The sequence below is a fragment of the Miscanthus floridulus genome, chromosome 7 (genome assembly GCF_019320115.1).
Source record: "Miscanthus floridulus cultivar M001 chromosome 7, ASM1932011v1, whole genome shotgun sequence".
Classification (NCBI taxonomy): domain Eukaryota; kingdom Viridiplantae; phylum Streptophyta; class Magnoliopsida; order Poales; family Poaceae; genus Miscanthus; species Miscanthus floridulus.
In genome coordinates this window covers 3,510,299-3,638,896 of record NC_089586.1, presented here as the reverse complement: position 1 = coordinate 3,638,896, position 128,598 = coordinate 3,510,299, and the positions used below count along the sequence as shown (strand labels likewise).

The 128,598-nt window shown below is 44.8% G+C and overlaps 4 protein-coding genes and 1 pseudogene across 6 annotated transcripts; 2 read left to right on the top strand and 3 right to left on the bottom strand.

Moving 5' to 3' along the window:
* Positions 1 to 54,981: 54,981 nt before the first annotated feature.
* LOC136468325 (U2 spliceosomal RNA) lies at positions 54,982 to 55,166 on the top strand (annotated as a pseudogene).
* Positions 55,167 to 58,688: 3,522 nt separating this feature from the next.
* Positions 58,689 to 60,025, bottom strand: LOC136462373 (uncharacterized). The gene is made up of 2 exons (XM_066461477.1): positions 59,434 to 60,025; positions 58,689 to 59,252 (listed from the first exon to the last, which is right to left on the bottom strand). The coding sequence occupies exons 1-2, from the start codon at positions 59,778 to 59,780 to the stop codon at positions 59,204 to 59,206; spliced, it is 396 nt and encodes a 131-aa protein (XP_066317574.1). The 5' UTR covers positions 59,781 to 60,025; the 3' UTR covers positions 58,689 to 59,203.
* A 15,919-nt stretch (positions 60,026 to 75,944) lies between these two features.
* On the top strand, positions 75,945 to 78,444 carry LOC136462372 (leucine-rich repeat extensin-like protein 7). The gene has a single exon (XM_066461476.1). It carries the CDS (start codon positions 76,118 to 76,120, stop codon positions 78,245 to 78,247), a length of 2,130 nt encoding a protein of 709 aa, XP_066317573.1. The 5' UTR covers positions 75,945 to 76,117; the 3' UTR covers positions 78,248 to 78,444.
* A 17,783-nt stretch (positions 78,445 to 96,227) lies between these two features.
* On the bottom strand, positions 96,228 to 111,222 carry LOC136466406 (mediator of RNA polymerase II transcription subunit 25-like). Of its 3 annotated transcripts, none has more exons than XM_066464791.1 (14): positions 111,005 to 111,222; positions 102,604 to 102,634; positions 102,437 to 102,500; positions 102,241 to 102,371; positions 101,253 to 101,462; positions 101,085 to 101,150; positions 100,730 to 100,940; positions 99,713 to 99,885; positions 98,181 to 98,234; positions 97,662 to 97,690; positions 97,245 to 97,310; positions 97,059 to 97,143; positions 96,843 to 96,929; positions 96,228 to 96,745 (listed from the first exon to the last, which is right to left on the bottom strand). In XM_066464791.1, the coding sequence occupies exons 1-14, from the start codon at positions 111,106 to 111,108 to the stop codon at positions 96,473 to 96,475; spliced, it is 1,584 nt and encodes a 527-aa protein (XP_066320888.1). In that variant the 5' UTR covers positions 111,109 to 111,222; the 3' UTR covers positions 96,228 to 96,472. The 3 variants fall into 3 exon arrangements, with proteins under 3 accessions (XP_066320888.1, XP_066320889.1, XP_066320890.1); XM_066464792.1 differs by having other exon boundaries at positions 102,241 to 102,357; positions 111,005 to 111,113; XM_066464793.1 differs by lacking the exon at positions 99,713 to 99,885 and having other exon boundaries at positions 98,215 to 98,234.
* On the bottom strand, positions 102,641 to 110,805 carry LOC136462225 (uncharacterized). Its single transcript, XM_066461361.1, has 3 exons — positions 110,668 to 110,805; positions 108,418 to 110,537; positions 102,641 to 108,336 (listed from the first exon to the last, which is right to left on the bottom strand). Exons 1-2 carry the CDS (start codon positions 110,803 to 110,805, stop codon positions 108,441 to 108,443), a joined length of 2,235 nt encoding a protein of 744 aa, XP_066317458.1. The 3' UTR covers positions 102,641 to 108,336; positions 108,418 to 108,440.
* Positions 111,223 to 128,598: the final 17,376 nt, after the last annotated feature.

The window sequence follows — 128,598 nt, the reverse complement described above, 5'->3', positions numbered from 1 at the left end:
AGGTGCAGCACCACATCATGGCCGGGGCCAACAGAAACAAGCCAATCGTGGAGTACAGCGGCGGCAGCTTGCGTGCTTAGCAGGGGACGTCGGCGGAAGATGGGGGCTGCGATGGTTTGCTGCCGTGCTGATCCTGTGATGCTCAAGGAAATCAAGAGATGTATGAGGGATGAAGGAGATGCCACACAGAGAGGTAGAGGGAGGGGTCCACCTTACTGCAGGTGAGGGTCAGCGACGGTGTCAACATGGCCGCTGGGATCAACCCCAGCAGCACGTTCGCAGAGACGGCAGCGATGATTCAACCTTGGAGATGAACTCAAGATGTTACAAAAGAGATTAAAATGAAAGATCAGAGACCAGCAGCACGTGCTTGGTATTAGAAGGTCGTGCTGGTGACCGACATCATCTCCAAGTGATTGTTTCGGTGCACTAGATGAACTGCAGCGGCAAAATGGTATTGCAGCAGTGATGGCTTTCCATTTTATAGGAGAGGGATGGGGAAGATGAAGAGGAAGAGATGAGAGAGGAAGAGATGACGGAGTGGCCACTGGCCAGCCAGCAGTTTTTCCTCAGCTCAAGGCAGTAACGTTGGAGGGATTAGAGGGCAATGTAAAGGAGATGGGACCAGGGAATTATGGGAGGAGAATTACTGCTAGTACAACTTTTGCATGGGGGAAGAGGATTGTGCGGCAGCAGCAAATGGAGAGAGGGCGACCAGGTGGAAGAGAGGAAGAAAGATGTCCATGTAGTTGTGGACTTGTGGGTGAGAGAGAGAAGTGTGGTTTGTTGTTTCCTGCATGCAAGAGAAGAAGAGAAATTGATGGAGTAAAGGGTGTCGTTAAGGGAATTATAGGGAGGTGTGTCTAGTAAATTATGAGGAAGGAATTATGTGCATCTATTTTTGCATGAGCAGTAGGGAGTGGCATGGGAGCAGCCAGGGAGGATGGATGTCTGCATGCCATTGGAAATAAGGGAAAACAAATGAAGGAGTAAAGTGGGTCTAGGAAATTAAGAGGAAGGAATAGATGCATCAGTTTCTTGCATGAGTAGGGAGGGGCATCCATGGCAGATTGGGATGAGGAAGAGAAGAGGCACGGCTGTCCTTTAGTCCTGCATTTGAGAGGAGGTGGAAACCGATGGATAAAAGGGGTGAATTTAGGGAGATGTGGGCCGAGGTGATTAAGGGAAAAACTAATTGTGGTTGTTATTTTTGCATGAAACGAGATGAGGGAAGGATGCGGCATCAAGGGGAGGGAGTGCTATTTTCACGTGAGGGAGAGGGAGGAGATCGACCAGGAAGAGGAGATGGCGTCTAGGGAGAGAAGGAAGAGGAAGTTGTGGCTTGGGCTGGTTCGGGTTTGGCCCGAAGTAAGAGGAAGAGAGAGGACTAAGCCCATTAGCAAAAAATAAACAAGTTGTGCTGCTATTCATGATGGACAGAGAGAGTGGGTCGGCATAGGCTTAACCCAAATTGAGATGAATTTGGGTTAGAAACAAAACAATAAAGAAAAAGCAAGAAGAGAGGTGTTCGTCTAGACTGAGATTGATAGTTCAATAAAAGGATGGAAGAGAAAAGAACATAAGACATGAGGTGACAAGGAGTAGTTAGGGTTTTAGAAATGACATGGCTAGGTTTTTATGGAAGCTTGTCTTGATAATCTTGAATGACTAGCTGTTCGATCAAGGATGTAGGTTTGGTTTTGGGTTTTCTGACACTCAAGGTTTTTTGGATTTTGGAGCCTTGACTTGAGATATTGTAGGAAATGTCACTTTGATCAAACCCTAGGCGTATTTAGAAACATTTAAATTCATTTTTCAACCATGAACACTATGCAAAGGCATGAATGCATCAAACCATTAAATTGAGTTGCAAAAATTTTAGAAACACACATTTTCCACTATCTAAAATATTGACAACTAAGCTAAAGTTGGAAATTTTTATCAAATAGTAAAAACCTTTTGTTTTATTTTTAGTGTTTTTAGTCACATCCCAAAATGGAATTTGTTGGGGTGTGACACATATGCCTTGCTATCCTCCATTTGTATGCATACATTTAGGGGGAGCTTAGTTTATGTAATGTGAGAGTCAAGTTTTATGATCTATTCCACTCCACATACAAAGGATCATAAAATTTGCTACTAATGTCTTCCTTTTCGGTGTTTGATTCCAAAGGGGGAGAATTTATAGGACCAAAAGCAAGCCCAACACATAGATCAAAGGGGAGAACCCTAATTGGCAATGGTCTGAGAAAGGGAGAATAGTGGATTATGGAGTTAGGGGGAGGCTTAAGTCTATAATCCTACTTGGGGACATTTGAAAGGGCAAGATAAGTTTCCAAAAATTCATACAAATGATATCTATAGCATCATATAACCTTGTCCTTTGCATTACATCCTATCAAGTAGATAGTTTTTAAATTTTTACATATATTATTATTTGCTTGCTTTGGTCGTGTTGTCATCAATCACCAAAAAGTGGGAGATTGTAAGGAAATGGACCCTAGGCCCATTTACTTTAGATTTTGGTATTTGATGTCAACACAACCAAATTGGACTAATGATTTTGCAAGTGTTTATTTTGTAGTCCAATAGGTTGCACGGCGGACTTGGACCAAGATTGGAGCTCGAAGAAAAGGTTCAACACTCAAAGGAAGATATTAGAGGAAGTGTTGGAAGCATGGAAGAGGAGCAAGAAGTCCAAGACGCAAAGATGTCGAAGCCCGAACAAAGCCACGTGAAGAAACAGAAGCGGACGGTGGCTGAGCGGGCACCGCCCTAGGGGTGACAGTGCCACCAAGGACGGGCAACGGCTGCTGGAGAAGAGCGGGGCACCGGACACGACTGTGTGCACCGCCCTGGTCACCGCCCCTGGGGTGGCGGTGCACCGGACAGGGGGTGGCGGTGCCACCGCCCTAAATATCTAGAGGGCAGCCAAAATTGAGTTGGGGCACCGAATATGTTATGGTGGTGCACCACCCTACCCATTGCGGTGACCATGTGTCCCAATGGTCGAATGTCAGTGACCAATGGCTAGCTGACATGGCAGGGCATCACCCTGTCCGATGCTAGGCACCACCCTGTCTAGTGACCTCGTAGGTATGACCATCTAGGGCACAAACGACTAGTTCTTCACTTTGAAGGGTGTGGGAGTTGAGGGAAGATAGAACACCTCATTTGTGCTCTCCACATGCATAGAGCTTAAAGATCACTTGGTGATTAGCATAGGTGCTTTACGAAATGCTTAGGTTAGTTAGACCACACTCATATACGCTTGCTTTAGGCTTAGGTCTAGTTGCTAGTGAGGTTTGCATACCTCTAAACCCAAGGTGCTTGCGTGCACCATGCTTGTACTTGGCGGGTCTTGTAGTCTTGTGAGACCATACCAACCGCGTTTGTGATGTGGCCACCACCGTGTACCGAAGGGAGCAAGACCCACGGCGGTTCGGCCGGAAGCTTGATAGTGAAGATGGCGGGGAGCAGTCCGAGAGTGCCTTGCCGGAAGGCACACCGGAGACCCACTTGCGCGTGGAGAAGGCCTGGAGCCATCCATCGAGTTACCCGATTAGGAGCTTGGCCCTTGCGAGGGATTACTTGCGAGGGGCTCCAACAAGGACTAGGGGGAAGCTTGAGCGCTTCTCGATACATCGGTAAAAATACCGGAGTCATCGATGGGAGTTTGCATCTCTACCTCATATTTACCTTCCACATTTATATTATGTACCTTGGTTGTGTGCTTACTTTTCTAGCTTCGTTTGATAGGCTAGTTGATAGGATTGGAATCTAGGGTGCATAACTCTTTTGCGGTAGAGATATCAACACACCTAGCAAAACCCTAGTTGCACATTTAGATAGATTACTTTCTTGCATAGATTTTGACTAGGTGAAATTAGAGGCCATAGTTAGAAGTAGAATTTTAAATTGTCTAATTCAGCCTCCTCCCCCCTTAGGCGTCACGGTCCCTTACAGCTACTTCAGGAGCTACACATTCCTCTCCAGCGCGCTGCTATTGTACTCTGTGACAATGTCAGTGTCGTGTATCTCTCGACGAACTAGGTGCAACATCAGTGCACCAAACACATCGTGCTTGATCTTCATTTTGTCCTAGAGCACGTAGCGGTTGTATGTTCCCACCTCCTCACAGTACGCTGATATTTTCACTAAGGGGCTGCCGTCTTCACTCTTCACGGAGTTCCGGTCACGTTCTTCCTTATGGCTAGTCACCGTTCCGACCGTGGGGAGGTGTTAGACTACTATTATTAGATTGTTCTTTTATCCTTCATCGGCTGTGCCGTGCATGCTTATCAGTTAGGATACGACTTAGCTGTGCCGCTGCATGCTGCTGATTCAGTCAGCCTCTTCCCTATTCTGCCGAACATTGATTCTATGAGTCGGTAAGAATAGCCTTGAGGCTAGTCTACATTTGTATACGATCCACTGTGATCAATACAATTACAATTTACATTGTCTATCAGATGGATCACGTCGTGTTAATATCTCACTGTCTTTTAACCTGAGAGAGACGTTTGGTGTGTTTGAGAGAGAGAGGGAGGGGGGGGGGGGGGGGGGGGGGGGGGGGATATTTGGAACGGGATTACGGGGGTGAGGAGTAATGAGATTAAGTTGACAGGGAAATACAAAAGGACGGTGAAAGTAATATGGGTCCCACGACAATGAAAACGGTTTGAGCATGAAGCTGGGACACATATGCACACGAACATGAGGATAATCCTAGTGAGAATTTCATTTTATTATTCCCAATATTGTCACATCATCTTTCTCTATAGTACAACGTCTTTCTTTTTTTTATAGGCTAATATGCAACACATGAGATTGGAGGATCGTGTGATGGAATGGAATTTTTGGCTCTAGCGCTCATGTGGAACAACTTCCAAATTTTAGAAAGAGTGCACACAAAGTTTAAAAGTGCTAATATTTCTACCAGTGTCAATCACTCGCAAAAATATGTTGCCAGTGAAACGGCTAACGTCCTTCATTGGCAAGTGTCGTCATCAAGTGTTACTATTTTCTTTAGATGAAAACTATTTTCCATTAATTTGAAAACACACACATAATATCCCTGGTGACAAATTAGGAGTTCGATTACGTCAGGCGGCACTGAATCGTGCCAGAACAAAATAACATCCCTGGTGACAAATTCACACACAAAATACCATGAGGGTTAACCAAGACCATAACATCAGTAATAAAACTCGTAAATATGAGAATTTTATTAGTCTCCCTTAGGAAACACCATTCGCAGCCGAACCTTAACAAACTGAGTAGACAAACTTTTTCATATTTATCATATCGGGTCAAAAAAGAGACTTTTTCCTCGACATCCAGCAGAAACTACAAGCAGTCTGAACCATATTCTTGTGTTTCACATAACTGAGTGAACAAGTTTCCAAAAAAAAAAAGTGAACACAGGAGTTAACCACAAACCGTAAACTGCTGCATACGTATTTTCTGTCTAATAAAGTTCCATATTTCAGCGGAGGACGTGCTATAGCCTATAGAACATGATAGCACAACATAAAAAACTTTCCTATTTTTCATGCCTCGGTAACAGTATGTAACCTGCTCTCATGTCAGTTATACCCTTTCTATCCGGGTGAACGGGAAATTCTCTACAAACTTCTCAAGTCAGGAGGCCGGGGTGGTTTCTTCCTCAGGGACGTCAAGTTCTTTGTAACTGCAACCAGAGTAAGGAACAAATTACAAGATAATCGAGGAATGGAAGGGTTCAGTAAGACAATAAATTCAAGATGACATTCTGCTCCAACGAGTAAATGAGTAATAAAACAGCAAAACATTCAGCAAGTCTTTCAACCCCACAATCAGTTGCCACACGACAAAGCTATACCATAGTACGGATCTTTCAAAGTTGCAAAGTTATAGCATGCGAAACAAGCAAGCGCAGATGAAAACCATGCTAAACATGGCATTAAAGTGAATGTGGCAGCCATGAATCAATCTGACAAATATTTCAGAATCTATTATCGGAGAAAAGAAGATTTCAGAATCTTATTTACCTAACCAACGTCGAAAAAATCAACGTCGACGATGATGACGATGGCGTTGACGCTTCTTTTTCAGCTCTGGAACGGGGGTCACCTGACTGCTGGGTCCGGTCTCAACCACCTCCGTTTCTGTACAACAGTACAAAGTTAAAAAAAATGGAAAAGATATACACATGTATACAAATGTCATCTCCAAAGCTCTTACTTTCCTTATGGGTGGCATCCACATCTTTTGTGTCACATTCGACATCATCGATGACCAAAGATGGAACTGCGGTATATAAAAGAAAGAACTTAAGCCCAAAGAATACAAGAACTTATGCCTAGTCTAGAACTGATTATTAATTGTAACAATCCAATTGTGCTAAAATTAACAATTCACAAATACAGTTTTTTTTTTATGAATTGAAGATCCTTTCAATCTAGTATTTAGTCATTTTAACAAAAACACTACTCACAGTCTAACCTCTGAAGCAACAAGGAAGCAATCCTTACTGAACTGGATTAGATGTTAGATGTATTTGTCAAGCAACTAATAAATGTTCACTGTTCTTTTGTATAATCTCCTTTTGCATAGAAGAAACAACTCTCCCTGAGGGAAGCTATTACGAATACTTACTATGCCATCCACACTTATCGTACCGGCATGGTAAAAAAAAGATGCCGGCCCTGTGTAACACATGCTAAAGGAAACTCGAGCTGAAGTACTTAGGAGCTGAACTAAAACATCAAGAGAACAGAAAAGAGATTAACCGGTGGTGCAGTTTGCAATATGCAACTTGCCTTTGCTGTCTTGGTCCTCCTGCAAATCTCTCATGCCTGTCACCATCTTAACTTGCTCTAATGAGCTGCCCAACTGATGAGATCCTCATGATTCTTCAGGTGCAGAGTTTGTATTGAGGCAAACCAACTTACTCGCACGACCCCCAAAAACAAGAAAGGAGTCGTGGCCCAGTTTCTCGAAAAAATCATCAAGCTCAGTATAACCATAGTGTGTTATGATTAGGGGTCTGGAAAAATGTTTGAGATACGCTCCAGGAATTCGAGAAAGTGGAAGGATATCTTTCGATATTTAGGATCAATGCTACAGAGAGACAAGGATATTGATGAAGATCAGGGACGAAGCCAGCCACCATGGCTACTGGGGTCTTATATATTACACAATGGGGGCAACAGTAGTGGTGAGCAGTGATTAACAGTAGTTTTCTATAGAATTTGTAGAAATGTACCGGGGTCGCTTGATCCCGATGGCAAAGGCTAGCTCCGCCCCTGATGAAGATGTTAGCCATAGAATCAAAGCAGGGTGGATAAAGTGACGCCAAGCATCTGGTGTCCTATGTGACAAAAGGGTACCACAAAAGTTAAAAGACAAGTTTTATAGGACGACGATTAGACCTGCTATGTTGTATGATACAGAATGTTGGCCTACGAAAAGATGACATGTTCAACAGATAAGTGTCGTAGAAATACATATGTTGCGTTGGATTTGCGGTCATACAAGAAGGGATCGAGTTCGGAACGATGATATACGTGATAGATTAGGGGTAGCACCAATTGAAGAAAAACTTGTCCAACACCGGTTGAGATGGTTTGGACATGTCCAACGAAGACCTCCAGAGGCACCGGTACGTAGTGGAATCCTAAGCCAGGATAGTAACGTGAAGAGAGGCAGACGAAGACCGAAGTTGACTTAGGTAGAGGCAATAAAATGAGACTTGAAATGATGGAATATATCCAAAGACTTAGTCTTAGATAGGAGTGCTTGAAAAATAGCTATTCATGTGTCTGAACCTTGATTGCTTCTGCTGGATTTTAACTCTAGCCCACCCTAATTTATTTGTGACTTAAAGGCTTTGTTGTTGTTGTTGTTGTTGTGGGAGAACTCCATCATTAGTTGCTTCCAACAACTCTGATTTCATCCTTCAATGTTTGAACGTCACCAGGACAAGCCAAGCGCCTAGGCATCCCAACCCCTTTACCACGGGCAAGGCTAGGCCAGTCCCACACGATCTCCGCAGCACTTGTCAAATCTGATGAAACATGAATTGCAGATGGGATGGCTATGGCAATGGTGTATGTGCGCTGGCGAAGTCCTTGCAACGCCCGAGCAAAGTCCACATCACCGGATATGAGCATGATGGATGACGGTACAGGATTGTCAAGACCAAAGAATAACATCTCTGCAAGTATCACCTTATCAGCAGCATCTTTGTATTCGTGGGAAACATGTTCAGCCTGGATTCCAGAAGTTCACAATTCCTCCAAGATTCTGGTTGGAAAAAAGACTGAAATTTCCATAAGCACAGAACTTAGTCACATCACCATTAAGGATCTGATGCATGCCCAAAGCTCTCCTAACATTGCCATATATATCTTTTGGCATTGCATCCTTTGGGAAAGGACAGTTCTCGATGTCCCAAAAGATTGCCACCGGACCCGAAATATCATTTTCTTTAACATTGTCTGGTGAATAGTCTAACTTTGTTCTGATCATACACCTATTGTGACCTGAGTGTGAAGCAGAGGCCATTGCTTTATCTTCAGAAGACATTATTTCACCTTAATACAAAAACAAAGATAAAAGGTTCAGAGCATGAAACAAATAAAGCAAGCATGATGCATGCAGTGACATCAATAGCAAATATTATGCAACAGGAATAGAGAAGTCTACGCAACGAATGCATAATCCTTGTACTAATAATAATTCTCTGTCAATTCCATGTCAAAGAGATACTCAAAAGAATAAGTTCTACACCCCTAAACAGGAATAGAATACATAATATCCCATACTATAAGCTCCCTACAAGAAGGGCGGGCCTGGTGCAAGCGGTAGAGTCTTACCGCCTGTGACCGGAAGGTCCCGGGTTCGAGTCGCGGTCTCCTCGCATTGCACAGGCGAGGATAAGGCTTGCCACTAACATCCTTCCCTAGACCCCGCACAGAGCAGGAGCTCTCTGCACTGGGTACGCCCTTTTACCAGCTCCCTATATCTCCCGGAGATAATAGACAAGCTTAATGTAATCCATGCCATTTACAAGGAAATATTCTTTATTTGATTTATATATACTCAAACATATTGCTTCACAACCAATTGTAGCATAATGTAAAATCCATTGCACTTACAAGGAAACGTTCTTTATTTGATTATAAACTCAAACATATTATTTCACGACCAATTGTATTCAGTTTGGTGGTACTGAGATGAAGGGGCTAAACAACATAAATAAAAGAGAAATTGACAAACTGATGTTATCGGCCAATCAGAAATGACAAAACGGGGAACTGATACAAACTCAAAGCATAATCTAATTTCTGAGGAAGTTTGCCTGCAATAAAAGTAGTAGCATATATTTGTTCATTTGAATTTAGATAGTGATAAGAAGAGTTCGCAACGATTTGCTCATTTGACATCATCCTAACAGTTAATGACCTAAGTTGCCGTTTGGGGAAAAACACATTGACGCAATTCGATCCCCTGGACTAGTTTCTCGGCTCGTCTCACCTCTGCTCGGCGAAGGGGGAGTGCTGCAGCTTCTTGGACGCGGAGGGCTAGGGAGCTCTGGATTGCGCGGGGATGGCGGCGGCGTACTCCTCCCGCGATGACGTTTAGAAGGAGGCGAAGGAGTTTCCTTCGCGATTGCCGTCGGGGGAGGAGTTATCGCCTGAGGCGAAGACGTGTGGATCGCCATCGGGGAACGAGTTCTCGCACCACCAGGCGGCGGCGGCGGCACCAACTCGGTGTCGAACGAGCCACTCGCACGTGGAGGCGCCATGTCGGTGTCACTGTAGGAGGTGTGCGAAGAGGCGGCCAGACGAGAGTAGGGAGGAGGAGCTCGGTGCCGCAGAGGAGGAGGGGTGGCGTGGGTCGGGGAGGTGCGCAAGGGGATGGCTGCCAGCACTCGAGGAGGTGCATGAAGAGGGCCGCCGGTGCTAGGGGTGGAGCTCGACGCGTGGGGGAGGAGGAGCCTCTCTATTTTATTTTTTATTTTTTTTTTGGAGAAAAGGAGCCTCTCTACTAGTTTGAAGTCGTGCGGCGAGGTGGATCCGAAATTCCAACCTGTGCTGTGCGTCTGTGTCGACGCGAGTCCGCTGGCCTGTGGCCCGACCCAACGACCTGGTTGAATTGAGGCCCATTGGCCCTAGGGATGCTGTGCTCGCCGAGCTTGTGTTGGACTGGTGGGCTGGTGGATGCCGCTGTCGTCGTCGTGAAGAATCATTTTTTTAGTTTCAAGTTTCTGTTCCATTTCTGTTTTTTCCATTGTTTTTTATTTTTAGTTTTATGAGGTTTTCTTTATTTTTTATTTCCAATTTTTTTTTTTTCAGTCAAGTTTTTAATTTTTTTAGTTTTAAATTTCATACACTCTTTTAGGTTCGAATGTCTTCCTAAATCCAGCATATGGCATGAAGCACCTGCTCGTTACAATCTAGTACCGATGATGGTTAGCCCTTGCATTAGTAGATTGGCGCTCCATTTGAGGTCAGACTATATGTTTTCTTCTCGTAGTTTTCCTACAAAATCAATGCCATAAGAAGCTTTCCTACATTTTTTCTATACATGATTCCTCTGTTCCAAAGGGATAAACGTACTTTTTCCTATAGGAACTAGAATCATAGACGTGGAGAGCAATATTTATGTAATTTGAGACAGAGGAATAGATGCGGAGAGCAATATTCAGGAGTTGGGTCATAACATTGAAGAATGAAAGAGATGATGAGTTAAAAGAAAAACATATTGAGAAGACATATGTTTAGACTTTTGTAACTACAAAGGCTTAAAAGCCTATTATGAAGAGATGGTTTAGTTATTTCCAATGCTATTGTAAACGCTAAACAGTAAACAGTCGGTCACTTACTGTTTAGGCATTGTTCGGCCTAAATAGCCACTTAAATGGGCTAAATGGTCATTTAAATGAGATAAACGGTCGATTAAATGGAAACGGCGAGCCACTGTGTAGCGTTTAAATGGTGTATAAATAGTCATGTGGTTCTTTCTCAAATGTCTATGTGCATATTGATGAGCTTTTTCACACTTCTCTTATTTTTTCTTCAGAGGAGGATAGAAAGGAGAAGGTAATGATTGTTATTAATAAGGAGAGACTCAACTATATGATAATATTGAGGCCTAATGGAGACTATATATAGAGCACATGAGGGACACATGAGGGAACCCCTAGATTAGGAGATTACACTAATACCCCTGGCTATTCACTACTATAGAAACTTTAATGGAGGCGGGCATTTTTTGTTAATGGGTGCGGGCATTGCAACCGCCTCCAATCAAAGGTCACTGTTAATGCGGGACCTAGTGAGGCAGTTGCTTTGCCCGTCTCGGTTAACTGATTAACGGAGGTGGGCGCCTTAAGGCATCCGCCTTGGTTAATACCTATTAACGGAGGCGGTCGTCCTAACGTGCCCGTCTCCGTTAATCGATTAACCGAGGCGGTTGCCATAAGGTGCCTGCCTCCTTTAACTAATTAACGGAGGCGGCTAGTTATTATTTGCCCGCCTCTGTTAATGATTTTCTAATTAAAAAATAGTTTCCAGCCATTTGATTCAAATTCTATTTTCGCAAATTAAACACAAACAAAGCAGAAAATACGCATACAGAGCACAAACATATATAACATTCATTCGTGTCTCATTCTCTGATTAACAGCAGCAACCGCCTAGCCCGCCCGCCTCCGTTAATAAAATTGTACCTCCTTGCAAAATCATTTGTGTAGTAGTGATTATACTTTAAGACCCCCTCTCAAATGCAACGTGAATGCAATGTCATTGTATTTGGAGAGTTGACACTATGCACTAGACTTGAAAAACTAAAGAGACAAATTACATCCAAAATCCAAAATAGAAGATGTCATCGAAGTGTGCAACTCTTGAACAATGTGGATGTAGAAAATGATCTCCACAAGCGGGTACTCCCTTCACACCCGTACTTCAACAAATACCTCAAGTCTTCATAAAGCAATACTTCAACTCTTCAACTATGAACCTTGATTTAGAGACTTTTAAAATCGACGATAATATAGATGTGTCAAATCAAGCCAAAGGAAGCACAGAGGGATCACCACTGCAAGACGACACACAGTAGGTTACAATGGTGATGACAACAAATAAATGACCATTGATTATGAAGTGTAGCAAAATGGACTACCAAAGAAACCAAGGTGGCATAGTCGCATCAACAATGATGATGATTAGCTAAATCGACAGAACTCAGCTAACCAAAAAAAGATTGGTTTATCTAACAAAATTCATGGACACGCATGGCTTGGATGAACTGGAGATGTGCTACTGGTCTTGAATGTACACAAATAGGAAACATAGGCCATTGACTTGAATGGACACCAAAAAAATCAAAGATCGACGAGGTTGCCAGTAGGAACAAAGATCGATCTTCCCGAGGGCAGCGCAACAATAGAAGGATGGTGTCTGGATAAAAAAAACCTAGTGGGTGAATGGATGATGATATTGAGGCCCAATGGAGACTATAGATAGAGTACACGAGGGACACAGGAGGGAAACCCTAGACTAGGAGACTACACTAATACTTCCTACTATTATACCTTAACATAATGGAGCATATATCCATGCCACATCTAGTGCTTGCATTGAGGTTAGTATGATCTATCACTACTAGTCAAAGCTTGATGTTAAGCCAAACAGTTGGTCTATCTGGGGATTCTTGCTTATTCTTGGAAAATCTTACTAATCTCAGCAGATTCGATAACTAGTGATATTGTATTAAACAATAAGTTATTTAACACAAGATCGATAACTGTGATCTATATTATGGTTCATAAGAGATCAATCAGCTGATGCAGCCTTACGAACTACGATACAGATCGATAACTAACTTATATTATGGCTCATAAAAGATCATTCAGCTGATGTAGCTTTACAAGCATAATACAAGTTATGATGGTACTCACAGACAAGCTGGAGGTCGATCAGTCGATGCAGCCCTGCTTGTTGAAGAACTTACCGAGTTTCTACAATACTCCTACTCCTAATGCGATGGTGAAATACGAAAAGATTGTGTTGATTGATTGTTCGTTGTTCTTGTACAATAACCAGGGTCCAATATTTATACCCGGGACCTAAACATGAATTCTACTCAAATATGACTCATTATAATTCTTGGAATAAAAGAAAACATTCCTAACTTAAAAATAACTTGGACCCTAATCTTTTCCTTTTTGTAGAGTCCGACATATTTTCCCCGACGCCATCCGTATGTAGTCCATTGACGTCGTCTGCTGACGTCATCTATAAAATAGTCGATTCCGACACTGCATCAAAACTAGCTGATATCGATTCACATCTAATCGATCTCTTGATGATACAATCTTAGAAGCTTCGAGTTCCCACGTTCTTCTTTCCAAATTTTGGTGTAAACAGCAAGATTATGGAATATAAAAAACCTCACTGAGATGCAGGTACAAGTTTTGCAAGGTGCTCCTTCTCCATCCTTGGCGAGGTGCTACCGCTGAACAGGAGCTTGACCTTGATGATTACAGATCTTCTTACATATCTTGTGTTAACAGAAGATCTATAATCATCTGTTTCTCTCTTGTTCAGGGGCTCCATACTCGATTGGGGGTGCTTCAAGTTTGCGAGGTGCTCGTTCTTCAAGATTGGGTGCTTTATATTCCATCTTGTAGCTCTCATAGTCAAGAAGCAGATCACATCCCTTGACTGTGAGGGTTGCAAAATGGAAGGTAGAGAACCTCACTGATGGTGAAGTTTTGTGATGTGCTGCGTCGTTCTTTAGATTCCATAATCTTTATACCTCGGAGGATCTATTGCTTTGTATGTGCAAACTGCCGTATGGTACGAATCTGTTATCGCGTAGACCTTAATGGAAAATATGTATAGAAGTACTATCAAAGTATTTAATTTGAGTCGATGCTTGATAGCCGAGTCTCATCTACTCAAAATAACTAACACCTAGAGTATTGGCTATAGAACAAAAAATAACAATAAAAGACATAGGATCAAAAGTGACATTCAAACATCAAATTGTTTACTTATAACTTATAAGACCCTAGATATAATCTATGGTTCTAAGAAAACATTGTTTACAACATCTTGTGCATGGATGGTCACTGCGATAGCCTCGACAGCATGAGTGAAGTCTCCAATCAGGTCCTCTTGATCTTCCAGCCGATTAGTGTCTGGAAAACCAGGTTCTAGGTGACGAAGCTCGTGCCCTGAGTGCAGTTGCGCTGCAGCAAGAGCGGCACCAGCACCATAGCAAACGCCATGAGTTGCCACTTCTCTGGTATGAACTAGGATATTCTGTAGGCGATCTTCAAGTGAAACACCCCTGGTGTTGATTGCTACAACTGTGCCAAGTGCTACACATTGGAGGGTCTTATGGTGATTCTCTAGGTCGATCTCCCGGCGACGAGCCTCCTCGATCTTACGACGAGAAGCAGCCATCTGTTAATCAAGATATAATGAAAATGAAGGGTTACTGGATAAAGTCATGAATATAAAAGCAAAGACTCTTCAAAGAAAGTTTACCTGCTGCCCTAGCATGAGCTTCATCAGCCCTCATCTAAGCAACATTGGTCTCTTCTTCAGATGCAGAGAGGGCTGTTTTAATGGCATCAAGACATTGCTCGAGCCGACCTACCTCAAGCATGGCTTCAAAATAAAGGTTTCCGGCCTTCCTCCTTTCACGAATAAGATTCCAAATATCCTGACCCGACTGAGAGGATGAAGATGAAGACAAAGATGAAGATACCATGGACCTAGCAAGATGTGCTTCGATAGCACGCACAATCGATTGTTGTCCAACCTCCGTCAGAGTTGGCCGATGTACCATAGCATGAGAGGTAGCCCTACATATTCAAAGGATTAATGCAAGACAGCCATAGAGATAAGAAATCATTCCCTCTCACCCTTGGCGATGAAGAGGGACACGAAGGCGCGAAGGCGGATCCACAGCTTCTAGAGTTTCCTCCCTTGGACGCTTGCCATGAGCCATTGTTCAGAAGAAGACTGGAAGGAGAAAACGAAGAAGAAAAGATATGTGACACAACACAACAAATGAACACAAGTAGTATTCTTTCTACTCCGCCTTGCCTCCAAATTTATAGCCCTAGGGGACAGTGGGTTCATCAAAATTTTGGGGGCATGTGTTCATACCAAAATCTAGGAAGATGAATAGGAAGCCAAAGGTGAGAGGGAATGATTTCTTATTTCTATGGATGCCTTGCATTAATCCTTTGAATATGCAGGGCTACCTCTCATGCTATGGTACATCGGCCAACTCCGGTGGAGGTTGGACAACAATCGATTGTGCATGCTATCAAAGCACATCTTGCTGGGTCCCTGGTATCTTCATATTTGTCTTCATCTTCATCCTTCGAGTCAGGTCAGGACATCCAAAATCTTATCCGTGAAAGGAGGGAGGCCAAAAACCTATATTCTGAAGCCACACTTGACATAGGTTAGCTCGAGCAATGTCTCGATGCCATTAAAACAGCCCTCTCTGTATCTGAAGAAGAGACCAATGTTACTTAGATGAGGGCTAATGAGTGTTGAATGTTGTTCTAACTTCCAACACCGTCCCCACCACTTAGTACATCGGGAACCGTCGTATACCTCATCTTCTTTGATGCGTACTCCCTAGATCACGCATCTTAACTACATTGAGTCTGGGTGCATCTTCAAGGTTGGTGTATTTAAGTGTGTGAGTGTTAATGTCCCAACCTCCAACACCATCCCCACAAGTTATTACGCTAGGAACCATCGTATACCTCATCTTCCTTGACGCATGCTCCCTAGATCACGCATCTTAACTGCACTAAGTCTAGGTGCATCTTCAAGGCTGGCCTATTTAAGCCGGGTCTGGGTGCACTAATATGGTAGAACCACCCCAATTATATGGCCTACGTGCATATGCCATTGTCCTTAAGACCTCTAACTACTGCACACAAGAGCCAGATAACTCAGGAAGTCTGTCGGATGTCCTCGGGGAACCCTAAATCGTCCACATTTTACAACTCATACAGGATCAATATGGAATTACCACAACATGTAGCACCCGATTTTAAGAACAAAATCAGATACACACCATATGTGAGCCCAGAAAGTCAAATCTCACATATAGCTACAAATAAGGGTAATATCAATAGACAATGCTTAAATACATAACGTATTAGTATAAAGAATATAACCTCAGAGTATAGTTAGCGGAAAGATAACTCTGATCTTCAGGTGAAGACTCCAAATCCATAGGGACAACTGACTGATTGATCACAAGCCTAATTCCTTCAAACTCTAGCAATCAGGTATCCATTCGGGATTTTTATCCAAATAATTAAAAAAATATAGCAAGCGTAAGTACATGTCGTACTCAACAAATATAACACATGGTTCATGAGGCTCAAAAGGCTAACACTGGTTTAACTGCGATTAGCTTTTAATGAGTCATGATTTTAGCAATTGAGTAGCAACAAGTTTATCACAAGCCCATAAACACATGATCAGGTAAGCATGAATAATGAATAGCATAAACAATAATCATTAATGAGCATCTTCATCATTAGTGTTCATCATCATTAACCATTAGTGATCATCTATTCCGTAAATGTTCCAAGGCCGCTCGTAACTGTGAGCATGACTGATATATCAGTTTTACACTCTGTAGAGGTTATACACTTTCACTGTGAGTCGTGATTTACCCTTTCGCTCGAGGTAGCTAATCTCTTGACCCACTTCTAAGGAAGGTCGGCAGGGTTCACTATGAAGCCTTTCAAAGGTTTGTCTAACAAGTTAGGGCCACTAGGTTTTTGTGGCCTACGAATGTAGAGCTCCCCTTCCGACAGGCACAATGATGAGCAGCCTATACATTGACGGACAGAGGCCACACTATATCCAACTCGGAACACACCCCTCTTGTGCCATAAAGGTAACCTCTAACAAGCTAGAAAAGGTCCTCATACTGAGCTAAAGCTAGAGCCATATAGTCCTCACAGCTATACTGTAAGTCCCGGATGATCACTTACAGATAAGTCCTTAGGGAGAGGAATCTAGAGCACCATAAAATAGCCTAATGCTCTAGCCCCTGATTCCATGTTGTTAAAAAGCATCTTTTAGTGTTTATTGCATATACCATTAGTCAAGTTACAAGATCATGGTCTTTAATTGAGCACTAGCATCATTCTACCCAATGCAATACCCCATAGGTGTCAAGGCACAAGGTACAAAGTACTAGGAAATCCTTAGTGGTAGTCAAGGTAGACACATGCAGTATGAATTAAATGATTAAAGGTGTATAGGACAACAAGGAAGATCTCATGCTATACTTGTCTTAAACTTACTTTACACCCAAAGCAACTTGCTTAGAGAAGCCTCAACTTTATCTTCCATTCTGTAGCTTCTGGTTTCCAGCACTTATGTATGGTTCTCTTCTACTCGTAGCAAACACCAAGCACATAGAAACATACAAGCAAACAAACATAAATAACTAAGCATAGTACACCCATCATAATAAAAAGGGTTCTAAAGAGATGGCTCGTTGCTACGGTCACAGGAATGCAAGAGACGCCGAAAAGTAAACTACCGTTAAAAAGAACCGGCCATCGGAAGATTTTGGTACTATAAAACAAATAAATGTAAGCTTGCTTTATTTTTGCTAAGCAAAAGCCATGTGAAGTATATTAATTCAGATTAGTCAAATTATCTTTTAATTCAAAAGTCGAGTTAAGACTGGTAATATTTTATTAATAAATACGGCCATATAATTTAACTCAGATTAAACTTTAACATTTACAAAACAAAGGTGCATGTGAGAGCATATAAACAAGTTTTATATGGCCTTGTTTATCCTAAGCGAATTATAATTTAGAAACACATTTATGTTAGCAATTAATCATATTAATATTTGTATATAAAACACCAAAGTATAAAATCTATATTTATTTTATCAATGAAACTAGTTGCATAAACATTAATTCAATTAAGATTTAAATTATAAGCACTTGTGACATGATGAACATCGAGATTCGATTTGAAGCGAGTGCAACATGGAAAACCAAGCGAAACAAAGCTAAAACTATTGGATGACAGAGGTTTGAACCCATAAAGACTTTCTATGTAAGAAACATGGGTAGTAAAGGGTTCTGGATGACCATGGATAAATTGCTATCAAAAGAACTGAATTTGTGTTAGAGTTTGAAGAGCTAGATAATGGGGTTATACATGCACGGGTGACGTTAATTGCTCATATGCATGTAAGCCTCCATGCCTTGCGTGATGTACGTAGGCATACACATGTGGACATGGTGGATGGCAGGTCTCTCGGCAGCAGCAGGAGCAAGGGCAGTTGAGCTCACTCAAACTGACTAGGATAGAGAGCAAGGGACAAGCTACCTAGGCTCGTATACTCCGGTAGCAGAAAATAGCGGTGCACGGTAATGCAGCGGAGTGGTAGCATGCCTTGCAGAACTTGTAGTACTACACACGGTTATGGCTAAACTAGATGATGCACGAGCAGCAACAACGGCTAAAACGACACCGAGACATGAACCAAAGAAACAAGGAGTATTTGTAGAGGCTCACCAGCGCTGGTCGACGAGCAGGTTTGCCGGCAGGGGCATTTTCTTGGAGCTAGACCAATGCCACAGCAGCAGACCGCTCGTAGGTTCATCCAACTAAAACGGTGACGATGGCTTTCTCAATTAGAACCTCGGCAGCGGTGTAGCGAACGACGGTGAAGCAGCTGGTGATGCCAGCAGCGACGGCAGTGTGTCTTCATGGACCAAGAGCTCCAGCGATGAGTAAAAGAATGATGACATACAGCTCAATGGGGCGGCAACGGGCAGCGCTATGGCGACAGCGACGACGAGAGAAGGAGGAGAAAAATCTAATTTACTATACGAGGGATTTCTCAAACTAGGGGCTTCCCTTACGGTAGTTTTGGTGTGCTTTGCCCAAGGGGTTGGTACATATTTATTGGAAGAAAAACTCCCCACATCTACATCAACTAGCATTATGGTACTAATTGATGTTGTACCCTTCACAATTACTAATGGGCCTAAATAATCATTAAAGCCCATTAGTAAATAAATGCATGGGCCTTTAGGATTTATTAGGATTATTGCACATGGGCTTTGAGCGTTGGGAAAAATGAGAGATTTATTATTTTTGGAATTAATTAATTTCATGGATAAAATAATTTTAAAAAAGTCTAGAATTATTATTTAAGCTGCGAAAAATACTCCGAAAGCTCTGAAAATTCAGGGAAAATTTCCAGAGACATTATGGAACATGAGAAACCCAAATAAAGTATTTGGAGCTCATAAAAATATTGTTGGGAACTTGGAACATAAAGATTAAGGTGAAAGAGGTAGGAATTAAATTTCAGAAAGAAGCTGGAAAATTCCTAGAGATAGATATTCATCTCCTAAACATATAAAAAGCACACATTTTGCACATAGAAACATGAGGTGCGACCGGCATGAATGCAACAAACACGTTTCTACCTTATGATAAATTTTAAATTAATGAAAATTTTTATTTTCCTATGTTTTCATGTGCATAAAAATTCACAGATAAATTATTTTAACTCTATTTTCAAAAGTGGCAAATTTGAGGGTGTTACACAACATTACAACACTTGTTACAAGAATTAACGTACATCGGAGTGCGGAAGATTTATAACATTAATCTACAAAATAGGCTCAAGTCAACTTAACTTAAGTTCCCAAAATGTGAGTAGAATTGTAGAATCCACTTAGGTAAAGCATCTAAGGTAGAAGAGATATCCAGATCATGTTGAGCCCACCGACCTAGCCTTGATTAGCAGTACAAGTCAGAACCTATAAGAGGGGTTAACAAACCCTGAGTACTTGAGGGTACTCAACAAGTCTTACCCAAATAAAAGAAAAGACTCCAAGGGCATATAAGCTTAAAGGAAGGTTGGAAGCAAGAATAAATTTTGTAGAAAAGCTTACTACAAGTGGATCCTTACTTTTAATGTTTTAGCTGTGTATTAGGTCATTAGTAGTATCCAGTTTGCACCTGGTCTAAAATCAATCACTTCTTAAAGCATCTCATCTCTTTTCATATATTTGTAATATCCGTAAGTACCCATGTTTCTATTGATTAACTATGATGTATGGTCAGAGGGTCAAGTCTCCATAACCGAGGAACACGATGATTTGAATCAATTTGGCCCCACTAGGGTTTCCTTACAACACGACATATGCAGGTCCGAGACTTACATATATCAACCTTCACTTGGATCCTCCAAAACGAGAACCGGTCTACGCTACCTAAGAATATAGTACTCAACTATCCTACACCATCCATGATGTTTCTATAAGGTGGGTACATGCTACTCTTGCCATCTCCCACTCCTAGTGCACAGTTAGCTTTTTACATAATGGAATAGCCGAGGTCTTAGGCTTACCGGAGTATGTGGCCAGTACTACAAGGTCCCGACCACACGGTGGCCTACAACGAATGGTCCTTAATCGACACAGGTGGAGCACTACACTGATTCATTTCATGATGCAAGCAACTCGCCTAGTCTCAATTTAAACATTAACATCATCATGGTATTCTCACGATCCATCGGTAGAGCCGAGAAGAGCAAGGTAAAACCTATCCCATGTGAACGATGAAACCATCATTCGACTTCTATCGAAGTCTAAGCATTACTAAGCATGAGATATATTGACCTATTCATACTAGCAAGGTATGACTAAGGATACCTGAATATCAAGGTAATCATGCAGCAACAGTATTCGACCAACTCCTAATTACTTAATACACATCTCACAAGACTTAAAGTGTAATAAAAATTTGTAAATACTAGAGAAGGGTTTATGCTCTGGGGCTTGCCTGTGTTGCAGAGAAGGTTAGTTTCATAGAAGGGTCTAGGGTTAGACTTACGCACCAACACCATGGATGGGTACACCTTCTCCGGAACTTGATCACCGTGAATCTTCTCACTCTCGTGCACTACACGTGATAAATGATGCTTTGCTTAACATGATGGACTATATGCCATGATGCATGATGTGAGACACATAAGTGTATAACACAAGTTAAACAAAGTTAATTATCTTGAGTATAACTTTCCTTCGTTAAAGAAATAAGATTATTATAAAAAACATTTTAGTTATTTAATTAACATTACACCAAGTTCAACCATGAGAGCAAAGAAGAATCATTACATGACTTAATAACATGCATTCACTAATTAATTATTTGAGTAAACTATTTTATTTATTGACTAACAAGTTAATTAGTTATCTACCATGAAAGGGATTACACTAACATGCTCCAACAAGTGATTAACACTCTTATTAACTCCTAACCCTTGTAAAGAGCTTATAAAACTAAACATTTAATTAAGACATTTAATTATTATATAGACAAGTAGATTACAATCAAATCATAAAAGCAACATTTATTATATTATACTAGTCAAGCAAGATAAGGTATATGGTTCAAAGCACTACCAGATAACTCCGGTAGTCTGTCGGGTGTCCTCGGGGAACCCCGAACCATCCACATTTTATAATTCATATAGGATCAACATAGAGTTACCACAACATTACAACATTTGGTACACAATAACTTACATCAAAGTGCGAAAGACTTATAACATATGTTTTCAAAACATGTGCAAGTGAAATCTTAACTTGAATGCAAAAGGTCAGTAGGACTATGGAAGCAACTTAGGCAAAGCATACAAGGTAGACGAGACAACCAAATCATATCGAGCCCACCAACATGACCTCGATTAGCAGCACTAGTCAGCACCTGCAACAGGGGTTAACAAACCCTGAGTACTTGAGGGTACTCAACAAGTCTTACCCGACTAAAAGAAAAGACTCCAAGGGTATGAAAGCTTAAGGGAAGGTTTGAAACAAGAATAACTTTTGTAGAAAAGCTCACTAAAGTGGATCCTTACTTTTAGTGTTTTAGCTTCATATTAAGTCATCATCGGTATCCAGTTTGCACCTGATCTAATTCAATCACTTTATTAAACATCTCATCTCATCTTATAGCATATCCACAAGTAACTATGTTCCATTGATTAACTACGATGCAAATCAGGGAATCGAGTCTCCTCCGAGAAGCAATGACGATTCAAATCGATTAGGCCCAGCTCGGGTTTTCTTACCACACAATATATGCAGGTCCTAGACCTACATATATCAACCCTCACTCGGATCCTCCAAAATGAGAACAGGTTAGCGCCACCCGAGAGCATAGACTTCACCGCCGTATGCCATACCAAATGTTTTCGTAGGGTGGGTGACGCTACTCTCGCCATCTCTCCACTCCCAGTGAACGGTTGTCCTTTCTCATAATGGAATAGCCTAGGTATTAGGCTTGCCAGAGTATGTGGCCAGTACTGCAAAGTCTCAACTCATACAGGTCTACAACGGTATGGTCCTCAATCGACACAGGTGGAAGCACTCCATTAAGACTCCATTCTCGATGCAAGCTACCCGCCTAGTCTCAATTTAACATTATCATAACCATGGTATTTCACAACCCATAACTAGAGTTGATAAAAGCAAGGTAAACATTTTTCCCACGAATGATGAAACCATCATTCGACTTCTATCGAAGTCTAAGCATTACTAAGCATAAGAGAAATTGACCTATTCATACTACCAAGGTAGAACTAAGGGTACCTGAATATCAAGGTAATCATGCAGCAACGGTATTCGACCAGCTCCTAATTACTTAATGCACATCTCAAAAGACTTAAGTGTAATAAAGATTTGTAAATGCTAGAGAAGGGTGGTATGCATTGGGGCTTGCCTGCGTTGTAGAGAAGGTTAGTTCCACTGAGGATCACATGAGTTAGACTTGGTACCCACACCATTGGTAGATAGACCTTCTCCGAAACTTGATCGACACGAATCTTCTCACTCTCGTATTTACTACACGTAATAAATGATGCTTTGCTTAACATGATGGAATGCATGCCATGATGCATGATAAAAGACATTCAAGTGCATTAACAGAAGTTAAACCAAGTTTAATTAAGTTGAGTACAACTTTCTTCACTAAAGAACTAGGACTATTATTATAAAAGCATATTAGTTAATTAACTATTAAGTTAATTAGTTGTCTATCATGGAAGTAATTACACTAACATGGACCAGAAAGAGATTAACATTTATCTTAACTCATGATCATTATAAGGGATTCATAAAGCTAACCTAAATATTTAACAAAACTATTTTAATAATTATGTAAACAAGTTGATTATAAATATATCAAGGAAAGAAATCAAGTTGCCAAGGAACATCAGGATTTTAGGTGTTCCAAGGTCCACAAACAATATCCAAAATGCACCAAAGTCATTTAAGTATTTATCTAAATCATTTAGGTATTTATTTAGTCATGGAAAAGGCATTTAAACACATTTAAATTGATTAACCCATTTAGAATTATCAAAACAGTACACAATGAGCATACACAAAAAATTTCATGATTAAAGGATAATTATTTTAGCCTATAAAAATTACACAATAAGCATTTTATAATTAAAAGATGAATTTTTTAAGCATACCAAAATTGTTGAAAATGACCAACTAATATTTTTCATGGATAGAGCATCTCGTAACAAAGCTACTCACAAAGTTTCATATTTTTATGACATCCGAGGAATTAGTTATGAATTAAACAAAATCAGCACTTAAAAGCATTTTCTGAAAAAGGATAAATCATTTTATTACGCAAAAATCATTTCTCACCCATTCCTCTCTTACCCCTAGCCACTGACAGCTGGGGCTAGGGTCAGCACACAGTGCCGACCGCGTGGACAGCGGCGGCGCTGGCTTTAACCGGTGGGTTCTCGTCGCCGGCGAGGATTCCAGCGGCCGGACCGGCGCCAACGTGACCACGACGGACTAGCGCATCGAACGGTAGTGATTGTTGAGCGAGCTACCGCTTCTACCAAGCTCGACACCAGCCATGGCAGCCACGGTGGAGCAGCAAGCGATGCACCGGCCACTAGCGGCCGGTAGCAATTAAAATAAGGCGGGGGGCAGCACCAGGGGTTCACCTCGAACTCATCTACGCTATCAGCTGAGCGGATTGGGACTTGGTTTGTGTGCAGCCATGACCACGGAGGGACGGCGGCGCTCTGACACGGTGGAGATCATCGACGATGAGGTCTCCGGCGATGGAAAGACCACCCAGGTGCTCAGGGTGGCCACCTGGACCTATATACGCTATCAGTTAATCGTTTAAGGGCATCGCGCGAGCTTGCCCACGGCCATGGCGTCATGGCGGGGCAGAGCACGGCGGTGCGACGATGTTCCGGCCACTAAAGTATAGTAGAGGTTCAGATAAGGACTCAAGCATGACTAGTGACTCACCACGACATCAAAAGCTAGCTAGTTAAGTCAGATACAAGACAGAGTTAGCTTGCCTACGGTGATGGTGGATCTAGCGGTGCGAACTGGCGGACATGGCAACGTTCCGGCGAAACCTAGGCACAAAACACAAATCCGACGAGCCTATGAGCATGATGGAATGATAAGGAAACCAAAACAAGAAGCGGGGTGGTGAGAGCTACTCTAGGGGAGTCTGGCCATGGTGGGGTGCTTGCGGCGGCAGGACAGAGCACCGACGGCGGGAAACGGCCGTGCCAGGGACTCTGACCGGTAGAGGTGACGTGACTGGGCTTGGCGGATGCGCATGGGCAATGCAAAGCTACAGGCAAGAGGAATTGGGCACAGGCTGTGCCGTGGTGATGAATTACGCCGGTGAACCAAGGAGCACGACGGCGAGCAGAGAAGGGAAAAGAAGGATGGCCGGCAGCGCTGTACTTTTATCGGTGAGGGCAAAGCATCTGGATGAGCCAACAACTGCTTGAGCGTGGCCATGCGGAGCAGCTGCATGCCGCACATGTGCAAGGCGGTGGCGGTCACCGACAGCAAGCAGCTCGGTGGCAGCTGCTTTCCGATGCTACAGTAGCAACTGAACCGGCCCTATTCTTCATGTTGGTTCTCTCTATTTCATGTGACAACTCGAAAATCTACAATAATGAAAGTTGTTTAACTTGGTGAGGGCTCCAACATTGCTTACAGACTGGAGTGCTAATTCTGACTGGATTGGGAGATCCAAGGTCAAGAACAAAGGTAGGATGAAACTGAACTTCAGACTTCAGTTAGGGTTTTGAAAACAATTAGATTAACAACTTTGGGAATTAATTAAGGAACAATCATCAATCAAACATCTCAAACAATTTCACATTATCATAGTTTAAACATCATACCAAGCAATGGAAGAAAGTTTGGACAAATTTTATTTCATGGAATTTAATTTTATAACCCCCAAAAATTGAACTAAATACTATTTTCAGGGACTGGCAAAATTTGCCATGTGATTTTCAACATTAAATCCAATATTTGTGCTCAATTTTAAATATGTTTGACTTAGAAACATCATCACATTTTGATTCCATATGAAAGCACACATCTTGTACTACAAAGTTTATTTTAACAAAATTTTATTTGTTTAAGCAAATTCACATATATAAAATCACAAAGAACCTTAAACACTACTATTGATAACAAATTCTATATCAATTCACATAGAACCTTAATTGATATTAATGATAACATTTCCATCATAACCAGAAGGCTATAGCCTAATTATATGGCCCACCACATGTGCCTGTCTGTAACACCCTAAAATTTGAATTCTTTTAAAAATAGTAAATTTGATTTAAATATGCAATTATATGTGCAATTCAAATTAGGAAGTAATATTTCTTTTATAAAATTAAAAGAAAATGCAGGAATAGAAACATGTGATGCATTCATGCTATTGCGTATTTATTTCTGTGACGGGTGTTTTATTCAAATGCTAAAAGATTTTAAAAACCTTTTGAAATTGAGTTTGAAAATGTTATTTATAAAAAGAAAAAGGAAAATTTCCTTCCATTCCTCCCTTCCTCAGATTCGGCCCGCTGGCTTTTCTCCTTCCCGCGGCCCAGCACCGCAGCCAGCAGCCCAGCTCACCTTCCCTCCCCCGCTCGGCCCAGCCACGCGCTCAGCCCAGCCCAGCAGCCGCGCGCTCCGCGCCGGCCCGGCAACTGCCGCGCCCAGCCGCTGACGCCAGGGCCCCATCTGTCGGTGCCGCCCCCAACCTCCCGCATCCAGCGCCCGCTCCCGGTCAAGGCGGAACCGTCGCCATGACGCGCGTCGTGGGCGCGCCCCCGCTCCCTCGGCCTCGTTAAAAGGCAGCCGAGCCCCCCTCGCGCGCCCTCCTGCTGCCCCCGCTCCATTTTCGCCTCGTCCCGGCCGCAACTGCCGCACGGAGGAGCCCCGCCGACCACCGTCCTCGCCGTCCGCGTCGCCGTCGTCTCCGAGCCGTCACCGCCTCCGTTTTTCGCCCGTGGTGAGCTCGCCGTGGTCCCCTCTCTCTCCCCATGCATTTCTTTTCGAGTTTCATAGCTTTTTAGCGCCCTTTCCGCAAGCGTCCGCGAGCTCTTGGCCGTCGGCCATGGCGACCGCCGCTCCAACCTTCCCCTCCGGCCGTCTTCTCGGCATGGCCGCGAACCCCCGTACCCTCCGATCTCACGGGTGTCCCCGGTGGCCATTTTGGTGGACCGTAGGCCCCTTACCGCGCGCGCCAGTGAGCTTCACGCCGCCGGCCATGGCCTGCCTCGCCGGAGTCACTGTTCCGGCCGGCCGAAACCCCCAGGCTAATCCGAACCGTCCATCGCGCGATCAACGGCCGGAAATAGAAGATACCCCTTCGGGGGTAAATTTGCTAAAGAGTCCCCGGATTTTTCTAAGTCCTAACCCGCCGTCCTTAGCGTATTCTCCGAATGCGCAAACCCGTTTAGAAAGCGTAAACTTCGCTGTTTAAGTCAAAAGTACGCTTTCAGTATTTACAGAAATGCCATTCGAACTGTTTCGCTTATAGAATTATCGTTTTAACTCCGAATTGATCCATTCAAATCGCGTTAGCTTCGTAATTTCATAAGCTACATGTTGGAGCTACTGTTAGTCAAGTTTGGAACTTTTTAAATTCATGATTAGAATTAATTAAATATAGGGCTTTTGGAAAAACCCGTTTTAATCATAACTTTCGCATTTTAGCTCCGTTTTTCGTGAACTTCGCGTTGACGTGATCGTAGCGAAACGTAGATTAGTTTTACAAACATTTTATTTTGATTTCAATACTGTTGGTGTACTGTTCTAATGATAGGAGTGTTTGCCTTGCATGAATGCTTTTGGAATGTTGTATGTTGCCGTGTTGGTCGCGTTCAGACGGTGAGGAAAACGTTGGAGACCAAGAACTCTTCGACGACCAGCAGGACCAGCACGAGTTTGTGAACCAAGGCAAGTATAACATGGGCCTTCCTTGATGTCCTATTTCACTTTAATCAATTACTCATTTGCATGTGTCTAAATTTGATACCCGTAAGGACATCCTAGTGATTGTTATCCTGTTTCTTGTCTCCTATGGGTTAAATGCATATGGGTAGATGGCTAGTGCTCTAACTGAACATGATATACATATTGATGAATGATACTATGGAACAAAGTGAGTAACATGAATTATAACAACTGTTCCATAGGGCGAAAGTGCAAATGACCTTTGTTCATGTTGCTCCTGGCCCTCCATAAGGACTTATCTGTCGGCAAAAGCTGGGACTGACAGTGCAACTGGGAGAGTCATATGGCTCTGACTTTAGCTCAGTAATAGGATCTTTCCTAACTAGTTAGAGGTTACCTTTTTGGCGCAAATGGGGCTTGCCACTTTGGGTATAGGGCTGCCTCTGTTCCTATGAGTATAGCCGCGATGGATTTGTGCCATAGGAAAGGGGGGTCCCTACATCTGCCTGCCAAGGAAACCTAGCGGCCCTAACTTGTTAGGGAAACCTATGAAATGGCTTCATAGTGTACCCTGCCCGTTCACCTTGGAAGTGACATGGGAGTAATTAACCCGGGCATATGGGGATCACGACTCGCGGTGAATGTGCACCACCTCTGCAGAGGGTAACAAACTGTTATAACAGCCGTGCTCACGGTTACGAGCGGCCCGGAAAACTCACAGAATAATTGGATGCTTGATGACGATCAATTAAGTTGTTCTATGATGAATTATGGTAATCTTGACCCCGTTATATGTTCATATGGGAATTAATTGGGAGCTTAAGCATAACTTGATAATACTTGAGAATAAAAGTTTGACCTACTAAAAATGCTAACTGCAGTAAACCAGAGTCTATCCTTTTGAGCTTCATAACCCCATGTTAGCTTGCTAAGTACGGAATGTTCTTACACTTGTTTATTTTCTTTACTTGGATAAAAATCCCGGATGGGTAACAGATGACAACGGGTATGAGGATTTCCCGGAGGATTATTAGGCTTGTGGTCAACCAGTTGACCTTCCCTGTGATGACGGCCATGAGAGTTTATTCTATTTTTATTATTCCGCTGTGATGTATGAGACTATGTTCAATTATAACTCTGATGTATGTGACACTGTGATGATACTACTATAATTTGTCAGCTTGTGTGTGTGATTGAATCCTGGGCACACACGAGTTTAGTGCATTCAATTTTATCCTTAAAATTGGGTGTGACAAATTGGTATCAGAGCCGTGTTGACTGTAGGACGCAAGCCTAGTTAGAAAAAGGTCGTTTTAGCAGCTTTGCTCCTCTGGTTTCTTGCTTACTGACTTATCCTTGTTATTTTATTAAAACATTTATGCTTTTCATACCTTAATCTATTATTTAAAATTGTTGATTCTAATTTCATCTCACTTTAAATCTATAGATGTCTCATAATCCGAAGACTGCTCGACTCAGCACCGTCGGCTATCGTGCCATGTTCACCCCGTGTGCCCCACCAGCGGAGAGGGAGATTGTGATCATCTCCGACGACAAGGAGATGGCTACACCGACGCCTACACCTACTCCTACACCAGTCGTCGTGCCCATCTACCCCGTGGTAGCTACACCTGAGGAGTCGACGGCTACTTCCCCCACACCTGCACCCGCCCCAGCTGCCCCCGTGGAGGACGAGGAGATTGGCTGGAAGTGCAAGTACTACTTCAAGCCAGCTCCAGAGACAGCCTACTACCACACTCTTCTCACCCACGTGCTGGACGACCTACTTCCCCGACTTGCACGCCTCCATCAGCTATCACTGCGCCGAGTACAAGCACCCACTGGAGGCTACCTTCTGGAAGGTAGAGCTGGTGGTCACCGCATGGAATGATATCATCAATGGACATGAGGTGGAGACTGTCCACAGTGCCCCTGCCAGGAGATCCCATGCTTTGGATGGCATGGAGGATGCAGCACAGAATGTCTACATCCACTACCATGGTCGTCGCTTCGAGGCCATGAGGGAGGATCGCTTCAGGTTCCTTCCTCGAAATGATCATGAGGGTGTTTGGCAAGTTTTGGCTCCACCAGAGAATGACCCCACTTTGGAGGCAACGGTGCAGCATGTTCACGCTATGCAGGGAGTGGATGATGAGGTCAAAGGAGAACTACGTGCATCTCAGAGGGCGTAGAGACGTCTTCAGAAACAAGTGGATGAACTTCGAGCACAGCTGGGACAGCCTTCAATCTACAAGAAGAAGCGCCGTTCTTTCACCATGATTGACACCGCTCCATAGGTGTTAGGTGCCTTGATCTAGATTATCACGTCGTTAGTTCGTGTCCTTATTTAGTCTTGTTGGTCTTGTGAACTTGGTTGTTTAGATGTTTGATTTGTGAACTTGGTTGAGTTGGTATTTTGCTTGATTGCTGGAAGTTTGTGGGCATGTACACAACTTCCTTAGATTGGAACTTTAAATTTTAGAATGAAATCTTAATGCAGAAGTATCATTTTATCTTATCTCTGCTGTGCTGACTTCTGGAGCAGCCTGTGTTCTTTATCTGGTAACTCGAAATCTGGGTTGATAAAAAATTCTGAAATTTTTGTGGAGATAACTAGACCTCTGTATCTCTCAAGTGTCTTTGGAATCACGTCAATAGCTATTCAGGTTTGGGAGATATAATTGGCACAAGTTGATGTTCCTGCGCTGTCTGGAACTCAGAACAGTTTCGGTTTAGCTCTATTTTTGACTATGTGTGAGTTCGAATCTGTAAAAATGGTCTAAATGAAAGTTGTAGCTGATGTCCTAAGCTTTCTAACGAATCTTGGTGCACCTCTGTTGGATCTCTGAAACTCGAGTTATAACAGTTTTACTGAACTGCTGAGTTTGAATCTTGCCCAGAAAATTTTCAGCATTGTTTCTTATCTCTTGTAAGTTCTCTATAATTGGAAAAATCCCTAAATTTTGCACATTTGTTGGAAAACAGATGGCCGCAAGAGGAGGAAGGGGCAGAGGCCGTGGTCGTGGGCGTGATGCTCTGATGAATCCACCACCGCCACCTATGACCATGGAGCAGATTTTGGGAATGCAAGCGTAGCTGATGCAAGCTATGATGCAGCGCTTGGACAATGAACCTGCAAGAGGTCCACCACCTGTCCAGGTTAGAGATAAGCGTGGAGAGTTTATGAAAGGTCGTCCACCGGTGTTCACACATGCCACAGACCCTATGGAGGCCGATGACTGGTTGCGTGCTGTGGAGAAACAACTGAACATAGCACAATGCAATGACCTGGAGAAAGTGTTGTATGCTTCCGGGCAACTCCAAGGAGCTGCTCAGGATTGGTGGGAATCATTTCAGTTTGGACGTCCCAACAATGCTCCTGATATCACTTGGCAGGAATTTAAGGACAGTTTCCGATCATACCATATTCCTGATGGACTAGTGGAACTGAAGCAGGAAGAATTCAGATCTCTCAAGCAAGGATCAATGACTGTGGCGGAATATCGGGACAAGTTTGCACAACTATCTCGCTACGCTCCTAATGATGTGGCAGGTGACAAGGATAAGCAACGCCATTTCCTCAAGGGACTCTATGATGGACTGTAGCTCCAGCTGATGTCTAATACTTATCCTAACTTCCAGTCTTTGGTGAATCGCGCAATCATGATTGATGATAAGCGCAAGGAGATGGAAGCTAAGAAGAGAAGGCTCCAAGGGCAAGCTTCTGGAAGCAACACTCGCCCGCGTGCTTATCCCCAGCAAGGTTTCCAGCAGAGGAATCAAGGACCAACTCATCAGGGAAACCGTGGTCAGTATCCTCAGCGGAACCAGTTCCAGCAATGCCCTCAGTTTCAGCAACAGTTTGGAAATCAGCGTCCCCCGCAACAGACTGGCAATCCTGCAACACGCCAGGGAGTGCCTAATAATGCTCCTGTGAAGAGTGGTGCACCCAACAATCCCAATGCCTGTTACCGATGTGGAGAAGTAGGTCACTATGCTCATCAGTGTCCTAAGAAGCAGAACCAACAAGCACCTCAGAACCAGGCCAACAATCAGAAGTTCAATGCCCGACCACCTCTCACAGCGAAGGTGAACTATGTGTCATCTGATGCAGCTCAGGAGACGCCTGAGGTCATGTTGGGTACGTTCAGTGTCAACTCTATTTCTGCTATCGTACTTTTTGATTCTGGTGCTTCGCATTCTTTTATCTCCCAAGCTTTTGTTAGAATGCATAGCATACCTTTGTGTGCCATGAAAAACCCAATACTAGTGAATTCCCCGGGAGGTAGTATGCCCGCTTCTTATTGGAGCCCCTCAACTAGCATTTCCTTAAGGGGGGTAGACTTCAAGGTGAAGCCTATTGTTTTGAGAACGGCGAGAATTGACCTTATCCTGGGAATGGATTGGATGAAACAACACCGGGCAGTGATACAGTGTCAGGAGAAATCTGTGGTTGTGACATCACTCAATGGGGATAGAATCTGTGTAGAAGTAGTAGTGCAAGCTCAGCCTATAGCCACAGTGAATCAGCTAGATGGTGAAATTAATGAACAAGATCGTGTCGTGGAGGAATTTCCGGATGTCTTCCCCGATGACTTGCCAGGTATGCCACCTGACCGAGACATTGAATTCATTATTGAATTATTACCTGGAACTGCACCAATAGCTAAACGTCCATATAGAATGGGAGTTAATGAATTAGAAGAGCTTAAGAAACAACTAAAAGAGTTGCAAGAAAAAGGTTTCATACGCCCTAGTTCTTCCCCGTGGGGGGCACCTGTGATCTTTGTGGATAAGAAGGATGGTAGTCAACGGATGTGTGTGGATTACCGCTCACTTAATGAGGTTACCATCAAGAATAAATACCCTTTGCCTAGGATAGATGATTTGTTTGATCAGTTGAGAGGAGCTCATGTGTTCTCCAAGATTGATCTCCGATCTGGTTATCATCAGCTTAAAATTCAGAACTCGGATATACCCAAGACAGCATTTACAACACGGTATGGATTATATGAGTACACCATTATGTCTTTTGGATTGACCAATGCACCTGCATACTTCATGTATTTGATGAATAAGGTGTTCATGGAGTTTCTGGATAAATTTGTGGTAGTATTCATAGATGACATACTAATATTCTCCAAGACTGAAGAAGAACATGCGGAACACATAAGGATGGTTTTGCAAAAGCTTAGAGAATATAAGTTGTACGCTAAATGGAGCAAGTGTGAGTTTTGGTTAAAGGAAGTCTCTTTTCTAGGTCATGTTGTCTCCAACGGTGGAATAGCAGTGGATCCAGGCAAAGTGCAAGATATACTGAATTGGAAACCACCAACTACTGTAAGTGAGATTCGAAGCTTTTTGGGATTGGCTGGTTATTACCGAAGGTTCATTGAAGGCTTTTCCAAGCTAGCCAAGCCTATGATAGCTTTGTTGGAAAAGAATGCTAAGTATGTATGGTCGGATAAATACCAGGCAAACTTTGAAGAGCTAAAGAAGAGATTGACTACAGCTCTAGTATTAATTTTGCCCGATTTAAACAAGAACTTCTCTATATATTGTGATGCATCCCGTTTGGGTCTTGGATGTGTGCTTATGCAAGAAGGAAGAGTGGTTGCATATGCATCTAGACAACTAAGGAAGCATGAGTTGAATTATCCTACTCATGACTTGGAATTGGCAGCGGTGGTTCATGCTTTGAAGATCTGGAGACATTATCTGATTGGACATAAGAGTGATATCTATACTGATCATAAGAGTTTGAAGTATATATTCACCCAATCAGATCTGAATCTAAGACAACATCGTTGGTTGGAATTGATCAAAGACTATGATTTGGAAGTGCATTATCACCCAGGAAAGGCAAACGTCGTAGCTGATGCACTTAGCAGAAAGAGTTATGCCAATGGTATTCAGACAACATCTATGTCAGCAGAGTTGTGTGCTGAAATGGAGTATCTCAACTTGAGTCTGGTCACTAATGCAATGGAATTGGTGATAGAGCCTACTCTAGAGCAGGAGATACGCAAAGGTCAATTGGAGGATGAAAAACTTAAAGAGATAGCAGAGAATGTAGTGCTTGGAAAGGCACCCGGATTCAGAATGGATGAGAATGGAACCCTTTGGTTCGGGAAAAGGATATGTGTACCGGAAGTGAAAGCTATCCGAGATGCAATTCTGCAAGAGGCCCATGAGTCTGCTTATTCTATACATCCCGGAAGTACCAAAATGTACTTGGATCTCAAAGAAAAGTATTGGTGGTATGGTTTGAAGAGAGATGTGGCAGAATATGTGGCTTTGTGTGACACTTGCCAAAGAGTGAAAGCTGAGCATCAAAGACCTGCAGGGTTACTACAACCAATGAAGATCCCTGAATGGAAATGGGAAGAAGTTGGCATGGATTTTATTGTAGGATTACCCCGCACTCAAAGAGGTTATGATTCAATATGGGTAATAGTAGATCGACTCACTAAGGTCGCTCACTTTTTACCAGTCAAGACTACTTATAATGGTGCAAGATTAGCAGAGTTATACATGGAACGAATAGTGTGCTTGCATGGTGTTCCCAAGAAAATTGTGTCAGATAGAGGCACCCAATTTACATCGCAATTCTGGCATAAAGTACATAGATCTTTGGGAACAAAGTTGAATTTCAGTTCTGCTTACCACCCGCAAACTGATGGACAGACGGAAAGGATCAACCAGATTTTGGAAGATATGTTGAGAGCCTGTGCACTTCAGTATGGTGATAGTTGGGATAAGAGTCTGCCTTACGCAGAGTTCTCGTACAACAACAGTTATCAAAAGAGCCTCAAGATGGCACCTTTCGAGGCATTGTATGGACGTAAGTGTAGAACGCCTTTGTTCTGGAATCAGACTGGGGAAACTCAAGTGTTTGGTCCCGATGTCCTTAGAGACGCGGAAGAACAAGTGAGAATGATTAGAGACAATTTGAGAGTAGCTCAGTCTCGACAGAAGAGTTACGCTGATAACCGCAGAAGAGAGCTGACTTTCGAGGTTGGTGATTATGTGTACCTGAAAGTATCACCAATGAGAAGTGTGAGAAGATTCAATATGAAAGGAAAGTTAGCCCCAAGGTATATAGGACCTTTTAAGATCCTAGAGAGACGTGGAGAAGTAGCTTATCAGTTGGAACTGCCTGAGAGCTTGTCCGGTGTGCACGACGTGTTCCATGTTTCCCAGTTGAAAAAGTGTCTGAGGGTACCAGAAGAACAAATTCCTTTGGAAGAACTTGTTGTCAAGGAAGATCTTACTTATGAGGAGTATCCGATAAAGATCTTGGAAACTGCCGAAAGAGCTACGAGAAGCCGAACAGTAAAGATGTGCAAGGTGCAGTGGAATCGTTACACAGAGGATGAGGCTACTTGGGAGAGAGAAGAGGATCTGAGGAAGACCTATCCCCAACTGTTTGAGTAAGCAATCACCCGAATCTCGAGGACGAGATTCATCTTAAGGGGGGTAGAATTGTAACACCCTAAAATTTGAATTCTTTTAAAAATAGTAAATTTGATTTAAATATGCAATTATATGTGCAATTCAAATTAGGAAGTAATATTTTTTTTATAAAATTAAAAGAAAATGCAGGAATAGAAACATGTGATGCATTCATGCTATTGCGTATTTATTTCTGTGACGGGTGTTTTATTCAAATGCTAAAAGATTTTAAAAACCTTTTGAAATTGAGTTTGAAAATGTTATTTATAAAAAGAAAAAGGAAAATTTCCTTCCATTCCTCCCTTCCTCAGATTCGGCCCGCTGGCTTTTCTCCTTCCCGCGGCCCAGCACCGCAGCCAGCAGCCCAGCTCACCTTCCCTCCCCCGCTCGGCCCAGCCACGCGCTCAGCCCAGCCCAGCAGCCGCGCGCTCCGCGCCGGCCCGGCAACTGCCGTGCCCAGCCGCTGACGCCAGGGCCCCATCTGTCGGCGCCGCCCCCAACCTCCCGCATCCAGCGCCCGCTCCCGGTCAAGGCGGAACCGTCGCCATGACGCGCGTCGTGGGCGCGCCCCCGCTCCCTCGGCCTCGTTAAAAGGCAGCCGAGCCCCCCTCGCGCGCCCTCCTGCTGCCCCCGCTCCATTTTCGCCTCGTCCCAGCCGCAACTGCCGCACGGAGGAGCCCCGCCGACCACCGTCCTCGCCGTCCGCGTCGCCGTTGTCTCCGAGCCGTCACCGCCTCCGTTTTTCGCCCGTGGTGAGCTCGCCGTGGTCCCCTCTCTCTCCCCATGCATTTCTTTTCGAGTTTCGTAGCTTTTTAGCGCCCTTTCCGCAAGCGTCCGCGAGCTCTTGGCCGTCGGCCATGGCGGCCGCCGCTCCAACCTTCCCCTCCGGCCGTCTTCTCGGCATGGCCGCGAACCCCCGTACCCTCCGATCTCACGGGTGTCCCCGGTGGCCATTTTGGTGGACCGTAGGCCCCTTACCGCGCGCGCCAGTGAGCTTCACGCCGCCGGCCATGGCCTGCCTCGCCGGAGTCACTGTTCCGGCCGGCCGAAACCCCCAGGCTAATCCGAACCGTCCATCGCGCGATCAACGGCCGGAAATAGAAGATACCCCTTCGGGGGTAAATTTGCTAAAGAGTCCCCGGATTTTTCTAAGTCCTAACCCGCCGTCCTTAGCGTATTCTCCGAATGCGCAAACCCGTTTAGAAAGCGTAAACTTCGCTGTTTAAGTCAAAAGTACGCTTTCAGTATTTACAGAAATGCCATTCGAACTGTTTCGCTTATAGAATTGTCGTTTTAACTCCGAATTGATCCATTCAAATCGCGTTAGCTTCGTAATTTCATAAGCTACATGTTGGAGCTACTGTTAGTCAAGTTTGGAACTTTTTAAATTCATGATTAGAATTAATTAAATATAGGGCTTTTGGAAAAACCCGTTTTAATCATAACTTTCGCATTTTAGCTCCGTTTTTCGTGAACTTCGCGTTGACGTGATCATAGCGAAACGTAGATTAGTTTTACAAACATTTTATTTTGATTTCAATACTGTTGGTGTACTGTTCTAATGATAGGAGTGTTTGCCTTGCATGAATGCTTTTGGAATGTTGTATGTTGCCGTGTTGGTCGCGTTCAGACGGTGAGGAAAACGTTGGAGACCAAGAACTCTTCGACGACCAGCAGGATCAGCACGAGTTTGTGAACCAAGGCAAGTATAACATGGGCCTTCCTTGATGTCCTATTTCACTTTAATCAATTACTCATTTGCATGTGTCTAAATTTGATACCCGTAAGGACATCCTAGTGATTGTTATCCTGTTTCTTGTCTCCTATGGGTTAAATGCATATGGGTAGATGGCTAGTGTTCTAACTGAACATGATATACATATTGATGAATGATACTATGGAACAAAGTGAGTAACATGAATTATAACAACTGTTCCATAGGGCGAAAGTGCAAATGACCTTTGTTCATGTTGCTCCCGGCCCTCCATAAGGACTTATCTGTCGGCAAAAGCTGGGACTGACAGTGCAACCGGGAGAGTCATATGGCTCTGACTTTAGCTCAGTAATAGGATCTTTCCTAACTAGTTAGAGGTTACCTTTTTGGCGCAAATGGGGCTTGCCACTTTGGGTATAGGGCTGCCTCTGTTCCTATGAGTATAGCCGCGATGGATTTGTGCCATAGGAAAGGGGGGTCCCTACATCTGCCTGCCAAGGAAACCTAGCGGCCCTAACTTGTTAGGGAAACCTATGAAATGGCTTCATAGTGTACCCTGCCCGTTCACCTTGGAAGTGACATGGGAGTAATTAACCCGGGCATATGGGGATCACGACTCGCGGTGAATGTGCACCACCTCTGCAGAGGGTAACAAACTGTTATAACAGCCGTGCTCACGGTTACGAGCGGCCCAGAAAACTCACAGAATAATTGGATGCTTGATGACGATCAATTAAGTTGTTCTATGATGAATTATGGTAATCTTGACCCCGTTATATGTTCATATGGGAATTAATTGGGAGCTTAAGCATAACTTGATAATACTTGAGAATAAAAGTTTGACCTACTAAAAATGCTAACTGTAGTAAACCAGAGTCTATCCTTTTGAGCTTCATAACCCCATGTTAGCTTGCTAAGTACGGAATGTACTTACACTTGTTTATTTTCTTTACTTGGATAAAAATCCCGGATGGGTAACAGATGACAACGGGTATGAGGATTTCCCGGAGGATTATTAGGCTTGTGGTCAACCAGTTGACCTTCCCTGTGATGACGGCCATGAGAGTTTATTCTATTTTTATTATTCCGCTGTGATGTATGAGACTATGTTCAATTATAACTCTGATGTATGTGACACTGTGATGATACTACTGTAATTTGTCAGCTTGTGTGTGTGATTGAATCCTGGGCACACACGAGTTTAGTGTATTCAATTTTATCCTTAAAATTGGGTGTGACACTATCATTGTCTCCTAGACTTCTGATTGTAGCACACGTAAGCCACATAATCCTAGTAGTCTGTTAGGTGTCCTCAGGAAACCCGAATCATCCACTGTTTCTTTTCGAGCAGGATACATTATAGAAGACATTGTAGTATTACAATAGTTTAAACAAATAGATTACATTGGAGTAAATAGCGGAAGACTTATAACCATAAGTTTACAAATCATTCATTAAGTTGTTACAAACTATAAGCTTTAGCCAATTAGACAGTAGGGTAGTATGACAGGTACCACTTTAGTTACACACAAGAGGGATTCACCCTACCTAAGGGTGCACAACAAACTTCTCTATTGCTGGCTCTCTTACTGCAACAAGGGTTAACAAACCTTGAGTACAAAGGTACTCAACAAGACTTAACCGACGAAAAGGAAAGACTCCAAGGATATGCAAGCTATAAGGGGAATCAAGGTAAGTCTGTAGCAAGAATCAAGATTAACTTTTGTAGAAAAGTTTACTAATGACTGATCCTTACTTTTAATGTTTTAGCTCAAGTTAAGTCATTTTCAGTCTCCAGTTTGCACATGGTCTAAAGCAAACACTTGTTTAATCATCACATCTCATGATCATCAGTATCATTGTTTAAGTCATTTTCAGTCTCTAGTTTGCACATGGTCTAAAGCAAACACTTGTTTAATCATCACATCTCATGATCATCAGTATCATTGTTTCATTGATTAACTATGATGCAAATTAGGGAATCAAGTCTCCTTCTCCAAGAAGTAATGACGATTTGAATCGATTAGGCCAGCTGGGGTTTCCTTACCACACCACATATGTAGGTCCCGGCCTTAGCCCTACATATATCAACCTTCACTCAGATCCTCCAAAACGTGAATTGGTTCACGCCACCCAAGAATACAGTACTCCACCGCCGTACGTCATCCTAGATGTTTTCGTAGGGTGGGTACACGCTACTCTCTCCATCTCTCTACTCCTAGTGCATGGTTGTCCTTTCTCATAATGGAATAGCCGAGGTGTCAGGCTTACCGAAGTATGTGGCTAGTACTACAAAGTCTTGACTCACACAGGTCTACAATGGTATGGTCCTCAATCGACATAGGCGGGGCACTACGTCAAGACTCAATTCTTGATGCAAGCAAAGAATCCATCTGGTTTCAAATTAAATTCATCATTATTATCAAACCACTAGGCCTTCCCTGGTAAGAACATGTGAAACAACCTTGTTGCTTAACTCTTAACTACTAAGCATAACTAAGCATCATTAACTACTACTATCATGGTGACAAGGATAGGTATTGAAATAGCAAGGCAGGCATGCAACAATTGTTATTCAAACAGCTCCTATTTTACTTAAATGTGTCAATCATAAGACTTAAGTGAATAATGTTTATAAAACATAAGGAATGGGGTTATGCTCTGGGGCTTGCCTTCGTTGTTGTGGTTGTCAGATCCCTCAGATGATCCATAGATATCAAACCCAACCTCCATAGAGTGAAAACCCGACTCTAGGACTTGCTCAACCAAAGGATCACCACACTCGTTCACTAAATGTAAATAAAATGCATGCTTTAGAATGATGAGGTGCTAAGCATGGATTATGAAGACTAAACAAGATTAATTACTTGAATGCAACTTTCTTTCACTTCTAATTAGGTTAACTACTCACAAAGCACTTGGTTGTTTATTATTAACAAGGTAATTATGAGTACATCAAGCATCAAGCTAAGTTGCCAAAGAACAGTAAGGGATTAGTGTTTTAAGGTCCACAATCAATCCTAAAATCACATCAACACTAGTTAAGGATTTAAAGAAGTCCTTTTGGTACTTATTTAATTAATTACAAGGCATTTTAATTACCTAAACTAAGTGGACAATTTATAATTATCAAAACAGTACCAAAAATTTTGTGAAGACAGATATAAGCATATTAAACACACACATAAAAATTTATGTTTAAAGGATAATTATTTTAGCCTATAAAAATCATGGAAGGTTCATTTTTTAATTAAAAGATGTAATTTTTAACCATAGCCTTTTGGTTATGATGGTAATGTTGCAGGTGATATCACAAAATTGTCCTAAAGACTTCTGATTGCTGCACAATTTGAACATGTTTTACTTGAAAACTCAATCAACTTTTTAGTCTACATAACAGAGCACTCTTTATACTACAAAGTTTATTTTAACAAAATTTTATTTGTTTAAATAAATCCTCCTATATCAATTCACATAGAACCTTAATTGATATTAATGATAACATTTCATGTAACAAATAAAACACCACATATGCAACACATGAATGCTATAATTGAAACATTGAGTGCCCAAATGACATGACACTAGGTGATTATGCTTGATGATGCTCATGATCAAGTTTTTAATCTCTTTTTAACATCTAGGGGTGTCCTCGAGGAACCCTGAATCATCGACATTTTACAACTCATACAGGATCAACATGGAGTTACCACAACATTACAACACTTGTTACAAGAATTAACTTACATCGGAGTGTGGAAGATTTATAACATTAATCTACAAAATAGGTTCAAGTCAACTTAACTTAAGTTCCCAAAATGTGAGTAGAATTGCGGAAGCGACTTAGGTAAAGCATCTAAGGTAGAAGAGATATCCAGATCATGTCGAGCCCACCAACATGGCCTTGATTAGCAGTATAAGTTAGAACCTATAACAGGGGTTAACAAACCCTGAGTACTTGAGGGTACTCAAAAAGTCTTACCCAACCAAAAGAAAAGACTCCAAGGGCATGTAAGCTTAAAGGAAGGTTGGAAGCAAGAATAACTTTTGCAGAAAAGCTTACTACAAGTGGATCCTTACTTTCAATATTTTAGCTGTGTATTAGGTCATTAGTAGTATCCAATTTGCACCTAGTCTAAAATCAATCACTTCTTAAAGCATCTCATCTCTTTTCATATATTTGTCATATCCATAAGTACCCATGTTTCTTTTGATTAACTACGATGTATGGTTAGAGGGTCGAGTCTCCATAATCGAGGAGCACGACGATTCAAATCAATTTGGCCCAACTAGGGTTTCCTCACCACACGACATATGCATGTCCGAGACTTACATATATCAACCTTCACTTGGATCCTCCAAAACGTGAATCGATCTGTGCTACCTGAGAATACAGTACTCAACTATGCTACACCATCTATGATGTTTCCGTAAGGTGGGTACACGCTACTCTCGCCATCTCCAGCTCCTAGTGCGCAGTTAGCTTTTTATATAATGGAATAGCTGAGGTCTTAGGCTTACCGGAGTATGTGGCCAGTACTACAAGGTCTCGACCACACGGTGGCCTACAACGAATGGTCCTTAATCGACATAGGCGGAGCACTACACTAATTCATTTCATGATGCAAGCTACCCACCCAGTCTCAATTTAAACATTAACATAATCGTGGTATTCTCACAATCCATCGGCAGAGCCGAGAAGAGCAAGGTAAAACCTATCCCATGTGAACGATGAAACCATCATTTGACTTCTATCGAAGTCTAAGCATTACTAAGCATGAGATATATCGACCTATTCATACTAGCAGGGTACGACTAAGGATACCTGAATATCAAGGTAATCATGTAGCAATGGTATTCGACCAACTCCTAATTACTTAATGCACATCTCACAAGACTTAAAGTGTAATAAAAAATTTTAAATACTAGAGAAGGGTTTATGCTCCGGGGCTTGCCTATGTTGCGGAGAAGGTTAGTTTCACATAAGGGTCCAGGGTTAGACTTGGCACCAACACCATGGATGGGTACACCTTCTCCGAAACTTGATGACCATGAATCTTTTCACTCTCGTGCACTCCACGTGATAAATGATGCTTTGCTTAACATGATGGACTACATGCCATGATGCATGATGTGAGACACATAATTGTATAATAGAAGTTAAACAAAGTTAATTATCTTGAGTACAACTTTCCTTCATTAAAGAACTATGATATAATAAAAACATTTTAGTTATTTAACTAACATTACACCAAGTTTAACCATGAGAGCAAACAAAAATCATTACATGACTTAATCACATGCATTCACTAATTAATCATTTGAGTAAACTATTTTATTTATTAACTAACAAGTTAATTAGTTATCTACCATGAAAGGGATTACACTAACATGCTCCAGCAAGGTCCACCATGTTGTGCACCATCGGTCCACCATGGCTTCGGCTGTGCATGCCCCATGCCCTAATCCACTCATTCGATAGCATGGTTGTGTGTGGGGGAGGATGGGGGGCACGATGGTGTTCTTCCCTTCGCCGAAGACCTCACCAGCGGTGAGCTCCGCGGCTTACCTGTCGGTGGGAGCTCGATCAAGGCGGGTAGGATTGAGTTTGCCCCTAGCCCCGCATGTCAGTGAGAGGGGGTAAGAAAGGGGTGAGTGAGAAATGGTTATGGCGCAGAAAAATGATTTATCTTTTTAGAAATGATTAAATGATGCTGGTTTTGTTTAATTCATAACTAATTACTAGAGCATGATAAAAATATGAAACTTTTTGTGTGGCCTCTTCATGTTGTGCTTTTTCTAGGAAAAATATGAAATAGTGAAAATAAATAGTTTTTGCATGCTTTAGAATTAGCTCTTTTAATTATAAAATGAACCTTGTAGGATTTTTATAAATAAAAATATTAATCCTATGATGCTAAAACTTTTTGTGTAAATGTTATCTGCTAATATCTACCTTCACAAAAAGTTTGGTACTATTTTTCTAATTCTAACTTGGTTAATTAATTTGAGTGTATTTAAATACCTTTTCTTTATTTAATAAATGCTAAAATGATTTAGATAAATCCTTAAATGAATTGGGTGTATTTTACACTTTGATTGTGGACCTTGGAACACTCAAACCTCTGATGTTCCTCGGCAATGTAATTAATTGCTTGATATCCTTTGAATTAACTTGTTTTGTAATTATTAAAATGATTTATTTAAATATTTTAGTTTAATTTGATGAGTCCTTATCATAATCATGAGATAATTGTTAATCTCTTGCTGGTTCATGATAATGTAATTGCTTTCATAATAGATAACTAATTAACTGATTGGTTAATAAATAAAATAGTTACCCAAATGATTAGTTAGAAGATGCATGTGATTAGGTCATGTGGTGATCCTTGTTTTTTTACATGGTTGAACTTTGTGTAATATTAGTAAAGTACCTTGTCATGCTTGAATAGTATAACATGATAGGTGTTACTTAATTGTTAACCACATAAATGACTTAATAACCATAAATTTAAATATCTTGTGAAGTATAACTCTAGTTGAACCGCGAAGGAAAGTTGTACTCAACTTTCTTATAATCCATCTCATCAACAAGTCTAGCTATAGTCATTTGTCTGATTTGCTGTAGCTCTTACCTATCCACACACGCTGGATACCTCTGGTATTCATTCCAATAACCCACCAGATAATAACTACCCATGCTTTAACTATGGCCTGACTGGCCACTATGCTTGAGATTGTTAGCTGTCCAGGAAGGCCAAGGTTCCTATACCCCTAGTGTGTCAACAATAGAATGATCTGTAGAGAGCTCAAAAGAACAAAGTTGTTCCCAAGCAGGGCAGAGTTTACCATACTTGGCTTAAAGTGATCCTAGAAGGTGAACCTGTAATGATGGGTCTGTTTTCCGTTGCCAACCAACCAGCAGTTGTATTGTTTGACTCTGGTGCATCGCATACTTTCATCAGCAGATCCTTTGTTGTGGAGCATCAATTACCAATTGAGACTGTGGAGGATAGTTTATGTGTGCAGTCACCTGGTGGGTGATTGGTTACTAAGGAAGTGGCATATCAAATACCAATAGAGCTTGTTGGGCATATTTTTCCCACCAATCTGATTGTTCTGAAGGGTCAATATATAGATGTGATCCTTGGGATGAACTGGTTATATCAGCGGGGAACTATCATTGATACCCTACACAGAGCTATATAGTTGAACTCTCCTGATAGCAGTTCTAAGTTGCTTATCCACTTACCTACTCCAAAAAGGGCAGTAGAAAGAGTATGTGAAACCACTGTTAAGGAAGTGGCAGATATTCCTGTAGTCAGAGAGTTTCTAGATGTGTTTCCTGATGACTTGCCTAGTTTACCACTAGACCGAGATGTGGAGTTTGTGATTGAGCTAAAACCCGATTCTGCTCTGGTATCCAGAAGAGCTTATCGGATGCCTCTAAAGGAGTTAGCAGAACTTAAGATCTAGTTGCAAGAATTGCTTGACAAGGATTGTGTCAGACCTAGTTCATCACCATTGCGATGTCCTGCTATATTTGTGAAAAAGAAGGATAAAACTTTGAGGTTATATGTTGATTATCGTCCACTGAATGAGGTAACTATTAAAAATAAATATCCTCTTCCTCACATTGATCTACTCTTTGATCAACTAGCGGGAGCTAAAGTGTTCTCTAAGATCGATCTTAGATCTGGTTATCACCAAATCAAGATTCATCCAGAAGATATTCCTAAGACTGCTTTCACTACTCGATACAGTCTTTATGAATATCTTATCATGTCCTTTGGTCTAACCAATGCTCCAGCTCACTTTATGTACCGAATGAACTCCATTTTCATGCCGAAGCTTGATAAGTTCATCGTTGTCTTCATTGATGATATATTGATATACTCTAAAAATAAAGAGGAACATGCGAAACATTTACACATTGTTCTAAGCCATCTGAGAGAACACCAGTTATATACCAAGTTTAGCAAGTGTAAATTCTGGCTTGATGAAATGCCATTCCTTAGGCATGTCCTATCTGCTGAGGGTGTTGCTGTAGACCCTAGCAAGGTGAGAGATATCTTTAATTAGAAACCACCTATTTTTGTTCACCAAGTTTGTAGTTTTCTTGGGCTAGCAGGATATTACCGTTGTTTCATTCCTAACTTTTCCAAAATATCCAAACCTATCACTGAGTTGCTAAAGAACCAAGTTAAGTTTGTCTGGTCGTCTAAATGTAATGAAACTTTCAAAACTTTGAAGAAGCTTCTGACCACCGCTCATGTTCTAGCTCAGCCGGACATTAAAAAGTCGTTTGATGTTTATTGTGATGCCTTTGGTATTGGTATTTGGTGTGTATTGATGCAAGAAGGTTGAGTTATTGCTTATGCTTCTAGACAACTCAAGCGCCATGAAGAGCATTACCCTACCCCTGACTTGGGGTTAGCTGCTGTTGTTCATGCACTCAAGATCTGCCATCATTATCTGTTGGGCAGTAGTTGTCATATCTATACTGATCACAAAAGTTTGAAGTACATCTTTACCCAGTATGAGTTGAATATGCATCAACGAAGATAGTTAGAATTGATCAAAGATTATGACTTGGAAGTTCATTATTATCTAGGCAAGGCAAATGTTGTTGCATATGCACTAAGTCAAAAGTCTCAAGGCAAATGTTCATTATTATGACTGTGAAAATGAGATCTTGAATTTGGATGAGCACATCCTTGACATTGAGCCTTTGGATCATCTTCTCCACCTTATTGATAAGTTTGATTGATTCTTCATCAAGGTCAGAGGTGGAGGAGGAAGATTGATCATCATCACTTGAATCTTCATCACCATCATCGTCATCATCATCTTCTTCTTCATCTTCACTTGAGGAGCTTGATCTTGAGCTTGTCTCAACTTGCTTGCCCTTCATCTTCTTTTTCTCACTACATGCGAGAGCTTTGCCTTTGTTTGATGAAGAGGCTTCTTCTTGACCCATCTTGCGTGACATTTCAAATGCCACTATCTTGTCAATAACTATGGCAAGGGTCATGGTGCTCAAGTCCTCCATGTTGTGAAGGATGGTGATGATGCTTGCATATTTCTTTTGTGGTAGCACAGAGATGATCTTCCTCACGATGTCTGCATCATCTAGCTTTGTTAATCCTATTGAATGGAGCTTATTGATAATTAGATTCAAACAAGAATACATATCACGAACAAGCTCATCATCACTTATTGTAAAGGAATCATAATTTTGTTTAGCTAGACAATGTTTTTGCTCATGGATATTTGATGTGCCATCATGGAGCTCTTGGAGTTTTAACCAAATTTCATGTGCCATATTTAAAGTAAACACTTGGTTAAACACATCCATACTAAAAGATTCAAACAAGCAATTCTTAGCTCTAGCATTGAAATGAATTTTCTTTCCTTTACTCTTCGTGGGTTTATCAAGATTCTTAATGGGTTTCATCCCGTCACGAGTGACTCTCCATATACCCAAATCAACTGTCTCAAGGTGGCAAGTCATTCTAGCTTTATAATAGGGGAAGTTAGTGCCGTTAAAGTGCGGAGGCCTAGAGGTATCCATCCCAACCACTCTAAACAGCATCGGCTCAACGGCGATGAAGCCAAAGGTCCAAATTAAGCCAACTGGCTCTGATACCACTTGTAGGGGACCATGACGCCTAAGAGAGGGGGTGAATTAAGCAACTTAAAATTCTACTTCTTAACTATGGCCTCTTTTTTTACCCTTAGCAAAACATATGCAAAAGATAAACTATATAAATGTGCAACTATGGTTTTGCTAGTGTGTTGCTATCTCTGCCGTAAAAAGGAGTAATGCAAATAATGTAAATGTGGAAGCTAAAGAGCAAGGTAGAGATATGCAAACTCCCATCGATGACCCTAGTATTTTTACTGAGGTATCGAGAAGCGCGCAGGCTTCCCTCTAGTCCTCGTTGGAGGCCCTCGCAAGGAATCCCTCGCAAGGGCTAAGCTCCTAGTCGGGTAACTCCATGGATAGCTTTGGGCCTTCCCCATGCATAAGTGGGTCTCTGGTTAAGCCACTTGTGGCAAAGCCTCTCCCAGACCGCTCCCCGTCGTCTTCACTATCAAGCTTCCAGCCGAAACACTGCGGGCCTTATTCCCTCCGGTATATGATGGCGGCCACACCACAAACACGGTTGGTGTAATCTTGTAAGACTATAAGCCCCTTCGATGTACAATAATGGTGCGCACAAGCACTAAGTGGTAAGAGGTATGTAAACCTCACTAAACACTAGGCCTAAACCTAGAGCAAGAGCATAAGCGGTGGTCTAATCAACCTAAGTACTTCGCAAAGCACCTATGCTAATCACCTAATGAATCACTAAGCACTATGCTTGTGGACATCACTAAAATGGTGTCTCAATACCCTTGGTATGTTTCCTCAGCTCCACACATGTGAAATGGCCGGTTGGGGGTCTATTTATAAGCCCCATAGAGAAAGTAGTCGTTGGGGATGGAATCCAGCTTTTCTGCTACTAACCGGACGCTGCTTTCGTCCTAACCGGATGCGTCGGGTCGTCCCGACCGTAAGAGCGCGGTCAACTAATCGGACACCGATGGCGTCCGGTCAGATGCCACCGGACGCGTCTGATCGCAATTTCGCCACTCTGGAACCTTTTTATACTCGATCGGACACTGTAGTTCCTGCGTCCGGTCGATTTGCTGCCAGCGTCCGGTCAGTACTGAGTGTGTTGCCGGGATGATGAACAATGCCATCGGTGCGTCCGGTCACTTTCAGTACTCAACGTCTGGTCACTACTGCTGACGCCTGCTGTTGCCGAGCCTCTTGATCGGAGCGTCTGGTCGCTGTAAGAGCTGCGTCCGGTCACCACTGTGAGCTCATTTCTTCATGATCTTACGTCCGGCTTGGTTCCTATCTTCGTGCTTGGACTATGCTTGATATCTTAGGTCTTCTCTTGTGCTTCTAGGGTCTTACTTAAGGTGTTGATCATCACGTTGTCTTCGTCCAAGTCAAGTCTTGCACCCTATTGAACTACAAAACAATCACTTGCAAATTCATTAGTCCAATTTGGTTGTGTTGGTCATCAAACACCAAAATCCAAAGTAAATGGGCCTAGGGTCCATTTTCCTTACATAACTCTCTCTTGCCATATACAAAAAGATGATTCAAAGGACTATCCATGAGCTTGTTGGATGATTGAACTAGATAAGAACTCTTGAGCTTACCATGAAGGGGTTGAGGGGTGAAGGGTATCCATGGGCTGTTGCTGGCGCTTCCCTTCTTCCTCTCCTTCTTCTCTTTTCACCCACTCCCCCAATCTCTCTCCTCTCTAGCTTTTTGGGTTCTTGCTTGTTCTTGAGTGAGTAGAGAGAGAGAGTGAGTGTTTACAAATGAGAGGATGAGTGAGAGGGTGAGGCTTCAACTGAGAGATATCCTTTCCAATTCGTGTTGACACGTGGGTCCCACCCACTTAAGTGGACAACAACTCATTTCTCACTTACTGCTGCTGACCTGTGCATCACCGGATGGTCCGGTAGAACTGACGGACTGTCCGATAGTATATCATCTTTGCTGATTTGATGCAGTCCTTGGATGGTCTGGCATTGGGGCCAAGTTATCATGTCCTAGGATGCTTAGCTGTGGTCACGTGGGTGTTGATGATGTCCATAGGACGACTCTTTCAATCTTGATCCGGTTGTGTTGTTGCTTTAGGTACGAGCCTGATCGTAGCTATCCGAAGATGATTATGGGTTCCTTTTTGGTAGAGGTTTGACGATCAGTCTAGTTCATGGCAGTAGGGGTTTGTCCGCGAGCTTAGATGATTGCTCACTCAGAGGGTCAAAATGACTGCCTAGGTTGTAACGAACGCGTGTCATTACATAACCAAGGCGCGCAACCGAGCCGCCCAGCTCAGAGGCCTGTTTTGAAATGCCTCAGAAAAGATTCAGTGTAGTAGTGTTGTATATTGTGACAACATTAGTGCCGTGTATTTGTTCACAAATTTAGTTCATCACCAAAGGACCAAGCACGTGGAGATCGATCTCCATTTTGTTCGGGAGCATGTGGCACTTGGTGTTGTACGTGTTCTTCATGTTCCGACGTCCCTCTAATACGTTGATATCTTCACTAAGGGTTTGCCTACTGCAATCTTCATCAATTTTTGATCTAGTCTCAACGTTTTCTCCTCTCTCAGTTGATATTGCGGGAGGGTATTAGAGAGTCTAGAATGCTATAAGTCTAGAATGCGTATGAAGAGTCATGTAATCCCTATATAAACTCTTGTTCAGTGAATGGAAAGGTGGGAAATCAGTACATCAGTTTCCACACCCCCTTCCTAATCCCTGCAGTGAGGGAGGTGCGCTGACGCGCTAGAGCAAGCCAGGGCGAGATGCAGTGGCTGGACGGCATTAGCATGTTGCTCAATTGTCAACGGCCGCGACTGTGAGCGATGGAAGGTCACTGGCGCTCGTCAAACTGCACGCAGCTGCTTGCTAATGCAATCAGAAAGCTGCACGCACCTGCCTGCCATGAGGCGGCCTAATCTCCACCGACGCATGTGCGCTCGGCCGCCGCCTGATCTGGACTGGTGCAGATGCTCGACCGCCACCTGATCTCCACAGGCACACACGCTCGGTCGCTGCCCGATGTCCACCGGTCGCCGGCTGATGTTCCTCGATTCGTTGAGCCTTTCGTATGTCCAATGGGTGATGGCGAGCGCGGGTGCACGATCGCGGTAGGGAGCGTGATTCTCGCGCGGGAGTCGTGCGCGTGAACAACAGCATGGCTGGTTTCCGTGTGACGCGGGAGAGGATGAGGAGTATGATACATGTGATCTTAGCACTCAGATTTGAGTGAATTTCAAGAGAGAAGATTTAGGTGGTGTTTGGATAACTAGTCCAAGGACTAAAGTTTAGCCCCTAAAGTTTAGCCCTTAAACTTTAGTCATGCTGAGCTGTTTAGATCTGCGGGCTAAACTTTAGTCCTCTAATCTATAATGACTGATTTATCCTCATTTAATTATCCATGCACAGCCATGCATGCGAGCGGCAAGGGGTATGGGGCGTCCAACGCCTGCCCCGAGGGAGCTTAGCCTAGTTTAGGGCCTCTTTGGGAGCAAAAGATATTAGCCCGGTTTTTAGCCATTTACTCACTTTAAGCCCCCCTGTTTAGATCTCCATGACAAAAAGGGGCTAAAAGTGCAGGGCTAAAGTTTTGCCATGGAATCCAAACATAGCCTTGAATTAATCTGGACAGTCCATTTTAATGATGTTGTTTTTTAGGTGCAACTTTGTGGGTGAATGTATGAGGGGCTTCTTAGCGGCGGATGTTTTTTTGGTGTGGATGTGGGTGAATGTATGTGGGCTTCTCAGCGGGGGATGTTTGTAGTGTGGAAGTAGCAAAGAAAAAAATAGTGAATTAGTAGGGTAGATAGATTGGTCCTCTTCCTTCGCGGTCTACCTCTTTGCTCAGTTGACTGAGAAGCTACCTGCTCTTCAGTTTCCTCCTTCCCGAAGCTCAATCTCTTGGTGATCTCGAGTCCGTTCTGGTACGCGACAATCCTCAAGTCTTGAGTTATTTGTCGAGGCGATGCCGCTAGAGCGGGCGGTGGCGGAGGTGGGCGGGCTAGGTTGGGGTAGGGGCGACCATGTCCATGTCAGCGGCGGAGGGAGGAGAAGAAGGCAGTCGCCGCGTGGAGACCCTACCGCACCACGACGACGCGTGGTGCTGCAGTAAAAAAAAATTGTATCTACTCAAATCTTTGCTCGCCGTACCCTGTAGCTCTCTCTCGGACCATTGATTTCTTCTTCCTTTGCTCTTCACTTTCTCCTCACTCTCTTCTCGCGCAAACTCGGCTCCATATCCCTGTTCATCCACAGTAAATCGCTCCTGCCCGTCCGACCCTATCCGCTACCACCGATGCCCGCCACGTCCGCCTAAGTGTCCAGCCTCTCGAACTCTCCAGACCCTCGTGGGATATTCATCTGCCTCAATCGTGGTTGCGACGCAGCGGTGCCCAAATAAAAAAAAGAAATGACGACAACGAGAAAACCCACCGCTCCTACGACCTCAGCTGCCTGTGTCGTGCCCCTGCCGGAACGCCGCCCCAGCTGCGCCCTCCAACCACCCCGCCCCGCACCAGGGCTCTGCACCGGTCCCACCAGTCCCTGCCGTTGGCTCTGCGCCGCACGCATCCCTCCCTCCCGGCATCGTCATGGGCGAAGCCCAGTTAAGCCCAGTGGGTGCCCAGACACCCAGGCCAAAAACAAAATTCCCTTGTAACTATCAACATTTTACCTCATGTGCACCCCCTAGCCCAAAATGAGGCACCCCGCAGGCCAGCAAGCAGCAGCTAGAAAATATCGAGGCCCAAGCCAACCTAGCAGTTTCCTTCCAGGAGAAGGAATAGGAATCGCTCTTCCTCCAGTGTCGCCTTGGCGTTTCGCACTTTCGCTTGCCGCTCGCGTTTCCCGAACAAACGCGTCTGCTGCCCGCGCTCGCGAGTCCGCAAGGTTTCGCCTAACGCCGACGCGGCCCGTCCGGCTCTACATTTGTGAGCATGCAAAATGTGGATGTCAATTTAGGATGACAATGCACGATAGCACCATATAGTCAGTAATTTAGCTTATCTCTTTTACTCTCTCATGCCATTATTCTACTGATTTGCTGCAACACAGTTTCAATCCCAGTGCGCTGCCACGAAATGTTTCTCTAAAATGTAGAATTCATGGATTGTTGCAGCTGCTGAATTAAATTTCGAAAATGCTATCTGTTGGCGCAAAAATGCAACTATGCTTCCCCTACATTGTGTACATGCACTCAATGCCTACATGGCACCCTTAAGGGGATAACTGCCACAGAGGTAATATCACGAGATTAGATTATAAATGCTCTATTGTTGCCTTTATTTTGATGCTTCCGTTCGAAGTTATGCCGCAAAACATGTCATCAGGAAATAATTCATCATTACATCATATTGGGGTCAATTATCTAAATCTCAGGTTATATTCAGTCCATCTTATGAAGTATGCCAAATTTTGCAGTGTGCCTCTCCATCTCCAATTTAATTAATTTGAACATTAGTATTTTTTTTTCTTTTACTGAACATCATGTAGCCCAGCCAACTGCCATACACTGGGACAATGATAAGAGGAAGGTGCTACTACAGCTGGGTACACTTATGTTTTAGAGCAAATCCTTTTGAGCTTATAAGCCATGGCTAAAAATACTGTTGGCTGATTTGGTGTAAGAGAAAAATACTGTTCGTTGGCTGATAAGCCATGGCTTATAAGCCAAATACGACCCAGCGAACATGCTTTATTTTGCTGATTCGCCAAGATTCTTGCACTGCTACTTTGCACTTCTTTGCCACGTAATGACACTAGATCTGAATATCTATCCACAGTACGTATGGACTCTGTTATGAGTTCAGTGCTTTGCACCGTATCCACAGTGCCTACGGACTCAAATTGGTCCAGCCGAAGATGAAATTGGTTCAATGGATTCATGTGCTCAGTTAGGCAAATTCCTGGACAATACAATAATCAGCAAGTAATATGTTTGTTCTAATCCAACAAAAACGATTCAGCAGGTATGCATCGTAATATCTGTTATTTCCTCTCAAAGATTAAACAAGTACGCCTGCATATTGCCTCTGACTCTAGCTGTTCTATTTGTAAACTTTTTATACACTCTTAAATTTAATATTTCTTTTGGTCTTAAAGTGCTACATAATTTATCCCCTCCTGTAAGACAACCAAATGTTATGTTTGCATCGTATTTGACTCAAATCGTTGCATATCCTATACATTGTCAGCTTGCTGCCCGCGCGAAGCGCGGGATTACCTGCTAGTTGCTTACAAACTTGGTGCATATGCAACATGGGAAATGCATGTTACATAAAATATAGTTGTATCCTAGGAAAAGTGATAGAATAATCACTGGACGCCGCCTAGAATTCTTGGAGTAGCTCCATTCTCCATCACCTTCAGCCATATGAAAATCGCGTACTATATTCATTTCTATGAGGAGCTTGGGATTATATTGACTTGCTTCACTAGCAGTATCAAATTAGTTGTCCGGTCTTGAGCTTGGGATTATACCATCTCTGTGAGGTACAAATGTACAATTTATAGTGCTCTAGGTAGTAGGGGACGTTTACATGATGAGGCCGTTTTGTCAAACGATCTTAGGGCACGTTTAGTTCTGAAAATTTTTGGCTTTTGGCTACTGTAGCACTTTCGTTTGTATTTAGCAAAAATTGTTCAATTATGGACTATTTAAGCTTAAAAGATTCGTCTCGCCAATTACAGGTAAACTGTGCAATTAGTTATTCTTTTTACCTACATTTAATGCTCCATGCATGTGCCGCAAGATTTGATGTGACGAGGAATCTTGAAAATTTTTTGTTTTTTGGTGGGATCTAAACAGGGCCTTATCTGGGAAAAAAATGTCCCAATAAATACATCCATCAAACTTAAGAGATGCCATGCTGACCTTCGTTCTGACGTTTCTTCGTACTCGACAAGCAAGACAGTGCATCCATTCATTCTAGTATCTATCTCATGCATCCATGAAACCCTCAAATATGTGGTCATGTGGACACTAAAGATGAAGGGCTCTCAGGATTGCAGGATACATATTTGTAAATCTTTACTGTGGTTCTTTACTGGGAACAACTCAAAAAGGGTCAGTACATGAACGTTTGTTGGCCGGCACACCTCACCAAATATAGCGCTATGAAGATATCTGAATACTGCTACTTTAGGTAACAGTTAAATTCCTCTAAACTTGGTGGTGGAGTTTGATAAACATTCTTATTGATTACTCCGTACTAGATAAGGAAGGCGCTCAAAGGTATCGACAAGCAAACTGAGGTCTTGTTTAGTTCCTCCCCTAAAGTTTATTTTCTATCTCATTGAATGTTTAGACATATGGATGGAGTATTAAATATAGACTAAAAAATAACTAATTGCACAGTTTGCGACTAATTTGCGAGACGAATCTTTTAAGTCTAATTAGTCCATGATTTGACAATGATGCGCTACAGTAACACATATGCTAATGATGAATTAATTATGCTTAATAAATCCGTCTCGCGGATTACTAACGGATTTTGTAATTTGTTTGTTTATTAGTATCCAAACGCCTCATACAACACCTCTATATGACATATGATGTGACACCACAAAACTTTACACCCTGAATTTAAAAAGGCCTGATTGATGTACATAACTACCTAAGACGACCTTAAATTTCTCAATGGCCGTCCCTCTTGTTGAGAGTTCAATAGATGACACACCTGACACCCCATCCTCTCATCAGAGATAAGCATTGCAGAAAAAACACAAAAGTAGATATATTTCCCCATCAAAACACAGTGAAGTGTAGTACTCCTTCGGTCAAAAAAAAAAGTCGTTATGGGATTTGAAATGGCCAAACTTTCTTATGTTTGAATAAATTTATAGAAAATATTAACAATATTTATATCTTCATAAAAGTTTATTATGAAAATATATATCTATGATATGTCTAATGATATCAATTATGTACCATAAGTATTAATATTTTCTTAGATATATTTGGTTAGAGTTGAAAAAGTTTGATTTCTTGAAAAGTGAGAATGACACTTTTTTCCGGACCGAGGGAGTAGAAAAAAAATTGCATTAAAATATCAGCTAGTCGGTCCGGCCTGGTGGCCGGCCGTCATCCTCTCGTGCTAAGATGCGACCACGGGTAGTGGGTGTTGCTACTGTCGTCTTTGCAGTGAAAGAAGAAAAGGTTTGAAAAGAAATCCACCGAATAGACCGAAATGAGTTATTTATATATCTATTAAAATTTGGGTTCTCATTTTTCAGAAACGGAATTTCCCGAATAGACCAAACCGAAAAACTCAAATATACTAAACGCCCACCCTTAGCTGCCAGCACGGTCGGCTGGCCGCCGCTGCCGCCCGGAACGACGCGCCTCCGCCCCTTGTGAGCGTTGCATGCATGCCATGTCAAAATGCACTTGTTCCATTATTGGTTTGGGACCTGATGGCACAACTTGACACATGCCAATGCGGCAAGCATCATCGACGACGGGGTGGGGAATCAAAGACAAGAGGTGGTGGCGGCCCCGGCGTCCAATGGTCTGGTCTCCGGACCACGCCCGCGCCCCACTGAGAATGCCCCGGTGTCCTGCTCCAACGCCAGCGACTACAGGAAACTGGGCCAGCTATGGGCTCCACATAGTAAGGCCAAGTAATGGGCCTCGGGACGCGACCTACACGTTGGGATGATAAATTACGAGCCCAAACGACCCAATGAAGCAAACAAATAGCAAGAGCAACAACGCATTTGAGCTGCGCTGGGCCGTGCTTAACCTTGAGTTTAGTCCCACCTCGACAGCTTTGAGCGAGCAGAGGCACAAGAAGGCTATAAAATGAGACCCACAGCCCCAGTGCAACTTGTACTTTTCTCGGCCTTTTCGTTAAGATCAACTGTATCTGATATGTGAATCATATGCCCGCTTAGATATTAAATTTATTTTTTGTGGAGGAGGGACCATCACAATGGCAAGCCATTGGGTCCCTCAAGTGTCCTCTAACTTCAAGTGTCCTCTAACTGTTGCGCTGCTGGCAGGGCCTGCACCCCAACGAAGTCCCCCAACGAACATATACATGGAGGCCTATTAATCTCTCTGTCTAATCCCAAAATAAATTGATTTCAAGAGCCATTCTAAATTTAACCATCATCTAATAGTATTGATTTGTATTGTAAATATTGATGCTCTTTTATAAAGCTGATCAAATTTAAAATAGTTTGATCTAGGATAACTTTAGAAATCGATTTAATTTAGGACAGATGGATTACATTGTTTATGGATGGGCTTCGTGTGTGACCAATAAATCGTGAATTCTTATTTGTTAGGCCTGTGACAAGGAAACCCAAAGGCTAAGGTTTTAGCTTTGTACCGATAAAAAAGATACGTTGGGCCTATGACATGGAGGCCCCAATGCTGCATTTGGGATTGGGCTTTGCGTATATTCAGAGGTCACGTACACTGCTAAAAGGAATGTTGGAATGTTGGTCTGAACTCTCCGGCGAGAGCAAACACGTTCCTCCATGATGCAAAGCACACTAAACTCTTTGCTACTCGGTTTGTGTTCTTACTTGTGTAGGGATATCGTGACTCTACTCAATGCGGTTTGAATTTCATATGCAAAAGAGCTTAATTCCTCTGTTTTCTATACCTCTACGTTTGTTGCAAATGGTAAGACATTCTGACTTTTCTAGATGGTAGTGAATCTACTGATCAGTTAAAAACTCCCTTTGCATGCACTACATAGATGCTAACAGTACTCCCTTCAGTTAAAAAAAACCCTTACTATATTGGAAAAAATGGTCTAAACCCGAAAATTACAAGCACGTTACAATTATATTTAGTTTAGAAACATGGAGGGAAAATGGCATGTGTAGATTTGTACTTAATGAAGATGCTTACATTAGGCTTCTAAGAATACATTCTACAAGAATCTACTGATCAAATATACGCATGTAAAACCATGGAAAGTCAAATGTGTGAGTGTTTTTGACCAGATGAAGTACTTTAGGGAGGCTTTTACCTGTGTATCCTTGAAAAAGATGCCACACTCCTGTGTACCCCTCAAAAGTTGGTCGTCACCTACATGCCCTCGCTCGAACTTTTCTTTTCCCTCACGCCATTCCGTCGGCATTTGCTCCTAACGGTGGGTAACGGCTCTGGAGAATGACTCAGTTACCCTTGGGCTTGCATGGGCGTCTAAACTTTTTCATTTCCCCTGTGCCATTGCTCTCCTTTGTCACCTCACCTCGCCTGGCCAGCATGCAATGCAAGAGCCTAGTTTTACTATGCCTTGCAGCACAAACACTACTAGGAGCAGAAAAGATGAGCATTTTCAGACGGGGGGCGATTAACTGTAAATTTCAGATAACAGAGCACTTCATATGATTTCAGAAAACAGAGCATTTTAGAAAGACGGCCGTTTTCATCCCGGCCGGCCGGCACTGACAGCAGCCTCCCCTTCGTCCGTCGATGTCGTCGTCAGGTATCTGCATGCATATATCCGATGGATCTGCAGGCCCGCCGTGATTGATTAATTAAGCAACAAGTGTGTCATGCATGACATGAATGACGACCCCCCGCTTAATTTGCATCACGCCCAAGTGATGATCAGGAACGCGCGCGCGGCGTGAACCCAGACCCTCTACCCGTACGTGGTCGACTGGTGTGGTGCGGTGGCCGTGACGCCCCCCTGGCGTTTCCTCCGTCCGTCCACGATACCATCTCAAGGCCTGGTCACCTGGAGGTAGCGTACAGAATCAGGCCAGGCGCGAGAGATGGGCCGGAATGGCGGATGCATCGTCCGTCCGTGCCATGACGTGCGGCTTAAGTTCAGTTGCATGCCATACATCTCTTGCAAATTAAGGCCAATATAATGGCCTCATGTGTATGTAGCAACGACTAGCTAATACATGCAGGCAGAGGCCATCATCTTTTATATTTTGCTAGCTAGTTTGCCAATAATGGGCGTGTCATGTGCGGCGACTCGCACTACACATACCATGTGCATGCATGCGAGGCAACAACAATTAAGATCACGCTAGCATGCAAATGCATATGCACGCAGCACAAAACTAGATCGACGTGCACGACGACGCTGTTCACACTAGCTAGCTACTACGCTAGCGCCCCGGCCGTGGCCTTGCTTGCCACGCATGCTACCACCATCGACCTTGTAACTTATATATATATATATATATATATAGGGAGAGGCTATTCAATAGCCGGCTACAAAATAAGTTATTCTGCAGCCACCTCCATTTACTATAATTTTATATACTAATTTACCGTAATGTCAATACATATTTACGATAGTTGGGTTACTATAGCACATAGGGATATTTACCATAATATTATATTAAACCACTTAGTAAGGAGTTACTATAATCTCATAAATTAACATAGTAATTATCGTAACTCAAAGTGGCTACAGAATAAGTTATTCTGTAGCCAGCTACAGGATAGTAGTTCTATATATATATATATATATATATATATATATATATATATATATATATATATATATATATATATATATATAATCTGCCACGAGACAACTATCCGGATCGAGTACGGTCTTTGCATCGCTGATGGAGGCAGACAACTCAACAGGATACATACTTCCTCTGTCTCAAACTATACGGCGTTCCGATAACCTTCGAGAGTCAAATAATCTCAAATTTGACCGAAATTATACGATGAAATAATAATATATATGATACCAACTAAGTATACTTATTTGATGTTATCAATCTTTGTAATTCATCTCTATAATTTTGGTCAATGTTCTGACTCTTCAAGATTCTTGGAAAATGATTACCCAAAACCAGTAGTAAGAATATTACTCCCGGCCATATAATCTACATTATTAGTACGTATGTACTCCATGCCATACATATATCTAGAAAAATAATTAATCTGTAGAAAAATGGCACTCGAGTGGGATGTGAAGGCGTGCGTACATCGTCGATCGAGTTTCATTTTGATTTGAGGTTGCTGTAGTTATGCTAATGCAAATGCAAAAAGATGACAAGAAATAATCCCAACCGCAGACGTCAGCCAGGGCACCGACGGAAGTCCGGGCCCACCTGCCAGCCAGTGTACAGCGGCAACTGGTCCTTCGAATGCTTCCTCGGAGGTTCCAATTGGCCTGGCAATGGCACAGGGGAAACGAAAAAGTTCAGACGCTCATACAAGCCCAAGGGCAACTGAGTCATTCTCCAGAGCCGTTACAAATGCCGACGGAATGGCGTGAGGGAAAAGAAAAGTTCGAGCGAGGGCATGTAGGTGACGACCAATTTTTGAGGGGTAAGCAGGAGTATGGCATCTTTTTTAAGGGTACACAGGTAAAAGCCTCTACTTTAGGGCCTGTTTGGTTCCTTAGACCGAATTTTAGTCCATGTCCCATCGGATGTTTGGACATATGCATGGAGTATTAAATATAGACTAAAAATAACTAATTACATAGATTACGACTAATTTGCGAGTTGAATTTTTTAAGCCTAATTAGTCCATGATTTGACAAGGTGGTGCTACAGTAAATATGTGCTAATGGTGAGTTAATTAGGCTTAATAAATTCATCTCGTAAATTAGTCTCCATCTGTGTAATTAGTTTTATAATTAACTCATGTTTAGTCCTCCTAATTAATATCTAAACGTCCGATGTGATATGAACTAAAATTTAGTCCGTGGAAACAAACACTCCCCGGTAACTAAGCTAGCTCCTTTCGATCTAGAGAGAGAGAGAGAGGGGGAAAACTCTGCCTCGCATGGCATGTAAAGGCTGCGCGAAGCGGGCAATCCAGAGCATGAAACGGCCGGCCGGCCCGAGCCTCCGTTTCCAGCATAGCTCAGGCCGCGCGCACCATCATGGAATGCAGGAGAGGTCGTACGTCTTGTTGCATTGTTGTGTCCACTTCACTGGCCATCTTCGCCGTCCTTGAGTAGATTGCAGATGTCCGAGCACTCCACCAAGCTATTAGTACAAATTAAAGACATGCATATAAATAATTGGAGTATTGGACACTAGTAATCAAGACAATTCACTCGTTGATAATGGATTCAAAAGGGGCCAATTTGCGTGCGTCGTTAGCAGTACTGCCGGCTTCGGAAGGTGTCCTTCAACACCACCAGGGGCCTGCACGCATCCATCCATCCATGGATCGATGCCAACGGCAAACGAGAGAGAATTAGTCCTCATTCCTCAAAGCAGAGATTGATCAGACAGTCCAGTCGTACGTGCTTAATTTAATCATCATCAAGAAGATGAGCAATTAATGGAGCGACGGTGGATTGGAGCACCATGCGTGCGTGCGTACCTCCGGATGTTGAAGGGCCCGGCGACGCCCGGCGCGCCGTGGCCGCCGAGGACGCAGGTGCTGACGCACTTGGACGTGCAGCGCGCCGCTCGGTCCGACTTGGGGTGCCGGATCCTGTTCGCCTCGCCCGGCCGCCCGCCGCCGTCCTCGCCGGACAGCGTCGGCGGGGGGTTGCACAGCGGCTCCGACGCCGGCCCAGGCGACGACGACACCGCGAGCGCCACGACCGCCGGCGCCTGCAGCAGCCTCAGGACGGCGCCAGGCCTCCTACTACTACGCCTGCTGCTGGACTGGACCGCCCCGGCGCTGGCGCCAGCGGGCTTCGTCGGCGGCCCCGCCGGCCGCATCGGTCGGTGCGCCGGTGCCCAGCTAGTGCCGACTGCCGCCTATGCCGAGTCGTGCATGGTGGGCGTGGCCGGCGTACCGCGCGCTACGTAACGGTCAGCGAGGCTGCGAGGGAGCGCAGCGGAGAGCAAAGGAGGCCACTGGTAGAACCGTACAAGTAGAATGTTGGGTGGCGTGGGCATGGCGCCGGACGTTCCCGCGGTGGAGAGGGGAGGAAGCCGATCGAGAGCCTCAGGACAGGAGCAGCGCGCTGACGCGGCCTCTGCACAGCCGACAATCTCATGCTGATCAGCTGATGCCTGATGGTATGGTTTGGTCCGCACAGCCAACTAAATATTGTAAATATTAGATTTGTTTCTAAAAAAATAAAGATGGCTTTGACTTACCGTAATGCTTAAGGGCGGGCGTCCATCCAAGCGGACACCGCCTTCCTCGGTCTACGCAGTCTACCAAGCCTGTCTCTTTCTTTTTAGTCTCCCACATCTCTCTTAAAAATATATACCCACTTACTCGTCCATCGCACGTTTCACAGCGCCGTGTGGCCGCCCCTCTCCGTATTTGCCGCCGCAGCCATCTCCCCGCACGCGCCCCCATCCTGTGTTGTTCGCTTCTCGCTCCTGCCCATCCGCACCTCTCGCTCCTTGCTCCCGTAGTCCCACCTGCCACGCGCCCACACGCGTCGCTCGCTCCCGTGCCGTCGTGCACATCGTCCACCTCTGTTGGTGCTCATGGTGCCGTCGTGCGCCTCAGGTCGGTCCCCGGCAGAGCCAAGGGCACCCATGAGCGCGGCCCATGCTGGTGGTGCTCGCGCCCCGAGGCCGAAATCAACCAGCCCCGACCTCCTCTCCCATATGTTGCAAATGTTTGTTTTAAGTGTTTTAAATGTTTCAGAGGTATGTTGTAGATGTTTCGTATGGATTTTGCAAAAGTAGATCGGGATGTTGCATATGTTACAAGTGTTTCAGAGGCATGGTGCAAACGTTTGTTCAAAATGTTTCATCTGTTTCAGACATATGTTGCAAGCATTTTTTATCTGGATGTTGCACATATTTCACACCTATGTTGCAAGAGTATGTTCAAAATGTTTCAGGTGTTTGAGTCTTTTGGTGCAATAAGTGTTTTCATGTTACAATTTGTAAGTGTTTTATCTGAATGTATTATATGTTTCACACATGTTGCAATTGTATGTTCTAAACGTTTCATCTACTTCAGACGTATGTTGCATCCAAGTGTTTCATGTTTCAGAGGTAGAGTCATATGGGGCACGGCCTGGACGCTAGGGGATGGGGTGCGGCGAGCCATGGGCCGGCACTAGGGGCGCGCAGCGCACCTAGGATCCTACGGATGGGGCGTGCTCGTCCTCGTGCCAGCTCTTGGGTCCTGCCCGCCCAGAGACAGAGGAGGGGGTCAGAGGGAAGGAGTGGCAGGCGCGTGAGCATCCGAACTCGCGGGCATCCGCCAAGGGAGAAAGAGCGGCAGGCGCAGCCTTTTCCGCGAGCACACGTGACGAGGGTGGCGCGGACGTCCGGACATGCGTTTTTGTCCGGACGTCCGGGTGCTAGTATCTCCTTTTGACTTAGCACCAGCACTAGCAAGGTTAGGCACAAGCATGGCAGGCACGGTTAGCTAGCTATGCTGTGTCGTGCCCGTGTCAACCTGTGAAACCCAATACACAAATCTAAGACAAAGATCAAAGAAGAACTCAAGAACACCAATAAATTCTAAGTCACAGAACCATCATCCATACATATATACCATAGCGCAAATCCAATTCAATCTCACGAAACCCATCATCCATACATTATATAGTACACCAGAGGGAGGGAAGTGGCGGCTGTGCACCCCTTCCAGCTGCTTCTGACGCTGCTCGCTTGCGGCCGGGAGGAGAGCGCAAGAGGGGAGGGAAGCTGTGACGAGGACTTGGGAGCTGAGGGGAGGGCAGCGGCTAGGGGTGGAAGTGGCGCTGATAATTTTCCCGCTATGATCTGATCCAAATTCGAATTTTAAGGATGTGAAGAAGAACTTTAATATCTACGTGATTATGCACGGATGCGGGGTAGAATATGGATTCGACAAAATCTGACGGATATGGATTATCCACAAAGTCTACGTGGATTATCCAATATTTAGAATAGGATATTCAGTTCTTCCTAGACAAAAACCTAGAGGAATTCGGTAGGGCACGTTTGGTTGAAGGACGAAGTTGGATGGGATATGGTGATCCATGGATATCAGGATAAGGATATCTATGATTCATGTTTGGTTGGATGGATGGGACAACCTATTTTTTTGTTTGGTTAGATAGATGAAAATGGAGAGATGAGAATAGTTGACTAATTATATCTATTATTTAAAATAATAACAACTAATTAGACACTAATAAATATGTACTAATATTGTTTTATCATGATAATCACAAATTTAAAATAAAATATGTAAATTAGCACCACTAATATCCTAATTGGCACACAAAACCTACACTAAACATCGTATTAGCACTTATAAAAAATAATCCTACCATCATAATTACTAATTAATAATATAACATACTAATAATCCTTAATTTATTTACTAATGACAAAGATTAGAAGATATGGATAAGCTAGTCCGCTAGAAAAGTTTGTTAGTTGAAAATTCATATTTTATTTTTCATGGGGAATTTCTTTTGGACAGTTGAATTTAGATTATTTCATAGTCATATTATTTGTTTGCTTGTCGCCTGATAAAACCTTTTGGTCTTGACGCTCGTTTCGACCCTCCGAAAATATGTGAGGGCAAAGCTAAACGAAATCCTAAGCAGCTCAAGACTTGACACTCAAAAACACACAAGAGTGAAGCTAAATGAAAAGCCAAAGGGGCTGAAGACTTTAACCCTCCAAAAATATGCATGGGCGAAGCTAAATAAAAAAGCTTAAGGGCCCAAGACTTCGACTCTCCAAAAATACACGAGGACGAAGCCAAACAAAAAGCCTAAGAGATGAAGACTTTGGCCCTCCAAAGATAAGTGAGGACGAAGCCAAATAAAAATGCTTTACCATTCTTTTTATATGTGTGAATGTATCCATCATATGCATCACGACACTCATTCACAACTTCCATTTACCGTATGAGCAATTCATATGAGCCGAAAGGGGAGCCTTAGCATCGTAAGGCTCCCTAATATTGACAAAAATAAGTTTGATGAGATCAAAACTAGTCAGCAGTCATAGATCGCCATATGCATCCTTTTCGATCTCTATGTACACAAGGATATGAGAAGAGCTCATTGACTTCACATTGCCAAAAATACGTGCAAGTGAAGGACAATGATTTGATAAGATCTCAGCGACTTCACGTTGCCAAAAATATGAGCAACCGAAGCAGATTGATTAGATAGAGCCTGATAACTTCGGGTCGCCAAGAATGCATGTAATAGAAGCAAAATATGAATCTATGTTTTGCAAACTTTGTTCCAACTAATTTCGCAATCACCACCAGCGTCATCAACTAAGATTTCATCAACACCTTGGCAAGGGGCTATGTCGTCAGCGACATTGACTATGAGTTGGTGCCAAACTAATCCAAAAGTGCCGAGGGACACATTTCGCTGATTCTAGCCTCCTCACCTCATAAGGTATGAGGGTTGGCACCAAACTAATCTAAAAGCGCCAAGGGGATGATTTCACCGCTTTGATCCCTTTCACCTCATAAGGTTTGGGGTTGGCGCAAAACTAATCTAAAACCATCAAGGGGTTCATTTCGCGACTCTTCGCCCAACGCCTTAAAATGTTTGGGGGTCAGCGTCAAACCAATCTAAAAGCACCAAGGAGATCATTTTGCTGCTCCTGACCCTCTCGCCTCATAAGGTATGGGGGTTGGCGCCAAACTAATCTAAAAGAGCCGAGAGGCTTATTTCGTGGCTCTTCGCCCCTACGCCTCAAAATGTTTGGGGTCGACGCCAAACTAATCTAAAAATGCCAAGGGGGTCATTTCGCCACTTCGAGCCCCCTCGCCTCATAAGGTATGGGGGTTGGCGCCAAACTAATCTAAAAGAACTAAGAGGCTTATTTTGTGATCCCTCGCCCGTTCCTCCTCGTCCAGGCCTTTCGGTCGGAGATTGGATCGTCCTTTTGGCCTGTCGTTCAGGTACTCGGGCCTGCCCATGAGTTGTGTGTTGTCTGCCTAGGCCGAGCCTCTGTCGAGAAGCCGGTCCATGAGGAACCTCGGGTTTATGAACCCGACAGGAGCCCCCGAGCCCTGGGGCGATTCAGGTAGAATCGTCTAGGGTATTTTTATCCTTTGACGGTGGGTGCGCGTGAGCGCACCCGCGGGTGTAGCCCCCGAGCCCCTGGGCGATTCGGGCAGAATCGTCTGGGGGTGTTTTCATGTTGCCAGCGGGGAAAGTTCTCATTTTGTCAGCGGGTACGCGTGAGCGCACCCACTGGTGTAGCCCCCGAGCCCCTGGGCGATTCGGGCAGAATCGTCCAGGGGGGTTTTGTCAACGTGTGTGCGTGTGTTTTTTAGTCGAGATGGAGTCGTCAACCAAGATGCCGTTGCGCAACCGAGGTGGTTTTTAGTTTTTAGGGTTCTATAGGGATCGGATGAGACAGAGCTCGCTGATCCTGGCGTCGGTGTGCACCGTGGGATCGGGCGAGTCGGAGTCGTGGATCCGGGTGTCGGTGCAGCCTGTGCAGCCGAGGCAGTTAGTATAGGGACCGGACGAGACGGAGCTTGCTGATCCTGGCGTCAATGCGTGCCATGGGATCAGGCGAGTCGGAGTCATGGATCCTGGCTTCGGTGCAGCCAGCGCAGCTGAGGTAGTTTAGTTAGTTAGTTTAGGGATCAGGCCAGCCGGAGCTCGTGGATCCTGATGGGGCGAGTTCGGGGTCGTAGACCTAGGTGTTTGGTGTGCAGTCGAAGCGTAGCCGGATGGGGCAAGTTCAGGGTCACAGACCTAGGTGTTTGGTGTGCAGTCGAAGCGTAGCTGGATGGGGCGAGTTCGGGGTCACAGACCTAGGTGTTTGGTGTGCAGTCGAAGCGTAGCCGGATGGGGCGAGTTCGGGGTCACAGACCCAGGCGTTTTGTGTCTTGAGCCCCTGAGCCCCGTTGGGCTTTAGTAGGGGTTGGTTTGAGTTTGTGTGCGTTACCCCATCCTTGGTTCCTCACAACCGGAGGGGCTGAGTTTTGTCGCTTGTCCTGATCGCTCGGGCTCGATTGACGCGCTCGGTAAGTTCGCTAACTGGTATGATCGAGTGGAATCTGGGTTCGTCGTTTGTGATGGGGTTGACATAGCCCTCTTGTGACATTCCACTACTCCTTTACCTGCAACCCGACAGATGCCTGGGTCATTCCAGAGACCGACCCAGGTGGCCTAATGGCCTCCCCTCGATCGAGATTCTATGGGCTTGGCAGAGGTTTAGGATCGAACAAGAAGGATGAGATGACCCTGTCTGCCAGACTGGGCGAGGGCCGCACGAGGCTCATCTACGTTTTTCTCCCCTAGCTCTGTTTGACGTGGGGTGGCCTCGAGCCTTCGCGGGCCAGCCTTTCAAACCCCAATCGGTCGTCGCACATGTCGAATGAGGCAACTGCCGCTTCATGACGCAACACTGAGCGTTGTGATGCATTTCGCTGCATGTGCGATGCTTAGTTCCCGAGCCCCCGGGCGGTTCAGTGCCCGAATCATCCGGGGGGCACGGGCATATGGAATGAATGCGCATATGGATGTATGAAATGATTTATAAAGAAATAGAGGAGGTCAGTAGTGTTACCTTGATGACTTGAGTGATGGGGTTTGAAGAGCTCTAGTCGGAAATGTCCGACCGGGACTAATGCTCGTCATTCGTGACGGAGTCAGCATGGCCTATATGGGGCGTCCCTTTGCTCCTTACCTGTCTCTCAGTGTGTTTTCTTGAGCCATTCGATCGACTTAGGAAGCTCGATGGTCTCTCCTAGCAGAGATCCTGTTTGTTTTGGGTTTTTCCAAGTCCCGCCTGAGAAGGTGGAGAGCTGTCTATGAGTGGTGACGTTTTGGTTTTCGCGCCGGGCGTGCGATAGTGGTGGGCCATACCTAGGCCACATCTCGTCTCACCAGGCGGTGTTCTGTCTGACCAGGCGTCGTTCCGTCAGTTAGTGTGCGTCCCATCGGTCAGGGTGCGTCTCATCGTTTCCCATCCGCATTGAATGGGGGAAGGGAGAGAGTTTTTCGCTCTGATCTCTTACCTATCTTCCACTATCATGTTTCCTCCTTAAATAGGGGGAGGAAGAGGGCTCTCCGTCACAGTCCTTTGCCTGTTCTCCAACTATTGTTTCTTATCCTTCTTCCTCCTCGCCGAGAGTGCCTGTATGAGATCCTTTCATGAATCCAGAGCGCGATGTCGAGCTAGAGGCTGCCTGAGGTGGAGCTCGAGGCTGCCCAGGGCGGTGCTGGCCATCTTTGCTTGAGAAGGGGCAGCTTCCATCGAAGGGGTTGACGCGCAGGATTCATCTACGAGGCCTTCTTCGAGATGGAGCCGTGTGTGGAGGGGAAGTTGCCTAAGATCATGCTGGTGGAGGGTTCCGTGCCTGCAGCTGCTCAGGTTGGCCAGTTCATAAAGTTTGATGAGATCTCTTCCCGCCTTGGTGGCCGTACTTCGGTGGCGGTGTCCCTACACAGAAGCTGACTCGACTACATGAGAAGGTCCGGAGCCCCATGCTTTTCTGCTGAGCATCTATGGGTGTGACTCCCTTGAGATACCTGTTGAGCTCGCCGAAGTCGAGGGAGTAGAATCGGGCGGGTCCCTTGAGGTACCCGTTGTGCTCGCCGAAGTCGAGCAAGAGGAACTGGGCGAGGCCCCTGTGGCGGTGGTTATGTCCGGCGGCGAGTGCCATGGCCTTTCTTTTGGCGTCATGTGATGTCGTCGAGCGACCGCAGTAGTATTTGGAATGGAAGTACTTTAGAAAATGTAATAGTTGAGTTTGTGGGTGAGCCCCTGTGTGAATAGTTTTTGTATCAATGAATACATCAGTTCTGTTCTAGTGATAGAACCACTATCTGTTCCTTGTTTTTTATCCTAGCATAATTTTGTTTTTATCCTTTCTTTTTCGCACATGCCCGTTAGTTCCATAGGCTATAGCTGTTAAGAACCTAGGCATGGCCCGTGGGGCTCGGCTGCTCGTAACCGTAGGTCGTGGCGGGGTGCGTTCGGTTAGGAGTAAGAACACAGTCACGTAGGTCAATCAAAGGAACGGAATGTGCTTCCGTCCGGGGACAAAGTTTGTTTACCATGTGATAGTAAAAAAGAGAGGCAATATTCAGTATTATACCCTCATGGAGCCCCCGAGCGCCCCGGGCTGAAAGTGTTCGGGTGGGGTGCTTTATAGGAGCAAGTGTTAACTAAAAAGCAGTAAGACCAAATTTAGGGGGAAACGATGTAGCTGTTCAATGTTCCAAGTGTTGGTGAGAACGTTGCCATTGTCGTCCTCCAGTCGGTAGGTGCCCGGTCGGATTACTTCGGTCACCGTATAGGGTGCTTCCCATGGTGGAGAGAGTTTGTGTTTTTCCTTTGTTGATTGGGTCCTCCGGAGTATGAGATCGCCGACTTCTAGGATTCTCCCCCTGATCTTCCTTTCGTGGTACCTGCGGAGGGTTTGTTGGTAGCGAGCGGAGCAGATGACGGTTGTCTCGCTGGCCTCTTCGAGTAGGTCAACTGCGTCTTGCTAAGCCTCCGTGGCTCGGTCACGGTCGAAGGCCTTCACTCTTGGGGCGTCGTGGTCGAGGTCGAAGGGCAGCACTGCCTCAACTCCGTAGGCCAAGAAGAAGGGTGTGAATCCTATGGATCGATTTGGGGTCATTCTCAGGCTCCAGAGGATCGCTGGGACCTCTACAACTCATCACCCGGCGTACTTATTGAGTCGGCCGAAGATGTGTGACTTAAGTCCTTGGAGGACCATGCCATTGACGCGCTCGATCTGACCGTTAGTATGTGGATGTCCGACCGAGGCCCAGTCGATCCTAATGTTGTGTCCCTCACTGAAGTCCAGGAACTTCTTCCCGGTGAAGTTAGTCCCGTGGTCGGTGATGATGCAGTTAGGAACGCCGAACCGGTAGATGATGTCGAGGAAAAATTTGACCGCCTCTTTCGAGCGGATGTTGGTGATGGGCTTGGCCTCTATCCACTTGGTGAACTTGTCGACTGCTACGAGTAGGTGAGTGAAACCACCTGGGCCCTTTTTGAGGGGTCCCACCATGTCAAGGCCCTAGACCGTGAATGGCCAGGTGATGGGGATGGTTTGGAGCTCCTGTGCCGGCAAGTGGGTTTGCCGAGCGTAGAACTGGCATCCTTCACACCTGCGGACGACCTCCTTTGCATCTCGTAGCGCAGTGGGCCAGTAAAAACCTTGGCGAAAGGCTTTTCCAACCAGTGACCTTGGGGCCACGTGATGCCCGCAAATTCCGGCATGGACCTCGAGGAGGAGCTGCTTCCCCTGGTTCATGGGGATGCACTTCATGAGCGCCAAACACTTAGAAAACTTCTTAGGCACAAAACACTTGTCAAAAAGCAGCAGAGAGCCAAATCTACTAACAGACTGCATAGAGATGTACTAAAGACTGGTTAACTTATAGTAAATTCTATAAACATGAACATAAAATAAACATAAAAACTAAAGACAATAAATAAAAAAAGGAATCAAAGCTAATATAACAAAAGAAATTTCGTAAACTGAAACTCTGAATATTAACTAAACTAACAGCTAAAAAAACTAAACCCTGATAAAAAATTGAACTAGAACTCTACTAAACTTAACTTGAACATCAATTCAACTAAAACTAAAAATATATTGGACTAAAAAAGAATCTATTATTCTAAACTTGAACTGAAAATAGGATGTACTCAAGTTAACCTAAACTTAAAATCAAATTAAATTCTAACAAACAATTGAATTTAATTTTTCTCGAATTTATCCTGGTCATATCGTTGAAAATTTTGTAACATTCTACTTTAAGCTGAATTTATCCTGGTCATATCCTGAGATTAAGAAATCTGAAACTTAAACTGAACTAGAAAGGAAAACTAAACTGAACTAAGAGGATGATTCAGAAACTTAACTGAGACTGAAAATGAAATGACACAATAAGAGTAAACCTAAAAACAAAACTCAAATATGACTGAATGATGACTGACAATGAAACGAAACTAAAACTAAAATGAACAGACACCTAAAGTAAGAGAATCATTCTAAATCTAAACAACTAATACATGAATCTAACCTGAAGTAAGACAAAGAAATAGTCATTGCAAATATACTATTAAAAATTACATGAGGGAGAACTATTCATACAGATCAGAAATGGTTTTAAACATGAATGCTTGACAGGTCACACACAAATGAAGAAATAAAAGAAAAAATCATACTAAAACTCTGAATAAGATTTAATCAACTTAACCTGAACTCAAAATGGAGATAAATTCTAATAAACAGAAACTGAACTAAACATATAAGCTAACCACAATAAATGAAAAAAATTAAAAATGAAAGAAAACCTGATATAACAATAGAAATTTACAAAACTAAAACTCTGAATATTAACTACACTAACAGCTAAAACACTGAAGCCTGATACAATTTGAACTTAAACTGAATAAACTTAACCTCAACTTGAATTAAACTATAACTAAAAATAGATTCTACTAAACAAAATTGAGTGTTAACTTCAACTAAAAAGAGATTCTATTAAACTAAACTAAACTGAAAATAGGTTGAACTCAACTTAACCAACACTTAAAATCAAAATAAATTATACAAAACTGACAATGAAGTAAACCTCCTACTGAAACTACTACTTAAATTGAACCTAGAGCATCGAACAACATGACATAGATCAAGCAAACCATAACAACACATTCAGCACAAAAAATGCATCACACTTACAAGAACAAACAGAGGTGCACAACGAAATAAAAAACATAGAAAAGGATAGAGAAACTTATACCTTATACCAGACGTCGATCTAATCTCCAGATCAACACGGCGACTGAAAAACAACACAACGCAGCTCCAAAATGACCAAGAAAACAACAAACATATACAAATAAATTTGATCAGAATGAAACATACACAGATACAATCAACATCCACAACAAAAATAAGAAAACTATTAACATAAATGAATGAACCCTAGCATTGTGGACGATCCAAGCTCCAGGTCAGTAGCAAACCTCAACACGAACAGATCAGAGACCGCCATAGAAAAGGGGAACAATAGCATCCGACCAAATCGAAGAAAATAAAACAACATAGGAGATTCAGAATACATCCATACAACTCAAATAGCTCAGATCCATAGAACTAAAGGAGAAATTGAGGAAGAAATCGCGAACCCTAGCGCGGAATCCCCCGATACGCCTCACGTCGCATCCAAACGCCTTTTCGAACAACACTGATAGACGAGAAAACACAACACGGAAGATTTAGAATACATACAAACAACTAAAATAACTCAGATCCATGGAACAAAAGGTGAAAACGAAGAGGAAATCACAAACCCTAGCCCGTCGCCTCGAATCGCCTCGCGTCGCCCACGTCACCTCTGGGAGCTCCACTCACAGACGAGGAACTCGAAACGCACGCGGAAATGAAGTGGCAGACGCCAGGACTACGTTTCCAAACCAGTAAAGGAGGCGTGACTCCCAAAAATCGAAACAGTATGCGCCGACAATACGGACCCACATGTCAGAGACAGATCAAAGCAAAAGAAAAGCAGACAATGCAGATGAGAGACAGAGACATCGGACGGCTACCACAATCGAGTGACATAGCCAAATAAAATGCGCGAGTGAGAAACATATTATACGTTTATATATAAAAAAAAAATTGATCCGCGGTGGCTAGACAGCTCCGGGTATTCCAACTTAAGAAAAAGATCTTTTCACGGATATCGAGAAAACCTTCGAACCCCTGGCCCACTCATACACAGCGACACCGTAGCTCCGTGAGATGAGCTGGCCACATACTTGTGCTTTGGATGTGGGGCAGACGAGGAAGTTTTTCCCCTCCATGGTCACTGCGGCCGAAGCCACAAATAAAGAGTGAGTCGCTTGGGACTCGAACTCTGACCACCCCAAGAGGGAGGTACTGAGCCTACACTGACCACTCGGTCAGCCAGGCCGTTCCCTTTTATATATAAACAATCAAATTATATTAGAGAAAACAAATTAATAGCACACGGTTTTGAGATCTTTCGCTCCAAAAAAAAAAACATACTTACAGCTTCCTAGCTACTACTACAACAGAAGAGTCATAAATATAATGACTCCAACAAAAATGCTCATGAAAATAGGTATACAGTGATTTGTATATCCAAAATTTAAAAATTGAATTTTGTATTTTGTGAGGTGTTGCTTCTGCATCACATCTACGCGCGCACAGACACACACGAGGAAGAGCCGAAGAGGGCACACCGTCGTCCACCGACCCCAGCAACGTGCCCATTTGCAGTTGGGGGGCAGGGTACTGTGGCACGGACGCGGCCGACGTCGTCGAGGCTGCTGGAAAGTGAGCAACTGCACGCTGTCGGCAGCAGCAGCGAGCGAGCGGCCTGCTCTTAGGTTGGCAGCGGTGGGAGTGAGTGCATGCACGTGCAGTAGCAGTAGTACGCTGCAAATGCAAAACAGCAGCAGCGGAAAAGCCAGCCAAAAGCTTGAAGCTGTGTGCCTGTGTCAAGAGTAAGCAGGAGTGCTCACGTACTGGTTGGTACCAGAACGCATTGCGTACGTTGGATCACTGTGGCAAATGGCGATGGCGTGGAGCGCACTCATGCACGCACGCACGGCCAGGCTCAGATGAGATCCAGGCATGCATGAAACAAAATTAAATCATAAGATTGACCAGCTCATCGATCTAGCTGGAATTTGAGCTGCCATCTACTGACATAAATAAAGGAGAAAACAATTGATGAAGTTCTCGTCTCTTGCTTGATGTCATGAATGATGGAAGTCACCAGAGAGTGATCCCTTCCATTTGATTGGAGCTTCTTCACCACGGAGAGGCAATTATCATCTTGTTATATGGGGTATTTGAGATGAAATAGACAACATGCCTGAGAAACAAAGGGAAACGAATATGGTTTGGTCTCAACTGTGGTTTGCTTTGCATGAACAAGATGAGATCGATAGTTGATTGGTATTTGATCAAATTGGAAGTATGAAGAAGGAATATCAACAATAATGGTATTATGAAGAAATAGCAAGCCAAGATGCATAAGTAGAAATAGTCATGGTCATACGCAAATGGGATTGTCTAGTTATGATGGCAAGCTCATATACAATTTCTGTAGAAATTCCTCAGATCAAACAAAACCTTGGGGTACTAGGGAGCCTGCAGCTAGCGATCCATTCCATCAAATATTTAGCCTGCTAACTTGTTTTTATGAGAATTGTATGGCTAATTGCAAAGCATTCGTAACCAAGCCTAACTTGTCAAAAAAAATTGATCTTTATATCTATGGACCAGCTTACCATTGTTTAAGTGATCTTTACGGTAAGTTTGGATTCAAGCCAACGAAAACCAAGCCAAATATTGATCGTCTGCCACGAAGAAATTGGCCGATGCTTCGTTACTAGCCAATGTTTGGTTGGCCCATGAAACAGCTACAGGCAAACTTTGGGCCTGGCTGCAGGCACCAATTTTTGCTCCCACACAAGTGACGCGTCAGCCATCCATTGCTTGTACGAGCTCCGAAAATGTTAGATTATCAAACTTCAAATGCAAATATCTGCTAAACCATATATCTAATTTCCAATTTATTTTTGTCGTGCTGTTTTTCTTATATGATTTTAACTGCAAAACATAATCTCACGTGGATGTGCTTTATTGAAGAAAAAAAGGTAATAACATGTGCACCCAACATCTCATGCTCACATATCTGATAAATTTAGCACGATAGTTATCTGCGCACCGTTTTTCTATGCATTGCCCACACGTTTTAAATCGGCTACAACCCAAATAACACCATTCTAGCTAAAAACTAGTCATACCTTGATTTTGGCCATGGACCTGTTTTTGGGCTTGGCACTCTAGGGCTAGAAACCAATTCAACATGCCCTCAGATTGGACCATAGTTAAAGGTACTATATGCACATGGTATGTCCATATTAAAATCTCTCTTCTAACTTTCTCCACTTAGCCTGATCGCCTCTACTCTCAATGACATTGATGCTCCCGTCACAAGCTGAGCTCTCCCGGGACAAGTGTTGCATAGTGGAGTTAAATAGTGGCTTGTGCAACTAGCCAGGTCGGTAATTACGTTGGAGGGTATAGAAGAAGAGGTGAAGGGTACCGCCTATAACGACATGCTCTGTCACCTCTTAACCCTAGCTTTTGCCACCACATGATGGATCCATTCTGGACACCATTGGCAAATTTCGGGTGCCATGGACTGATGCTACCCATGGACTTGATCTCATTGGTTCATACATATAGAAGAAAATGGACATAAATTAATTAAAAAAAATAAGGTGGCATACGTTTGGCGACAAAATTTGGCACATCATGTCGATGTATTGTGTTTTACCATTGTCCCTAGGTCAGTTTCGGTCATTGTTTGTTTTTGGATTTGCAAGTTGTACATAAGAACAGGGGGACACGTATTGACGACCAAAATTGGTCTATTGTGCTTTTAACCAATCCGATGTTTTATCTTTTCAAATTCTAACTTTTCCAACCCCATTATTTGTTGTTCTGCTAGCTGCTTGACGACGTTTGCAAGGCATTCTAGGTCGTCAGCCGACCCAAGAACAACCCTAGGTTTCCTTTGATTGTTTGAGAAAACCGGTTAGGTTAGCTCTCCAGGTCAAGTTTACCAGGGTTCACTGCGAGGTGATCCGGACGCTCTAGCTATTAGAGCATGTGGGACCATATTTGAGCCAGAAACAGCCTTTCTAGATACTTTTCTTATTAGGTAAAATAGAATCACTGGCTAAAGACTTTTGACTAGTTGCCTAGATTTGGATTATCGAAGAGAAAATATGAAGGAAGCGACAAGAGCAAGTTCGAAGACTCTTTTAAATGATTATTATTCCTGTTTTCTAATAATTCTATAATAGTTTGAACCAATTAGAGGACGTTCACTATTTGTACTCCTGATGACTCCCAAAGCCAAAAGAAAAATCGTATTTCCTGCCCTTGTCAACATAGCCCATCTTCTTCTTCTTCTTTCATGAGATGATGAATCGTCCGCCGACCGGCAGTGGCAGAGCGGCGATTGCTACAGTGTGGCAGATTGCAAGATTGGACCACCGCTGCCCGTTTCCGTGTAGGCACTCCGCACTGTATCCCTCCGTCATCGCATATTCGCACCCGCATCCGATCCCTCGTCCCTCCGTTACTGTGCAGTGTGCGGCATAAATACCGTACAGCTACTTGAAGGGCATGTCCGAGCTCAGGGATTCACTGTGCTCCTCCTCGCGTATATACTCCAATGCTGATACGCGAATCTGACGGTGTGGCCACACGTGGTGGGCGATGCTATACTACCGTACGGAGTACTCCTACTACAGTCTACGCAGACGCAGTGAATAGCGCATTTTTGGATAAATAAATAATCGGATCGATGCAAGGAGATCGACTTGTCTGTTGTTGTTTTGAGAACTGACCAATGCGTACCATCGCGATTGGTTCTCTAGAGATGGAGAGCAGCATGATCCGTGGAACGCAGGATTGGCCGCCGTCATCCTGATCGACTCCCGAGAAATGAAATCCACTCCCGTTTCCGTATGTCCTTGGAACACACACACGACACGATCAGATAGCCTGGCTCGTGGAGCGCGACGCGTGAGCTTTCTTCCGTCGTCCAACTGGAAAATCTGTTTCACGAACGCTCTATCTCTTCTCATAGTGAGAGAACACGATGAGTGATGGGCCCAGTCACTTCCCAATTAGTACCAGTATAAGCAGTATCTGTGCTTTTGTCAACATCGAATCAACACGTCCGCTTCCTGCATGCGATGCGTGTGCACAAACACGACAGGTGACGCTGGCTGGTTTGGTCGACAGTCGACGGATCGATTCAAAAGTTTGAAGCTGCTGCATGCCTCGGAATCCTGGCCAGCACACGCAGGGTGGTACGGAGAACATCACGCAAAAAGTTAGCGGTGCTTAGTTAAATGATTACTGGAAGAGGCAGTAATATAATAATAGCCTGGTGGTGAGCACATGATAATCACCTAGTACATACAGTGTAGGAGCAGTATGTACAGTACAGTAGTAGAGAAGTGTGTGTATATAGTAGGGAGCCTGAGACTGATCTTATATAGGAGTACTTCGTAATTAGCAGCGTGCCAGTGTCAGTGTAGTTTACTCACGCTAGCTCCTCGACGCAGCTTTGGCGAGCGATTCATTGAATGACCTGGGTCCTGGGATCAGGGCAACGCGAGCACGCGACGGATTCACGAGGTACCAGACTGGACCGTAGTCCGCTCCACCTCCACGGCCATGCCGTGCCGCGCGCGCCGCGAGCCTTCCCTTCTGGAGCCCGTGAGGCCCATTGATGCTGCTCGCCGTCGCCCGGCAATGGAGCCGCCGTCCGTGTCCCAACGACAACGAAACCGCCATTTTTCGAATTCGAACTCGGCCGCGGATCTCGCCTCCGTGCCATGGGGATGCGTAAACAAACAAGACGGAACAAAGTAGCCACCGCCAAGGGGTGCGGTCACGGAGAGCAGACCAGCCGCTCTGGCACCGCTGACGCGGACGTCAACACATGCTCTACACATGCAAATGGTCCAACAAATCCTGCAGACAAAACAGATGCAAAGGCTAGTTAAAGCTAAACCGATCTCCATCCGGACCAAAACAACGGCACGCCGCGCCAGCCCAGCGTAGCCAAGCAGCCGGCCGAACTCATCCCCATCCCGAGCTCACCTGCCGCTGCCTGCCAGCCCTCGCTACATGCCGCGCCGCCCGTCAACCAACCCAGCCACCAGCCAGCCGCGTCGCCGCCGTCTCCCCGCCCAGGCCGCCTCCTCCGTGACCGTGACCGTGACGAAGCTCGCTCGCAGGCGCAAAGAGACACCACCGTCACACACCCAGCACACACACACTGATGACTAATCAGCGAGGTGAGCTGAACTGAGCTAGGTGTGCAGCTGGCCCCCATGTGACTGCGTTGTGAGCCTGCGATGCGCTTGCCTTCATCAATCACACACACACGCCCCTCTCAACCCCATGTGCCCGCTCTCAATGCCACTGCCCGCTCCACGCTCCCCCCTCTCTCTCTAGATCACACAGGCCCCGCTGTCCCGCCCGCATTCCCAGCCTCTCCTCCGGCCGGAACGCACCTCGCCGACCACCACCAGACGCTCCGCTCCTCCGAGTCAGAGCCATGATCCTCCGCAGCGCGGCGGCGCTCGCGCTGCTGCTGCTGCTCGCCGCCCCGGCGGCGTCGGCGCAGGAGGGCGGGGATGCCGTCTCCGAGTCGTACGCGTCCTCGCTCGCATCCCGCTTCGACGCGCCGCCGTCGTGGACGTTCCCGAACCCGCGACTGCGCGCGTCCTACGCCGCGCTGCAGGCGTGGAAGGGCACCGCCATCTTCTCCGACCCCTCAAACTTCACCGCCAACTGGGTGGGGCCCAACGTCTGCGCCTACAACGGCGTCTACTGCGCGCCCCTCCCCGGCAGCGCCCACGACGTCGTGGTCGCCGGGATCGACCTCAACCACGCCGACATCGCGGGGTACCTCCCGGCGTCGCTGCCGCTGGGCGTGCCCGACCTGGCGCTGTTCCACATCAACTCCAACCGCTTCTGCGGCGTCGTCCCGACCACATTCTCCCACCTCCACCTCCTCCACGAGCTCGACCTCAGCAACAACCGCTTCGTGGGCGGGTTCCCGGAGGTGGTGCTGTCGCTGCCGGCGCTGCGGTACCTCGACCTCCGCTTCAACGACTTCGAGGGCAGCATCCCGCCGCAGCTCTTCGACCGCCCGCTCGACGCCATCTTCCTCAACTCCAACCGCCTCCGCAACCCGATCCCGGCCAACCTCGGGAACTCCCCGGCCTCCGTCGTCGTGCTCGCGCACAACCGCCTCGGCGGGTGCATCCCGCCCAGCATCGGACGGATGGCCGACACGCTCAACGAGATCGTGCTCATCGCCGACGAGCTCACGGGATGCGTCCCGCCGCAGGTCGGCCTGCTCCGGAAGCTCACCGTCTTCGACGTCAGCGACAACCACCTGCAGGGCCAGCTCCCGGCCGCCATCGCTAACATGGCTGCTGTTGAAGAGCTCGACGTCGCACGCAACCGCCTCGAGGGCGCCGTGCCGGCGGGAGTCTGCGCGCTCGCCAGCCTCAGGAACTTCACCTACACCGACAACTTCTTCACCTCGCGCCCGTCATGCACCAAGGCCACCGCCGACGGCGCATGGAACTGCATCCCCGGCGCGCCGGCACAGCGCCCGCCGTTGCAGTGCGCGGCCGCCGCGGCACACCCGTTCGACTGCAGCAAGGCGCAATGCCAGGCAGCCCCGGGCTACACCCCGACGCCGGGCGGTGGCCACGCACGCGGCGACCGCGGCCGCGGGAGCGGCAGCCAGCCGCCCACGCCGGTGTCGTCGACTCCCAGAGGCAGAATCGCAGGGAACCCGCCGCCATCGTCTGCTACTCCCACTCCTTCCTACCCGTCGCCGCCGTCCAGCGCCACCACCCCCTCGTACCACTCGCCACCCAAGGGCTTCATCACCCCGTCGCCGCCTAAGGGCTCGACCACTCCGTCATACCCTTCGCCGCCGTCGAGCGCCACGACCCCGTCCTACCACACGCCGCCACCTCAGGGTTCACCCACCACGCCGTCGTACCCATCGCCGCCATCGAGCGCCACCACCCCGTCCTACCACAGGCCGCCACCTCAGGGCTCACCCACCACCACGCCATCGTACCCCTCGCCGCCATCGAGCGCCACCACCCCGTCATACCACTCGCCACCTTCGCATGGGTCACCCACCACGCCATCCTACCCGACGCCACCCTCAAGCTTCAGCACTCCATCCTACCACTCGCCGCCGTCCGGCTCCACAACTCCTCCAGTAACGACACGCGCGCCGCCCCCGCCGACGTCCGCGGACGAGCCGGACGTGCGGTACGCGCCGCCCCCGAGCTACACAACGCCGCCATCCCACTCCCACGGGTCGCCGTCGCCTCCCTCCACGGGGTCCCACCAGCCCCCGTCCTCCGGCCACCACCCCGCCACGCCGTCGTCGCCACCCACGGCGGAGCACCCCGGCTACGCCCTGCCGCCGCACGCCCCGGGGACCGGGACGCCCTCGTCGCACCCCACCACCCCCCCGGGGACGCCGTCGTCCTCGCATTGCTCGCCGCCGCCTCATCAGGGCGGGAGCCCCAGCACCGGAACCGGCGGGCACCATCCAGGCGGCGGCAAGCTGCCGTTCCCGCCGGTGTACGGCGTGTCGTACGCGTCGCCGCCGCCGCCGGGGAAGCCGTACTACGGAACTGCCAATTGACCGCTCGCGCTGCCTCGCCGTCGCCGGAGTATAATACTTTTCACCCGCCAGTATAATACTTCTCCATGCATCCCTGTAGTATTTTTTTTGTTTCTTTTTTCTTTGATGATGAGTATTTGATCAAATTGAATCAAAGAGTTGCTATGTATTGATTCTTTCTTCCTCCTCCCTCCTCACCGAATGAATTTATTAATTAGTTTCAATATTTATACTGTATAATATTGCCCGTGTATTCCAATCAGATCAGCATTTCCCGGTATACGATCGATCATGAACCTAGCGAGAGGAGATCTGTGATACAGTACATGGAATCCATGTTGGGCAAGGGCAAGGGCCCCTTATAAATAAATTCGTCGTAGATGTGCGGAATGCAGGCACCGCCATGGGAAGCGGCAACCTTTTCATGAGCCCCGATCGGAATGTCTGCACGCACTTCTGCGGAGGTGGTAGATGCCGACGCAAAGCACTTTCTGATGGCTCTTTCGGCGGCAAAGTACTGCATCGCTAGGAGTTCCGGGCAAGGAAAGGGGATATATCGGAGGAAGAAGAAAGGGGGTGAAGGGGGACAACCAATCTTTCCGTGACCATGGCGCCCCGCCGCCCCCGTGTGGCCGCGCGTGACGACTGACGAAGAGAGGAAAGGAGGCAGCAGCAGCAGGGGGACGCGGAGGGCAGCTTGGGTGGTGGTGAGCTGGGCTGGTGGCTAATCATCACCAATGCTGGTGGCTAATCGGAGAGCATCCACCGTCCGTGTTGTACTTGCCGGATTCAGATCAGCTGATCAGAGGGAAAGCGACAGCGGGCTCTCCCTTGTTAGATTGATCTTCACATGTTGGCCCAACTGCTAATTGGATCCTTGATTTACGTTTTGATCAGGGGCGTCCAGCTATTTTTCTAGCTGATAGGCCCTCGTCGCGTAGCGCAATAAATAGGAGATGGGGGCCGGAGCTCGAGATACGAGGTTCACCGCAGCCGCCAACGCCTCACCATATCCTATCTCTAGACCGATCTAAAGAGCACGCTGTGAGCGACGGAAAGCACCATCGCCTTCGCCGCCGGCACTGGACCGCGCCTGCACGGCTTCTCCTACTCCGACACCAGTGGCCACGTCGTTGTGGCGCCATAACTACGACTGCGCTTGGCGACCAAGTCTTCTATTTAAGCTAAGTATTTTTTTTACGGCAAAACTGTGGGAGAGATCCCCACAGTGTTAAAGAACTTTTTATAAAATTAAAGGAGTCCAAGATACTTACAAAGGAAATTAACTGAGAGCATCTAACCAAAAGTAAAAGGCCGACCTAAGGTCAGCCTTGAATCTAACAAACCGGAGAAAACATTGATTTTTAAAATTATAAAGCCATCTGGCTTGACACGGCTCCCTTCTTTTAAACACCTTGTCATTATGCATTTTCCAAATTTCCCATGCAGCAATCAATGAAGCTTCAGTAAAGAAACTGTGTCCGTGGGACTGTCTAGCTTGAATGAACCGATCCTGTAGGTTGATCGAGTGATCCCAGACAAAGTTGATTGAGGTCCAACATTGGCTTGCAAAAGGACATGTGAAAAAGAGATGCTCAATGGTTTCTTCTTCCCTCGTCTCACACATGACACAAAAATCATCATCATGAACATGGAGGTGCCTTCTTGTTAACATTGTCTTGGTATTGAGCCGATCTACCAGGACAAGCCAAGCAAAGAATTTGATCCTCGGGGTGCAACCTGACTTCCATACCTCCTTAAAAATTGGGTGTGCCTCCACTGTCCCAAAAATATAAGAGTAAAACATTTTTGAAGTGTAGGAGTTCCCCCATGTTGGAGTCCAACGATCCTGAGAATGCTCGTCATAGGGTATGTCATGTAAGTGATTCTGTAACTGCTCAAGTTCCTCCAAGGCCTGTTGCGATAATAGCAGAAAAAACAGTGTATCAAGGTCTTCAGCTTGCATTACATCAAAGACTGATGTGCTTTCTGATCTTGAGTAGGAGGCAATTTTTGGGTAAACATGTTTTAGTGTAGGACTAGACCACTGATCATCCCAAAAACAAACTGTGGAGCCATCACCAACTGTGCAGCGGGCTACAGTGTGGTATAACGAGCTTAGTCTTAGCACATCCTTCCACCAGAAGGAGCCAACTTCACGAGCAGCATGCGGCACCTTGTTGGAGTAATATTTGAACCAAACTAACTGCACCCATGATCCATCCACCTTATTGTAAAGCTTATCAAGGTGCTTCAACAACAGTGCATCATTCTAAAGGCGTAGATTGATGACTCCAAGACCACCTTTATCTTTCGGCATATGAACAGTTTGCCATGCCACCAAGTTACCGCCTTTCTTCTGCTCTGAATTGCCACGCCACAAGCATTGCTTTCAAGCGTGATCAATGTTCTCTATAACACCTTTGGGCAATTTGATGGTACAGAGGGCATAGGTAGTGATGGGTGTAATTGCTGAGTTCAACATTTGAAGCCTACCAGAATATGATAACCAGGTTGAGCATGCAGATAAACATCTCTCTATCATGTCCATCATCGGAGTGAGGTCCTCCATACATGGCTTGGTTGTGCCCATGGGCAACCCAAGATACGTAAAAGGCAATGTGCCAACTGAGCAGCCAAATGTGTTGGCCAAACACTCCATTCTATCCAATGGTACATTGATCGGTAGCATCTGAGACTTTCTATAATTCACTTTGAGACCCCGTTGATTCCAAAAAGTTGTTGAGCAGTGCTTTGAGAAAGACTAACTGGCGTGCATCATCCTGCATGATCAATAGCGTGTCATCGGCATACTGAACAATCGGAAAATCATCAGTAGGTTGTGGGATTGGTGCCTTGAGCAAATTCGTGGTGGCAGCTCTGTTGACTAGAACTTGTAGTAACTCTGCAGCAAGCACAAAAAGCAACGGTGACAATGGATCGCCTTGACGCACACCTCGTTGGCACTTAAAAAAATTTCTCGGGATTCCATTTAGTATGACTGCAGAAGTGCCTGATCCCAAAATGCTACTGACCCAGTTCAGCCAACTAGTAGGAAAACCCAGATGCTCCATGACCTGAAGGATGACTGAGTGCTCAACGGAGTCAAATGCCTTCTCGAAATCTAGCTTTAGGATGATAGCCTGCCTCCTAGACTGATGACACTGGTGAATATATTCAAAACTCTATGCCAAGCAGTCCTGAATGGTACGTGTTTTTATGAATCCATACTGATTATGGTGAATAAGCCCAATGATAACAGATTGTAGGCGGTCTACCAGAATTTTGGTAACTGGGACTAGAATTCATGAGCGAGATTGGTCTATAATCACTGACTGATTCAGGGCTATCAATCTTTGGGACCAATGTGATGAAGGATGTGTTAATACATTCAAGATGGGCTGACCCCAGATAGAAATCATTACAAAAGCTATAGAAATCACTCCTTATGATGTGCCAACACTTCTTCATAAATAAGTTGTTGAAACCATCTAGCTCTGGTGCTTTGTCAGTTGGCATACGTTTGACAATGAGATCAATCTCCATCTATTGAAATGGTTCAGCCAAATCTTATAGGTCATCCACTGGCGCTATAAGATTTGCTAGGTCAAAAAGAATAGGCAGATTAGCACTGATACCCATTCAATTTCTGAAAGAGTTCCACAATAATCTAGCTTTTCCTTCGTGATCATGGATCCAAACATCCTGGTCATTCAGTATTTGCGAGATGGAATTTCTCCTGTAGGAAATAGTCGCCATACCATGGAAAAATTTTATGCACTCATCCCCAAGTTTGATTCTATTTACTATATATCTCTTCCTCCAATAGAGATTCTTGTAGTGCAAAAGAGTTTGGATCTGATTCTTGATCAATCTTCTCAAATTGGCCTCTGGGTTGTATAGGTGTCTAGCATCTTCGAGGGCATCCAGAAAACTGATGATAGTGTTATAGTTCCCTATTAGCAACTTTAGGTTAGACAGATTATGGCTCCAACTCTTCAATTTAGCTATGAGTTTCTTGAACTTTGCAGAGATAGTTTTTGTGGGATTAGAGGCCACTGGGGTAGATAACCAGCTATCTTGCACTGTTGTTAGGAAACTGTCATGTTCTACCTAGAAATTCTCAAATCTAAAGACATTAGAGCGAGGTATCTAAGTGCTGATAATAATTTTGTAGGGGATGTGGTCTGATGTAATCTTTGCCAGGGGTAGCACTTCAGTGTTTGGAAAGTCCAGAGTCCAATTTGGTGATGTAAAAAACCAGTCAAGTTGCTCAAGCAAGGGATCAGACTGCATATTACTCCACGTATAGGCTCTTCCTTTCAAGGGGAGTTCTATGAGCCCTAAGTGCCCAATGGCATCATTGAAGGCAAGTGTATCTGCTAGATTACCCCCTAGCCTATTGCGGTTATTTAGAGAACGATAGAAGTTGAAGTCACCTAAGAAAATCCAATTCATCAAATCATCTATCTCGTGACCTTTGAACCAATTGATAAATGTAGTACGTGCTGGATCATCACAGGGCCCGTAGACATTTGTCATAAACCAAGTGTCACCATTGTGAGCAAAAGTAAAATTTATTGTAATACCGAAGCTTTGTTTATCCACAATCACACCCTGAAAGATGGAGCTGTTCCAAAGCACAAGGAGCCCCCCGAAGCCCCAATAGATGGAATGTAATCAAAACGATCAAAGCGTCTTAGAGCAAATTTGCGGATGAAAGACATTTCATAATGCTCCGGCTTAGTCTCCTGAAGACAAACAACAGAGCAAGCACTCTCCTCAATCTTATCCCTACTGCATCACACTTTTCCATAGCATTGATACCCCGCACATTCCAACATAAAATGTTCTAACTACGATTATTCATTAGGAAACGACGATTGCATCAGCGCTTCATCTAAGAGCTCACTAGGAGCAACTCCATAGTCAATTCCCTAGCCCTAGAGAACTGGTATTGATACTGGTCTGGCTTGGCCTGTCTTCTCATCGATCTGGACAACACATATCTTGAGTTTCTTTGTAGGCTCTCTGTTCAGTCTAACCAGGTAGAAACCATCAGTTTTGTTGAGTATGGTACTGCACCTAACACTTCCTTCTACCAGAGGAATGGATGGATCAGAAGCTGCTGTTGGCAAGGAGATGACAGTCGCCGCCCTGTTCTTTTGGCCTCTGGTGACTGGTGGGCTAGGCTAAAACTATCCCATTTGAAATTCAAAACTAGCTGAGCTAGAGGACCATGGGCTTTGAGATCCACCTCCCAAGCTCAAGGACAAACCACTCTCTTGCAAGGGGATAGCATTTTGTGACACTAAGAGGTCCTTGTGGACAGCACGAGCGACGCGATGCTTGGCTTCAACAATGTATGGCTACAGTTGCAAAGCTAAAGCATGAAGGCATGGACGCCATTGCACAATTTCCAATCTAGAAGAAGGAGCGATGTCTTTAGTTGCTACCTGATTCTGTACCACCCCACGATCAACCAGTATGGGCTTGAACATGATGGCAACCCCTGGATGAGTAAGAAAGCCATCTAGTTGAGCAGAAGTTGGGATGCCCCTCCTATGGAACAGACTGACTGTGGGACCTATGAAGGTATTGAGCCCACCACTTTGAGCTTGTGGTGTAGACTACATAACGGGAGACACATTGACCTCCTCCCTACGCTGCAAGTTTTCTGCTAGGACCTTGAGCATTACAGCATGAACCATTGGCCAATAGGGTACCAAGTCCAGACCATTGGGTACAAAAACCTCATCTTTGACTTCCTATATATCGAGTATACCTTTGTCAATGATTTTAGAACCCACTGTAAACAACTGAGCAAAGATAGTGATGGGGCTGTTTAGGATCAGAGGGTTGATGTCCCTCATGGTGAAGCCATCCAACAATCCATAGCGGCTGTAGAACAGCTGGTCTGCATAGAGTTTGTTTGCTGCCATGAATTTAAGAGCTTCTGTTTGAGGGTTCAACTGTTGCTCGGTTTGGGAATGCAAAGAGTCTGGCTTCTCAGCATTATCAGTGCTAGAATTGAGGGAGTCATGGGAATCAAAATGATTAGGTGAGGTTGCCTTCCAAATCCATATTTGATTAGGCCAGGCTTTGATGAGACATTTCCTCAGAACATGACCATAGTTATAGCAGGCATGGCATCTGATTTTGCTAACACAGGATGGCCGGTCATGTCTGACTCCTAGGCAACGGCTGCAGCTCACAAGGCCCAAAGAAAGATTTGTATTCGAATCCAAACCATTAGCCTCCATAGAATCCGCCGTGCGTTTAGCATCGGAGGAAGGCGGCTGGGGGCTATCATGAAGAACACGGCCACGATCAAGATGAAACTCGAATTTGTCCCCAATGTAAGCTAGGGAAACCAATCATGAATCTAAAGTGATCAAGGGGAGGGGAATAAGAAAAGAACCAAAGCAGATCAAGCCAAGTGGCTGCGTAACTTGCTTTGGAGGCTTCTATACCAGAGTTTTGGCAAAAGAGACGCGTTTAGTGCTCTCTTTTTTTATCGAGTTCTTGGTACTATTGGAGAGAACAATAGACCATTCTTTTTCTTGTTCCTCTTCCCAGATATGTTTTTCTCATTCCCAGTTGGGCATGCCATTGCTCTAAAGATGAAAATAGACATCGAATTGAGAAGTGATCACTCGACAGAGACGATAGACATGGAACCCAACTTGTTTGCAAGAAACAGAAAAGCGAAAGTGGTTCGTGCTTAAGAATTTAACATAAAAACCAACGGCACAACCACCGAAACACGCTTGGAGGGCCAAAGAGACCGAATCTTCAGTCAACCGAAACAAAAAACGGCAAAAAATAACCAATAGGAAGAAAGATCCATCAACTAAAGGAGGGGAATGGTGTACTAGGGTGCCAAAACGGCGATCCACTTCATCCTCAAACTTGCACCCGAGTGAGAAATCCAGCCGATCAGCAACGTCCGAAGAAGACCCCATGGCATGCAGAGGCAGGCGAACAGAGGAGGGATGGTGGTTGTCCGACGGCGAGGATCCCACTAGCTGGGAGGGAGAGAAGGAGGTGGGAGGGATAGGATAAACTGCATGTCATGTTTGGAGTCGCAAGTCATGGAGCTGGTCAAGATCACAGGCACGAATGGCTTAACAGGGACGACGGAGGCACAAAGAACGCCTGGAGACACCCATTGCTGTAGTTTTGTTCACCACTCTCTGGTTGCTGCAAAACATCGAGCAGCTTGTGTGCAAACTCCACAGAAGCCACCTCCCGCTCCAAAGGAACGCCGAGGAGCTAGCGTGGGCCTTCCCTAGGCACTAGCAAAGCCCAAGGGAGGCAGACGCCAAGGCTAGAGTAGGTAGCAGTGGCATTGGAGGTGGCCACCGGAGTCAGGGTGGCCATAGGCGCGCAGGCTTAGCCAGGCTGGCAGCAGGGGCAACGGTGCAGGAGCTACGGTCAGGGCTAGAGCGGAGCGTAGGGGTAAAGCTAATGAGGCCGCAGTGCACCAGCGAAGCGTGGATGGCTGCGCGGGCACGTGCGTGCGGCGGCAGCGGCGGAGCCTGTATTATTGCGGAAGAAAAGTTAGTACGCAAGGCCCAAATTGTAGGCTGTCAGTTATGGGTCTATCAGAGCCCAACTAGGGGTAGATCTAGCTTTTGGGGTAGATTAGAATAAGAATTTAGAAGGAGGTGTTTTGATTTGCAGATCGGATCCTAACCCTAACCCTAGATGGATGGACGGAGAAGGGGGAGAACCTACCCGGTTTCTCGCCACTATCGCCACTGCCACCCGCGGGAAGATGCACCCGCTGCCGCTTCACCGGCACGTGGGGGAGAAGCCAAGCCATGCTCATCGCCGTGCGCGTGAGCTCCGGCCGAGGGCACCATCACAGGACCGCTCGACAGCGGCACGCTCACCCACTGGGGAGCACGTGCTTTGGCGAGGGGACATACGGCGGCGATGCACTTTGAGCTAGGGTTTAGGGTAACACCACCACAGCGTGTCTGTGGGCGCAAAGAGCACCACCGTGGTGCCGCTTGATGGCGCCGCGCACAACTCCAGTCTCATGCGTGCACCGGCGAAGGGCGCCACGGTGGCGCCACCACCACTTTTCTCTCCGACCGTGTTTTGGGGAGAGAAAGGGGAAAGAAAACCGGCACCATGATGAAGAGAGAGAAAGGGAAGGGGGAAATGGAATTAGGGTTCGGGTGAAGACGGCCGCAGCGGCGTTTTATTTGAGCTACACGCGCGGACGACCGTCCGATCAAGATGAACTGTCGGTGATCGTTGGACCGAAAATAGCCCATGCGGGCGAGCGAATTCTCGGCCTAGGCCCAGGTTGCGGCATGGGCGCGGAGGAGCGGGCGCACGCGCTATGTTGGGTCGCCGCTGGGCCGCGTGCGCGGACGCGACATAGACTGGGCCGCGTACTGTTCCGCCAGGTCAGGCCGAATGCACAGTAAAGGTTATAAATTTATTTATTTATTTTTAGAAGTGAATTTTGATTAGTTTTTCATCTCTATTCAATTTTGAATCAACGGGATAAATTGTTCAGAGAGTAGATGAGTACAATAAAATGCTTCTAAAAAGTAGATAAAGAATTTTCTCATGTTTTCGCTGCAAAGTTTAATGTTGATTATATTCTAATTAAATTTGAACCAACGGGAGAATTTAATTCGAAGAGCAATTACATTTAATAAATTATGATTATGTTTATCCTCTAATTAAATTGGAACCAACGGGAAAATTTAAATTAGAGGAGCAATCCGATTTGTTTATGTTAGATTATGGTATTGTTATTTTCTGACCAACGTTGATGATAACAATATTATAATGAATTTAAGTTTGAAGTTTAAATCTTTGATAAATTTTACACCAACATGGTCAATTTTTTAGAGAGTAGATAAGGACCAAGAAATGCTCCTGAACTGAAAGAATGTATTTTATTATCAAGTTTTCGCTGCAATGATGTTGATTATCTTCTAATTAAATTCGAACCAACGGGAGAATTTAATTTTGAAGAGTAGTTATATGTATTTTAAGTTGATTTATGAGTTTTATGCGTTAATTCTATTTTTTGTCCAACGGTGATATAGAATTGATGCAGAAGCATCTTGTAAGTTTTATTTTTTTACCGACGAGATCACTTGGCTGCATGCCAATGGGCTGCAATGCTAAGGTATGTGAATGAAAAGGCTATAGTCAAGCCAGTTCAAGACTGTTTTTTTGTTAATTTACTAATTTTCTGATTAAGTTAGAACCAACGAGAATATTTAATTAGAAAATGAAGTATAAGTGAATGTTTTATGATAAGAGTTACAATAAGTAACATGCATGTTTAATTTAACCAACATTGGATTAAGCATACGTGTCTATATATAAATTTGTCCCGCATGGGGAGAAGTTTGGCATAGTCTAGTCAATCCTGCATGGCGGGAGAAGTTTTATGATGGCTCATATTTTTTGTATCCCGCATAGCAAGAGAAGTTTAGGTAGCTCTTATGCCATCCTAGTATTGACCATGGCACAATAGAAATGCACCGTCATGGTCAGTACTAATAAAAAGACAAAAAAAAAGATGCAAGCGTGACTTGCAAAGGTACAATTAATGAAAGACATTATTGAGTTCTTGAAGTGGAATGAGGAAAGTGTACTCTTATACGAATTAAGAAATAACTTTGTTTGAATGACACAATCATGTGAATGAAGTAAGTCATAAGTGTCTCCTCGGTCACAGGTTTTCTGAATAGTTCTCGAAATTATGGCAATAAAGTTTATGCCATATTTCAAGGGAGAGAATAGTAAGATTAATTAAGAAAGATACTCTTCATTAAGAGTGAGATAAAGATTAATTAAGATGAATGTGACCATCGAAGGAGTACAACGGTCATAATAACGATACCCCTAAGTACAGAAATAGCTAAATTCCTGGACTTTTTACAGTTCCGATAGGAAGATAGCGTAGTCAGCCAGAATTCAGACTGGACGAGTCTTAAAGATGTTAAGATGGTGCTTAAAGCGCCATATGAGGTTTTAATAGATTAAATCTAAACAAGAAATTTAAAGATACACTATCTTTATAAAAGATGAGATGATCTAGGGGAGCATGGTATGTAGCGACCTATGACTTGAAGAGAAGCGAAACTGCATGCCCACTCTAGTGATTCAAGAGCAACAAATTTCTCAATACTTGTTGATGTTATATGACTTATACAACACCTGTTGTTAGCTCTTCGAAGAAGATAAATAATGTAAACAATGATCTTGTGATACAGGAGCCTGTAGAATCAATTGCCTCTTGGCAATGAAGAGCAACAATAGCCTCATATGAAAGTGCCAGTAGCTGAGGCCCTAGAAGGTCTTAAAGAATTAGTAAACCAGTTTTCCTGATGACTATGAAGTCTATGTTAGTGAAGAAATTTAAATAGAGGGTGATCCCACCTCATTTGAAAAAGCCATGAGAAGCGTTTACCCGTTTGAATTGCAAAAAGCTATGAAAGTTAAAATAAATTCGATGAATACCAACGATGTTTAGGACTTAGAAGAAATTCCTAATTGAGCCAAAATAGTAGGCTATGAAAGGGTCTACAAGATAAAATGTGACTCCAAAGGGAATGTGAAAAGATATAAAGCATGACTTGTAGCAAAAGGTTTTATGCAAAGAGAATAAATAGATTACGATGAGAGTTTTCTCTCCAGTCTCATGCAAGGATTCCTTTAGAATCATAATGGTGTTATTGGCACATTAAGATTTAGAGTTACATCAGATAGATGTAAAGATGACATTCCTCAACGATGATTTGTATAAAAACGTTTGCATGGCATAACCCAAAGATTTTGTTATGGAAGAAAAAGAACGTATGGGATGCCGCCTATAGAAATCCATTTATGGATTAAAACAAGTCTCTAGACAATAGTATTTGAAGTTGATGAAACGATAAGAAAGTTTAGGTTTAAAGAAAATGAGAAAGACAATAACGTTTATGCGAAGTTTAAGAATGGAAAATTCTTTTTCCACATCCTGTGTATAGATGACATCCTACTCACTAGTAGTAATGATAATCTACCATTGGAGAAAAAGAAGTCTTTGTCCTCAAGTTTTAATGTGAATGATCTTGGTGAAGCCTCATTGGTTCTAGGAATTAAAATTCACTGAAATAAATGAAAAGGGGTATTAGGACTATCACAAAGGCATACTTAGAAAAGATTCTAAAGAAATAAAGTATGCATGCGAGTAAACCTACGCCTGCTCCTATAGTCAAGGGTAATAGATTTGGAAACTTTCAGTGTTCCAGAAACCGATATGAGATCGATCAAATGAATATGGTTCCATATGCTTTAGCTGTTGGAAGCTTAATGAATGTACAAGTAAGAACTTACCCAGATGTAGCTTATGTATTCGGGATATTTTGGTAGAAGTCCAGTCCAGATATAGATCACTAGAATGGAGTTAAGAATGTCTTGCAATTTTTTGCAAAGTATCATAGGCCCCATGCTGAGTAAGAAAGAACAAGTACTCTCAAATAGTTGTGGGTACAAATATTAAGTTTTAGCGAGATGTGTAGTGAAATCCACAGTAGTTGCTAACACTCGCAGTTGAAGTATTATTATGGAAAAGCTCCAATGAAACAGTTGTGGTGTCATCATTGATGCATACCATAGTATAGCTTGTCGTAAGGCCTCAGGAACAGGCAAAAGGAGGTTAAGAGAATTTGTACCTGGATTTAACAATGGTAGTCAACAACAATAACCATTTAAAATAGTTAACTCCTAAGACAACAGGTCAAGTGTATTGCAAAACACATTGACATTAAGTTATATGTTGTAAAGGAGAAAATCTAGAATCATTTTGAAAGCATTGAGCATATAAGTACCAAGAAAGTACTTGTGGATCCGCTTACCAAAGGCTAATCACACAGTGTGTTCAGAGAACACACAGTCGACATGGGTTTACGGGAAAGCCTATGATTTTTGGATACTAAGGACCTAGTTGAGAATCTGTTTCAAAACAGAGATATGCATTGTAGCTGTTTAATCTAATGACAACTGACCGTGACGATAAGACATGCTCTATGCACTGATCTACGATAGAATGGGAAAAAGATAAAGTAAGTTATTTTTAAGTCATAAGATGATACCAAGAAGAAGAATATTAGATTGATCTCCACCGGTTGACAGAGGTAGGAAAAAAGGGGAAGAGGACACAAGCCAGCGGCCAGCGGCATGCATGGCCCATGGGATGGCCGGATGCTGTGGGCCATCGGCCGTGGAGTCGGTGCACCGCACCGCATCGGCCACTCGACGCTGCGAGCGTCCCGGACGTCAGAGCCTCTCGGCCAGCGCGGCAAGGAGCCCAGATTTGGCCATTTGGGTGGGTGGGGAACTTGGCTGGGGATTCGCCCTGTCACCATCGTTTCGTCGGGAGGGGTAGGGGCCAGGGGCAGTCACATGGATGGGATCCGAGCCGTGCATGCATGGCGCAGTACAGTGGGCAGGTGACGGTGCGCGCCGGCAGGCGGCAGGCGGCAGGTGGCAGCAGCCGGCAGCAAGGTGGTCGGCGGCCGGTGGGTGAACAGCATCGACGCGGGGGGAGTCACTGGGGTCGCTTTGCTCTAGCAGCACGACCGATTCACATTCACCCACCGTTAACCATTTGAGGGATGGGGTGAGATCTGCAGTTCTGAATTATTTGATTTACTTTATCTGGTTTGCTTACTCTATTTCTTTGACCGTACTCCGTATACGCGACAACTGAAACCGGTTCGTTCGTATATGTGGTGGGAACAAATATGCATGTGATCTGCTGCTAGGCCGTGCCATTTTCTGTAATCGTCCAACTCCATACCACCGACAGTCACCTTGTTCGCTGATGATGAAATTTAGGCCCTGTTTGGTTGAGCTGTGGCTGTGAGAAAAAGCTGTTGTGGGCTGTGGAAAAGCTGCTGTGGGCTGTGAGCTGTAGAAAAGCTGAAAGCTGTTTGGTTAAACAAGTATAAAATATACCTTTTATCTTTATCTCTCTTGAAACAACTATGGAAGAGCTTTTTATTCCACCAATTTCGAAAAGCAGAAAGCCAAAAGCCAAAAGCAGGGTCAACCCAGCTTTCAAAAATGAACTACGGAAAAACAGCTGCTTCTAAAAAAGCACCCTCCAAAAGCAGCCCCTTTGATTGGGCTTTTGGCTTTTGGGGCCAAAAGCCAAAGCCAAAAGCCCAACCAAACAGGGCCTTAGCTTATGCTGATAGTTATGCTGAAATATTATGAGAGAAACACATTATTCTATAGCTGAAAAGTAGTTCTGAATAAGTTCAATGTGACTCGAGGTTATTAGATTCAGAGCTACTACCGCTGTACTACTACCTATACTGGTCTTCGTCTACTCCGTGCTGATTGTCTACGGTAGGAGACGAGTATTGCAAACCGAAAACAACTTGCATCGTTGACACGCAGGACATACTGTAATGCTTACTGCTGGAGTTTTATGACCTGCTTTGTTAGTCAGCCAGACTACCAGAGTCAATGCCCGACGGTCTCACCAGTAGCCGTTACAACCATGGACCATGCATGCGCAATAAATCTACTATCATTAAGCCGGCGAGCCTCAGCCGTCGCTCCGCGTGTCCATGTCACCCAAATCTCTTCGGCCGTTGGATTCTTCAATCGACGCACCTGGTTGCTCGCAGCGGTGTCTACAGCTCCCTCCTTGGAATATCTGCTCCCACCGCGTCCGCTGCCTCTCCAAGCCTCCCGTCGTACCGTCGGAAGAAAGAAACCGAACCCTGTCTCCCTTCACCTCTCCACGACGCTCGTGCGCTCCCCACGCGCGACGCGCCTCAGGCGACGGCGCGGGACGACCTCGGCGGTGCCTGGCCCTCCGCGCAGCGGCGGCCTCCCTCCTCGTCCTCCTCCTTCTCCTCCTCCACCACCACCACCCCCGCGCCGCTTCCTCGTCGCGACGCAAGCCAGCGGGTCGCGCGGCCTAGGGTTTCGCCCCTCTGTCGCCGGTCGTCCCCACGGCCGCGCGGCCAGCCAGCGGTGGCCCTGGCGCGCTGGAGGGCTCTGGCGGCGGAGGAACCTCCGTGCAAGCCGTGGATGACGACGGGGAGGTCACGTCAGCAACCTCGGAGGTGGATCTGGAGCGGCCGCCCGCGGGGACCATCCCGACGGCGGATCTGAAGCTTGAGCACGGCGTGGACCTCGCGCAGGCAACGGAGGTGGTGCATTTGCGGCCAGCAGGCGGATCCAGCGCGAACCCTCCCCGTCTCCGGTATGCTTATTGGCAGCTGAAAATGTTACAGCCTCAGCAGTGGCGGTGGCGGCAGATATTACAAAGTAAGCCCCTTTGTCATGTCTATGCTTATTCAATTGTTTTTTCTTTTGCATGTAACTTGATTTACCTGAGTCTGGCATGACCTATTGAATCAATTTGTTATTGCGTCAGATGACATGCTGTCTGCAGTTCTTGTTACCTCTTCTTCCCATCTATTGGTAGTGCGCTCTTGTGTTTTAGATAGTCCTACAAGTTTCCTCTTATTTTGTAATTTCGCTTTTGCCCTCTGATTGGCGCTAGAAAAACATTTCGATCCTTCAAATTTAGCTTACGTACCCATACTGTTACAGAAGCTGTGGTATATTTATTACCAATTCAAACAATATAGATGACTGGGCAGGTTCACAGGTTTGTTGCTGTTATGATCTGTGTATATTATTATTGACTGTTTGATCTGTTGTTCTCTTCTGTATTATTTGGTGTGTGTTCAGGTTTTAGCAACTAAAAGTGTCCTGCAGAGGCCAATTAGTTTGATTCAAGGTCCACCTGCTACTGCAAGACTGTCAAATCTGCTGCAATTGTGTGTCACATGGCAAAACAACCTCAAGGACAGGCATAGTACAATTGCTAAAAGTGTGCACTTTGATTTGGTGATATATTTAGGGACAATTGTCTGGCGTCTAATTTTGTCAAATTTGTAGGGTCTTGTATGTGCCCCAAGTAATGTTCCTAGTGATCAGCTGGCAGAGAAGATGACCTCAACCGGCCTCAACGTATAATTGAAATCTTATTTAAATTTATGTGGTTCCGCAACTTGCTTTATATTTCCCAGATAGCTAATCTTATCCATCTATCCATGTTTTAACTAATCTCGTCGACGGAGTTTGATGCACTACAGTTATTAATTTCCCAGATAGCTAATCTTCAGAAACACACTCTTTTTTAGGTGCATGATCAGAGCATGCTTGCTGAAAAACCAGGTCACTCATGCTTCAGTTTCAAGGCTGGCTGCAGCAAGGTAATAATCTGAGCATCGTTGGTTTCCTGGTTGCATGGTTATTATTTTCAGCACCCATATCGTTATTATTTTCAGGTAGAATGATGTCTTTGGTTTCCTGTATGGTTTCGTACCCTGCTGTCAAATGCTTGCTACCCCAGACTACGTGCCTCTTCCAATGCCATATTCAACCCCCTAATTAACTGCATATCTAGACAGCACTATTCTCATAGTCATTGTGCAAAACATTACAAATTTTTGGGTGTTACCTATAAGGCGTACGAAATTTGGAAATAAACAAACATTTTAACGTTACCTCCAGATTCGGTACAGACGGTCAGATCAAACCACCTTTGTGTTCCTGCTTTCTATCTGATTGACACAAATACAGGCTAAGATTATTATGACTCCTACCCATGTTTCAACATAAGCACTATTTCTTAGCTTGTGTTGAGATAAATTATGAGCTTATCGATTTCAGGTTGTGCATTGTCTTGTTTGTTTTGGTGTCTCCTACTTGGTTTTCAGACAAAAAAAGACTTATTCCGTGGCCTAATCTGGGCGCTGAGCATTGGAGGTCACAAAAAAAGATGTTTTAGTCGATAAAGATCTATGGTAACGTAGCACCATTTGTGTAGTATTGTTGAATCCTTGTTTTTTTAGGTAGTATTCTATAGCAGCCAGTCAGTCATTCTTTGTACCCAAACACCTCACGGTCCTATGTATAACAAATTTACTGGAGTCATACCACTTGCAATCTTTTATGAATCCACTGAAATAGCATTATATGATAGAAGTCATTTAGTACAGGAGAAATAGCATTTTAGATGACAGAAGTCATTTAGTACAAGAGAGTATGTTTCCAACAGAGATGGTGTGCCTTTATTGTTGTGTGCCTTTATTGTTGTTTTTTGTCAGGGATTTTACCATGCTTATTTTTGTAGTAGATTAACCAGTTTTCCAAGCCTTTTTCCTTCTGAACCAAGCCAGAAAGGTGGTTTGCGCTGTATATAGTCTGTTGACCTGATTTATGAAGTTACTAAGCTTCTACCAGGAAGGTAGCACGATCTTGTGGATTATGAAACAGTCGTATTTATTTTAACAAGAGATTAAACGTTCTGTATAAATGAAGAAGGTAGAATGTTAGGATCTGGAAATAGTTAATTAGTTGCTCCTGTATGGATTTACAGTATTCAAGCAAGCTCAGATGCCTCAGCACAATTCACAAATCGGCTACTTTTATTCAAAAAAATGTTTTTTCCCACACCTACTGTACCTAAACTTAACACTAAATTTATGGCTTATGGCTTAAGTGCAGAATTCATGGGTGTAGGCCACGAAGATGCAAATACACTGGTAAGGTAAATGCCATGTCCTTACTTCTTCCAGTTTCTAATCTCTATGTGACTCTAGAGAGAAAAAATTACTCATGCTTCATGGTCTGTGTGAAAACAGAAGCTTTAGAATATTTCTCATGCAGTGTGAAGACCTAAAATAGTTTATTGCGTTGGCATCTATGTTTTTGCTACGAAATGTCATCTACCACATCAATCATTTCATGTTTACAATTCTGAATAGTTTTACCATGTTAAATACAAAAAGAGCGCCAATCGTTCGGTTCTTGTGCATGATATATCTACATTAAACTCCTAATATTGTTTTCATGTAAATATTAAACATCTTCTTTACCTGCGTCTTAACCAGGTGATTTGCCGGCGCGCGCGATGGCGCGCATGATGGACTAGTTATTATTATTACTGCTGCTGCCCTCGGCTCTCGCTTTGTTTCTGGATTAGCCGTTGCATTAAGCATCTAGCAGCGTACGTGACGTGTGTGTGAGGTCCTGTTTGGATTAGCCTCCGGTTTTTAAGATTCTGATTTTGAAAACCGGGTGGGATCCGAAAATGCTAGTCTTTGTTCAGTTTGTTACGTCAGTTTTTGCTAGATTCTTAAAAACAAAGAAGATGTTGATACCCAGACCACGTGAGCAATAAATGAAGTCAAATTCTTAAAAACTGGAAAATCTAAACACCCATACCAATTTTTGCTCAGAATCCAGATTTTAGAAACTATAGGAAAAAATGTTTTTTAAGAATCAAACACTCATCAAACAGGCACTGAGATGGTGTCGGTACTCGGTACGGTCGTGGCGGCCGGTGGCGCAGACGCCGTGCTGTGCAGCCTCGCTTTGCTGCCACCGTAGGGAGCAGACCGACGGTGCGGTGCGCTGCCCTGTGCCGCGTCGCATGCAATGCATGGTGTGGGTTAGTAATAATCCACCATGATCACGCAGTGGGTGGGCACAAACCGTGAATGCAGAGCGAGCGAGCGACCGTTGTCGTCGTGCCGGTGACGCTGCAGGTGCGTCACGCTGACGTCTCCGTGACGACGACCAGCAAGGGCCTGTACGGAATGCTCGGGCCCACTCGCCAGAGGCCCAGCGCCGAGCTGCTCGGAAAGCTATAGGATGATGAATGGAAATGGTCAAATCGATGGTGTCGGCGCCGGCGTGCCGAGACACTCATCAGTAGTCTCGATCATCAGATCACGTAGTGTAGGAGCACCACTGTACTAGCTAGTTCGTTCATGCGCTTCGTGTTCAGGTTTAGCACACGGTCGATGCAAATCTCTGGAGCTGTACACCGTGAACGGAGGAGTACCTGCTGCACATCTAGGGTCGGAAGGAACTGTGGTCTAGTTTAGAGGTACTACTACTACATTATACTGTAGCAGAGTAGCAGCAGCCAGCTACAGTCATCAATAACGTTGCCATTTTTCATTATATTATCCATAACGTAACTCCACACAAGTGACACGGTTCTCTAAAACTGTCCAAGGTTCCACTAGGAGACATCTCAACCCCTCAGGGCGACATCTCAACCCTCAGGGCCAATGTATATATATATTCACCTTGTTATGCCAGCCATACTGACGAGGGGTTTCAAGGTAGGAAATGGAAGCCTCCCCCAAGGCCCCAAGGCCCCAAGGCTACCTGGCATCATCTGCTGGGGCTGCTGCTATTGCTGGGGACCTGTAGTGGCATCTGCTGCTGCTGGTGGTGTTGCATCTGTGGCTGCTGAAGCAGGAGGCCTTGCGGCTGCATATGCATGTGCTGCTGTAGCTGCCCCTGTAACTCTTGTTGCAGCTGCTGTACCAATTGTTGTTCTAGCTGCAACTGATGCTGCAGCTCCTGCAACTGTTGCTGCCGTGCCTGATGCTGCTGCATTGTTGGCTGATGATCTGAGACCGGTGGTTTCCAAACCATCATGTCCTGGGGGGGGGGAGAAAAGGGAAATATTCAGTAAACGCAGATGATTCCGTTGATCTACGGTCAGGAATTGAAAGTGTATAGCTGCAATGAAGATTACCCCAGGTAAGAGCCAGCCAATTAGGCGGCCCACTTTATCAGACACTGACAGCAGAAGAGCTTGTGAAGGCAATCGTATCACAGCACACTGAAACAGAGGACATATTAGACATTATTACAGGTGCACAAAACGACTGAAAAAATAGATGTAGGGAACAACGTAGGTGAACCAAAGCTTAATACCACAGGCGCTAAAAGATTAGAACAAATCACTGACCAGATCATTCTCTTTTAGTCGTCCAAGAAACCCATGCTGGTTTAAAGCCCGGAATACTAGAAATTCTGCCCTGTGACAAAAGTTCCTGCAGAATGACCAGAAAAGATATCATTCACAGCACATTCCATCGAAAATGTGATAATGCAACAAGTTCACATCGAAATGAATGCGTTTGGGAAACAAAACTTGTTCATATGCTCCCGGTCTATGATGCGAGAAATCTCCAGAGTTTCCGGCCAGTCTGCTGCAAGTCTGCATACAGAAAAGTATGGTTTTTGGTTTCCTACTTAGTCCGGAAGCACAATTAAAAAATAGCAGAAAAGGGTTCCATGAAAGAAAGATACAATATATTGCAAAGTAAATGCACAATGCTCTTTAGTAGAATGCATCATGCCTATTGTACATGGCGTAGTGGATTACAGAACCCTCAATGTGGTACATACTCAGAAATGAAAAAATCTAGTATGAGTCATTTCTTTTAAGAAAAAGACAACAACTTCAGATAATGACAAGAACTACTGATGGAAGCAATCAATAAAAAATGCTAATGAGGTATAAAGATTCAAGGAAATGAAAGGATTATCACAATAATCAAACACTTACGTTTCAGCCGCTGTTCCTCTCCTATAACCCTGTCAGACATATGCTAAGGTGAGAATTAATAGAAAGACAAAACATATCCTGTGAATAAATGTCTTCATACTATGAATAGTAAGAAAAAACATAGCAAGATTGCAGAACACAAAATACAGACAGACTGAGCATTAGGTTCCAACATTGAAGGTGGAAGGGAACCATGGCTACAAATTAGCATTGGCAGCAACTGATGCAATCTGTTTTAAGGGGATTATTTTTTCTCCTTCAAGTTTAAGCAATCATGACAATGTTCAGAAGTTTATTCCAAGCCAATTTATCATCATTAATAGTCTTAGCAAGAAAATAGGTCAAGATAACATAAGATTTAGTTGCACAAGCTTTTCAAGGGAAAAGATATTTTCCTTGCTCAGGAATCATGCATTCAGCTAGTAATTGCAGATTAAAAAAAAAGTTAGTGAATCTTTAATAAATTCCACAAAATGCTGCATAATGTTTGTGAGCACAATAATGCAAATAGAGACTTACTTCGAGTTTGCAAATAAATACAGGATGTCCGTACCTTATCCCAGATAAAGTTCCCTGATAGATAGCGAACATCAGTTGTTCAAAACTAATATGGAAAACATACAACATAATACATATTATGTAATATAAGTTCAAATTTACATAATGGAAAATGATCTAAAAATTGAAATTTGGAGGGCAAGTGATGGATGAGGTCACAAGGGACATACAAGGGGACATCCCTTGGTGTATGCTTTTCGCGGACGATGTAGTGCTAGTTGATGAAAGCCGGACAGGAGTGAATCAGAAACTGGAGTTATGGCGGGAGACTTTGGAGTCCAAAGGTTTTAGACTCAGTAGAACTAAAACTGAGTATATGAGATGTGACTTCGACACTACTACTCGGGAGGAGGAAGATGTTAGTTTGGAAGAAGTAGTGCCTAGGAAGGATACCTTTCGATATTTAGGATCAATGCTACAGAGGGACGGGGATATTGATGAAGATGTTAGCCATAGAATCAAAGCAGGGTGGATGAAGTGGCGACAAGCGTCCGGTGTCCTATGTGACAAAAGGGTACCACAGAAGCTAAAAGGCAAGTTTTATAGGACGGCGATTAGACCTGCTATGTTGTTTGGTGCAAAATGTTGGCCTACGAAAAGACGACATGTTCAACAGCTAAGTGTCGCGGAAATGCGTATGTTGCGTTGGATTTGCGGTCATACAAGAAGGGATCGAGTTCGGAACGATGATATACGTAATAGATTAGGGTTAGCGCCAATTGAAGAAAAGCTTGTCCAACACCGGTTGAGATGGTTTGGACATGTGCAACGGAGACCTCCAGAGGCACCGGTGCGTAGTGGAATCCTATGCCAGGATAGTAACATGAAGAGAGACAGAGGAAGACCGAAGTTGACTTGGGTAGAGGCAATAAAAGGAGACTTGAAAGGATGGAATATACCCAAAGACTTAGCCTTAGATAGGAGTGCTTGAAAGACAGCTATTCACGTGCCTGAACCTTGATTGATTCTGATGGGTTTCAACTCTAGCCTACCCAACTTGTTTGGGACTTAAAGGCTTTGTTGTTGTTGTTGTCGTCGTTGAAATTTGGAGGGCAAGGAGGGGGTATATCCAGTGTTTAGAACTATGACACAAAGTATTGACTAATAAGTAATCACAAAATTGATGTTACCAATATAAACTACAATTGATCATAAAACTAACATGATTAATTGTCATAGAATATATGGTTTCACTTTCAGTGAACTCACCGTATTAACACAAGTACAGGCTACTACAGATCCACTTTTATGTCCTTCCAATAAACTAAAAGAGGAACAATTTTTTTTACATTTTATACACTATAGTAACATGGTGAGCAGTCCCTAAGAGGATAATAAACTTAAGAAGGCTCCTACTAGTCAAATGCTCTACACTGCACTTAACATTTTAGTACAAAGTTCTAAAAATCTAGAAACCCATGTCTAAGTTGGGGAAGGGAGCAGGGATGCTGACCATATATATGTAAGCACTAAATACAAGAGGAAATCCTTACCTCCCAAATTTTGACATACTTTGGTGGTGGCTGTTGGGCATTTGGATGCTTCTCAATAGGCATATTCATGGCAGAATTGTTAGTCACACCTAGGGAATCAACTCCTGTGTTTGACACGTGGACTTGTAGTGGTGTTTCCCCTATTTTAGGCAGTCCCATCATGGTAGTTCCTCCTAAACAAGTTGAGTTCATAAGCCTAACCTGTGACAGATTGTTCAGGCAGCCATGACCACCAGACCATACTGGCTGCTGAATATGATTTTTTACAGGTTTGTGTTCTTGCACAACTACTAAAATTTCACGGGATATGGAAGGATGCAACCTTCCATATATACTAAAATTTCATATGTAGAGGAGTATAAACATGTATATGCATGAATACAAGTTAATGTGTGTAATCCCCACCAAATATCAATCTCACTGTTAATTATGACAAAATCCTGCAAAAACTGCTTCTCCATATGAAGTAATTCATGTATAGCTGATTTAAACTAATGTCTGACCAACGTCGAACTCTGAATAACACAAATAATTAGCTTTGTACATCTTTCCTATTAACAAATTATGGTGCTTGGGCCTGGCCATCTATGTCCTATTTCTGGTATCTGAGCAAAAAATTCATTGACAGAGACATATTATTCAGTGGCGGCTGCTAGAAATATAGCACTCAAAAACTTATGAAAAACTGGATCATGTAATGGCATATAACTGTGCCTGCTATAAAATAGTCACCAAGTCCCCCACCCCAAAATATTTATAGCCATGACTTTTTCTGTCATATTTTAGGCATGCCGGCCAAAGGGACATGTCCATAATGAATCCACTTGTCATTTTTAGTCAAACCGAAAGTAGTGTTTGTTAAGCCATTTGTCACTAAACTAGGTGTAAACACCTAAGACACTTTCACAAACCTCTCCCTAAATCCCTTCCATGCACAAATATAACACCAAAAACATTTTCTACAAAGGCAGAACCAAGACAGGATCTTCTTATGCCTAACATTAAGTTCTCTTCAACCTGAGGGGTTGGCATTTGAAGTTGGTCCTGGCATAGTAACTGCAGGTGCACTATCGAACTTCGTTATGGTTTGATTTGGGGCCACGTTCCCATGTAAAGAATGACCTAGCGCAGTCCGTGCCACCATGAAATTCTCAGATAGCAACACAAGGAAGTCTGGGTTTTTTGCATGATCAACTGGTGGATCAGCATCTCGAGGATTTCGCTTGCCCTGCAGCAGAATATGAAACCAGTATTATGTGTGCATTCATCACAACTGCTGAAGGACTTATAAGGTCAAATTTCTCAACAACTAAAAGAAACAGACAAAAAGGAACAGAAGAAGGTTCATGTGCAACACAAATGACAACATTACCACATTGTATATTGCCTTCAATGCTGGAAGCTGTTTTGGAGATATCACCGACAATGAGACAGAACACTACATCCAAAAAAATATAGAATCAACTAAAGTCTACCGACATTCCATTGAGACACAGGAAATAAACCTCAATAACAAGCTATGGCAGAACTTGTGCAGCACCTGAGCAAATGATTTTGCAACGGTTTCAGCATCAGCAACAGGATGCCCTTGTGATGATTCAATATTCTCTTTCTGATCAGTACACTGAATAGGAAGATTGTAGGCAGGTGTACGCGAAGGATATGGATTACTTGCAGCCACAAGTATGCAGTGCTTTTGTGCTTCATTGTTTTGATTATTCTGGGTTGTATTAGGACTGCCTTGAAGTATCTAGTTGCACATAAGGAAATGACCATCAGCTTGCATCAACACAGTAACTAGAAAAGAAATTATCACTATTTTAATATTCAAGAAAATAAAGATCACGCTGCGTCACCAAAGGTTTAATCTCATTTTCAAAATGTAAGTTTCATGACTGCAAGCAAAATGGACTGATGCCCAAGAAACAATGCGGCAGACTGACAGGCAAACCTTTGTGATCATAATTATTGCACTTCATTCTTATCTCTTGGTATTGTTCATAGATTATCAATAATAAGTGAAGAGTAATGATCCATACTCTATTGATCAAGACAAAAAAATACTGTTTTCCATTAAGGCGTTTTTTTAGTGAAAATAACCAGGATTCAAAATGGTACAGAGACGATGTTCAAATTTAGCCAAATCATAGCTTGTGCAAATAGCTTAGTAAGAGGATAATGTGGCCAAATTAAATCTGGAAATAACTATCATGTATGCAAAGAATTATTTCCAGCTATGAAAACAATTAAACAACAATATTAGAATAATGTGCAGACTACAATATCATTTCAAAGAGAGCCAGAAATAGATATATGCCATAAAGTGGAACAGATCATTATTCACACACAACTGATCAACAACAAAAACAAAATGAAATTGTAGGGTGAACTGCTCCAGACATAATGCTCTCATAACAACATAACTCAAAGATCAACAAGATATCTTGAAAGGTTAAAAAAAAACTCCAGCTTGCTAGCTTTTAGCCACATGGAACTAGAAACTTTAAACAACTATAACAGGTCAATACCATCAGTGCTTCAGCAAGACCTTCACAGATAGGAACTTCACTAAATCCTCGACCACTAAATGATATTCCAGATAACCATGATAGGAAAGCATCAATATCTTTTGTCCATCCACTTCGCTGCACACAAAAAGCTACATTGCAAAAATGTTCACAAATCGCACATTTGGTTGAATGCACAATAAACTATAAGGCATACCGTTGAAAGGTCCATGGGTATGAAAAACAATTAATGCAAGCTCAGGTGGTGCCCCTGCAAGACTCTGCACAAATGAAGAATAAGTTACACACTGAAACAATTCATGGAATAGAATGCACAAACTGAGAACTCAGATGATAAATGGTTCAGCGTCAGGACACAATTACCTTCCCTGGCACTTCACTTGCACAAAAGCTCCTGCGCAAATTTGAATTTTCTCAATTAATCAGTCATACTAAAATGCAAAAGTTCAGCACAATGGTGTGAGAAATGAACTATGATGGTAGCACTGAACTTGATTTTCAAACATTGACCGAGATTCATAGCATGCTATCAGATAGGGGTTTATTAAAAAGGATTGCCGCTTAGTGGGCCTGAGCCTGATCGACAATTAGAAAGTAGATGCTTCGTCGTCAAACAAAACACTAACACAGACACCTCAGTAGTCAATCCTTCGACAGAGTCGTCAATCTGAAGCTCTGAAGCAAAATATTTTTTTAGAAAGGCGGCAAGAGATTTGCCGGATTTTTATTAGACGAGCAAAAAGGAACAAGAAAAAAGAATTACAACAAACAACGGGAGACCAAGCTCACCGCCACCACAGCACACCGACCGACAACCCAACTAGATGCCCACCTGGACGACAACTAAAGTCTAGAAAAACACCCTGAAACCGAAAAAACCACAAAACTAGACCAACAGAACAGTGACCAACAAATGCTAGAACTACTCTTGTTGTGGTCCAGCATGAAATCTTGTTGCCAACTGGTATTGCTCTATATCTTCCTTGCAAAGGAGTGCCACTTGACTAAGCTGCAGCGACTTGTTCTGGAATGTTCTTTGATTCCTTTCCTTCCATAAATTCCACCAAAAATAGATCATAATGCCATCAAACGCCTTTCTCTGATCTTTGTCTATCTTAATTCTGCACTTTTGCCCGTAGTTGTGCAGGGATCCTGTCATTCCAACAGTATCAATCACCGATAGGCTGAACCATCGCTTGAAGGACCAAACTTGCCTTGAGAAAGTGCAACCCTTGCAAATATGTATCGGTGTTTCCGGGTCAATACCACAAAGCTTGCATACTGGATCATTTGGCCAATTTCTTTTAATCAAATTGTTTGCCGTTAGGATTTTTTTATGCAGCAAAGTCCAAGCAAAAAATCTACATTTGGGTTCCGCCTTTGCTTTCCAAATCGGTTGAAGTTTCAGTTTGCTGAATGTGCCCTGGAATTGAATGCAGTAGGCGCTTTTGGCTGTGTATTCCCCATCCACCGTCCAACGCCAACGGATGTTGTCCTCTATATTCTCGATTAGCTGGATTTGGCTCACCTCTTCCCAAAGGGTTACGTATTCTCTTACTTCTTGTGCAGTGCCTAATGGAATGACATGTGATATCCAACGGTTATCTTCCAAGGCCTTTTGCACCGTGAGATTTTTCCTTTTTGATTTCTTGAACAATGTTGGTGCAATCGCTTTCGGTGTTCGCCCACCAAACCCAAGACGACGTCCAGAACCTGGCCAACTTGCCATCACCTACTGTCACCACTGTCAAAGCCACAAATAACTCCTTGTCCCGGCCGTCTACCGGAAGGTCAAGCTTGTTCCAAGCTCCATCTCGGTGCTTCCATTGATACCATAACCATCGTAGTCTCAATGCTCTTGCGAAACGTTCAAGGTCCAAAACCCCTAAACCACCTTTCGCTTTGGGTCTACATGTTGTTGGCCAGTTGATAATGGAATGCCCACCATATACCTTGTCTGGCGTTTCTCCCCTCCATAGGAAACTCCTTCTCAAGCGATCGATCTTTCTGATTAACCATTTTTGTTCTGGGAATGCGGTCATATGATAAATTGGTTGAGATGATAGAACCGTTTTTACTAGAGTCTCTCTCCCCGCAGACAAGAGCCTGCTCTTCCAACCTGGCAATCTAGCTCCTATTTTGTCTATCTGTACCACTTCCCTGCGTAGTTTCCGGACGTGTAGAGGAAGTCCTAGATATCTCCCAGGGAAACTGCAAATCTTGCCGGGGAAATTTTGAAGTAATTGAGAGACCACTGTGTTGTCCATTCTTATAGAGAATTTCTGTTTTGGAGATGTTGATTTTTAGCCCCGGGCATTCTCCAAAGAAGTTTAGTATCTTGAGTAGATGATCCAACTCTGTATTTGCATGGTATGCGAAAATCGCTGCATCGTCAGCATATAGGGAGCACCTCAAATTAGCCGTCTTCAGTAGCACCGGTTTAAGGATCCCTCTTTGTGCTGCCGCTTCAATTATCCGTTGTAGTGGGTCGATGGCTAGAATGAATAAAAGGGGGGATAGAGGATCCCCTTGCCTTAACCCCGTGCGTGTCTGATACCCTGGGTCGGCTCCCTATTGATCAATACTTTTGATGTTGTTGTTCCAAGTAGGGCCGCTATCCAATCCCTCCATTTTGTGCTAAAGCCCAAAGCCTGTAGCACCTCTAGCAGAAAGCTCCAACCTATGGAGTCGAAAGCTCTGGAAATGTCCAATTTGATGAACAACGCCGACCTTATCTTTATATGCAACAGTTGAATCACTCTCTGCGCGTAAATGAAATTGTCATGGATACATCTCTTCTTGATGAAGGCGTTTTGAGCATGTGACACTAAAGAGTTCAAGTGTGGTGCCAATCCATTTGCTAGGATTTTCGTGATGATTTTGACTACACTATTGATCAAACTAATGGGCCTGTAATCTGATAGAGATGTTGCATCTTGTATTTTGGGCAACAGGACGATATTTGCTTTGTTAATTAAGTTTAATCTCGCAGTCCGGTGATTGTAAAAACTCATGATCGCCTGGACCAAGTCCTCTTTTATAATTGACCAGCATTTTTTGTAGAACACACCGATGAAGCCGTCCGGACCCAGTGCCTTTTCAGAAGGCATGTCTTTCACTACAGCCTCTATCTCTTGTTCTGTGAAGGGCACGTCCAAATCCTCTAGATCATGATGTTCATATCCCAACTCGCTCCTATTAATAGCTCTTGTTCTTGTGGTTGTCGTCCCCAACAGGTTTGAGAAATGTGTATGTGCGAGCATGGATTTATTCTCTTGCGAGACCACCAGGCTCGTATCTCCCTTGAGTGCACCAATAAATGTTTTCTTTCTCCTTATGTTGGCATGCAATTGGAAGAAAGGCGTGTTTGTGTCACCTTTCCGAATCCAAGTAAGCCTCGAGTGTTGTCGAGCTCTCGCCTTTTGTATCGCTGCTATCCCTAGTGCCTTTGTCTTGAGGTATTTCTTGAATTCTAACTCCTCTGGTGTCAAAATTCTGGACTCTTGAGCCCTCTCGAGATTGGCTAGTGTTATGTTGAGAATTGCCCAAGTAATCTTGTGCCCGCCCAAAGATTTCCTCCTCCAGTTCTTGAGCGCTTTTGTTGTACGTATTATAGTTTGACGTGAATGCGCAAGATGTCATCCTATGTATTTACCGCTCTATTCCATGCTTCCTGTACCATTTCAGTGAAACCTGGCATATGTACCCAATGCGCCTCAAATCTGAAACCCCTATAGAAATCCAAAACAACACCCCCCTGAAGAAAGAGTGGGCAGTGATCGGAGCCCAGCGAAGCTAATGCTTGAAGGTCGGTTCTTGGGAAGATCTCCGACCATTCTGTTGAAGCGACCGTTGTTAGTCGCTGAATTCTCACTCTTGGTAGTAGGAGAATTCTTACTCTCATCGAAAGAGGATAGACACTAGAAGTTGGGGCAATTTTCTTGTCTATTTCTCACACAAACTCAAACAAATGCCATACCAACTTGAGGGGTTGGGGTTACATATTTATAGGCTGCTAGCCAGCCAAGCATATGCCAAGATGCTAGTCTAAGATGCTAATATGCTGTCCTAGCTAAGATGTTGTCCTCTAGTCTAAGATGCTGTCATCTAAGATGCTGTCCTCTAGTCTAAGATGCTGTCCTAAAAACAGAAAAACAGCCACAAGAACCATGTGAGCAGCACAGCCCCACAAAGACCAGCCACACATGAGACTTATCCATCAACCATGTGATCTATTTTGGTCATTGTGGGTGTCTGCTGATCGTTACACCAAGTGAATCTTTTGCCTTGTAGGTCAATCGGTGCAAGCCCTAGATTATCAATGGCGTACTTGAAGTTATTGAGCATTGACAAATTGATGTGTGCACTGTTTTTGTCTTGTGCTTGGTAAATTAAGTTAAAATCCCCTAGCAGTAGCCATGCTGGAAGGACATGCTGCCGCAGGTCCAAGATTTCTTGCATAAAAGCGATTTTATCTGCATCGGCCTAGGGGCCATAGACTCCGGTAATGGACCAGGATGTATTCTCTGCGAGCATGGTGATCGTTGCAGTGACTGTGTTTGGCGTTAAGCTTGTTTGCTGAATCCTGAAGAAGCGCTCTGACGCCGCAATCAGGATACCGCCGGAAGCCCCTATTGATGGAAGACAGACAGCGTTATTTGCCATATCTGCTCCTGCTGTCTCTGTCAAAAGAGTTTGGTTCCAAGTGGTGATTTTTGTTTCTTGTAGGCATACAAGCGTCGCACCTGTGGATAAGATCTGATTACGTAATGTCGCTCGTTTTGCTCCATCGTTCAACCCCCTCACATTCCAGCAGATGATGTTACAGTTTTTGGTTGACATAATTAACCGAAACAACAATTAACATCGATAACCAGCTTGTCCATCTGAAGGAAGACCTACGTTGATCTCCAAGCAACCCGGGGATGGCCGAAGGCAACAGAGCCAGCAGGCCAGAGTCCTTCCCCAAGTTCTCGGTCTTGTGCTTACTAATCCAGGGCCGAAGGCAACGAGGCCAGCAGGCGCAGCGCCGAAGGCTCCATGGCCAGTAGGCGTACGACCACATAAGTCTCAAAGGTTCGAACATGGGCATGACAGCCCCGAAGAAGCCACGCAGGGCTCTACTAATATGACGAAACCTACGATATATAGGGCGTATCGCCCTAAACCCCTTGCCTGAAGGGGTTAACATTGATTACTTGATCCCCTCATGACCAGCGCCTAAGCCTCCATGGCCGGAGCCACGGCAGCCTTCTTCTGGATGGCGCTTGTCTTCTGCTTCTTGGCTTCCTGCTCAATGAGCATCTTGATGGCCTCCATCTTGGCACTTTCGATTGGCTGGTCAAAGTGCTGCACATAAAAATCGATGTCAGGGGTATCTTGAGTAGTGTCCTCACCCGACAGTTCCCCTAGCTTCTTTACTAACAATTCTTGGGCAATCTGAATCGCATCTTTGCCCGAATGTGCAGCTTTCTTTGCTAGTCTAGTGCTTTTTCTTTTACTTGAATTTGGTGGTGGACTGATATTCCAACTCTTATTTGTGGTGTTCTTGGTGTGAGTGAATGGTGTGTGCAGCCCCCCCCCCCTAATAAAGGTTGCATAATGGGTTTCGAAATTGTATGTAAGAAACTGTCAATCAGTGTAAAGTTGTTTCCAGAGTTGTTATTATTTAACTCTCGGCTAGACTGATCATCAATGGAAACAAATTGGTTGACATAATCTTGCTGGATGTGCGCAGATGTGGGCTCAGGTGGCACAGGTATTGTATACGTGTTTTGACTAGTCTGAGCAACTGTGGATGTCTCTGGTGACAGAGATTGGCTTTCAACTGACATAGTAGGAGGATCTAAACTACTCTGTGCTTGCAAGGAAACTGTAAGTTCGGGCAGTGTACAGTAGGAGAGCTCACCACCATGCCGTGAAGCTGATCCACCTGCAGACCCATCCACAGGTTGGTGATGACGTGCTGCACCACTTGCTCCTTCTCCACTGCTGCCTGATTTGGAATTATGTCATCGCTGTGTACGATGTTGGCTCCAAAGATGACTTCCCCCATTCCTGGAGTCTTGGTGTGCTCCAGGGTGTTGTTTGTAGCCACTGGAAAGGATGGGTTAGGCATGCTGGATTCAGGGACAATAGGATCAGGAGAACAGTATTGCAATTCAGAGCATGGGTTACCCTTAATCAGCATGATGCTATCATCAGGAATAGACCTCTTGGGGGGCTTCAGCTCCGATGCTATTGGATTTGCAAAGGACACCCTCTTGACTTTCTTCTCCACTTTGCGTGCCTTCACCATCCATACCTGAGTTGGAGCCTAATGGTGTTCTTGAGCCACCCTGCTTCTGCGCGGGGGAGACTCTGCGGCCACGCCATCTGTTTGAACTGATGCAGTCTTCAACTCCACCCCTGCAGCGTGCGTTCCTGGCCCAGCTTGAGAGGCTGCGATGGCGTCGAGTGCCATGGTGGCGCCTGTCATCATAGTCGTCATCATCCCTTCGTGGTTGGCGCCTGAGGTCGCGGCCACGATTGTTGCCGCGTCTGCCGTGGTGGCGCTCGCCCTCGGTGTCTGGCACCCCGTAGCTCCAGATCAACTCTCTGCGGGCCTTGCGGTTCGGAGGGCCGCCGGCCCTACCACGCCCCTGCAGAAAGGAGAGGTCTTCCACTACCTCAAAGTGGTTGCGCAGAACGTAGACATGGCCGCGCTTGAGGTCGACCGGGTCGTCGTGGTGAGGCGGCGCCAAGGGGAGCGGGATGGAGGTCGGTGGCAGCTCTCTGTCTGGCTCAATCACCGTGAGCCAAACCTCCGTCGGGATGTCGCAGGGATCGCAGCACCAGGCCCAAAGATCAAAGGACCTGGTGCGCTCTCTACGCCGGGTCGTCTCCTCCACATAGTGCACTGCACAACTCTTGCCCAGCGCCTTGGCAGCGACATCCTCCGCCCAGCGGTGCACAGGGATGCCCTCAATGCGTACCTTGACGTGGTACTCCCAGCTGACATTGTTGGCATAGCGGCGCTCGCTCCACTCGGCGAAGTGGAAGTCCCTGCCCCTGTCTGACATGACTCCCAGGTTCACCAAATGACGCCTGATCGTCGGATCGGAGAAGATGACGAGGTACTGCTCGAGGAAGTGCTTGACCACCTGGAAGTCGTCGTGGCCCAGGTTCAGCTGACTGCGGAGGGCGTCGCCGAGGTGGTAAGACTCCGTGTCGTGGTTGTTGCCGTTGAGCCAGCAAACAACAGCCTTGTTGATGAGCTCGTCGCGGCGGCGCCGGATGGAGCCCGTCGCCGAGACGGCACAGAAGCCGCGGGCGGGCCTGGCTCTCGGGTCCCCGGGGTACCTTGCAGCCGCCATCCCTTCTTGACCACGCACTACCTCCACAAAGGAACGGTGGTCGGACTTGTAGTATTCTGGAGGAAAGCTAAACTTGGTGGTGTTTGAATGGTTGCTACGCTCGCGGGGGACGAGGCTTTTAACATGTCGAACTCGCCGGTTGGGGTTGCAACCATCCGCACGGTGTCCTGAATGGAAACATTTCCAGCATCTCGGCGAAGAGGTACAGAGGCGCGCGATATGTTTTGGTGAAAAGCAATTAAAGCATCTGCCTTCCATCTTGCTCTTGAAGAATGTTGAGCCCGCAGACCTGTCTCTTGTTGGATTCGAGGTTTGAGCGGTCGCCGGATTTGAATCTGTTCGCTTCCGTCGGTATGACTTGGCCGGCTCCCATCCCTTCTCACTGATAACTGTGTTGAATTGATGAGCCTGCAGACGCGTGCCTGACGGATCAGAAGGGCCGCTGGGAACTGTCTTCACAGCGGCCGCTGAAGAAGTAGGCTGCTCGTCGGAGCCCGTAGCCTGGCCGCCATGAATGCCATCCGTGGCCAGCACTTGTTTCCCCTTTTGGCTCACCGGGAACCTGCAACGGAGGAGATTGTCTTCAATGTCGCTAGGTTCCGGGCGGGGGTTGGGAGATTGCTTCGAGAACGCCGTTGAAGAGATGGTCTGCTCGCCCCTGGCCGTCTCCTGGCTGCCATGAATGCCCGCTGTGCCCTGCGCTTGTTTCCGTTCTTGGGTTTCCGGAGTTCTGGAAATGGGGAGCCCGGAATCAATAGCCGTACCTTCTTGGGGCTCCTTGGTTTTTGCTTGAGCGCTTTCATTGACAGTCTTCTCGGTGAGGCCGGATCGAGGATTGATGTCAAGACTGCACGCCTGTCCCTGAGCACGGATTCTTGAGCTTGCACAAATCTCTTGCCAGGTCCGGTAGCAACGCCCAGGCTTGCTCCTGAATCTCTTGGTCTATCTCTGTGCGGCTTGCCGGAATCTGGCTGTCCTTATCTTCAGGCGAGGACGCCGGCGACGGAGCTGGCGACTGCCGACCGGCGTTAATGGTGGGCTGGGGGAGGGGGGGTGGATGAGACCCATCAACGTGTAGATCGGGCGGCAGGGGATTCGGATCTGGTGGTTGATGGCAGTGGGAGGAAGGGGATGGGGCGGATCTGGCCGGAGTTGGGTTCGGCGCGGGGACGAGGAAGGGGAGAAGCTGGTCGGGGTCGGGGTCCTCCATCCGTAGCTCCCTCACATAAATCTCACCGTGATTGCAGTTCTGAAGCAAAATAATAATTCAAAAAGAAAAAAGAAAGAAAAAGTCGAAATCAAGAGAGCTTAAATCGTCCTACAAACACACAAGCATCCACGAAACCTCAGCACCCAATTTCACCCTCAGCGATCCACCTAAACCCGAGCGAAGAGGGGCGCGGCCGTACCGCGTGATCTTCTCGACGTAGTCGGTCACAATGGTGGACCAGTAGGGCCCTAAGGCTGCCGTCCCCTCGACGACAACGACCAGCTGCCTCTCCGCCTCCGCCATCAACAGCGAGCCGGTGTCCAGTGTTCTCGAGCTCTCGCTAATCCAGCCCCGGCTTCCCCCAAACCGAGACGGCGATGGAGATGAAGACGAGGAAGACGGGTTGGAATAGAGAGGCCAACTCCAGAGACCCACAATTCCCTACATGACAGGTGGGCCCAAGCTGTTTCTTTTGACGGAGTGGCCGTTCTGTTAGGCCACACAGCGGGGATTTCGTCTTCCAGTTTTTAACACACCCATATTTTGGAAACAGTGCAGAAAAGTTTCATCTCCATAAAACTCTCTCTACTCACATGAAACTTTTATCTTTTCTCTCTTCATTAAGACAGTGTCATGTCAGCATATTTAATGCACATAAAACTGTATGAAATCCCCACTGAGACTGGCCTTAGGGCATATACAACGCGTGACTAACAACTTGTCAAGCGTGATGTGCGTTGTTAAGGGCCTGTTTGGCGACCACGCCTAACTTTCAGTGAATTATGGTCAAAGAAGATGTGGTAAGCGAAATCGAAGTTAAACTTATGACAAGTTATGATACAAAAATAAATTTATGACATATGAGTCATGGTGCTAGAAATGAACCAAACAACTATCGAAAAAAATTATAACATAACTAACCTTCGGCATATTTTAGTCTCCTACCAATAAGGCCTTTGCTTATGGTTGCCATACCAAACAGGAGCTATTGAAGGAGCCGGAGCTCACTGGAAAGAAGGAGCCATCGTGGCTCCGCCGACGGTCGTGAAGCAAAGAGACTGGTGCCCTCCTCTACATGCTCCTCGTTCAGCTACGTAGAAGGCGACATCGACGTCGAGCTTCACCATCGGAGCGCACCAAGAGTGGTGGCGCAAGCGCTTGCGCTGCGCAGGTGAGCATGAGCTCTGGAGAGCAACAACAGCGGCGTGCGAGAGGGCAAGCGCCACGCGGACGAGAGGCGGCGCGGTACGAATGCACCACGGGGCACAAGCGGCGGCGGACTTGCGAGTGTAGGCAGTCTCGAAGGGATAGGGAAGACAGAGATACGATAGGGAGTGCTGCATGCCGTATGGGCCTTGCCCTTGCCCAAAATGGCATATGCTTTACCATTGTTTCCTTAAATAAAGTCATGAAATCTGTTCGTTTTGCTGAAAAGCCACGGTTAAAAGTATTGTTCGCTAATTTGTTGTGATAGAAAAACATTGTTTATTCGTTAAAATAGTACGGCTCATAAGACAAATGAACAAGGCCATAATTTACATCATGCTTATTAGTATATATCAAAGCAGGAGAGTTTGGTCGCCTCTCGGGGTGTCCACGTCGCCCCGAATTCCCCTGGCCGTCCGATCGTTCGACGTGTGGCCCAGATTTCTTGTAGCCGCTTCTGTTGGAATCAGCTTCTGTCGGCTCCTCGTCGCTCTAGGTTGATTTTGCTAGCTTCTGCGGCTTCTCGTGCGAATCCGGTGGAGCAAATATATACTCGAGCTCCTGATTCTCCTTCAGGAAACTTCTCAGTCCCTCTCTCTCCTGTACGCTCCCTCCCTCGCTCCCCACTCGCGACGTGACCTCGACGACGCCGTGGGGCGACCTCGGCGGTGGCTGGCCCTCCACGCGATGATGGCCACCCTCCTCCTCCTCCTCCTCCTCCTCGCCCTCCACCATGCCACTTCCTCCTCACGACGCAAGCCAGAGGGTTGCGCGTCCTAGGGTTTCACCCCTCCGTCGCTGATCGTCCCCACGGCCGTGCGGGCAGCCAGCGGAGGCCTTGACGCGGCCGAGGGCTCTAGCGGCAGAGTGGCCTCCATGGTGGCGCGTGGATGACGACGGGGAGGTCATGTCGGCAACCTCGGTAGTGGATCTGAAGCGGCTGCTCATGGGGCCCCTCCTGGCGGCGGATCTGAGGCTGGAGCATGTAACATCTCGGTCCAAGGCTTAACAGGATTAATAGAATACTCATACCAATAAGTTGCAACTTCTTTTCCGGAAGCCCATCTACAAATAACTCCGAGGTTAAGCGTGCTTGGCCTAGAGCGATGGGTGACCGACCGGGAAGTTCTTCCCGGGTGCGCACGAGTGAGGACAAAGAGCGCAGAAAAGACCTGTGTTGGTCTATGAGGGCAGTCTATATTATAGAGAAGCTGTCAGATATAAGCGGGCCTAGCCTTGGAGAGGCGGGACGTTACAGAATGGTATCAGAGCCAACTCTTGCGGTTTCACGGGCGCGTGTGTTGTAGTTGCGCAGGCATGGTGTGCATGGCTGATGTGGATCCGGCGTGGTCACACAGCATGGCACATGTGCTGGCTCTGGACACACGGACGTGGCTAAGAGAGGACGCTCCTGGCTTGGGATTGATCGACAAGGACGTCGATCTCTTAAGGGGGTGAGGATGTAACATCTCGGCCCAGGGCTTAACAGGATTAATAGGATACTTATACCAATAAGTTGCAACTTCTTTTCCGGAAGCCCATCTGCAAATAACTTCGAGGTTAAGCGTGCTTGGCCTAGAGCGATGGGTGATCGACCGGGAAGTTCTTCCCGGGTGCGCACGAGTGAGGACAAAGTGCGCAGAAAAGACCTGTGTTGGTCTGTGAGGGCAGTCTATATCATAAAGAAGCTACCAGATATAAGCGGGCCCGGCCTTAGAGAGGCGGGACGTTACAGAGCACGACGTGGAGCTCGCGCCGGCAACGGAGGCGACGGATCTACAGCGAGCAGGTGGATCCAGCGCGAGGCCTCCCTATCTCCACTAGATCCAACTGCATGGGCTCCACCGATGGCCGATGCGTCGGCTGGACGGTGGCACACATCCACGAGCTGGCCCCTGCTGCCCCCCGTAGGTGGACGTCGTCGTGGCTGCCACCTCGACGCGGCTTCGTCCCGCAGGTTCACCTCTCCTCGCGCATCGTGCTGGCGGGTGAAAGATCCTTGTGTGGTTTTGGTAATTGAGTGACAACCTAGGTAGACTAATTGTGTTTATGAAAGATACACAGGTGATTAGTCCACAAGTACATATATGTGAGCAACATATGACATAAAGGTGAAAATGGCTTGGAGATGTTGCAAAGCTCACACATGTGATGATGAAGGAGCTCATTACACGTGAGACATGACATTGAGTCATGTGATCAAGGTGGAGAAGATCAAGACAAGACTTGGTTTGATGGACCGGTTGCAAGCGTGAAGGGCAAGTCGGAGGCTTTGGAGCGATGGACCGCGTGGCGGTAAAGCTTGAGCAAGACCTAGCGCCGATGGACAAAGGCAACGGTGAAAAGCAAGTGATGTCAAGATCGATGAACCAATATGATCACGCGATGATATGAAGTGGATCATATCATTGTTGATCATGTTGGTGCATGTGTTGCATCAACATTGGAGGAGATGGAATAGAATGCGCAAGGCAAAGGTATAACCTAGGGCATTTCATTTCACCGGTCATAGGTGTGTAGAGAAGTTTATGACCGGGTTTAGGATAGATGGTCGTTCTATCAAGAGGGGCAAACTTGTTTGTATATCGGTCATCTAGTGCCACTTGAGTGATTTAACTTTGCATCGTCGCTAGGATTGAGTGGCGTGGCAAGTTGAGTAGCTAATCCTTTGAAAAATGATTATAAAAATGCTAACACGCATACATATGGTGGTGTACACTTGGTGGTGTTGGCATATTTACAAAGAAGATGAAGTTGGAGTTAATATGGATCAACTCGGCGATGGAACGGAGGTGAGAAGGGTTCAGAACTCCATCGGTGGAGTGTCCGCCCGTAGAGTATGGACAGTATGATAATGTGGTTGATCATGTTGATTCATATAATGAGCTTGTTAGTAGACTTGCTAGCATGACCATATCTTTAGAAAATAAAAAAGCTAAAACATTGAAATTAGAAAATGAAAACTCATTTCTAAAGAACTATTGTGAAGAACATAAAGACTTACTTGATGCTTATAAATCTTCACATGATGAGCTTAAATTGAATTATGAGACACTACTTACATCTCATAATGAATTATTAGAATAACATATTTCTCTCATTAAAATATTTATCAAGAAACTTAAAAATAATAAGAGTTCATCACATAGGTCAATTGATCAATTATATATTATTGCTAACCCTTGTGATGTAGGCAAGAAGCATGTATCCACCTATTGTGATGATTTATTAGATATGTCATGCTCTTCACATATAGATGCTTGTTCTACTTCTATGTCTTGTGAGACTAACCTTTTGAAGGAGAACAATGAGCTAAATAAACAAGTGAAGAAATTGAGCAACAAGTTAGAGATATACTACAACTCTTAAGTCACCTTTGAGCATATGTTGAAGACTCAAAGAAACTTTGATGATAAGAGTGAAGTCGGCTTCAAGACTAGCAAAGTCAATCATCAAGAAAACCGTAATGACATAACTGGCATTGGCTTCAACAAGAGCAAGATCAAGGACAACAGATGGGGCAAGAGAAGATATGAAAGAAAGATGAAAAAGCAAGAACAAGAGAAGCTCTCTCATTTTTTGTGCTTCAAGTGCCATAAAGTGGGACATCTTGCAAATGGTTGCCCCAATGAAGAAAAGCTCAAGTTGAAGAAAGAAGAAGAGAGGCTAAGGCATGTGAAGTGCTTCAAGTGCCGCATTTGGGGTCATCTTACCTCAATGTGCTCAACCAAGCAATTGGTGAAGCAACAAGTGAAGTCTTAACTAAAGCCACAAGTTGAGCAAGAGAAGACACCCTAAGAGCAAATCAAGATCAACCATGAAGATGGTGGTGATTTGATGATAAAGAAAAAGAAAATAAGAAGGGGTGGAAAGGCAAGGCATCCAATGCAAACTCAAGATGCCAAGATGATGAGCAAGAATAAAGATGAGAAGAAATATTATGCTCACATTAAGTGCTTCAAGTGTGGAAGTATAGGACACTTTACCTCTAAGTGTCCTACCAAGCTTGAGAAGAAGGCTCAAGCAATCCATGAGAGGCAAGGCAATGAGAAGCACCACATGAGCAAAGAAGAGAAGGCTCAAGCAGAGAGAAAGTGCTACTCATGCCAGAAAATGGGACACATGGCACATTCATGTCCCCTAGGTGATATTTCTAAGCCTATTTCAATTATTAATAATAATGTGCTTAGAAAGGATGGTAATGGTACCTCTATGGTTGCTATTGCAAAACATCCTACTACTCATAATAAGGTATTGCCTAAGTATGTTGCTCCTAACTTGAGAGGACCCAAAATTATTTGGGTACCATCAAAAAGTGGATGATAGTTTGTAGGTACCATCGGCATTGGAGGCTTGATTCAATTGATCTCATATTAATCATTATATATTGAATCAAGATATGAAGCCTAGTGCACATCCAAACCCAATGCCATGACAAATTGAGTGAAGTTCAAGTGCTATCAACATACAAGTGCTATAATTCAAGTTGTTGGTGATTTATTAGATTATTTGATGATGTAACACCCCGGTGTTATGCCTGCATTTAGGCACTGCAAATCACGCATATCATGCATCATCAAGCATCCAAATCATACATGCCTAATCATGTGAATAACAATTGAAACATTGCTTTGAAACATCTGAAACATGCGTGAAACCTGAATGTTGCATACACCTGTTTAAGAATTGTTTTGCCCTGAATTTTTCTTGCTAGGTTAGTAAAACATGTTTGGCTACTATTGTAAATCCTCTAGCAATATTTAGTTCAATTTTTGGAGCAATGTTTGTATTCAAATTAATTCAAAATTTGGCTTCAAAAATAAATTCTAAAAATTAGGGTTTTGAGCTAAACGCGGACTTTGATGTTGCAATTCAAAATCTAGACAGAATTTGGCTTTGGTCATAAAAGCAAAGTTGTAGAGAATTAAATTCTAAACAACTTTCATTTTTGGTACATTTTCAAAAGAGGTCATTTTCTTGCTCAAAATAATATTTGAAAGATGGCATTTAAAAATTCCTTGAAAATTTTATTTGGAAAAGGATTTTTTCCTCCTTCGCGGGTCGTCGCCTCGCTTCTGGCCCGCCTGCCGAAGCCGGCCCATCGAGCCTTCCGCAGCGCCGTGCGCCTCGCCTTCGCTCGGCCCAGCCCCGTGCCGTGCTAGCCCGGCCTGCCTCCACGCGCTGGCCCCATCTCCCGCGCGCCGCGCCGTTCGTCGCGCCACGCTCTCGACCGCGTCTGGCGACGCACGCCGCGCGGCAGCCATGGCCTGCGGCCGCTCCCACGCGCCCGCCTACATCTGCTGCTCTCGCTGTGCACCTCATTTCGCACTCTCGCTCTCTCAGGCGCAGCAACTGCAGCAGCGCGCGCCCGTGCTGCCGAGCTCGCCGACGCGCTCCGCCGGCGTCGAGCTCCCGCACCACCGCGCCATTCCCCGATTCCTCATGTCCGCAACTCTGCCTCGCTCTCCGGCACCTGGTGCTCATGGTTGTGCCGTCGTTTGAGCCGAGGTAGCGCTTTTTTCAAGCTTCGCCGCCGTCGGCCATGGCGCCGCCGTGCTCGGCCGCCGTGGAACTCCCTCTTCCTCACCTTCTCCACCCCGCTTAGCTACCTGCTCGCATTCGCCTACGCCTCATGAACCTCCTGTGCTCGCTCGCTTGTCCTGACCCGGCCGACAATGGCCGCCGACCGCTGGCCGAGCTACGCCGCCGCGAAGCCTCGGCGCCGGCGTGGCCCCTTCGCTTCAGCCGAGCTGGGCCAAAGCGACCGTGGGCCGAAGCCCCTACTAGGCCGCCGCTCGCCCCTTCGCTCGGACTGAGCAGGCCGGTTATGGCCGTGGGCCAGTTCGTTTCCACGGGCCGGCCCAGTAGGAGTAGAAATAATTCGTTTTCAATTTCTCTTTATTATTTGAAAATAGAAATGGTTTGGAAAATGTTTGGTTACTCAAATTTGCTCCAAATTTGTTGAAACAAATTTTGCTAGGTTCCTTATCACCAGATCTACTTAGGAAAATTATTGCATGTCATTTTTGGGATACTTTTCTGTAGGATTTTATTTAATCATGGATATTGCTGATAACTTGAAAAATATGTAGAAAAATCTATAATCTGCAGAAAAATATGATTTCAAGTTTGTTAATCTTCTTATGTCATGTACTTTCTAGAAAAAATATGTTTCATGCATGTGCTGTGGAAAACTTTGGAGGTGTAGTTCAAGTACCTTTAATGGCTGATTTTTGTTATTTTTGCTAGAGAGCAAACTTTGTATAAAACATGCATGTGATAATTTTTGTACAGTCATTGTATGCTATGAAGAGCCTAGGAAAAATATTAATTCTGTTGTTTGACACTTTTCACAGTTCAAAGTATTTTTATGTACAAAATCATGCCATAGTTTGTGATTTTGTGTAGGCTAATCCACTCATTCAAATATCATGAAAATCTGATGGTAGTCTACTTAGAGTAGTACCATGCTACTGTAATTTTCTCAGATTTTTATAAGCACCAGAAATAGAGATTTGCTTTTGTAGCCCTAATTAAAAAGGAAATAAAATAATCCTCTTTAATACAAGGTTAGTTAATAATAATATCTTTGGTGTATCTTTGAGGCATTTCATAAGATATGTTGACTTAACATATTAGTAGTAGAAGAGAATGCAGTAGATGACATGTGCTTATAGTATAGTTTCTTGGATGATGTTGACTACCTTGCATTTAAACATATCCATTGCATTTATCTCCTTCGATGCACCGTTTGCATAATCACTTACGCGCATTGCATCATACAGGATCGCAAACCAAGAACCCAGTCGTCATACCCGAGGAGCCCAAGGAGCAGTTCGAGGCGCAGCCGCAGGAAGTGCCAGAAGTCGACGAGGAGGACGTTGAGGAACTTCCAGAGTGCCCCGATCACCGTCCGAGCTCCTTCGAGAGAGGCAAGCCCCGGAGCATTTTTCTCCCGGTTTACAATAATTTAATTAAATGCTTTACTTTAATTGATGCATTACATTTAGGAGTTGTTTACAACCGTTGCTGCATTATACCTTGTTTACCTTTGTTATACTATATCCTTATTACCCTGGTATCCGCAGTCGAGTCAATGCTTAGCTGGCTTAGACCGGTAGAAGTCGGGTGATTTCCTATCACCTGCGAGCTATGGGTGGTTACCTGGATCTGCTTGGATGACTATGAAGTCATGGTATAACTAAGTGTTAAATGAAGTTGAGACCGGACAGAGACTTGCAGAGTTTTGGACTGTAGTGTTTCTGTCTGTGTCGATTAAGGACCGACCGTTGTTGGGCCTCGAGTCATGTTGAACGCATGCCTTACATTTAGCTGGCCGAATAAAGTACCTTCCGACCGCAAAGCTGGGAGATTTTTTGGGCCGAGTAGATTGCCCGCAACGTACTGTGTCGGAGCAGGTGTGGTAGAACACGGGGGCAGGATGATAAGACCAAAGTGCAGTCGGTCGGCCCTCGGGTACATGTGGTTCCTGGCAAACTCGAGATTCCTGGAAAGTTGACTCGGTGATCAATATCTCACTTTAGCAGGTGAGTGAGGTTTGTGTAAGGAATAAATCACCAGCTGGTTAGGAATCGCTTCGAATCGCCATCGCTCCTAGATAGTGAGCACTTGACTTGAGTTACTTCATCGTAGTAAATGTTATGGAACACTTGGACAGTTATAATAAATATGACAGTATGGAAGTTGTTTAATGATCATTGGTTATCATTATCTGCTTAATCACATGTTTACTCTAGTATAGGTGCAAATCTAGTCGACAGGTTAATAATAATTAACTTGGCAATAATGCTTTTCGAAAAGTTCTTGAAATGTTAAAAATGCTTCTTTTTGCAAATAAGTCAGCTACCCTACTATAAAGCCCTTCATAATCCTTGGTGTCATTTATTTTTGGTTATGTCGGGTAAGTCTAGCTAAGTACGTTCTCGTACTCAGGGTTTTATTCCCACTTGTTGCAGATGGGCAGATGTATTACGGCTACTGTATCAACTGCATTTATCCTACGATGGGTGATGCTTATGACCATGGGCATGGTCATTCCTTACGTCTCATTTGATGCTTTTGTTGGAGATGATCATTCGCTGGCACTATATTTAAACTTCACGTGAGTGTGTGTGTGGTTTGAACAAATGACTTTCGCTACTTTTATTCGAACTGGTTTGTAATAACTATGTTGAAACTCTGATGTATCTGAGATTGTGAACTTTTATGTAATATGTGATGGTGACCGCTAAACTTATTATGATCTTGGCTGGAATGGAAGTTGGTTTGAAATCCTTCGTGATTTCACGGACTACCGGGTTATACGGGCTTAAGTTTGCTAAATCGTCTGCTCTGGCGGATGATTTTCTTACTTAATTTCGTATAATTGGTCGGTTCTGTTATAGCTAGTATCGGAGCATGGTTTAGCATGTTACTGTTCACAAGTGTATTTAAAACAAAAAGGCATTTGGAAAACATGATTTTAAAACTATAAAGTGTGCCAGTGATCATATCCTTTATGCCTAGTTAAGGACTTTAGGTGGCTTAATTAAGTACTGATTGAGGTTCTTGCATCATATTTCTCTTTCGTCGCTCATACGGCGTGCTATTGTATGAGTGCCACTTGGTTGAGTGGTAATGAATGGATCATTTGCCTCTAAGCATCGGTAAGTATGAGTTATGAGAGCATGATCGGATACACCGCCGATCTAGGGTGAATGCTTATATGATGCTGGAGTAATTACATGCTCTACGCATGTTTTACAAAGGTATCTCATGAATGGGTTTTCCATCTGTGGAGGCGATGCCATCAATAGGACGATGGTTCGAGTAGTTACTACCGTTGTACACGTATCTGAGGATTCATGTAGAGCGTGTAGATAAAACTTTATTGCTTTTATGCATTCATTGGGAATTGGGCTGAAATGAATCTTCTATAGGTACATAACAACGCTATCGTGTAGAACGTATTAGCTACGTATGTGAGAGACCGTTTGTATGCCACCGAATTCGTCGTTAGAACTTATTTATTTCATAAGTTTGTGAGAACGTACGGCACGTACATACATCATGTTACTTGTGCATTTCATTCATGTCATGCATTCCTCCCCTTATAAATTGATTATCTCCTTTTGATAAAAGTTGTATCACCTAAAATATGTTTCCCTAAGGTAATAAAAGAACTTTTGCTACAGATGGCCCGCACGAAGCAGACCGCCCATAAGTCCACCGGAGGAAGAGCACATCGACGTCCGTTGGCCCTGAGGGAGCACCGCACCACGGACACCTTCTTGAGCAAGTTTGGCATGCCAACTTTGCTTTGGAGAGTGCTCCATGATGTGGGGTACCCAGAGGGTCAAGAGCCGGTGTACTCTTGGAATGAGAGCCAGTTAGCAGAGGATGGACTCGCAGTAGTGGAGATCACGGTTCCTGCTCTCGGTGATGCTCCAGATTGGGATGGTTGGCACTTGGAGTTTGAGGGTCGCACTCCAGCTGAGGGTGTAGAGGGAGTAGCCTTCTGTGTCATCAGAGACATTATGAGCAGATTTCCCAGTGAGCTTGCAGCAGCTCTAGCTGGTACTTTTCCTAGGGATGATCCTCGTGATGCCATTTGGGTTCAGCCTCAGGGAAGTGCCTTGGTCCGAGGTCCAGCTGAAGGATAGGCTAGCGACAACCAGGCAATGAGTGCTATGTTCGCCGCCATCAGAGCATATGAGGGTCTCGAGAGTACCTACTAGACTTTGACTGGCTTATGTAGTGAGGATAAGCTCAAAGGGAAGAAGCAGAAGAAGAGACAGGCACGTGCTATAGCTAGCTTGCAGGAGCAGTTGGCTGATATGAACTTACAGCGAGATCAGGTGGTTGAGAGAGGTGATAGAGCTATGCAGCGAGTGCATACGTTGACTCAAGCCAACAACAATGCAGACCGCATGATAGGACAGTTGGTTCAGGAAAGGAATGAAGCCTGGAACGCAAGAAATCTTTTGCTGCAGAGGGTCGATGAGCTAGAGGAATACAACGGCAACCTACACGAGGAGTTTCACGCGCTCTACAATGGGGTTGGCCCATATGCTCCACCAAACGCTGCTGGCATGGACATCGACGACGACAACCAGGACGAGCCTGCAGTTTCACCTGGGGGCGATGGTGACGTCTCCGATCCCGACGATGGCCCCGAGGAGTACGCTAGTTGCCTTGCACTAGTATCTAGGTCCTGCCGTGATGACCTTTCTTTTGTTGGCATGTAACCTATCGTATGTTGCTTCGAACGTATGAGACTTGGCATGTGGTTGGAACTTGATTTTCGAATGCAATATCTGAACGCATAAAAAGTCCAGTGTATGTATGCTGGCAATGTGATTGTATGGACGCGATGTTTGCCGTTGAAGTAATTCGATTAAGTGCTGTTGTTTTAATTGGGATGCGATTGTTGTGCCTCTGTTTTATTGCATGAATTTATTCTCTCCAGTAAATTCAGTACGGCATAATTTTTCCTTCACTCGCAATTATTACAGCTTCACTCAATCGTTACTTGTTGCTGAAATATGCAGATGACAAACACTCGTCGAACCACGTATGAGGCTGCTGAGCCCGGTGCCAACGGTGCGGGGACTGGTCGTGGTGGTAGTGGAACCCACGGCAACAACAATGAACCTCCCCATGAACCACATTTGCCACCTCCTCCCCCGTTTACCCTCGAGATGTTCCTCGCACAGCTGCTCGGGAGTCAGCGCAACGCAGAACAATCCCAGAAGAACATGGAGGATCTTCTTCGAACCATCGTCAACAACGTTCAACGTGGTAACAATCAAGGTGGTGGCATGGGAGTGAACCAATATAGCATCTTCAAGGATTTCATGGACACCAGGCCACCAGTATTCAAGGAAGCAATAGAGCCACTCAATGCTGAGGAATGGATCAACACGATGGAAGATAAATTCCGTGTGTTGAGGATGACTGAGGTTCTAAAAATGGAGTATGCTACACTTCAATTGCAAGGACCGGCAGGAATGTGGTGGAAGCACCATCGCACCACCTTCCCTCCAAATGCTTAAATTTCTTGGAGAGAGTTTGCTGAGGCCTTTCGTGGAGTCTATATTCCACCCGAGCTGACCGAGATGAAGTTGGGAGAGTTTCTAGCATTGAACTAGGGCACCAAAACCGTGACGCAATACCTGCATGCCTTCAACAACTTGTGTCGCTATGCTCCCGACATGGTTGACATAGATGCTAAAAGAATAGCTAGTTTTAAGAGGGGTCTCAATCCAAAAATGATGAAGCATGTTGGTACCAACAACCGCGTCAGATTCAATGACTTCATCAGCGACTGTCTGAAGCAGGAGAAGAATAACAACACTAGCACCACAGCCAAGACACGCAAGAGAGCCTTTGAAGGTGGTCCGTCGCAAGCTAGAGCACCTATGGGAGGTCGTCCTCCTTATCGCCCATCGGCACCTAGCGCTAGATTCAGGCCACCTCAGCCAAGAAGTCAGAATTTCCGTGGACCTCAAAAGCCGTACAAGATGGCAGTACAGCCCAACAAAGCAGCCGCAACTACGGTACAATGTAGTTCCAAGGGAGCTGTAGGATCTGCCGGGACAGTAAGAGGACCCTGCTATAACTGTGATCAACCTAGCCATTTCTCGAGGTTTTGTCCATACTCGCCTAAGAAGAAGCAACAGACTTATAACGCTAGAGTGCATAGTACAACAGTGGATGAAATTCTAGAGGGAGAGCCCGTCACTGCTGGTAAGTTTCCTGTCAACGAAAACCCTGCAGTTGTTCTATTTGATTATGGATCATCACATTCTTTTATGAGTCAAGCATTTGCACAGAAACATGAACAACTATGCACAAAATTGGGTTATGGTTACCGTATAAGTTCAGTAGGGGCTGATGTTTTGACCAACCGGATGGTTCGAGGGGCAACCCTTGAATTAGGTAGCAGGAAGTTCCGAGTGAACTTGATAGTTATGCCTGGGTTAGTCTTGGATGTCATTATAGGGATGAATTGGATGAAGGATTGGGGAGCAGTCATAGATACTGGAAGTCGAGTACTTACCCTTAAGGATCCCCTGGGTGAGGGTACTTTCCAAGTACCATTGCCTCGGAGAAAAGACCTTATAAGTGTTACATGTGCTATAGCAGTCATTTCTATTCATCAGATTCTGGTAGTGTGTGAATTCCTGGATGTATTCCCGGATGAGCTACCTGGTCTTCCGCCAGATAGGGAGATTGAGTTTGGAATTGAGTTAGTCTCCGGAACAGCTCTGATTTCAAGGAGACCCTATCGGATGCCTCCAAATGAGTTAGCTGAGCTGAAGAAGCAATTAGAAGATTTGTCAAAAAAGGGATTTATTCGGCCAAGCAAGTCTGAATGGGGATGTCCCGCTTTGTTTATGAAAAAGAAGAAAGAGGGCACGTTGAGAATGTGCGTAGATTATAGGCCACTCAATGCTGTGACCATCAAGAATAAATATCCCTTGCCACATATTGATGTTCTGTTTGACCAATTATCCAAGGCCAAGGTGTTCTCAAAAATAGATTTAAGATCCGGTTATCATCAGATCAAGATTAGGCCACAGGATATACCGAAAACTGCATTTTCCACCAGATACGGGTTGTATGAGTATCTTGTCATGTCTTTTGGCTTGACAAATGCTCCTGCATACTTTATGTTTTTGATGAATATAGTTTTCATGCTAGAATTGGATAAGTTTGTGGTAGTGTTCATCGATGACATTCTGGTGTACTCCGAGAACGAGAAAGATCATGAAGAGCATCTGAGAACTATCTTAACCAGACTTAGGGATCATCAATTATATGCTAAGTTTAGCAAATGCGAATTCTGGTTGAAGGAAGTTCCTTTCCTTGGTTACATTCTATCAGAGAATGGAGTTTCAGTCGATCCAAGTAAGGTGCGAGAAGTTATGAATTGGAAAGCATCGACCACAGTTCCTGAGATTAGAAGTTTCTTAGGACTAGCCGATTATTACCGTCGCTTTATACCAGATTTCTCGAAGATTGCCAAACCGATGACGAGTCTCCTATAGAAGGATCACAAGTTTGTGTGGACAGAGGAGTGTGAAGCAGCTTTCCACACTTTGCGGAAACTGTTGACCACTGCTCCTATTCTAGCACAACCAGATATCAAGAAACCATTTGATGTGTTTTGTGACGCATCGAAGACTGGATTGGGCTGTGTTCTTATGCAAGAAAGGAGAGTCATTGCTTATGCATCACGTCAATTGAGAAAGCACGAGGTCAACTATCCAACACATGATCTTGAACCTGCTGCAGTTGTGCACGCCCTAAAAATTTGGAGACATTATCTACTTGGTAATGTGTGCAATATTTTTACGGATCACAAGAGTCTTAAGTATATCTTTACCCAACCAGAGCTAAACATGAGACAGCGTAGATGGTTGGAATTGATAAAGGATTACAACTTGAATGTGCAATATCATCCTGGTAAAGCCAATGTAGTGGCAGATGCTTTGAGCAGAAAGTCACATTTCTTGAATGTGCAGCCATTACTTGAAGATGGGTTCGATCTAATGCATCCTGCTGTGTTACATAGTATTTAGATTAGTTGCTCCTTAGAAAGTAAGATAATAGAAGGCCAGAAAACCGATAAGGGGATATTCCACATCAAAGAAAAAATAAAAGAGAAGCCGTCTCAACACTTTAAAGTGGATGAACAGGGCGTGTTGTGGTTTGACAACCGTCTTGTGGTTCCCAAGGATCGAGAGCTTAGGAATAAACTCATGGATGAAGCTCACCTTTCTAAGCTATCTATCCATCCCGGAAGTCGTAAGATGTATCAAGAATTAAGATCTCGCTATTGGTGGACCAAAATGAAGAAAGAAATTACAGCATATGTTGTCAGATGTGACACATGTTGTCAAGTGAAAGCCATTCACATGAAACCTGCTGGTATGTTGTAACCCTTATCAGTCCCTAGTTAGAAGTGGGACGATATAAGCATGGATTTTATCATGGGTTTGCCCACTACTCAAAAGGGACATAATTCGATTTGGGTAATTGTGGACCGTCTTACCAAGACCGCTCATTTCTTGCCGGTCAAAACAGATTATCGAGACCAAGCTCACCGCCACCACAGCACACCGACCGACAACCCAACTAGATGCCCACCTGGACGACAACTAAAGTCTAGAAAAACACCCTGAAACCGAAAAAACCACAAAACTAGACCAACAGAACAGTGACCAACAAATGCTAGAACTACTCTTGTTGTGGTCCAGCATGAAATCTTGTTGCCAACTGGTATTGCTCTATATCTTCCTTGCAAAGGAGTGCCACTTGACTAAGCTGCAGCGACTTGTTCTGGAATGTTCTTTGATTCCTTTCCTTCCATAAATTCCACCAAAAATAGATCATAATGCCATCAAACGCCTTTCTCTGATCTTTGTCTATCTTAATTCTGCACTTTTGCCCGTAGTTGTGCAGGGATCCTGTCATTCCAACAGTATCAATCACCGATAGGCTGAACCATCGCTTGAAGGACCAAACTTGCCTTGAGAAAGTGCAACCCTTGCAAATATGTATCGGTGTTTCCGGGTCAATACCACAAAGCTTGCATACTGGATCATTTGGCCAATTTCTTTTAATCAAATTGTTTGCCGTTAGGATTTTTTTATGCAGCAAAGTCCAAGCAAAAAATCTACATTTGGGTTCCGCCTTTGCTTTCCAAATCGGTTGAAGTTTCAGTTTGCTGAATGTGCCCTGGAATTGAATGCAGTAGGCGCTTTTGGCTGTGTATTCCCCATCCACCGTCCAACGCCAACGGATGTTGTCCTCTATATTCTCGATTAGCTGGATTTGGCTCACCTCTTCCCAAAGGGTTACGTATTCTCTTACTTCTTGTGCAGTGCCTAATGGAATGACATGTGATATCCAACGGTTATCTTCCAAGGCCTTTTGCACCGTGAGATTTTTCCTTTTTGATTTCTTGAACAATGTTGGTGCAATCGCTTTCGGTGTTCGCCCACCAAACCCAAGACGACGTCCAGAACCTGGCCAACTTGCCATCACCTACTGTCACCACTGTCAAAGCCACAAATAACTCCTTGTCCCGGCCGTCTACCGGAAGGTCAAGCTTGTTCCAAGCTCCATCTCGGTGCTTCCATTGATACCATAACCATCGTAGTCTCAATGCTCTTGCGAAACGTTCAAGGTCCAAAACCCCTAAACCACCTTTCGCTTTGGGTCTACATGTTGTTGGCCAGTTGATAATGGAATGCCCACCATATACCTTGTCTGGCGTTTCTCCCCTCCATAGGAAACTCCTTCTCAAGCGATCGATCTTTCTGATTAACCATTTTTGTTCTGGGAATGCGGTCATATGATAAATTGGTTGAGATGATAGAACCGTTTTTACTAGAGTCTCTCTCCCCGCAGACAAGAGCCTGCTCTTCCAACCTGGCAATCTAGCTCCTATTTTGTCTATCTGTACCACTTCCCTGCGTAGTTTCCGGACGTGTAGAGGAAGTCCTAGATATCTCCCAGGGAAACTGCAAATCTTGCCGGGGAAATTTTGAAGTAATTGAGAGACCACTGTGTTGTCCATTCTTATAGAGAATTTCTGTTTTGGAGATGTTGATTTTTAGCCCCGGGCATTCTCCAAAGAAGTTTAGTATCTTGAGTAGATGATCCAACTCTGTATTTGCATGGTATGCGAAAATCGCTGCATCGTCAGCATATAGGGAGCACCTCAAATTAGCCGTCTTCAGTAGCACCGGTTTAAGGATCCCTCTTTGTGCTGCCGCTTCAATTATCCGTTGTAGTGGGTCGATGGCTAGAATGAATAAAAGGGGGGATAGAGGATCCCCTTGCCTTAACCCCGTGCGTGTCTGATACCCTGGGTCGGCTCCCTATTGATCAATACTTTTGATGTTGTTGTTCCAAGTAGGGCCGCTATCCAATCCCTCCATTTTGTGCTAAAGCCCAAAGCCTGTAGCACCTCTAGCAGAAAGCTCCAACCTATGGAGTCGAAAGCTCTGGAAATGTCCAATTTGATGAACAACGCCGACCTTATCTTTATATGCAACAGTTGAATCACTCTCTGCGCGTAAATGAAATTGTCATGGATACATCTCTTCTTGATGAAGGCGTTTTGAGCATGTGACACTAAAGAGTTCAAGTGTGGTGCCAATCCATTTGCTAGGATTTTCGTGATGATTTTGACTACACTATTGATCAAACTAATGGGCCTGTAATCTGATAGAGATGTTGCATCTTGTATTTTGGGCAACAGGACGATATTTGCTTTGTTAATTAAGTTTAATCTCGCAGTCCGGTGATTGTAAAAACTCATGATCGCCTGGACCAAGTCCTCTTTTATAATTGACCAGCATTTTTTGTAGAACACACCGATGAAGCCGTCCGGACCCAGTGCCTTTTCAGAAGGCATGTCTTTCACTACAGCCTCTATCTCTTGTTCTGTGAAGGGCACGTCCAAATCCTCTAGATCATGATGTTCATATCCCAACTCGCTCCTATTAATAGCTCTTGTTCTTGTGGTTGTCGTCCCCAACAGGTTTGAGAAATGTGTATGTGCGAGCATGG

Bases quoted from the DNA above. Each gene is read 5' to 3' on its own strand.
- LOC136462373 (XM_066461477.1), bottom strand. From the start codon at position 59,780: ATGCGGCCGGCGGGGCCGCCGACGAAGCCCGCTGGCGCCAGCGCCGGG. The intron at 59,253-59,433 runs GTACGCACGCAC...GGATGCGTGCAG, and splicing joins GGGCCCTTCAACATCCGGAG to GCCCCTGGTGGTGTTGAAGG.
- LOC136462372 (XM_066461476.1), top strand. From the start codon at position 76,118: ATGATCCTCCGCAGCGCGGCGGCGCTCGCGCTGCTGCTGCTGCTCGCC.
- LOC136462225 (XM_066461361.1), bottom strand. From the start codon at position 110,805: ATGGAGGACCCCGACCCCGACCAGCTTCTCCCCTTCCTCGTCCCCGCG. The intron at 110,538-110,667 runs GTTGATGGGTCT...GCACAGAGATAG, and splicing joins CCCTGCCGCCCGATCTACAC to ACCAAGAGATTCAGGAGCAA.
- LOC136466406 (XM_066464791.1), bottom strand. From the start codon at position 111,108: ATGGCGGAGGCGGAGAGGCAGCTGGTCGTTGTCGTCGAGGGGACGGCA. The intron at 102,635-111,004 runs GTACGGCCGCGC...AAATTTGCGCAG, and splicing joins TACGTCGAGAAGATCACGCG to GAGCTTTTGTGCAAGTGAAG. The intron at 102,372-102,436 runs GTATGCCTTATA...TTTGCAATGTAG, and splicing joins TACCCATGGACCTTTCAACG to CTTTTTGTGTGCAGCGAAGT.